We start from the raw sequence: 144179 nt of genomic DNA on the forward strand, positions 1-144179 counted from the left end.
CCCCATAGGCCATTATTTCAATGCAACTCTATTCAATTACACTCCTTTGCCAATCCCAGGAAACTCCCCTCTTCCTCTAACGAAGCATTTATCACCCACCCTTTCCCCACTGAATCTACAGCCCGTCCCCTCTCCTGCACCTTCATATCTCAGCCCCATCCATCTCCTGCCTTTGTTTTACTTTAGGAGGGAGTCTTGTTATATATTGCTTGTATAATGCTTTAATCATGGATTATGGGTTGCTTTACAGCTCCCTGAATGCCTTGGCAAGGACTCTATATAAATAAAATTATTATTATTAAAGTCAATTAATCAGAGGCACAATTCACTTTTCAGTGTCTGACATCCTGAAAGCTTACTGATGCAGGAAAGCCTTTATGTTCGCCTCCGGTGTAACAACATTTTGGGGAATCAATAATATAGAACATGGGACTGACTACAGAGGTCCTTAATTAGATTGTACTTTGCAATACATATGGATGCATTCCTTTTTGTTGACCTGTTAAGGATCAATGATTGATCAGCAGTGAAATAAGATGTGCTACTGAGTAATTATGTTTAGGAACTGCTGGTGAGGCTTGTCATATAATTTGCAAGCTATTTTAATTCATACTCAGCAGAAGAAAGAAGGTAGAAGCAGCTCCTTGTATAATTAGAGTCTCTGAGCCACCTCAATTTCTTTTGATAGATCCTCTGTCTGAAGTAGCTAATTCTCTGATTTTTCTTTTTTAATTTTAGTAAACTTTTCATTTAAGCACACATATACATACAGAAAAGTGCACAAATCATAAATAAATTTATGATATAAATGATATAATGATATAAGCTTAATAAATTTCACAATGGAAACTTTAAAAAAGTTTTTGGTGGGAAATGCCCTCAGCTCCACCGGAGGCAGCAGTCCCATCACCTCAAATACAGTACCACCTCCTTCTCCAGCAAGAAGAGCTGAAAGCATGGAAGCCTTGCCTTCAGGCAGGTTCCACAATGTCTCAGGTCCCCTCTCAGCTGCACTGCTCTCTCCTCCAGCTCCTTCCTCTCTCCTGCTTTCTACTTCTCTTACTCCTGGAGTTAGAATTGAGGTTGATGAGAGCCCTCATTTCCTCTCTGACAACACCTGCTCCACCTGAGCTTCTATTGTCAGCCATCAGAAGGTTACTGCTTGGGTCCTATACTACAACAGAGTAAACTCCCCTGACTTTCCACTGACCCAGGAAATTTCCCACCAGACAGGTGTTGGGTCCTCCGTTGCAGTGATTATGAAAACAGGAATGACAATTCTGTGATGTACAGGGCCTGAATCCCTGTGATGTTTCCTCTGCTCTTTGCCCACTTGCAACCACTAAATAAAGCAGATTTATAATATTAAAAAAATACTACCTAGCTCAAGTGATAGAACATCATTACTTCTAAGAGGCCCCCTCACAGCACCTCCCACTATTACTCTTACTCAAAAATAATTTTGACTCCTGTCCACGTATTAGTATTGCCTGTTTTGAATCTTCCTATACATGCAGTCACACAGGATATATTTTCATGGCTGCAGTGTCTGACTGAAGCCATGAAATTAAAAGACACTTGCTCCTTGGAAGAAAAGCTATGAGCAACCTAGACAGCATATTAAAAAGCAGAGACATTATTTTGCCAACAAAGGTCTGTCTAGTCAAGGCTATAGTTTTTCCAGTAGTCATGTATGGGATGTAAGAGTTGGACTATAAGGAAAGCTGAGTGCCGAAGAATTGATGCTTTTGAACTGTGGTGTTGGAGAAGACACTAGAGAGTCCCTTGGACTGCAAGGAGAGCCAACCAGTCAATCCTAAAGGAAATCAGTCCTGAATATTCATTGGAAGGACTGATGCTGAAGTTGAAACTCCAATACTTTGGTCACCTGATGTGAAGAACTGACTCACTGGAAAAGACCCTGATGCTGGGAAAGATTGAAGGCAGAAGGAGAGGGGGGATGACAGAGGATGTGAGGGTTGGATGGCATCACCGACTCTATGGATATGAGTTTGAGTAAGCTCTGGGAGTTGGTGATGAATAGGGAAGCCTGGCGTGCTGCAGTCCATGGGGTCACAGAGTTGGACATGACTGAGCAACTGAACTGAACTGAACTGAATGATTTGGTTTTATGGTACTTAGGTTTTATATTTATTAAGTCCCTGACATGAGGCAAGAATCATATGAAGGGCAGGGACTATAAAGGCCTATTAGAGACAGTTCTCACTCTTGATAGCAATTCAGTTTTGGGGGGTGGGAGAGTGACAGGCCTCACACTAATGGAGGCAGGTAACCATCAGTGGTTCTGTGAAGGAAGACAGAGGGGCTCCAAGCAGATGGAGTTCAGTCCCACCAGGGCTCAGTAGGTAGGTTAAAAAGACTTCCCAGACATCTATCTTGATACTATTTTAAATTTTTAAATTCTCAAAGAACCTGAAAACAGCAGAAGAAGCCATAGTACTGTCGTGTTGTTTGGACAAGTTATTCTGGAGGGCCTCCTGGTGGTATCTGAGTGGGGTCCTTCCTTTTCATCCCATCATTCTTGCTTTTCCTAGTTTTTCCACTCCCTGTACTCCTTTACTTTCCCATCCTCTCAGCTCTCCTTCTCCCCTCTTTCTTGGGCTCCCTCCCATCACAATCTGGTGTTACCCCCCACTTCTACTCTGGATTCTTCTCTCCTGATCTGACTCTTGTTTCCGAGATGAGAGGCGACAAAAGATTGAAGCCTCAGTGCTCTGGAAGCCCTCACGTTCTGCCTCTTCCCCTTCCCATATGAGCCTCCTGAGGGTTAGTGCGCTCACACCACTGAAGGTGGCTGAGGACCGAGCAGGCGGAAAGGGTAAAGGGAAAGATGGGTGTGGGTGGAGGATGAACAGAAGGGACAAGCAGGACCATTTCAATCACTTGTTTTTGTCTTCCCACCTTGATTCCTGTGGTCAACTGAATTGAGTTTGGCTGACTTGGTGTTCACTGTTCTCCTTGTACCACGGCCAAGGACTATTCAATTTCGGGTGTTGAGGTGGTGCAGGCAGTTTTGTTTCTTTTTGGCTCCAGCAAATCCATCCTCTCTCCAAAAACTCAAAAGGTGGTTTGCAGTGATTGCTCATCTACTGAGGGGATGCTGCTCTTGTGTCTCCTGCCAGAGGGATGCTCCCTGTTCTGTGTTAGTAGGAGACCATTTAAAACAGCAGCAAGGGCCCTGGACCTCCTGCTTCATCGTTATGCCAAGAATCCCCAGTCTGTATTTCTTTTTCATCTGATTCCGACAGGGTGGTTTTTGTATTTTGCCCACTGGCTGCCTAAATTGGGAACTTGGCTAAAAATGAACTGGCTGAAGTTCAATCCAGACAAGATGAATGCCCAGGGTTGGTAAACTATAGAAATTGGAGGACATACCCTGGTCTCTCTTTACAAAGGATTTTCCACAGGGGATGTTGGAGTTTCAGAGGAAAGAATGTGAATATCACTTGGCAAGTGCTCTGTTGTGTTAAGAGGCAGAGTGGTGGGATGGTGGACATCAAGGGGCTTTGGATGAAACCATTTTAGTTAAATCCAGGCTAAATTAACCAGTTGAGTGACTTCAGGCAAGATGCTTATTAAACTCAAAGCCTTTTCGGCAGTCTGCTGCTTGGGATAGTAATGCAGGCCTCAAAGGCAACAGGTTGCAGTCAGTTGGGTTATGCGTGGGGAGGACTTGATATACAGTCTAGCACAGCTCCGCCAGTGAGTTGTGTCTTTATCTCTTCTGGATGGGATTCTAAAACCAGAGAATGCTGATGTCAGGGCCCTAGACTAAAAGGCAGATTTTAGAAGGGGCTAGATTTCAGGTCTGATTGAGGTTAGATTTCAAAAGGGGCATGGTTGAAATTCCAAAACTGTAGCTCTTCCATTTGCATTTCCAATGAGCAAATTTTAAAAAATGCTAAACATTTACTGTCCCATCACTTCTACAACAGACGGTACATATGGGAGGATCTTCTGGTCTCAGTGAACTGTCACCAGGGTCCAGACCCTGAATGACAAGAGGTACTATTCCTAAAGAATTATATTCTTATCCTTCTTCAAGCTGGGAATTCCGGTAAAACTTGGAAATAATGATTTAACCCCTACAGTAGCTTAAACTCCCATTGGGATGTAAAACCCATTAAACAAGAATCATTATCATATAGACAATGATATAGATATATGATAGATACTAAAGTATGATAGCTCGTGGGGATTATTTGTTTTTGTCACAAATGTATGAGAGAATTACATGTATGTATCTTCTGTGTAAATGAAAGTATAACATTTTTTATGCCATAAAACACATTAATAGCCTGTAGTACATCTGGAATCATGTCTCATGATAGTGTCAGCGACGGTAAAAGACACAGGCTCATTCCAATGGAGGCTACAACCCAGGGTTTGAAATCATGACTCTTCACTGTAGTTTTTACACATAATAGGAATGTGTCTCTGAAAAAGCACGTTTCTGAAGTTATGATGGTAGAAAATAAGATTTGAGACCGAGACAACTGAATCCTTTCTTCTCTTATATGCTACATCCCCGTAGGTTAGAAAATTTTGTTAGCTTTACCATAAAAGTATAACCAGACACCACCTACTTCTCACTGCTTCTCCTGCAACCACTCTAGACCAAGCCATTATCATCTCTCACTGAGAACAGCCCCTAACTGATCTCCCATCACACTCTATTCTAAACAGAGTGGACTGAGTGGCCCTTTTAAAATGTGCCACCTCTAATCCCAGGCCCTGTGATCTGTGGTTTCCTAGTTCACTCAGAGTAAAAGCCAAGAGGTCTAGGTTCCCATCCTGACTCCAATTTCGTCTCCAATCACTTCCCCGGAACAGCCGGCTCCAGTACACTTACTGCTCCCTCACCCACCTTTCCAGCTATTCTATCTCAGGGTCTTTGCACTAGCTCTCTGCTCAGCCTGGACCATTCTTCCCTCATAAAGCATCATGGCCAAACCCTCATCATCTTCAAACTTTTAATCAAATGTCATCTTCTCAATGAGGCTTATACTTACCACAGTATCATAAATGGTCAGACACACACACACATACACACAACTCTTGCACTTCTAACTTCCTAACTTGCATTTCTAAATATTTCTTAAATACTATTCTACATTTGCATAATTTGCATGCTTTTTTATATTTATTTGTCCTTCCACCAGAATGTAAACTCCATTTTTATTATTTTATCCAATAGTGTATTCTAAGCACCCGGAACATTTAACAATACATGTTTGTTAAATGAATAATTAATCACACAACCAGCATAAGAAGTTTCCCTAGAAATAATACGATCTCTCTCATCTGGTACCTCAAACTTTGCAGGAATTGTGCACCTAATACAAAAACAGAACAATTTGTACTTCTATGCTCTAAATAAAGTTCTATTTAGAGTGCACTCCTGGGCAATGGATTTATTTACACAGTTCAATTTTATTTCAACCACTGCTTCTAAAATTATCTGCAGTAAGGGAACTTTTACATTTTTTTAATTAAAAAATATTGAAATATAGTTGATTTACAATGTTTGTGTTAGTTTCAGGTGTACAGCCAAGTGATTTAGTTTTATATATATTCTTTTTAAGATTCTTTTCCATTATAGGTTATTACAAGATATTGAGTATAGTTCCCTGTGCTATACAGTAGGTCCTTGTTGATAGTGATCTGTTTTATACATAGTACTGTGTGTATTTTAACCCCAAACTCCTAATTTACCCTCCCTGCCTTTCCCCTTTGGTAACCATAAGCTTGTTTTCTATGTCTGTGGGTCTATTTCTGGGGATCTCTTTTTAAGAGGAAAAAATACAATCTGCAGTGAACCAACACTTCTAAACACTACAGTAAAAAGTATTACTAGAAAAATAAAAAGTGGAAATATAAGAATGATAATTACATTAATAATAAAATATAATGTACTATTATTAGGTTCAAAGGAATATAATTAGTCTATCAAAGTCCTGAGCATGAGTGCCAAGATGCTTCAGTTGCGCCCGACTCTTTGTGACCCCATGGACTGTAGCCCGCCAGGCTCCTCTTTCCACGGGATTCTCTGGGCAAGAATAGTGGAGAGGGTTACCTTGCCCTCCTCCAGGAGATTTTCCCAACCCAGGGATGGAACCTGAGTCTCTTATGTCTCCTACATTGGCAGGCAGGTTCTTTACCACTCGTGCCACCTGGGAAGTCCCAAATCCTGGTCACTTACTCTTAACCTCTATTCTTACACCATGGCGGGCAAGTAAGGACAGCCAGGGAAAACAGGCTTTGAGAAGCACGGGACTGGACTTTGCTTCAGAGTCCACTCTGCTCTCCTGCCTTCCCAAGGCTCTCAGCATGCCCCTCCCCTTGTGATCTCAGGTTGACAAGGCTGGCCTGGGCGTTTTGCTGACTCTGTCTACGATCTCTCTCCAGGGAAGGCCTCCTACAGAATCCTAGCACATCCTACTTTAACAGAAGCCCAGTGAGCCGGACTTTGGAACATGGGGATAAAGCCTTATCTTTCCAAAGTCATTTATTCTTCTGAAAAACAGCAAGGCCACTGTTTTTCAGCTGATTTTATAGCTCATATGCTCACTGTTATTAAAACCACATATCTTAAAATGCAGTATGCTTAATACAGTTTGTATATATGGTACCTGAGAACACCCAAAAATAAATTAAAAATTTGATCCATATGTATGAATGCAGTGAGGCAATATAGCTCTTATTTTATAGTAGTTGATAGCCTATTGTCTGGATACAGTAACACTAAGAATTGTACCTATTAAAAAGATGTGACCATTTAAAAAGTGCTGAAAATGTTTTGGGGGATGAAGTTGAAATACGATTTGGAAAATAAAAAAGATAGTACACTCACATTTCTCAAGACATTTAAAAAACCTGATACAGGCAACAGAGTTCACATTTCAGCGTGCAACAATTTCTCCCCTTAACAATACCCTGACTGAGCTTTAGTAAACTTACCAGCATTTGTTTTCAGTTTATGTACCAGATTTCTCCATGGAGATTCGTCCATAACATGAAGGCATTCAATATAGAAAATGACATGCAATGCCTTTATTCTTCCAGTTTAATTAATGCTGTGACAACCACTTGGCAGAGACTACAGTGGAGAGGAGGCCTCTGTAGGGAACTGCAGGTTATAAGCAGTAAGGAAACTGTCAAACTGTTCCTGGGATACAGCATATCATAACTTGAAGCTTTTCTTGTGGCATCACAGGAGATAAATTCCAAGGAGAACAAGCACATTGAAAAATTGGGTTGTTTAGTCTTAACAAAGAAGAAAGTTAATAATGATACAACTTGTAATTTTTTACGCATTTGAGATTTCTAGAAAATAGTTTCCCACCTTAAAAAAAATCCTGAAACGAATACAATATTGCAGATCAACTATACTTCAACTACAAAAAAACAAACAAAAAAATCCCAACATCCATTTAAGCTATATAAGTTCTCAATACCCTCAATACTTTGCTTGAAGAATTCAAATTTCTTTCCTCTCTTCAAGGGGGATATTGAGCCCCATCACAATGCTGGGTGTAGTGGTGAACACTACAAAGTCCCTGCCGCCATGAGTGAGCTGGGAGCGGAGAGTGAGTAAACCATCAGATACAGGACAGGTGGGTGATGAACAAAGCAGGGGTGCCATTGCAGGTAAGGGGTCAGGGAAGTTCTCTGACGCCTGAGCTGAAACTTAAGTAAGGGAGGGATGCAGAGCACTGGGAAAGAGAGTTTCAGGTCATGGGAGCCTGGAGTGCAAAGGGCTGAAGCAGGAGTCTGTTTGCAGAGTTTGAGAAAGAGCAAGAGGCTGGTATGGGGGGAGCAGAGGGAGCAAGTCCAAAGCGGCTTAAAGAGCCCCAGGAGAGTTCTTTTTTTTTAAGATTATCTTTTATGTGAGCCATTTTTAAAATCTTTATTGAGTTTATTACAATACTGCCTGTTTTATGTTTTGCTCTTTTGGCCATGAACCATGTGGGATCCTAGTTTCCTACCAAGGATCAAACCCATACCTCCTGCATTGGAAGGTGAAGTCTTCATCTCTGGACCACCAGGGAAGTTCCGCCATGGATGTACTTGAATCTATAAAACAAAGGGATCTTTCCTATAACAAATGTTTTCAAATGATCCTTTTACTCTCTTGTAATAAAAATCTGTAGATAATATAACATTCACTCATGATTTTAAAAAATTATATATATTACCCCAATTCCAGGAAGCAGAAGAAGGCCTTCAATAAAATAATTATTTCCCAGGCTATATTAATTAGTGGGATCCTTGCACCTGTACATCAAATCACTGTGAATGTGACAATGGATTGATACCTATGTGTTGACAACTCAAAAGCAACACATTTTCAGAGATTTTCTGAAATGGCAAGTACTCTTGGAAGAGTTCTGAGCAAAACAAAGTACAAACATTCCCTGAAGTATGCAACAGTTGCATTCTATATAATTAGGTGTGTGGCAAAGACTATAAACATTAGTTTGTGTTTATATGTAAAATGGAGTTAGGTTTGATTCATAATTATCAATAATAGGTTCCAGGACTTTTCAAAGGTTTTGTTGGATGCAGGACACTTTTGCATTGTGGGAATCTATTCTAAGCATTGCATAGATGTCTGGCATTCCTGGTCCCTACTCATTAAATACCAGTAGCACTTCCACATACTTCCCAAATGCCCCCCGGAGACAGTATCATCTCTTTGGAAACCATTGCGATAGGCCGTGACAGAGGCTTTGGATTTTATGTGAAGATGTTGGGGGTTTTGAGCATGGATACAAACCAGTGGCGTCCCACAGAAGGCTATATAATAATGACAATGCCCTATATCTCCCCTGTCCAAAAACCAGGGGAGGTATAACCAGGGGAGATATAACCAGGGGAGATATAATGTCCAATAACTCTCTAGCCACAGGTAGCTCTTGAGAGTTTGAAACATGGCTGGTACAACTGAGGAACTGAACTTTTCATTTTAATTTACTTCAATTTAAATAGGCACATGTGGTTAGTGGTTGCCATATTGAACTGGACAGTTATAGGCAATATAGATTCCTAACAAGCAGTATTTTTTCTTTCTTTCTTTCTTTCTTTTTTTTATAGTCATTCTACCTCACCTTACTTTCATGATCATCTCTTTTTCATTCTACAAATAAAACCACATTTGAAAAACTAATTCCTTGGAAAAGTTGGACTTGGAGCACTGCACTGTCACTTTTGTAAGGGTTAATTAAGTAATAAATAATGGGGCCTAATGCCTCTTATGAAACAGGGACCAGCAGTGAGCTGAGCCCTTCCCGAGAATGAAGGATGTCTGGATACAGCGGTGGATCTCACCTGTAAGCGAAATCACCTGGGGGACTACCTTAAGTTTAGAAGACAAAGCTATAGCAAAGTGAGGACTGAGAATGGGAGAACAGGGGAAGTGAAGGCAGAGTTAAAGGGGCCAAGAGAGGAGCAGAATGATGCAAGAGAACAGCTTAACCTGAGGAGGGGGACTGGCAGCCTTTGAGAAATGATCCTGTATGCTCAAACCAGAGAGCAAAGTTGTCTCCCTTCAGTTGCTGTCAGCTGGGTGGTGCGACCCCAGTTAGGTGAACTTCCTTGCCGACTGGAACCCTTCCTCACTCTACCTGGAAAGTATTCCTTGTTTCCAAGCTTTGCTCACCTGGTTCCTGCCCTTAAAATCTTACCAAGTCAGCAAAGTCCAGGCTACATGCCACTGCCTCCCCTGTATGCTGTCGCCACACAATGGACTGTCTTTATTTCCTCCAGTTGGATGGGTCACCCTCCAACTCCGTCATTCTGTGTACCTCTGTCATAGCATTTACTACAAGCAGGTGAAAAAAGCCTCCCCCAACCCCCAAATGGACGAGCCTCTCCCCTCTCCTGAACGCTTGGCCCTTCCCTCGGTCCTAAAATAACAGTGGCGTCTGTTTGTACTGGCCCCACCCTGCTCTGCAGAGTGCCTGGCCAAAGCTTGATGAAAAGCTGTGAATGGAAACGTAGCTACTTTTCTCCTTAGCAAAGGAGTCCCTGGGTGCCCCCCAAAGGTGTCCACATCCTATTCACTAACACCTGTAAATAGGCTGCCTTACATGGCAAAAAGGACTTTGCAGATATGACTGATTTTAGGATCTGGAGATGGGGAGATTACCCTCAATTATCTGGGTGGGCCCACTGTAATCAGAAGGGTTTATAGGGAAGATGGGAGGCAGGAGAGGCGGAGAAGGAAACACGATGACAGAAGAGGTGTCAGATTCAGAGAGGAATTTGAAGAAGGTATGCAGTTGGCTTTTAAGACTAAGGAAGACACATGAAAAGATGCTCAACATCACTCATTATCAGAGAAATGCAAATCAAAACCACAATGAGGTACCATTACACGCCAGTCAGGATGGCTGCTATTCAAAATTCTACAAGCAATAAATGCTGGAGAGGGTGTGGAGAAAAGGGAACCCTCTTACACTGTTGGTGGGAATGCAAACTAGTACAGTCGTTATGGAGAACAGTGTGGAGATTTCTTTAAAAACTGGAAATAGAACTTCCATATGACCCAGCAATACCACTTCTGGGCATACACACCGAGGAAACCAGATCTGAAAGAGACACGTGCACCCCAATGTTCATCGCAGCACTGTTTATAATAGCCAGGACATGGAAGCAACCTAGAAGCCCATCAGCAGATGAATGGATAAGGAAGCTGTGGTACATATACACCATGGAATATTACTCAGCCATTAAAAAGAATTCATTTGAATCAGTTCTAATGAGATGGATGAAACTGGAGCCCATTATACAGAGTGAAGTAAGCCAGAAAGATAAAGACCAATACAGTATACTAACGCATATATATGGAATTTAGAAAGATGGTAACGATAACCCTATATGCAAAACAGAAAAAGAGACACAGATGTACAGAACAGACTTTTAGACTCTGTGGGAGAAGGCGAGGGTGGGATGTTCTGAGAAAATAGCATTGAAACAAGTATACTATCAAGGGTGAAACAGATCACCAGCCCAGGTTGGATGCATGAGACAAGTGCTCAGGGCTGGTGCACTGGGAAGACCCATAGGGATGGAGTGGGGAGGGAGGTGGGAGGGGGGATCGGGAAGGGGAACACATGTAAACCCATGGCTGATTCATGTCAATGTATGGCAAAAATCACTCCAATATTGTAAAGTAATTAGCCTCCAACTAATAAAAATAAATAGAAAAAAAAAAAAAAAGACTAAGGAAGGTACCAAAGGAGGAATGCAGAATAGAATGTTCACAGAAGCCTAAATGAGATATATAATTAAAACAACCAATTTCAAGTGAGGACTTGTTTGAAAAATCAGGGTGATATGCCCAGTCTTGTTAGGTGACAAGGCCAGAAAACCATCTGACTTTATGTCTGTGGACATGAACAACAACTGTAAGGAGGTATCCTCATTTAAAAATGCCTTCATCAAACAATGAGCCAGAGATATTGTCACCTCTTCTTCTAATGTGGAAACAGGTAGAGGAAAATTCTGAAGGAACAGAATCAGCTGGAATAATTACATGATCTCACATGCCCCTGCCCCAAGCAAAACCTACCTGGACAGCTGCTATTCCACTCTGTGATGGTAAAGTCAAGTTATGAGCTCCCCACTTCCCAGCATATATTTTGGCATTACAGCTTGCTTTGTGCATAGAAGAAATACATACTCAGTAGACTTGGTTATAAAGATGCTGTCTATAAGCGACATCTCTGAATTCATAAGGATATGGCTGGATGATCCTTTAAGTAAATGACTCTGTCAGTTGAAGAAACACTCTTGTGATGGATGTCCCCATCTTTGTTTTTATTTTTTTAATGTGCATGTTGGCTGTTATTTAGCAGTTATTTTCCACCTGTAATATTCCTCTCTCCTGTCCATTTATAATTTAATTTTACTGATGCTGACACTGATTTGTAACCAGAGTAATTATTAAATGTCATGAATACAAAATTAATCCCATAGAGAATGTTTACACATGAGCTAACCTAAGCCTTCTAACCTAAGCCCCAGCCTCTAGTAACCACTCCTCAACCTTCAATATGCTATTGAATCACCCTTTTATGGGATTATTGTTTTAATTAATATACTTCTAGATGTACTAGTTTATAACAACTAGTCTAGGAAAGGCTTTATTTCAGATGATTTCTTAAAAAAATATAGACAGCTAACAATTCTTCTTATTTATTAAGTTTCTGAATGTACAGACAGAAGGCTAGGATGCTCAGGAAATAATTTTCAAATCCTTGCTGTATTCCTAATAAATCCATTACATTGTCTTAGCATTACAAGTCATAGATTTTTAAAGTAGTATATTATGCTCAATGCATTTTCTTCCTTTCACTGTCAGCATTTAAAATAGACTCCCATGATGACTGAACCCCACAGGGTCCCTACTGGCTGCTCATGACTTACTAGAAGACTGAAAACCCAACTGAGATTGACTGTGGGCTCACAAGCTTCAGCAGTAGCCTCTCATAATGACATATTTTCAATGGGGTAGAAGACACGCCTGGATTAAACCTGTCAGCACACCTGCCCTTCCCCATACATGAACTTTCTGGATTGTACTCCCCTTCTGAGATCATCAAGACCAAAGCTTCAAATGAGAAACAGACTGGCTCTTCACTGCAAACATTTTGGGGCCCCTTAGAATACCATGTAATGCAAATATGCTGACTCTGCATTTGGCAAAAGATAAGAGACCCTGAAGTTGATGGTTATGTTGTCTATCGTTCTGTTAACTAGGATTTCAAGGTTTATCTCAAGAATTCAACCTGTGACGTTTACAGTTGCTAGAGAACACAGTATTGAAGATACACCAACCAATCTAGCCTCACTAAAAGTGCAGCCATGGTAATAATGGTACAGTATGGCTTGGGTCTGAAATCTGGCTCTGCACCTTGCTTATCTGGACCTTGGAAATACCTCTTAATCTCTCCAAAACATTTGTTCCCTCATGCATTTCCCTACAGATTTACTGAAAATATAACAGGGTTTTTAAAAGTGGGAGCTTCCCTGGTGGTTCAAATGGTACTGTCTGCAATGCAGGGGACCCAGGCTCAATCCTTGGGTCGGGAAGATCACCTGGAGAAGAGAATGTCTACCCATTCCAGTATTCTTGCCTGGAGAATTCCATGGACAGAGGAGCCTGGTGGGCTCCATCCAGTCCATGGGGTCGCAAAGAGTCAGACATGAGCAACTAACACTTTCTATCTTAAAAGTGGGAAATTTATTTCTCCATCTATTTGTGTCCTCTTTGATTTCTTTCATCAGTGTTTTATAGTTTTCTATGTATAGGTCTTTTGTTTCTTTAGGAAGATATACTCCTAAGTATTTTAATCTTTTTGTTGCAATGGTGAATGGTATTGTTTCCTTAATTTCTCTATTTCCTCATTGTTAGTGTATAGAAATGCAAGGGATTTCTGTGTGTGAATTTGATATCCTGCAACTTTACTATATTCATTGATTAGCTCTAGTAATTTTCTGGTAGAGTCTTTAGGGTTTTCTATGTAGAGGATCATGTCATCTGCAAACAGTGAGTGTTTCACTTCTTCTTTTCCTATCTAGATTCCTTTTATTTCTTTTTCGGCTCTGATTGCTGTGGCCAAAACTTCCAAAACTATGTTGAATAGTTGGGGTGAGAGTGGGCACCCTTGTCTTGTTCCTGATTTTAAGGGAAATGCTTTCAATTTTTCACCATTGAGGATAATGTTTGCTGTGGGTCTGTCATATATAGCTTTTATTATGTTGAGGTATGTTCCTTCTTTTCCTGCTTTCTGGAGAGTTTTTATCATAAATGGATGTTGAATTTTGTCAAAGGTTTTTTCTGCATCTCTTGAGATAATCATATGGTTTTTATCTTTCAATTTGTTAATGTGGTGTATTACATTGATTGATTTGCGGATATTAAAGAATCCTTGAATTCCTGGGATAAAGCCCACTTGGTCATGATGTATGATCTTTTTAATATATTGTTCATCACAGCACTGTTTATAATAGCCAGGACATGGAAGCAACCTAGATGCCCATCAGCAGATGAATGGATAAAGAAGCTGTGGTACATATACACCATGGAATGTTACTCAGCCATTAAAAAGAATTCATTTGAATCAGTTCTAATGAGATGGATGAAACTGGAGCCCATTATACAGAGTGAAGTAAGCCAGAAAGATAAAGACCAATACAGTATACTAACACATATATATGGAATTTTAAAAGTTGGTAACCATAACACTATATGCAAAACAGAAAAAGAGACACAGATGTACAGAACAGACTTTTAGACTCTGTGGGAGAAGGCGAGGGTGGGATGTTCTGAGAGAATAGCATTGAAATAAGTATACTATCAAGGGTGAAACAGACCACCAGTCCAGGTTGGATGCATGAGACAAGTGCTCAGGGCTGGTGCACGGGGAAGACCCACAGGGATGGGATAGAGAGGGAGGTGGGAGGGGGGATCAGGATGGGGAACACATGTAACTCCATGGCTGATTCATGTCAATGTATGGCAAAAACCACTACAATACTGTAAAGTAATTAGCCTCCAACTGATAAAAATAAATGGAAAAATAAATAAATAAAAGTGGGAAATTTAAACCTAGGGTTTCATTTTCCCTTTTTAAATTTTTGCCTTTTATTTTATTTTTTTCAGTTCTATTCTATTATCTTGTTTACCAATGAGTCAGTAGTACTCACTGACTCATGGAATAGATCACCTACAATCTAGAACAGAGAATCATTGCTAGGTTTGAGGGTTTTCTTTTGTTTTTGAGGTAAAAATAAGAACATTATAGTGAAATGCATAAACTGCATAACTCTGTAGACTACAGCTCAATTGAATTTTTCTATACACCAGTCCCATCATCTGGTCCCATCACTTGATGGCAAATAGATGGGGAAACAGTGGAAACAGCGGCTGACTTTATTTTTCTGGGCTCCAAAATCACTGCAGATGGTGACTGCAGCAATGAAATTAAAAGACACTTACTCCTTGGAAGGAAAGTTATAACCAAACTATTAAAGGTTGGTTAAACAGCATATTAAAAAGCAGAGACATTACTTTGCCAACAAAGGTCTGTCTAGTCAAGGTTATGGTTTTTCCAGTGGTCATGTATGGATGTGAGAGTTGGACTATAAAGAAAGTTGAGCACTGAAGAATTGATACTTTTGAACTGTGGTGTCGGAGAAAACTCTGGAGAGTCCCTTGGACTGCAAGGAGATCCAACCAGTCCATCCTCAAGGAGATCAGTCCTGGGTGTTCATTCGAAGGACTGATGCTGAAGCTGAAACTCCAATACTTTGGCCACCTGATGCGAAGAGCTGACTCATTTGAAAGACCCTGATGCTGGGAAAGATTGAGGGCAGGAGGAGAAGGGGACGACAGAAGATGAGATGGTTGAATGGCATCACTGACTCGATGGACATGGTTTGTGTGGACTCTGGCAGTTGGTGATGGACAGGGAGGCCTGGCGTGCTGCGGTTCATGGGGTTGCAAAGAGTCGGACACGACTGAGTGACTGAAATGAACTGAATACACCAGTGTAACCGCCACCTAGATCAAGATAAGGACTATTTCCAGCACTCCAGAAAGTTCTATCATATTCTCTTTTAGTTTATAACATTATAACCACCATATTTGGAGGTAATCATTATTCAGGTGATCATGAATTAGGTTTTTCCTATTTCTGGCATATCTCACTCAACATAATGTCTATGATATTTAACCATGCTGTTGTGGATTCATTATAAGAACACACAAACGATTTTAAAATTCTTTCTCCTACTGATGACTATTTCATTGCTTTCAGTTTGGACTATGATGAATGAAGCCACAAAGAACATTCTTAAATGCATTTTTTGGTGGGCAAATACATTCAGAAGCTTCGAGCATATAACTTAGGACTGGAATTGTAGTGTCTTAGTCTGGTTTTGGTATCAGGGTAATGGTGACTTCAGAGAATGATTTTAGGAGTGTTTAATCATCTTCAGTTTGTTTAGCATAGATTGAGGAAGAAAAGTATTAGCTCTTTGTTCTGCTTGGTACAATGGTCCTGTGAAGGTGGCTGATTTGGGGCTTTTGTTTGCTGGGGGCTTGATTGCTGGTTTAAATTAAAAATCTTGTCTGTTCAAATTTGAGTCTGTTTTGACTCAGTCCTGGCAGGTGTGTGTTTCTAGAAATTTGTCCAACTCTTTCAGGTTGTCCAGTTTGTTGACATACAACTACTTGTAGTATTCTCTTATGAGTTTTCAAAATATCTGTGGTATCAGTTGTTATTGCTCCACTTTACTTGGGTCCTCACTCTTTTCTTATTGGTGAGCCTGGCTAAAGGTTTATCAATTTTACTCATCTTTTCAGAAAGTTAAACTTTGGTTTCCGTGATTTTTTTCTATTGTTTTCTTTTGTCTCTATTGTATTTATTTCCTTTCTGATCTTCATTACTTCCTTCCTTTTGGTGACCTTGGGCTTTATCTATCCTTCTTCTAATTCCACTTTCTTTAGGTGGTAGGTTATATTATTTCAGATTTTTTGTTTGTTTGTTTCTTGAGGAAGGCCTCCATCCTATAAACTTCCCTTAGAACTGCTTTTGCTACATGCAGTAGGTTTCGGAGAATTTTGTTTCCATTTCATTTGTCTCAAGGTATATTCTGACTTTCTCTTTGCTATCTTTATTTGACCCATTTGTTTTTTCATAGTTTGTTGTTTACTTTCTATGTGTTTGTTCTTTCCCTTTTTTCTTTCTGTAATCACATTTCTAGCTTCATACTGCTGGTGGCCAGAAAAAAATGCTTGGTATAATTTTTATCCTCCTGAATTTGTTGAAACTTGTTTTGTGGCTTAGTCTATGATTTATCCTGGAGAACATTCCATGGGCATTTGGGGAAGAAAAAGTATATTTTGCTGTATTTGGTTAGAATATGCTGTTATGTTTAACTGGTCTATGGTGTCATTTAAGACTGTTGCCTTATTCTCTGTGTGTATGACCTGTCCATTGACGTTAGTGGGTGTTGAAGTCCCCTACTATTACTGTATTATTGTCAATATCTCACTTTGTCTCTTGTTGTTCAGTTGCTAAGTTGTGTCCGACTCTTTACAACCCCATGGGCTGCAGCACACCAGGCTTCCCTGTCCTTCACTATCTCCCTGAGTTTGTTCAGACTCATGTCTATTGAGTCAGTGATGCCATCCAACCATCTCATTCTCTGTCATCCGCTTCTCCTTTTGCCCTCAATCTTTCCCAGCATCAGGGTCTTTTCCAATGAGTCAGTTCTTTGCTCCGGTGGAGCTTCAGCTTCAGCACCAGTCTTTCCAATTCAGGGTTGATTTCCTTCAGGATTGACTGGTTTGATCTCCTTGCTGTCCAAGGGACTCTCAAGAGTCTTCTCAAACCACAGTTCTTTGGCACTCAGCCTTCTTTATGGTCTAACTCTCACATCCATATGTGATTACTGGAAAAAAAATCATAGCTTCGACTATACGGACCTTTGTTCGCAAAATGATGTTTCCGCTTTTTAATACACTGTCTAGGTTTGTCAGTTTTTCTTCCAAAGAGCAAGCATCTTTTAATTTCATGGCTGCACTCACCATCTACATTAATTTTGGAGCCCAAGAATATGAAATCTGACAGTGTTTCCACATTTTCCCCATCTATTTGCATGAAATGATAGATCTGGATAAATTCAAACACATTCTAAAAGAATAACTACATTTTTTATTCCCCTCCCGAACACTTTGTGGTTTGATGTCATAGTTTACATCTTTATTTTTATCCCTTAACTATTTATTGTAATTATGTTGCTTTAATAATTGTCTTTTAATCTTTGTACTGGCCTATATAGGTGGTTGACCCTCAGTCCTTACCATATACTTGTCTTTCTAAGTGGGATTTTCCCTTTCCTATAGATTCTTACTTCTTTTCCATTTAGAGGAGACCCTTTAACATTTCTTTTAGGGTAGGTTTCCTATTGATGAACTGTTTTAATTTTTGCTTGTCTGAGAAGTTTCTTACCTCTCCTTTGATTCCAGATGCTAATCTTGCTGGGTAGAGGATTTTAGGTTGCAGATTTTTCCCTTTCAGGACTTTGGATATATATTCCCTTTTGACCTGCCAGCTATCAGAGAAATCAGCTGATATCCTTTTGGGGATTCTTGTATATGATACTCTTTCTCCTGTGGCCTTTAGAATTCTCTATTTTTAATTTTTGTCATTTTAATTGTGATGTTGTCTTTTGAGCCTGGGTTCATTTCGTTTGGGACTCCCTGTGTTTCCTGTATCTAGATATGTTTCCTTGTTTAGGAGTTGGAAGCTTTCAGCCATAATTTTATTATCTATATATTCAATCAACTTCTTTCCCTTCTGGGACCCCAATAATGTAAACATTACTGTGTTTGATGTTGTCCCAGAGATCCCTTCAACCATTCTCATTTTTCATAGTGTTTTCATTTTGGCTGTTCTGAGTGATTTTCATTATTCTATTTTCCAGGATCACTTATGCATTCTTCTGTATCACCTAATGCATAGTTAATTCCTACTAATGTGTTTTTCATCTTAGTTATTGTAGTCTTCAGCTCTGTTACTTTTTAAAATGTATTTTCTAGTGCCTTGTTAAAATTTTCACTGTATTCTTCTTTTCTTAATCTCTTTGGCATTCTTATTACTAATGCTTTGATATATGGTAAGTTGTATACTTCTGTTTCTTTTTTTCAGGGGCTTTCTCTTGCTCTGTCAACAGAAACAAAATCCTCTGTATTCTCATTTTGTTTAACTTTCTCTGTCTCTATGGAATTAGGTGAAACAGTTACCTATTGTAGTCTTGAAGGAATGTCCTTGTGTGGGAACAAAGCCAGTCTGCATGTGCCCAGTTACTTTGTGGGGAGAAGCTGGATCTGGTGTGAACACAGTCACACCTTTCCCCAGGATGTGCAGTCAACTATCGCCTTGGTAGTAATCGGACTGGAGATGGAGGGGATTCTAGTGTCAGTTGTGGACTGAATACATTTTTTTCCTACACACTATATATGTATTAAAGATAATGTATATGAATTGTCTATTATGATGCCAAGCACATAAATGTTCACCTGGTAATTATCATCATTACAATCATTTAGTTTTACCAGTGAAAAGTAAGTGATGAGAGAGTGAAAGAGAAAAATAAAAATAAATTTCTATATCAAATGGCAATATGTGTCCAAGTAATCCTGTGAGCTTCTGCCCTCATCTTCCTTCCTCAGGTAGTGCTTATTTATTGTAATGTAATGACAGAGCCACAGTTAAGACTTTTAATCATTAGATAGGCCTGTCAGTTTTAGTCTGTTCTGTCTCCTACAACTTTCACTAATGAACCATTCATGATGGAAATTAAAGGAGTATCACTGCAAACCAACCCAGCATCTGTAGCCGCAACTCCAAACATGTTCTCCACCGAGCATGATTCAGTCGTGCACTTATCATGATTAGGGTAAAAAACAGCAACAAAAGATAGATGGATATTCTCACCAAAAAAAGTATGACCAAATATTATACATTTAGACAGGGCTTCCCAGGTGGTGCAGCTGGTAAGGAATCCGCCTGCCAATGCAGGAGCTGTGGGTTTGATCCCTGGGTCAGGAAGATCCTCTGGAGAGGGAAATGGCAACCCACCCCAATATTCTTGCCTGGAAGATTCCATGGACAGAGAAGCCTGACGGGCTATGGTCCAGGGGGTTGCAAAGAGTCAGACATGACTGAGCACAATGACATAAGGGATCTTTATTTTACTGAAGAAATGCAACATATTGCCTTTTCACTAATTTTTACTTCTGAAATGGAAAGGATACAAATTCCTAATAGTAAGAACAGCTCTAAGAGAATGGGCTTTGGGAAGTAATTAGCATATTCAACCCATGAACTCAGTATTTAGAGGTCATTTTGTCTGGACTGGGCATCATGTAAATTGCTTTACCTAAATCTATGATCCACTTACTCCTTTCCTGTAATTTTTCTTTTTAATGCTGCAAAGATCATTTGAAATTTTAGTATTAATGTTAAAAACTTGGTATTTGCTATTTCAGTATTTAAAGAATAAAATTCCAGTCATATCATGAATCCCATCTTCCCATGGAAAGATGTGATCCATGATTTCTTACAGTTTAGAAGCACCTCCCCAGGGAGGGGGTTTCCTTCTGGGGGGCAGCGGTGGGGTGGGGCAGGGGGTTCTGAATGCTCCTGGGCTGGAACTCAGTGAGTAAGCAGTTTTCTGATCCAGGATATATGGCCATAATTCTTTCACTTACACATTTCCCTTATACATTCCCCTTTAGATATTGACAACCCCAGAATTTATGTCTCCAGCCTGGGCTTTTACCCCAAGCCCCAGACTCGGCTAACTGCCTCCTTGACATTGCTAACGTGATACCTAACAGAAATCCTTAACTGACTATGTCCACACCTGAACTCCTGATCTTATCTCTCCTCCACACTTTGAGATGTTCAGGTCAAAAGCCCCAGAATCATCCCTCTTTCTTTCAACACTGGCACCCACCAATTAATCAGCAAGTCCTCCAGATATTTCTTTTAAATTATATTCTAAATTTGACAACTTCTCACCACCTCCACTGCTAACACCCTTATCTGAGCCACCATTATCTCTCACTTACATTATTTTAATAGCCTTTTGCTTTTCTGGCTTTGACTCTAATCTCAATATAGGTTCCACCTTTCTGAAAAAAAAAAAAAACTAAGCCAAGTCATATGACTCCTCTGCTCAAAACTCTCCCCCATCTCATACAGAATAAGAACCAAGGTCCTTCAGTGCCCTGCAAGCTACATATGACCTGGCAACCATTGCCTGTCTAATCCCATCTCCTAGCACAACTGCCTCTGCTTTCTATGCTCCAATCACATAGGCCCCTTTGCAGCCAGAGCTTCTGAGCTTTGGAAGAATGGGGAAGAGATATTTGGTGGGGATATGGGTACAACCAATAGTGTGTTACACGAATTCAGATTTTGAAAGGACATAAAATATACTCTCCATCTGCAATCTATAATATCTTAATTTTCAGCCTATTATGTTCTTTGTGGTGATTTAAAAGCATGCTTGCAAATTCTTTGACACTCCTTCTATCAAGAGATGGATATAATTCCCTTCCCTTTAAGTAAAAGCAGGACTTAACATCTGCCTTAATCACAATGCTGCCAAAGTGATGCTATGAGACTTCTGAGGCTTGATTAGAAAAAGACACGCAGCACCTGCTAGTTTCTCTTGGGACGCTGACTTTCGGAACCTAACCACCATGCCACGAGGAAGAGCAGAGAACACTTGGAGAGACCACATGGAGATGTTCCAGGTAGGAGCCACCGGCCAGGGTCACCCTCCTAAGAGTGAGGGAGCTGGCTTTCATGTGATTCAACTCCAGTTTCAAACTGTACCACAGGACACTGCATGGAGCCAAGCTCTGCTCAAACTGCAGATTCATGATCAAAATAAAGATTGCTGTTTTCAGGCTATTAAGTCTGAGGTGGTTTATCATCTAGGAATAGATAACAGAACATCCTTTTTCCAAATCATTTTTGATTCTTACTTCCAGAAGTCAGCACCTTCTTTACTGCCTTTCTTCCTCCTTTCATACTTCAACTTTTATCTCTTCCCTCACTTGGGTTTTTTTGTTTGTTTGTTTTTTGTTTTAGTTCTTTTTCCCATTTTATTATCAGGACAAGCATTTTATTTTATTTTTTTTTCATTTATTTTTAAGGACAAGCATTTTAAATAAGCAATTCTATTAAAGGAAACATTGGCCACAAATATTTGCGAATTTGTTTTTGATATCATATCTCTGAAGGATATTGCTTTTCATTATGTTTGATGTAGTTTCACATTTTAACTACCTGCTATAAAAGTGATTTAAAAAAAAATTTTTTTTAAATCTAAACATTTTTGATTAAGCTCTACCAGTCATATTCACAGGCTGTGAGAAGTGTTAGTTTCCACCTGATCTGTCCTTATATTGAAAAATATAAAAGACACAATTACACTTTTTCTTTAAACTACAAGAACAATATAATAACTAAAGTATGCCAAAATTTTTACTTACAGAGGTTTTCTCTGATATTGTTAACTGGTGATTTTTAGTTCTTCTGGTTGCCCCAAATTTCTAGAGTAAACGTGCTCCTTTTATAATAACTAAAAACAGATTTTAAAATTATGTTTAACAGCACTATAAAAAACATATTCTAAATTGTTTTTGCTTTAAATGGGGGTAGGGCTCTTTTCCCATTCTCTTTGTTTCAGTTTAACCCAGAACTTTTACCCTTAAAAAAATCAGGCAGCAGGAGCTGTGGGCAGTGTCCTCTTTTGTTCAACAGTTCCAAAGATTTAATCTTACCTAAACTGGGGAGTTAGCTCTCCTAGTCTAGTAATCTTAAAAAAAGTCTTTTTATTGGTACATATTTTATTTCTCCCATGCAATGTTCAGTTATAATATCACAATTTAAATTTTTGATTATTTAGCTCTATTTCCTTTCTCTGTACTTCACTTCTGCTTAATTACTGTTTTTACACTCAGAGGCACTTGTAACAGCTGCCTGTTTTATCCCTCCTCAAGCCAGGTGGCTCTTTCCCATGTATTTCCACCTACTTGATGACTTTAGTCTATGGTTTTCAATTAAGTAAAGACCGATGTAGAAAACAGCAGGGGTTTCTATTTTAGTGTCTTTTCTCATGGATGCTTCTGGGGTTAGTACATCTCTGCTCCTCTAACGCTCTATTCCCAGCTGGATGAGTCCCATGAACTGGGATGGCTGAATGTTCTTTCCCAGAGGAAGTCAACCTAAAGTGGGTTCAGAAATTCTCAGGCACATCTGAGCCAGTGTAATGTCTCTATTATTATGAAAGTTGGCCCAAACTGATGAAAGCATTTGTTTGGATCTAATGTTCTCCATAGAACTAAGATACTAAGTGGGTTTGGTTTTTCCTTTTAGGCTGCAGGACTTAGCCCAGGTCTCCTATTGCCATTTCTTATGCTGAAGGGAATGGGGTTTATATGAATAGTAGAGAGCTGTTATTTGAAAAATTAAAATTATTTTGTAGTTTTGTGGTGAGCTGAAGACCAATAGCTATGAATACCTTCTTAATTCATTTCAAGATGGTTTCTCCCTCACGATGTCAAGAACACCTTTCACCTCTGTTCTGATGATCCCAACAATTAATGATTGGTGCTAACTCTGACCTCTAACTAGATTCAGCTACCTACTTCACATTTCCACTTGGACAAGCACCTCAATGGCATATGTTCAAAACTGAACTCATGATCCTCTTCATCCCATTTCAAACACTGGCTCTGCAAATGCTGATAGCACTTGTTGTTCAGGACAGAAATTTGTCTTTGTCCACTGCTGTATCTCCTACACCCAACACAATGCCTTACACATAGCTGATACTTAGTATTTTTTTTTTATGAATATTGAATAATTTATGGAAACTGCCATTAAATAAGACTCTCAACTTCCTCAAAGGCCAGTGAAGTGGATTATGGTTTATCCAAAACCCTGTGCAAATCTTTACTGCCTCTAAAATCCAGGCTCTTTCCTCATGCCAAAGCTACCACTATTTACTCAAACAGTTGAATGCCTCCTAAAATTCCCATCATTATTGTGCATCAACATGCAGTTAAATGAATGAATTGATTATAATTTTCTCTGCTCTACCAAATTTCTACTTCTCAAACTGTGCTTCATGAATGTGTCACTGCTAGAAAATGAACACTAACTGTGCATTCAGGGCATTTAAAAGCCAATTTGAGTGAAAATGTTGATATCTTCATAGGAAGGATTTGAGCTCTAAGAAATCTAAGCATTTTTGAAAGCAAATTGTGTCATCAGACTGAAATTACATGCAAAATTATCTAAACTATTTTACATATGATAGACAGCCACACTTTGTAGGAGATGAAGCTTTCAAAATGTAGGGGAGGAAGTTGAACAATATCAACCTCCAGTTAACCACCTCCAATCCAAGTCTCTGCTCATGGAAACAGGCATAAGACGCAACTATGGTACACAATAGCGTAAGACTTCAGGTGGAAGTGGAGGATGCTATTACAGTCCTGATCGTGTACACGGAGCAGTGGTTGCATTTCATCTATTATTTTAGAGACTCTCTTTTGAGTACTTACTGTGGTAAGATGCATTATTCCTGGATTTGGTCCATCACTTTTCTATGCATAGTACAAGCAGAGTAGAGCATACCTTGGAGGAACAAAGGAGACTTCTTACGATGCTGAGCTTTCCTTGCTCCAGACCACCTTGATTACATTAAACAGTTGCTGGTTAACTAAATCCCTTGGAAGTTTACCACTAACTGTTTAGCCATCACACCTTGAGGGCAAACAATGTAACTCCTCAGTCACCTGCTCTGTGATTTGATCATTCTCAGTTCATGCTTTTGACTATTCAACAAGATCCTGAAAAATAAGTAATGAAACCTGCATGTGAATTAGAATCCTTCAATTCCAAAAGTAAAAATCCAAGGTATTGTGTCCATTTGAATAATTAAAAATTTTTAACAAGAAGTTTCCTAGATATGATTAGGTGAGAGTGCCTTTTCTCTCCTTAGTTGGGATGTTATTGCATTCCATCACTGACTTCCTTTCTAGGCCACAAATATTTCAGGACAGTGACAATAGGTAACATTTATTGAGCACTTATGGTGTGCCAGTTACCTTACTTAGATAAGGATTTCTCAATCTTGGCACCACTGAAATTTGGATCAGATAATTCTGATGTGGGCCTTTAGGATGGTCTTTGTGACCTTTGTTAGGCAAAGATTTTTTTAACTACAATACTGAAACCATATTTCATACAAAAAAAATTGATAGAGAAATCAGACCTCATCAAAACTAAAACCTTCTGTCCTACAAAAGACACTGTTAAAAGAATAAAAATGCAAGTTAGGACTTGCAGACTAGGAGCAAATAACTGCAAAAATCACATATCTGATAAAAGACTTGTATCTAGAAGATATAAAGAACTCTAAAAACTCAAAAGCAAAAAAACAAATAATCAAATTAAAATGAGCAAAGGACCTGAACATTTTCAAAGAGGACATACAAATGGTACATGAAAAGGTGCTCAACATCACTAATCATCAGGGAAATGCAGGTCAAATCGACAATCAGATGTCACCTCACATCTGTTAGCATGGCTATTATCAAAAAAGACAAGAATGTCAGTGTTGTTGTTCTCTGTTTCCAGGAGCATCCCAGGTCTCTACCCAGCCCCACCACACACCCAACTGTCACATCAAAAATGTCTCCAGAAATTGCTAAATATTCTCTGGTAGACAAAACTCCCTCCAGTTGAGACCTACCACCTTGGATGTATCAACTTAATTATTAATTCTCTAAACAACTCCATGAGGGAAGTTGTAGGTGTACCTCACTGTAGGTGAGGCACAGACAGAATCAATAACAGCCTAAGTCACATAGCTCTAGAGATACAGCTGGTATCTGATTCCAGAGCCCCAACTCTTAACTGCTGCCCTAGAGACCTGACACTTTTCTGACTTTTTAGGCCTTAAGGAAAAGAGGCTTGTTGGATCAGGATCCCTTCCAGAATTACTGAAAAAGAACTGCTTTGGCAATGAAGACAGATTTAGGGATTGTAACTGACTGGAAAGTAAGAAGGGGAGTAAGGTTTCCCCCTAACCATATATATCTGAGTCACAGTAATGGAAAGAAGGCATTTTTAAAATGGAGGATAACCACTGTGTAAACAATCTGAAATCCCACAGCTTGGTCACTTCATTTTTCTACTTCCTAAATCATTTTTAGATTTAGGTAGAATAGATGCTGAGAATAATTTAAGCACATCCTCTCTTAAGTATCTGGCCCACCAGCCAGCATAATTCTCATCATTAGATTCTCCCCTTTAATTGGAGATTTATATCTTCCAATTAGAAAATTCATCTGCAGATGACCCTTGTTAAAATGCTAATATCCATATTAAGCTCTGTTAGTCTTCGTTTAAATAAATTAATCAAATTAGTGAGTCATTCAGCAAGCCATCAGGAACTAAATTACAAAACATAAAACTCTTTCCTCCTCAAATTCCAGAGTTTTTCCCTCAGAATGCACACTGATCCCAGGCTATCCAAGAAGGCTGCACAGCAGACCTGCCACTTGATAGCAAATTATAAATGGGATGAAAACTCCAAGTGGCACTGCTCCTCCTTGAATCAGCTCCTCAGACTGCCTTCTACTTGAATGATGCACAGATTTCTAAGTGCATTTGCAAGGAATTTGCTATGCACAGGGTTTTTTCCTGGCCCTGGCTTCTCCAAATAATCTTGTAGAACACAAAATTTCACCATCTTCCATGGGACAAGAGACAGAGGGTGAGGGTGCTCCTTGCTATCTTGTATCTTATGTGGGGAGACAAAGAGTAATTTCATTCCTTCTCCCTACTCAGTACCTCTCAATAAACTCAAGTAGACAATCCCTTCTTTTCTTTGATCCAGAAAGTGTCAGTCACTACATTAATAGGCTTCCTATTTGGAGGTGACTATTGTGAGAATTTTTTTTCCAAAAAAAGAAGGAAAGTATAAAATGCAACTGAAATTTAAACTAGGCTTTGTAATTAAGCACTTTAAATCTGTCCAAAACAATTTTCAAGCATTTAAGTGCTAACAGAAAACTTCAAAAGTAGGTAAGAAAATCAGACCCCAGGTTCATAACTGATGTAACAGGAAAATTTTTATTGTGGAACTATTAAAGGCCAGTGATTAAAAAAAGGAAAGAAAACCATCATTCAGATTAAAAAGCTATGTTGAGTAGTTTATTGCAAGAGTGACTAGATAAATCTCACCTAAATATACTGCAGTTAACAAGGAGGCTTAGAGGTGGAAAGCTGCCCTATCTGGTCAAACTACCTTGCCTTTTGAGAAAATCAGGGTGAAAGATAAACACATATAAACTTGGATCTTAAAATAACAAAAAACTTCTACTTATTATATTGTGCAACTATGATCTTTTAAAGTGGTGGCCTTAGGAAAATCTGCTTTGGCAAGCAACTGCAGAGGCTCCTGTGGAGAGGAAGTGAATAGACTGGGCTTATATACAAGGGCTGCTGGCACGTTCAAAGCGCAGGGGATAGTTCACAGAGCAAAATGCAGTCCTAAGTAAATGGGTTTCAGGCAATTTCGGTGTTAAGATAACATCATTAAGAATAGAACAGATTGTGCTCAGACCCTGCTGTTTATAATTAACACGTTCTTTCCAAATACTCCAGGGTCCCTGGTAAATAGTCTTCTGCTCACATTCACCCAGACCAATCAGAGTATTTTCATCAGATTCCATGCTGGGCCAGCACCTGTCTGGACAAATCCAATGGAGCCAAAGAACTCCTCTCCCAGGCCAGCTGAGTAGTTGGATGAACACGGTTTGGCTTAGTCATTGTCACAGTGTCCATATGGCTTTGAAGCTTGTTTTCACAAGAAATCATACAAGTATTTTATTATGTCAAAGTTCACCGTCCTATAAACAAAAACAGATAGTATGTTAGCATCCTCACCCCCTAGACTGCTCAGCTTTGTATGTATGATTCTGAGAAGCACATGCCAAATAAATCACAACTAATGCTAAACAACCCTATGATACTGTCAAAAGCATCATGACAGAATTAACATTGATTTTTAATGTCACTGGGAACAGAGTTTCTTTAAAAAGTTTCCCTCCCATGCATAAAGTTTGCTTTTCTAACAGAAGTAAATGAAGTCAGAACTATCCAACATTCATATATTTCAATTATAGCACAGCAAGTTTGGATTTCATTTGAAAGCTATTTGCTTTTTGTCTAATAACCAGAATAAAGCAATTACAGATGCAGCAGTATTTAAATCTTCTTTGCTTCTGAACATTGTTTATCTCCCAAAACACCTGTTTTATCATTACATAATGCATAGCTCATCTGTCCTCATTTGTAGTTTTCATTCTTTTCAGTCTTTTTACACTGGCTGACCTGTGTGTGTATTGTAACTAAATCTGTATGATCCAAGAATACGACACAACAAACAGACGATATGAATGTATATTTTTGTACTCTGATGGCAGGCAGAATAAAATAGCAGAAGACAGAGACATATAATTACTTTCCTTTCTCTAAATTCATTCTTCACTATAGATATTCAGACTTGGAGGTTTATTATTTGAATAAATGGTCAAAATAATTAGATATAATGATCTAGCAATAAGTATAAAATTAAAGCCTTAAAGTATTCAATTCTGCAAAAATAATCATCCATATGAGAACAGCCTTTTAAAGATTCACTAATTGCATGCTCTTATTTATTAAACCATCATTAATTGGTGTTTTTGTCTATCATTTTGTAATACACTTTCTAAAAAAGTTTCTAAGCAAATGACTGACATTTCAAATTTTTTTAAAAATCAGGAATAGGGAACTATAGATACTGCTTATGCAAAAACATTTTAAAATAGCTCAAATGAGATGCTATGGCTTTGTGGCACCTAATGATGGAATGAAGAGTACTTTAATTGTTTCACTACAACAGTGCCTCTCTGAAGAACACCAAAACTTTCCAAATTGCATAAAAACACTGCCAAGACAATCCTGTTATCATTGGGGTACTAAAACAACTAAAAATACTTACTAAAATAAAAAAACAACAACTTATCTTAGGCATAATGTCACAAAAGGTATGGTTATTATATCATAAAGCTATTTATTTTTGCGTGCTTTCCTTTCATTTTCTATGTGTTAGTGGTGTTATTTGCTCAGTCATATCCAACTCTTTGCGACCCCAGAGACTGTAGCTTGCTAGGTTTCTCTGTCCATGGACTTCTCCAGGCAAGAATACTGGAGTGCGTTGTCATTTTCTTCTCCAGGGGATCTGTCCGACCCAGGGACTGAACCTGGGTCAGTGCAGGCAGATTCTTTACTGTCTGAGCCACTAGGGAAGCCCATTACAGAACTCCCCAAATTTACTAGTAACAATGTATCACTAAAATTTCCTTTTAAAAAAATCAAGAAAACATTTTTCATGATTGGTTAAAAACATCTTTTTCAGAGGGTCTTAGAAGACAAAAGACACAGTAGGCTATTTTTAATCATAGGCAAAAAGGACGGTTGGATTCTTACATCTCTCCAGGCACATTTCCCTACAATGACTTTGGGTCCTACGGTTATAAACCTTCAGTGACAAAGTAAATTGAACTTAATGTTAAGTTTTATTGTCTTTTGGATTTATTAATTTTTTCCCCACTGAATAGAAAAGAAAAAGTTTAAAGAAGCTATGATTAAAATAAAGTTGCCATACTGTGGAACGAGAAGGCATTACTTGATAAGACTATTACAAAGCCATACAAAATGACCCATATGAAGCCATAACTACAATATTATGAGAGGTAAGGAGAACAGAGAATTGCAACTATGCTGTGATAGCTAAAGAGAAATGTTTGTATAACAGACTAGTACTAGAATATAAACAAATGAAAATACCATGATTTGTTAGTGGCAGAACTCCATCTTATTTAATAATCCATTTGTTTAACACTGCAGCATAGTTTGTGCAATAAATTTTTCTTTATAGAATGATTGGACTGCCTTAAAAACACTAAGCATTTGTAAAAGGTTCATGATATTCTACTTCTCTGCTTTGCCATTGGGAAGTACTCAAGCAAATTGAATCATACAGTTAAAGTTTTTGGATAAAAAAAAACTAAATTAATTGGGAATTGAATATGTAAGATTATCCCTCTAAGAAACATTCACTCCCAAGATGCTAACTACCTTTTCCTACCATCCCTCCACCCTCCAATATAAACAGGTAACTTACTAACTGATCCCCACATGTATCATTTTAAGACAGCAGAATTTTACAAAGTAACTGCAAGGGCAACATTAAAACTGGACACACATTCCAAAGATAGTTTTTAAATACTATAGAAGATTCTCTCTCTCACTGAACACAAATTATTTTCTAAAGTAAGCATCTAGAAAGAAATAGGATAAACAAAAATAGTGTTGGTGGCACTCTGCCTAAGAGTCATTCTTAAATCAGAATTTAGACTGCTTATAAGTTAATTACATGGCATGTATCTAAGGATTTAATTTTGCCTTTATCCTTTTATTTCACATTGTTGATGCTTTCACCACACTGACATACTTTTTTCTCTTGGGGTATTATTTTATTTCCTTTTACTTATGTATGCAGTTTGAGTTTTTCTTCCTTAGTTTGGTTTTTCAGAGAATTTGCAATCACACAACTTTAAGTTAACAATACTAAGTTACTTTGCAGTGTCTTTCTAGACTGTGGAGGGAAAACAATCAGAAACTTCAACTACTGTTAACATTAAGAACAATTCAAGTACAGTATTTATTAAGCATGTTTTCATCTGTGTTCTTCCATACTCTATCCTCCATATTCTGTGCTCCTTTCTAGAACCAGTCTCCTACTGCTTCTGTGTCCAAATCTTTCACAGTTCCTTGGTCAAGAAGGTTCTCTCTGTCCTCTACCTCTTCCTTGAAAGGTTTTCTTTTCTCAACCAGGCTTAACTCAAAGTTGGCTCCCACAGAGGGATCGAGTCTCCTCTTTAGCTCTTTCCAATGAGGTCAGACTCTACTATAGCCCAGGCAGTCCTGTCATGTGAGGCTGCTGTCCTTGTACAAAAGGCTCCGCTCCTGTGATACTCAAACCATTCCACTAACCAGCCTTTATCCCCCTGTCACCACCTCTTTGTGAATAACACAGCATCCAGTTCAGTCTTCCTCTCTATTCCAAGATCTGCCTCAGCTTTAGTGACTTCATTGCACTTATCCCTTTTACCTCCAATGATCTTTTCTACTCTCATGATCATACTCAGAAATGTTCTACTTCTAAAAAACACAAATTCAGACATTCCACCCTGATCCCAATCTCCTTTAAGTGACCTGGAATACCTGGAAACAACCAGCTTACAAGCCTCTCTTAGCCTTCTCCTATTCTACAAATAATTACTGAATATTAAGTGCCAGGCACTGAACTATTAGCCCTCCACATGCTTTACTTCCTTTCTTCCCTTCTTAGTTTAGATTCCATGGTTTGTCACCTCAAGCATTCATCTGCTAGCATCGACTGAATTCACCTGGCAAATTCCAATCCTATGTGATTTCAATTGCACCCTTTTGCGGTCCCAGTACCCAGCACATGGAATGCTGCCGGAGGAGGGCACAAGTTTCACAGGTTGGTGCCACTGTAGATTCAAGGTCAGGAACCCCAGCTGGGCCCTCAACACTCTCAGCAAGTTGCTTTCTTTGTTAGCACTTTCTTCCATTCCCCACGGCAGCTATTTCAAATATCCATATTTGTCTCAAACTGGTGTACTTCTGTCCTTAAGTCTCTTGCCTCTACTTTTACACATACAATAGAAGGCCTCAGATCAGAGCTCCTTCAACCTCTTGCCAACAGATATCCAAATTCAGTTCCATCTGAAACCACCTTTTCCTCTTGTTATAATGAAAAAGGATTCCCCTCTCTCATTCAGGGCTATTTCTTAACCTCATGTTTCTAAATCACATGTTATATATCTTTTCAAGGACTTTAAATTACCTCTCTTTTGTATCACTAACTCTTCTTCCCTACAAGTTTTTTCCCATCAGCATTTAAATATGCTCATATCTTTAAAAATAATAAGCTATTCATGCCCCCACAACCTGTTCAGTAGGTAACAATCCTCTATTCCTCTTTATAGCAAAAATAGTCTAGAAAACAGGTACATGAGGACAGGATACAGATCTGTTATACATCTTGTTACATCCCCAAAACCTAGTATAGTGATTATAATGAACATCACAATAAATCTTAAGTGAATAAAAAGTATTCTCTGCATGTGTGGCATCAACTTACTCACAAATACCACTTAAAGGCACCATATCCTAACTTGTACCCCACTGTATCGCTGAAAGTGTTCGTGTTAAAGTCACAAATGACAGATTTACCATTAAATAGACTCTGCCTGATTTCTCGGCAGTAACCAACAATTTTGACCATTATTCCCTTGCTTTAGGTTTTTCTACCTTTCTTGGATATACAACTTTTTGTATTACTGTTTTAACCACTTAAGTTTGTATCATGAGTATTTTCCTGTGCTTTTATCCTTTAAAATTACAATTTTAAGTAACTTCACAATTTTTTTAATTATTTATTTTTAATTGGAGAATAACTGCTTTATGATATTATGTTGGTTTCTACCATATATCAACATGAATCAGCTATAGGTATACGCATGTATACCTCTCTTCCACATCCCACTCCGTCACACCCTTCTAGTTGTCACAGAGCATCAGACTTGAACTCCCTGCATCATACAGGAAATTTCCACCAGCCATCTAATTTTACACATGGTAATGTATGTGTTTCAGCACTACTCTCAATCCTTCACACTCTCTGAGAAGGTCTGAGTAAGTTAGTGATCGACACAGTCTCCGCTTTGCTCTTCATGGGCTTATACTGTAGGAAGAAAAATGAGTTCTACTTATTGAATGAATAATTTAATAAAATAATGGTAAGTCTCAGAAAATAAGGGGACATGGATAAACTAACTGTGAATAGTGTGTGGGAGTAGGGTGGAGGGCGTGGACGATGGGAGGTCATGGTATGTTTGAGGATAGCATCTTCAAGAAACACGCATTTAAACTGAAATCTAAAGGTTATGTAGCAGTTAGTTGGATAGAGGAGGATTTGGAAAGTGTTGCATATGCAATGAATGGTGAATATGAAGAACTGAAAAAAAAAAAGCCCAAAGTGGTCAAAGTGTAAATACCTACAGGAGAAGATGTGTGTGATAGGTATGGCTGGGCACAAAGGCAGAGGCCAAGTCACTGGGGCCTTGAAAATTATTCTAAACATTTTGGTTTTTTATCCTAAGAGTTACAGGAAATTATAGAAGACTTTTAAGTAGAAGGGTGACATCAAGTTTTTATAAGATCACTCTGGCAATAGTGTGGACAACAAATTATAAGAGAATAAGAACAGACAGAAAACCAATTAGGAGGTTACCAGAGAAGAGATAACAGTAGCTTGGTCTAGAGCATTAACTGTACAAATGATAAAATGAATGAACTGAGATATATAGGATGGACTTGACAGGCTCAGAAAGACTAATGCTTGGCTGCTGGGAGTGGGGGGGGTGTGACAAATGCCACTAGGGACTACCAGGTTTTAGGTCTGTGCAACATGAGAGACTGCAGTGCTAATCACTGAAAGAAAGCTGCATCATTCCTTTTTCGTTGGCAAGCAGAAGAACTGGGGGGGGGGGGGGGGGGGGGGGGGCTGGTTCCTGAGTTCAGTTTTGGAAATATATTGATACAGGTGGGAAATATCCAAAATTCAAGAATACTAGAAAAAAGGTCTGGCTTCTAAAAACTGGGAGTAAGATTAGTACATAGATAGCTGTTGAAGTCAGGAGTAAAGTAAAAATAGTCTAGGGAAAAAAAATATGAAAAGAGCCAAACCTCAAGGAACAACTAAATGTGAAGGTTAAGTGGATAGGATAAGCTGACAAATGAGCCTGAGAAGAAACAGCCAAGGAATAAAGATGAAAATCACAAGATTGGAATCATGGACTCTAGGAGAAGAGTTTTAAAAGACAGAGAGTGGTCAATCCTGTTGGGTGACTGAGAATAGATAGTCTGAGGGCTGGGAAAGAGGCTGGGAAAAGGGCAGAGATGGAATTCAGAGGGGAAGTGGAAGAGCCCATCTGACACAGGAGGCAGGACCCCAATCTACTGAAAAAGGAAGACAGAAGATGCTCACAGACACAGGTAGTGCAAGGAGTTCTCAACTCACAGGTTCAACTTTGTTCTCTGAAGCAGTAACTGCTGAACAAAATGAATACAGATGTTAGGACTTGTGGTTTGAATACAGTCAAGAATCAGAATCTAGATCGAAAAGAAACCGGTAAACCACATATTCTACTGTTCAATACATGTGGTGGAATGGCTGGGAGTCTGGTAGAAGATAATCAATTAGAAAAAGAGGGAAATAGAGCCAGATTGTAAAGGTCTCAAAGAAATTCAAATTTTTCCAAGAAATTGGGAAGAAAATAACTATCCAGAAGTGGCAACAAGAAGAAAGGATAGCACTTAAAGAGCATCCAATCCTAAGGGATAGGAGTTTGAGAAAATAAGCAGCTACTACTAGAGATAACTGGCGGGCTTCCCAGGTAGCTCAGTGGTAAAGAATTCACCTGCTAATGAAGGAGACACAGATTCAATCCCTGGGTTGGGAAGATCCCCTGGAGAAGGAAATGGCAACCCACTCCAGTATTCTTGCCTGGAAAATTCCACGCAGAGAAGAGCCTGGTGGGCTATATATATAGTCCGTGGCATTGCAGAGCTGGACAGGATTTGGCAACTAAACACAAACATCCATACACTACAGTATATACAAGTTGTCTGCAGTCAACTGCCCATTAAATCCTACCTTGCTACTATAGAACCATTATTCCAGTCTGTCTCGGACTCTCAGAATCTTGATTTTTGCCATATAACATGTTAACTAATTCTCCGAATTTTGTCATTTGTAAATCTGACGAGAGGGTTCATTCTACAGTGAAATAGTCATTCTCGGCACTTAAATGATCTTCTCTTGCTTAAATGACTAATGACATTACATTAGGAAGAAGATTAATTTTTATATTTAGTGTATCATTTACATAATTCAAGACATTTTACATTAATGATTATTCTGTGCTTACCTAGCAATAGCTCTGATGAAGTCTAGAGACACTGTGCATTTGTATTTTGGTCCATCAAGCTGATCGTCATGGCCAACCAGGGTTAACAGCTGAAGGGTCACTAAAGAGGTAATCTAAAAATAAAAGTATTTTTATGAGAAAATGGTTTAACCATATTGCATGATGTCCTTGTTTCTGAAACATTTTATAGTTACTTTGATAACAATATATAAAAGAATTCACAAGAACATCTGCAAAGAATATGACTACTTTGAAATTTGTATACACAAATTTGTACATATGCTTAACATCCTAGTTAATCAAACTAATGATCAACCTTTAAGGACTCCACTAGAGATAAATTTGTTTCAACTAATGACACACATATGACTGCTAACCTTTAAAAACTATAAACAAAGGACATTCCTTCCTTACATAAAAATTTTATGAACTTTCTATCCAAATACCTCAGAATATCAAATCTGCACTCCCCTGAGAATCGAGCAGTTAAAATGTGAAAGTGGGTCTTTTTCAGAGTTGAGTAGCTAGTTACATAAGAAATACATCCTTCAGATCTAGACTTAGACTTTAAACTGATCCTCAGGGAGATTAACACTGGCAAAAGTGTATTTTGACAAGTCAAAAATCAAAATCCAAAATAATTTCATGTGCATAATGCCGACAGAAATATTAAGTGCTCTGAAACCCAAGAAACAGAGCTGACCCAAGAGCTGGAATTCTTTGAGTAGCCCATTTTTCTTTTCCCAATTTTTTTTTTTTTTCTCATCTCCTGTAGGCCAACAGAAAAAGAAGTCAGTGATGGCAAGGAGGAAGATCTTGGTGATCTGTAACTGCTGGTGACAGTATCTTTAATACTTAATCATATGCCTTAGGAATAAAAAAAAAAATGTTCACTTAATCTGTGATTAATACCTTGAGATGCAGTAAACACTCTGAATGATAAAAACAGTAACATTAGTAGTGATCTGCTTGGTACCAAGTATTCTATACACAGCATCTCATTTATGTCTCATGACCCTACAAGGTAGATGCTATTATACTTATTATAAATGATTCTTAGAGATGTTAAGTAACTTTCCTCAGACCCCAGAACCGAGAGGTGGCTTAGTAAGAATTCAAACCTAGAGTTCATGCTCACTCTATTACACTACACATGTTATGTGTAGTATGCTCCCTATTACAATTTTAAAGGGGGGAACTGTTATGCAGTGTTCAGTCAGCTGTCAATATTAACAATTTTTAAAAACTAACAGATGTGTAGATACCACAGTATTTTACATACAGAAAATACTATATTTAGCAAATACAAAGCATTTTTTCAATTAAAACTTACAAGTTTTATATTTTCTTAACTTTAGATGGCTCTCAGATAAACAATATGCAGAGGGATATTTTTTATAGGCCAGTCTAACAACCTTTACCTTTAGGGTGAAATATATACTCTATTTCCTTTCACTGCAATGATACTCTAAAATTTTATTTCTACCACTGTGTCAACTTTTCTATTTTTTCTGTGTCTTTCTCATTCCTTTCTTGCCTTATATTGAACTGAATTATACTATTTTTTCATTCTGCTGTTTTATTCTACTATCCTGGAAATAGTTTTATACTCCAGTTTCCACTTTGATTTTTTTTCTTTTGGCCCCAAGCTATTTTAGAATTCTTTAATTTCCAACTCATGAAGTTTCTCTAGCATTTTTGACTTCACAGAATGCAGTCTGTATACTAGCAATTCTTTGAAATTTGATAAGAAAGCTGGATTCTTCAGAGTGAGGGAAGAGTACACAGGGACATGAAAGCCACTGTGGCAAAGAATGAAACAACCACAAGTGGTCACTCTTCCTACTCGGCCGGCCAGGTCCCTTCCCTCTTTGTTCTAAGAATGTCGAGCTGATGACACCTGAGTACAAACCATGCCCACAAATGCGATCACCTATGACAGGCCAGCAAGGTGGAGTGAGACAAGAGTTTTCTCTCTTACTTATATACAAGTACATATATCATAATAGTATTTTCCATTTTTGTCTCTTGGACTGCAAAGCCTAAAATATTTACTACGTAGGCCTCTTACTGGAAAAAGTTTGTCAAACTCTCTGCATTGAAAAACTGCTAGATGCAGATAATTTAGCAATGTAGAAATCAAAATGTTCAGTGACTTATCCAAAGTGATAATGACTACATAATGGCAGAAACTTACTTGACTAGGATTTAGGTCTTCTAACTACAATTCTAAAACTTATGAAAAGAATGACTAAAATGTGATCATAGCTGAGAGAGCTAACTTCTAATAAGTTGTATTACAATCTTACCCGAATAAAGAATGTGTTAAAAGAATGAGGATGATCTGTGAAAAACGGAGTGTTCAAGGGAACAGACACGTCAGTACTCCTCCAACAACAGGACTAAGGGCTCCCTGACCATTAAATCGGAAACCTGGTATGTACTGTAAGTGTTTGCTCATTTTGGAGGTATAGTTATCCAGTTGTCATTCTATTAATGATTTTCTTAGTAGTATTTAAAAGGTACATATGAGTAAAGTTGATGAACAGATAAAAAATGTTAAGTTACCCAACATTTTTATAAAAGAGCTCACATTTACCTAGTTTAAGAGTTAAATGAAACAAAAAAATTAAGTTGGTTGTTAAAAATGTATGAAATAGTATTGTGCCCATTAAATGAGGTCATCTGTAAGGCAACTTAACACAGTGCCTGAAACAAAGTATTCAATAATATGAGATACTATTTATATTACTATCTATTAGCTATTATCTATTACCTATTATTACTATTTATTAGCACTTTTCAATCTCAAATTTAATGAATAGGTTTCTTTTCTAATAACCCATTAATTTACTTAAAACTCACTGCATTTTATTTGAAAACTGTTTCATATATTTCCTATAGCTTTCTGAATTATATGCCATGCTTAACTTATTTAGAAAATAAAAGATAAAACTACCTAAGATTAAAAACATCTGTATGGGCTTCCCTGGTAGTCCACTGGCTAAGAATCCACTTAGCAATGAAGGGGACACCAGTTCAATCTCTGGTCCAGGAAGACCCCACCTGCCACAGTGCAGCTAAGCCTGTAAGCTGCAACCACTGAGCCCACGCACGGCAACTGCTAAAGCCTGTGTGCCCTGGAGCCCAAGCTCCTCAACAGAGAAGCCACCACAGTGAGAAGTCCACACACGGCAACTGGAGAGGAACCCCAGCTGGCACAACTACAGAAAGCTCCCTGGCAGCAACAAAGGCCCAGGGCAGCCAAAAATAAATGTTAAAAAGATGTACCTGTATGAGATTTTATAAAGATTCACAACAAACTATCAATTATGAGTGGGGAGAGGGAAGGTGGGGGCGAGACAAGAGTAGGGAATGAAAAAGTAAAACCTACTAGGAATAAAATAAATAAACTACAAGGATTACTGCATAGCATAAGAAATATAGCCAATTTTTTGTAATAACTTTAAATGGAGAACAATCTAAAAAACATAAAATTGCCATGTTATCGGGTAGAGAGGGAGGTGGGAGGGGGGATCGAGATGGGGAATACATGTAAATCCATGGCTAATTCATGTCAATGTATGACAAAAACCACTACAATATTGTAGAGTAATTAGCCTCCAACTAATAAAAATAAATGAAGAAAAAAAAAGATTGCCATGTTGTATACCTGAAACTAACATAACATTATGAATCAACTATATTTCAATTAAAAAAAATACTTCTGAACAGATCAAGAAAAGTAATGGGCACATATATTAATCCCTTTGGAAAAAATGCTCAATGTGTCAGTTTCACCAGGAAATAAAGTAGATAAAAAAATGAATTGACAAAAAAGCTGCATGAAAAATATAATTAAAAATTATATGGCACATTAAACCCAGATGTAGGGAAAACTAAGGAATACGTTGGTAGTTCTGAAAAAATGATACAGAATGCAAACTAAAGAGGCTAAAAAAAAATAGAAAAGACAAAATGAGAAAATCTAACATACTTCTAATCAAATTTGTGGAAGGAAAAGAGACAGAAAAAAGGGGCAGAAGTAATATCTGAAAAGATAATGGACGAAAATTCATTCAAAAAGATGAAGAACACCAAATCATAGAACTGAAGCGCTAAATAAATCCAACAGGGAAAATAAAAAGAAATCAATACCTAGACATGCCACAGTGAAAGTACAGAATATCAAACATAAAAAGCTCTTAAAAGTAGCTAGAAAAGGAAAATCAGATTATCTTTACAGGACTAGCAATTGAACTGACAACTGTTTTAAGAACAACAATGAAAGACATAAAATAGTGGAACTATATTTTTTAACATACTGAAGAAAATAATTGTTAACTCAGAAACGTATGCCCACAAGAAACCAATCTCTTAAAACTGGGGATGTGCAGATGTGAGTAGAAGTTTTATAACAGATTTCTGTTGGGTTATGCCTCAGAGGAAAAACTTAATTCACAGTAGTGGGGTTTTCTGTGCCGACAGTGAGGGGTTGCTGTCTGCCTGTTGAAAGCAGTCGGTGTGCTGTGACATTTCGAAGGTGGAAACATTTCTGACTAGTGCTGCGAGATTTACTTGTCTGTCATATGAAAAATCTGGTGATTGGGAAAATCTCCATTTTATGGATGAGGGAAGAAAGTTCAAGATGAATTATATTTTTACACTGGTTTGTACATAGATTCTGAACCAGCATGGAGTCTAGATAATGCATTCGTAAGAGTCAAGGCATTTCTGTTTGACCATGACACTGCTGTAGAATCATAACCTGTTAACCAGTGTATTACTTTCTACCTATGAAACTATTTTGAAAGGAAAATTCTTTTTTAGTTATCCAGCCTTGTAATTAAAAAATTTTGAATAGCCAAAAAAAAACAACAACAACAAAAAAAAACTGGGGATGACATAAAAGGCACATTTCCAAACTAAAAACAACGGTGTGCCACCAAAATATTCCTACTCACTTAAAGAAATTCCTAAAATATACCTCTCCGGGGGAAAATAAAGGAGTACAAGTTGGAAGGTCTGAAATTCAAGAAGGAATGATGAAACTGGTAAATATGATGGTAAATCAATAAATTTTGACTTGAATAAGTATAAATGTTATAATATTTAAAGCAACAACTAAAAGAACAGAAGTAAGGAAACCTGAATTATAAAAATGTAAAACTAAGAAAAAGAAACAAAAGGTAGGTAAGACAAACAGAAAGAATAAAACAAGATATCAACAAAATTACATTAGAAATTATATTAAAAGTTAACTAAATGTTGCAAATAAAAGTCAAAGATTAAGTGACTAAAAAATAAATCCAACTATATACTCTTTAGAAGAGATACAACAAAATAGAAAAATATGAAAAGGTTAACAGTTAAAGGACAGAATGAGATACATGAAGCAAACTAAAACAACAAAGGTATATTAACACAGACAAAAGAGAATTAAAAAGAGATTTAAAGAAGGGCTCACTTAGTAATGACAAAATTCAGTCACACGAAGCTCCCATCTCTCACAAGATGAGTGGTGTGAGACCCTTACTATGAAGGGGTGAGACACAAAATAAGATGAGCAGTCAAGGAATAATAGGATCTTTGGGGGAAAGTGAGTACTGCTGAAAGTTAAGACAAACTCATTATCCTTTCCAGTTTAGAAACAGGTAGGAATAATAATGAGAAAGTAGGTCTGAAATTGTAATAAATGGGAGGCTATATAGAAGAGTTAATATTATCTCCTATGGCAAAATATATTCATTAACTTCATTCCTTTCTATTTTTGTTTTTACAAGGGATTCATTTGCTAAAGTAGGTTAGTAATAGATATTTGAATCCCTTTTAAAATGTCTTTTAAACCCTTTAACATTTGAAATATTAATCTCCCTTTATTATTAAAATAGGTTTCTTTAGTACTTCTTTTTCCTTTAATATAGAAAACATTACTCACATTTTACTTTCCCACTGGCATTTCCTTATATTATTTGTTATAACTTCTACTTTCCTGTGATTCAAATACTCTCACATATTTAATTCAACTCTTTAATCCAAATTATAGGCTAAATTTACTCTCCCATTTTTCCATAAACACAAAATCTGTCTTTAATCTAGTTAAGTTAGAATTTCAAGAATATTTTCAGGTATCTCACTGTTTTATTACCTTCACTGTATTACCTACAATTATCAAAGGCAATTACATTGAAACAGATAGTCCCTTGAATCAGTTCTACCAAGATTCCATGGATACATTAATCACATAAATGGTACAAAGGATACCGTACCACTTTAAGATATAGCAGTCAAAAGGCATTTCCAAAATATTAGTAAGATGACTGCTCAATTTGGAAGGGGAACATAGATAGGCTCTGATTTAGGAGATGCTAATACACACAAAAATATAAAATGAAACAAATTATAATGTGATTTCTCACATTACAAAAAACTAATTTCAGAGTCTTTTAATTCCTTGAACTTACCATATGAACAGAAACAACAGACAAATACATAATTTAGGAGAACATTACATAAATAAATGTGAATACCAACAACTTAAAAGTACTTTGATAGTTTATGAAAATGATGCTAGAGTAAACTGAAAAAATTAAGTCGAAAGATTAAAGACTGATGCTGAAACTGAAGCTCCAATACTTTGGCCACCTGATGTGAATAGCCAACTCATTAGAAAATACTGATGCTGGGAAAGAGTGAAGGCAGAAGGAGAAGGGGACGACAGAGGATGAGATGGTTGGATGGCTAACTGACTGAATGGACATGAGTCTGAGCAAGCTCTGGGAGATGGGGAAGGACAGGGAACACTGGTGTGCTGCAGTCCACGGGGTCAAAAGAGTCGGACACGACTGAGCAACTGAACAACCACATGGGGTCAACATTTTGAATCTCAAACGTATTAATTTATGTTCAGATTAAAAATTCTGGAAAAATATATGAAACTTTTGGAAAATTATTTCTATATGTGTATATTGTCACCCTACTTATATGCAGAGTACATCATGAGAACTGCTGGGCTGGAGGAAGCACAAGCTGGAACAAGGTTGCCAGGAGAAATATCAATAACCTCAGATATGCAGATGACACCACCCTATGACAGAAAGCGAAGAACTACTGAAGAGCCTCTTGATGAAAGTGAGAGTGAAAAAGATGGCTTAAAGCTCAACATTCAGAAAACTAAGATTATGGCATCTGGTCCCATCACTTCATGGCAAATAGATGGGGAAACAGTGGAAACAGTGGCTGACTTTATTTTTCTGGGCTCCAAAATCATTGCAGATGATGACTGCAGCAATGAAATTAAAAGACGCTTACTCCTAGGAAGGAAAATATGACCAACCTAGACAGCATATTAAAAAGCAGAGACATTACTTTGCCAACAAAGGTCCATCTAGTCAAGGCTGTGGTTTTTCCATTGGTCATGTATGGATATGAGAGTTGGACTATAAAGAAAGCTGAGCGCCAAAGAATTGATGCTTTTGAACTGTGGTGCTGGAGAAGACTCTTGACAGTCCCTTGGACTGCGAGGCGATCCAACAAGTCCATCCTTAAAGAGATCAGTCCTTGGTGTTCATTGGAAGGACTGATGCTGAAGCTGAAACTCCAATACTTTGGCCACCTGATGAGAAGAGCTGACATAATGGAAAAGACCCTGATGCTGGGAAAGACTGAGGGTAGGAGAAGGGGCCGACAGAGGATGAGATAGTTGGATGGCATCACCAACTCAATGGACATGTGTTTGGGTGAACTCCAGGAGATGGAGATGGATAGGGAGGCCTGGTGTGCCGTGGTTCATGGGGTCACAAAGAGTCGGAAATGACTGAGCAACTGAACTGCACTGAACAAGAATACCCAGCTTTCTCTCCATTACTGAATCTTTATTTCCCACTGCATATCTATGAAATTCTTGAGGACTTGGTCTAGGTATTGCACATTCAAAGATGAATGAGTGAGTGAGTGAGAAAGTAGCTCAGTCATGTCCAACTCTCTGCGATTCCATGGACTGTAGCCCACCAGGCTCCTCTGCCCATGGAATTCTACAGGCAAAAATACTGGAATAGGTTGCAATTTCCTTTTCCAGGTCAAAGACAAATAGAATCATTGGAAATATTGATTTACTTCCTTTCCCAACATTAAGTGCTCATGACAAAATGATGACGTCCTGCTATCTGCAGGCTGGCATTAATGTCTAAATATTTTGATATAATCAACAGGAATATGGCAAAAGCCTGTAGACTAGTAAGGGTACTCAGGACCAGACTCAGTTTTGTATGTGAGCATTTGCAAACATAAGACAGAAGTGGAATCGGTCTTGTTCATCTGTTGCAGCAGTCAAGGATTTAGCAACATAGAAAACAGATACCCAAGAGCCATTACTGTTGTTAAGGCTCCAAATGAAGGAAGTGTCTTAGTTGCAAAAAGTAAGAATAGGAGTATTTTGTAGTCGATAAAATTGATGTCTTAGAAGGATTTAATCTTTGTTGGGGCAAAGCTCTCTACATACTGGCAAAATATATTTTAATATTTTGAAATCCTTTTTAGCACTGTATAATTTACAGAAAACTTCTCATCCAACTGAGCTTTAAATAAACCTAGAACATGTTTCATAAACAAATATTAACAATAAGCCAAGCCAGAAGAAAACACATTTTAAAAAAATATAAGAGGACTTCTGGGTCAGATAACATGGCTTAGATTCATATTTACAGTTCTTTCCAGCTAAGCACAACTATAAACCCTGAAAATAACCTTACAAAGGACTCTGAAAGGCAGAGAGAGGAAGGCAGACTACTTCTAGGACTGGAGGAATAATGTAGATACAGGAAGTCCTATGACTGCAGCAGCTGCACAAGGTGATGTAGGCTCAGCATCTAATGACCCCTAATCCAGAACAGAAAGCTACTCAGGTAGGCTTATTTCTCTCCTGGACTGAACAGGAGTCCAGACCAAAAGAAATGGCAACTCTAAGTTCTGTATCTAGCAAAACTATCCCTCATGAATAAAGTGGAAATAAAGACATCCTCAAATGAGGTAAAACTAAAGAATCGGTCAGTAGCAGACCTATCTTTGAAACATAGCTAAATGGAGTTCTTTAAACGAAAAGGAAATAATAAAAGAAGGAACCTTGAGCATGAAAAAGGAATAAAAAACAACAGAAAGAGTAGAAATACGGATAAAGCAGACTATCTCATGAGTTTTCTAACTCATATTTGATTAAAAACTGATTATCATCTGATCCTCAAAACAATATTTAAAAAGCAGGAAGTTAAAAGAACTTAGAAGTAAGGTTATCATATTTCATTGGAGGTAGTAAAACATTGATACCACTTAGGAAATTAAATGTGCAATTACCATATTAACAGTAGCTGCATCTTTTGTGTATGTTCACACAAAAACCTGTACATAGCATTCATAGTAGTTTTACTCGTGACAGCCAAAAACTGGAAAGAACGCAGACAGCCTTCAAAGGGTGAAGAGTTAAACAAGCTATGTATTTCATATCATGGAATACAACTCAGCAGCAAAAAAAGAATGAACTATTGGTACATGCAACAATTTCGATGACTCTCAAAGGAATTTAGGACAAAAGGCCAATCTCAAATGTTAAATACTGTATGAATTTGCTTATACATATTTTTGAAATGACAAAATTTTGAAAGGTGGAGATTAGTGGTTGCCAGGGACTGGGGGAATAGGCAAGAGAGAGGTGAGTGTGGTTATAAAAGGAGGGGTCCTTGTGATTACAGAACTGGTATACTGACTATGGAGGGATACACAAACCTACACACACAATAAAATTTCAAATAACCAATATGCACAGACATACACAAAAATGAATAAATGCAAAAGGGGAAAATTTAATTAAGATCAGCAGATCACATCAATATCAATTTACTGGTTGTGAAACTGAGAAAAGGGCATACAGCAAGAAAGAGCCCTTATTTTTTTTTTCACAACTGAACATAAATACATAGCAACTCAAAATATTTTTATTTAAAAATTAACTACACTGATAAAATACACAAAATATAGAGGGCTTTGAGAACTTATAAACTGCTAGAATGCATTTTGTCTCAAAATAACTTAAGAACCTATGAAGCAGATACTTAAATCTACTCATAGAAATAAAAATATCTGTGACCTTTATTTACAGGGATTTAAAAAAACTACTTGATAAAATACTGCTCAAAGTGAGCAAGTTTAAGAATATTAATTATTTCAATATTATTTTGCCACTGGGGTGAGGTTATATGGGTTTTTAAGTTTATAGATTACAGATATTCCTATTTAAAGTTTGATAATTAGCTGCGACTTGCGGTTCAGCCACAAGAATTTGTAGCTGTTGGTTTCACGCTGAGAGCCCATAAAGACATCACAAAGTTGCTCCAAACCTGTGGCTAATACAACTTATCACTTACTCTAAAGCACAGGAGGATTATAGCAAAACTGCTATTATGCAAATCCCATCTTCAGTGTTCTAAATTTTCCAAACTCTACTTTTTTATTTCTATTGTTTTTAAATGGTGAAAATTTTGCTTTTGAGGTCTACAGAAAACAAATGCACTTTAAACAATAAATACTAAAGTGCTCAAATGTAAAAATTATTATGAAATAAAATTGAAAGAGACAAAGAAGGACGCTACATAATGATCAAAGGATCAATCCAAGAAGAAGATATAACAATTATAAATATATATGCACCCAACATAGGAGCACCGCAATATGTAAGGCAAACGCTAACAAGTATGAAAAAGAAAATTAACAGTAACACAATAATAGTGGGATACTTTAATACCCCACTCACAACTATGGATAGATCAACTAAACAGAAAATCAACAAGGAAACACAAACTTTAAAAGACACAATGGACCAGCTAGACCTAATTGACATCTATAGGACATTTCACCCCAAAACAATCAACTTCACCTTTTTCTCAAGTGCACACGGAACCTTCTCCAGAATAAATCACATTCTGGGCCATAAATCTAGTCTTGGTAAATTCAAAAAAATTGAAATCATTCCAGTCATCTTTTCTGACCACAGTGCAGTAAGATTAGATCTCAATTACAGGAAAAAAACTATTAAAAATTCAAACATATGGAGGCTAAATAACACGCTTCTGAATAACCAACAAATCATAGAAGAAATCAAAATATGCATAGAAATGAATGAAATTGAAAACACAACAACCCATAATCTATGGGACACTGTAAAAGCAGTGCTAAGGGGAAGGTTCATAGCATTACAGGCCTACCTCAAGAAACAAGAAAAAAGTCAAATAAATAACCTAACTTTACACCTAAAGCAACTAGAAAAGGAAGAAATGAAGAACCCCAGGGTTAGTAGAAAGAAATCTTAAAAATTAGGGCAGAAATAAATGCAAAGGAAACTAAAGAGACCATAGCAAAAATCAACAAAGCTAAAAGCTGGTTTTTTGAAAAAATAAACAAAATTGACAAACCGTTAGCAAGACTCATTAAGAAACAAAGGGAGAAGAACCAAATTAACAAGATTAGAAATGAAAATGGAGAGATCACAACAGACAACACTGAAATACAAAAGATCATAAGAGACTACTACCAGCAGCTCTATGCCAATAAAACGGACAACTTGGAAGAAATGGACAAGTTCTTAGAAAAGTATAACTTTCCAAAACTGAACCAGGAAGAAATAGAAGATCTTAACAGACCCATCACAAGCAAGGAAATCAAAACGGTAATCAGAAATCTTCCAGCAAACAAAAGCCCAGGACCAGATGGCTTCACAGCTGAATTCTAACAAAAATTTAGAGAAGAGCTAACACCTATCTTACTCAAACTCTTCCAGAAAATTGCAGAAGAAGGTAAACTTCCAAACTCATTCTATGAGGCCACCATCACCCTAATTCCAAAACCAGACAAAGATGCCACAAAAAAAGAAAACTACAGGCCAATATCACTGATGAACATAGATGCAACAATCCTTAACAAAATTCTAGCAAACAGAATCCAACAACATATTAAAAAGATCATACATCATGACCAAGTGGGCTTTATCCCAGGAATTCAAGGATTCTTTAATATCCACAAATCAATCAATGTAATACACATTAACAAATTGAAAGATAAAAACCATATGATTATCTCAATAGATGCAGAAAAAGCCTTTGACAAAATTCAACATCCATTTATGATTAAAACTCTTCAGAAAGCAGGAATAGAAGGAACATACCTCAACATAATAAAAGCTATATATGACAAACCCACAGTAAGCATTACCCTCAATGGTGAAGAATTGAAAACATTTCCCTTAAAATCAGGAACAAGACAAGGGTGCCCACTCTCACCACTACTATTCAACATAGTTTTGGAAGTTTTGGCCACAGCAGTCAGAGCAGAAAAAGAAGTAAAAAGAATCCAGATAGGAAAAGAAGAAGTGAAACTCTCTCTGTCTGCAGATGACATGATCCTCTACATAGAAAACCCTAAAGACTCTACCAGAAAATTACTAGAGCTAATCAACGAATATAGTAAAGTTGCAGGATATAAAATCAACACACAGAAATCCCTTGCATTCCTATACACTAACAATGAGAAAACAGAAAGAGAAATTAAGGAAACAATACCATTAACCATTGCAACAAAAAGAATAAACTACTTAAAGAGTATATCTACCTAAAGAAACAAAAGACCTATACATAGAAAACTATAAAACACTGATGAAAGAAATCAAAGAGGACACAAACAGATGGAGAAATATACCGTGTTCATGGATTGGAAGAATCAATATTGTCAAAATGACTATACTACCCAAAGCAATCTATAGATTCAATGCAATCCCTATCAAGTTACCAACGGTATTTTTCACAGAACCAGAACAAATAATTTCACAATTTGTATGGATATACAAAAAACCTCGAATAGCCAAAGCAATCTTGAGAAAGGAGAATGGAACTGGAGGAATCAACCTGCCTGACTTCAGACTACACAACAAAGCCACAGTCATCAAGACAGTATGGTACTGGCACAAAAACAGAAATATAGATCAATGGAACAGAATAGAAAGCCCAGAGATGAATCCACGAACCTATGGACACCTTATCTTCGACAAAGGAGGCAAGGATATACAATGGAAAAAAGACAACCTCTTTAACAAGTGGTGCTGGGAAAACTGGTCAACCACCTGTAAAAGAATGAAACTAGAACACTTTCTAATACCATACACAAAAATAAATTCAAAATGGATTAAAGATCTAAATGTAAGACCAGAAACTATAAAACTCCTAGAGGAGAACATAGGCAAGACACTCTCCGACATGAATCACAGCAGGATCCTCTATGACCCACATCCCAGAATATTAGAAACAAAAGCAAAACTAAACAAATGGGACCTAATGAAACTTAAAAGCTTTTGCACTACAAAGGAAACTATAAGCAAGGTGAAAAGACAGCCCTCAGATTGGGAGAAAATAATAGCAAACGATGCAACAGGATTAATCTCAAAAGTATACAAGCAACTCCTGCAGCTCAACTCCAGAAAAATAAATGACCCAATCAAAAAATGGGCCAAAGAACGAAACAGACATTTCTCCAAAGAAGACATACAGATGGCTAACAAACACATGAAAAGATGCTCAACATCACTCATTATCAGAGAAATGCAAATCAAAACCACAATGAGGTACCATTACACACCAGTCAGGATGGCTGCTGTCCAAAAGTCTACAAGCAATAAATGCTGGAGAGGGTGTGGAGAAAAGGGAATCCTCTTACACTGTTGGTGGGAATGCAAACTAGTACAGCCGCTATGGAAAACAATGTGGAGATTTCTTAAAAAACTGGCATTAGAACTGCCATATGACCCAGCAATCCCACTTCTGGGCATACACACCAAAGAAATCAGATCTGAAAGAGACATGTGCACCCCAATGTTCATCGCAGCACTGCTTATAATAGCCAGGACATGGAAGCAACCTAGATGCCAATCAGCAGTCGAATGGATAAGGAAGCTGTGGTACATATACACCATGGAATATTACTCAGCCATTAAAAAGGATTCATTTGAATCAGTTCTAATGAGACGGATGAAACTGGAGCCCATTATACAGAGTGAAGTAAGCCAGAAAGATAAAGACCATTACAGTATACTAACACATATATATGGAATTTAGAAAGATGGTAACGATAACCCTATACGCAAAACAGAAAAAGAGATACAGATGTACAGAACAGACTTTTGGACTCTGTGGGAGAAGGCGAGGGTGGGATGTTTCAAGAGAACAGCATTGAAACATGTATATTACCAAGGGTGAAACAGATCACCAGCCCAGGTTGGATGCATGAGACAAGTGCTCAGGCCTGGTGCACTGGGAAGACCCAGAGGGAGCGGGTAGAGAGGGAGGTGGGAGGGGGGATCGGGATGGGGAACACATGTAACTCCATGGCTAATTCAAGTCAATGTATGACAAAAACCACTACAATATTGTAAAGAATTAGCCTCCAACTAATAAAAACAAATGAAAAAAAAAATTGAGAACCAGTCCATCAGAACTGGAAATCTTGGGAGATCAATGCCTTGTTTCACAGATGTGAAAACTGACATCATAAAAGGATGACCAGCTTTATCAGCCCCTACTCAGTCACCCCAAACTAATAAATATGTTGGTCATGTTTCAAATTACAGATGCAAAAGTCCTAATGAAAAAGAATATAATATATGTACCATGCAAGTGGTCTACTACAAAATATTTTAGAGTTGTAACAACAAATTTTAAATTAGGTATGTAATCCTAAGAATAATTAATGTATTTAAAGTGTTTAGCCAAAATAGTGCCTCACTTGGGGTATTTATGAATATTAGAAGGTAGTCTCTCAAGACTGTGACTATAGTAAAGAGCCCAGTTCAGTGCTTTTATCTTTTCTTCTACTGCTCTTCAAAATTCCTGAGAATTACACATTATGTAATTGGCATTCACTCTTCTCAGGATCTGGCAGAGAATATTGACAAAACTTGAGAGAAGAGAAATAGAGGTATGGGAAACTACTTAATATTAGTGACCATGGGTAATTAATGGTAGAGGGATTGGAACTTGCTATTAAGTCCAGGCTCTATAGATTAGATATAGACATCAACAGATCTGCATCTACAGACTATAGATACAGGCAGTGTACTGGGCACTTTAACTCCTTTAGTCCTCAAAAGAGTCCAGCCATGAGTCAGTTACTACAAATAAAGCTTATTTCCAGAACAGGAAACAACTTCAGAGAGGTTAATAAATATTCAAGGTCACTGAGCTAATAGCAGTAAAAACTACACGGGATTTGAATACAATCTGAATTTTCAAAGCTTATATTCCGTACACCATTCCAAAAGGAGATGCAGAATACAGGGAAGACATCATTGTAAAAAGACTAAGGGAAGCTTTACAGAAAGCAACAATAAGGAAAAGTGAGCAGAATGACAACTCTGAAAGCACTCCACAGTGAAGGGGGATACCTTGAGTCTGCTGAAGGTTAGAAACGTGGCAGCAAAGACACTGCAGATAAAACAGAGGGAAAAATGCAAATGAAATTGTAACAAAAAAGATAAAGAAACATCTCAATACAGGCAAAAATTCTGCCCCAGGGATATAGGTAATAGCCTTAAGAATCAATAATCAACAATCCTGCGAACAAAATTATCAAACATGAGAGGTCTGATGTCACCAAAGTAATATTAATGTGCCATTTATTAACCTAATGGTGTGTAATCGGCTTCTTAGGTGGCTCTGTAGTAAAGACTCTGCCTGCCTGCCAAGCAGGAGATGCGGGTTTGATCCCTGGGTCAGGAAGATCCCCTGGAGAAGGGAACGGCAACCCACTCTGGTATTCTTGCCAGGAGAATCCCATGGACAGAGGAGGCTGGCAGGCTACAGTTCATGGGTTCAGAAGAGTTGGACACAACTTAGTGACTAAATAACAACAGATGATGTGCAAACCTTTCATAAATGAAAACTAAATATTATATTACACATAAAATTACTGATTTTAAGGCCTAATTTTTAAAAGATAAATTAGGGTGGAGGAAAAAGCACAATTTCTGAAAATCTGAAATTATTAGACAACACTGAAAATGGTATCCCAAAGCAAAATTTCCTATTAAAAATTTCCTGTACATTTGTGGATTAAAGGTAACCTACAAAACAATGACTATAAATCATACAAAATATGCAACAGTTGAATAAAAGTTAGGATAAACATCAAGAATTTTTACTGATCTTTCCTGAAACACTTGAGAATCATTTTCAAGAAATATTGAATTGTTTGAGTAAATTTATATTTCTGTGGGGAAATTATTACTCCCCTTCTTGGTTTCTATTCCCTATGAAGACATATTTCTTTGCCAACAGTTTTCAGATTTTAGGGGAATATACACTGTTCTCCACAGCTGTTTTTGTTGTCTACTGTATCAAGCTCAAATTCAAATGAGTGAAATTCAATTGAATAAAAATTAGCCTAGAAAATGCATTTTTTTCCAGAGTGAGGATTTAGATTCTGGACTACAAGCACAGAATAAAGTTTAAAAAGAAAGCTGTACAAAAAGTCAGTCCCTTTACCTGTAAGTTTAAGGCATATTTTCACTGGTGTTTTTCCTCAAAATGTAAATTCTGGTTTTTAGTCATTGGCTTAAATATAAACGAAACTAAATATCTGAAAATAAATACTCCTATCAAAAAAAATAGTATTTCCTTAGCTTTTATACACATATACCCATATACACACATATACATATATATATGTAGCATATTGACATTAATTAAAGGATTTTATTTTACTTTAGCATAAAATAATGCATCTACCTAATTCAAAAGCCAAAGTTATTTTTCCTCCCTCCGACTAGTGCCTATGTCATGACTGAGGCATTCATAAAGAAAAATAAAAATCTCCTTAAACATAAGATGTTTTAAAATTTACATCTTTAATGGGGTTATACAATATTTGCTAAGTTAATCTTTGCTCTATGTACTATTATGTTCTTTGTTCTCATCCATGTAAGAGATGAGCTGATTATTTATGTCTTAACAATAGGAGTTCATGTACCACAGGGAGGGTTTTTTCCCCTTAATCTGAGAGGCAGTCACTAACAAGCTTCAGCTGGAAGTGCTTGATGTTAAAACAGTGTGAACCTGTTCCTGGGCTAATAAACTATGTTCTTTCTGCCAACAAAAGGAAATCAATTTACAACTGTAATTAAATTTTAACATGCTCATTATTTTTATACTTTCATAGGTTGGTATATATGTTAATTGATTTGTGAAACATCCTAACCTGCTTGTTTTGGAGGAGCTTTACAATCTGAAACGTTAAATTATTTAAATTAAAAAACGTGATACATATCAGTGTGTGAGTTCCACACAACCCAAAAAGAAACACATTTGATTTGATTTCAAGTAATGTGATAATTCATGAACATATGGCATATATCAAGAGTTCAACTGACATTTTTTACAAATAAAAAGTGGAGGTGGTGAGTGCTACAATGGAAGGGAGGGAAATATTTTCAAAGCTAATTCCACTTAAAATCACTTTGAATTTATATATTTTTTTTAGGCAGGGAGTGGATTGTTACTCTTCAAAAACACTCAAATAAAAAGTGCCATGAATGTTTTTACTTAGAGGAACTAAAGATAGCAACTCTAATCTCTGGACCTTTTTAGTACATAAATGACTGCAAATCTTTAGTATCCAGGAAGGCCTTAACTTCATGCTTAAAGAATGGGAAGTCATTCTTTCAATGAATGAATCCCATGTTCAAGGCACTGTGCAAAAGAGAAAAATAAAGACAAACTTTATGCCCACAAAGAATTTAAGGTATCAGGGGAGACAATAATACAATGGCAATAACACAGTATGACTGTTATGCTAGTGATATGTATAAATCCAATTACCCGACTTTAGAAAAGGTAATGACTAATAAGTAGGAAAGGAGGCAAAATGTGAATTCATTAAGAAATGGCACTGTGGGGGATGTGGACCATAAGCATCAAATACAGCTCAACAGTGCTGGAGGACAGCACATGTAACAACACAACAAGAAAAATGGGTGTGCTTTCAGAGAAGTAAGAGCTTACAGTGAATGGTGTACAAGATGAATAAAAGTGGCTGAAAATACTGCCAGTCTGTGGAGGGCCTTACAAGAAATGTTATGGAATGTAGTCTTGGTTCCACATATAATGCAACTCACTAAAAAACCATAAACATAAAAACATATTTACATTTCAAAGATTTTTTTCTGATGATTGTATGCAAAACAAATTTGAAGATGTCACTATCAGAAAGACCAGTTAGGACATTATTTAGGGAATAATTTGGCTTTGGATATATCAAGTATTGATAAAAATGGCACATTCAGGTATGACTGTGCTGTTGGCAATCTGGGTCCAGAGCTAGAGGAAAAGGACTAGAAATTTAGAACTCAAAAGTTAGCATACACGTAGCACTGAAGCAAAGGGAATAAATTAAGACTCCTAGGTAAAACTAGTTCCCTTTCTTATTCCTAATTGTTAGAAATTCAACTCTCCACCACTATTTAGAATGGCCAAAGTGAGGGAGCACCTTAGGTTCTAGAAGTGACTTGGGACTAAAGACCCTAGTTTCTCAAAAGGACTTGGTGCAGCACAAGCTCATGAAAAATATCTACAAATAAGTAGATGAGGCCAATATCCTCCAAAGGACTCTGATCAGCTGTGAGCTGACAAGGAATCAAGATAATTTTTCATTGGAAACCCCCTTAAGCATCAACATTTCTTTTAATCAACTTTTTACAGAGCATTTTACAGCACACATTTCCATAATGTAGACTTTTTCAAATCATTTAACTCCTAAACTGTTCTTATTAAAACTCCCGTCCTCATTAAAATAATTTAGTCATAAAGCTCTATCTAAGGTATGCATTTGCCTATACAGTCTCTGTATTAATAGGTTTACTTGAATAGACATGTATAAGCCCATATTCGTATAAAATTTTGTCCGTTTTCAGCAAAAAATTTGAAAGTCACATAAAATTTATTGGTATTAAACACATTTCCCACTAAAAAATGCGAATAAAGGGTATACTTTTGGTATATTTATTAGAAAGGTAGTTATAAAATACTGCCTACAAAGAGTAAGATTCCAAGACAGTACTCTCTTTAACAGTTAAAAGCATAATTTATACAATTTTTCTATCCCTTAGGCAGTATTTTACATGTCACCCTTAAGCAATGGTTCCATTTTTCTGGAGTTCAGTAAAAATGCCTACTGGTGGGCTGATATATTCATAAAAGGCAAAGTGGTTACACTGAAGAAATTCAACACCAGATTTAGGGAAGGTAGGAGAAAAGTAGGTGTAAACACCATCCTTTTATAAATGAAAATGAGAAAGATTTTATCCCTAGGCAACATAGTAAAATATTCTTGTGCTTTTTATTATCCTTGGTAACACTACTAATACTTGGTAAAATCAGTATTCCTTAAAACAATAGAGCAGCTAGTGAAAACCAACCACAGTTCAACTTTACTCCTTCCAAATATGAAGCATCCCAAAACCGTTTTTAAAAAGTCTCCTGAAATCAGCACTTACAGCAGAGCAGTCTGACAGGCAGAATGGTAACACATCTACACCAAGAGTATCAGGAGACTTCAGAATCTAATTTACTGCCCCGGTGGAGACAGAGCTTCAAGATGGTAAGGCTCTTCACTGCTAGAGAAGAGCCTGCCTCCGTCAAACAGCACTCCTGCTGACCTATTCATCAACAAAGTAGGCTCTAGGCACTATCTTTGGAATGGAATGCCTCACAATTTCAGTTGTGGCTAAGAAAAAAAAAATAGTAAGATTATTAGAAAATGCTATCATTCAGGATATTTTCTATGATTTACATAATTAACCTTAATGGCATCAAGCATTTCAGCTACATATTACAGAGACACTAGAATGTTAGTACAAGTCAAATGAAACACAGAGAAATCACAAAAGAACAGCTTTTCACATTTTCTAATACTCCAGTAACCAGGGAATTTGTTTTTAGTAAAACTGTCCCTTTGGTTCACCAACTTCATTTTCTATAAAAGTAATTCTCATACTTATATCATTTTATATGAATATCCTATATATCTAAATTGTAGGACGTTACATTTTATATTTACCAAGTTTAAATCCTTATCTAACCAATATATGCAATGGATAGTATTTTATTATCTATGATTTCTGAAGTTCTATGATTAGCACTTGATAAATATAACTACTTTTAAAAAAATATAAGCCAAACAATTATAGTATTATATAACATATTAACTTTTAAGGTAAAAAGGTTTTCTAAGTCTATGAGTTTGATTAAAGTGATTTTGGTTAAAAATCTACAAATATAGCTTGAAATACTGCATATAAAAAAGTAACATAATGAGCATAACTTTTAATCAGAAAGTATTTGAAATACAGTCGTGTAACTTGAAGAAACGCCACTTAGTTTATAGTATGCTATGCACAAGAGTATTTATTGTCCCTAATTTAACGAGTTTCAACTTTTAAGAGATAGGTATGACATAGGTATCAAACAATCATGCTGCATATCAGTAAGTTCAAGGACTGTCAGAAGGAAACATTCAACAAATAGGTTTGCTATTTAACTTGGAAGAAGACATTTAAAGGTCTGTATTATGAAAAAGCAGGGACTACTGATGTGAAAAAAATCCTGTTTTAATATATTTGTTCGGGGAAACACACTGACTGAAACCACCTATCCTTGCCAGGTACCATATAACTATTTGCCTGAGGACAGGAGGTTCTGGAAAGGAACACGCAACTAATAAGCCACTATCAACCGCAGAGTTCGGGAAAGGTCAAATGGAGATACCACGCGTCCTGCCACCGCCCAGAATTCTTGCCGGCATCCATCTTGGCTGAGCAATGTGTGCAAAAACAGGAAAGACCCCGAGTCAGAAAGACTGGCCAAAGACAACCAGGAAACTAATTTCACTTCTCATACAGCAAGAAACTGTGGCAGAGCAGTTCTCCTGGGTTCCCTTACTCTACTGCTCTCTGCCTGGGTGCCCCGTCCCAATAAACTCTCTTGCTTTGTCATTTGTCAGCATGTGTGTCTCCCTGGACAATTCATTTCGGAGTGTTAGGTGTTAGACAAGAGCCTCCTTTCAAGGCCTGGAGGGATCCCCATTCCTGCAACATACTCGCTTTAAGTATTAGTTCCTTCAGTATGAATGCCCTCCCAGTAAAAACACATAAACACCATTAACTCTGATATAATTCAGCAGCTGCACATGATACTAATGAATGACAGAGGAAGCCACAGGCTGATTATAAGGTCCTTGAGGGCAAGCACTGCATTTGCTTGACTTCTGTAATCTCTTTATATAACACAGAGTGTGAAATATAATAAGCCCTTAAAAAAATCTGTTAAATGAAATTTTAAGCAGAGAAAGAAAATTTTAATTCCAACTAGTGAAAAAAGATCAAATATTGACTTTGAAATTTGAATTAAATTATATCTAAACATTTTTAATCAAATAAATATGGACAAAATCCCATCACTGAAATGAAATATATGTTCTATACATCTACCTATAATTGAAGAAAAATGCCAAACATTGGTTTTTGGTTGAATAAATAAATGCAACCTTACCTACAATTATTAGCAAAAAAAAGTCCTACAGCTATGGTGAATTAGAGATGAAGCACCTGCTTCAAAAACTCTCCATACATAAAATAACTAAATCATTTTGCTTTCTGATTAATGATAAATTCATTTCAATATTACCAAAATAGCTTAAATATGTCCTATTATCAATAAACCAAAATGTAAATGAGCAAAATACAGATGGTTAATAACTAAACGCTACCACAATTAATGCAATACTTGTGGGAAAAAATAAAGCTGATTTACAACTAAACCTAAGTCCAAACATGACATTGTACAAGAGGCAGTGATCAAGACCATCCCCAAGAAAAAGAAATGCAAAAAGGCAAAATGATTGTCTGAGAAGGCCTGACAAATAACTGAGAAAAGAAAAGTGCAAAAGGCAAAGGAGAAAAGGAAAGATATACTCATTTGAATGCAGAGTTCCAAAGAACAGCAAGGAGAGATAAGAAAGCCTTCCTCAGTGACCAAAGCAAGGAAATAGAGGAAAACAATAGAATGGAAAAGACTAGCGATCTCTTCAAGAAAATTAGAGATAGCAAGAGAATATTTCATGCAAAGATGGGCTCAATAAAGGACAGAAGTGGTATGGACCTAACAGAAGCAGAAGTTATTAAGAAAGGGTGGCAAGAATACACAGAACTATACAAAAAAGATCTTCATGACCCAGATAATCATGATGGTGTGATCACTCACACCTGGAACGCGAAGTCAAGTGGGCCTTAGGAAGCATCACTATGAACAAAGCTAGTGGAGGTGATGGAATTCCAGTTGAGCTATTTCAAATCCTAAAAGATGGTGCTGTGAAAATGCTGCACTCAATATGTCAGCAAATTTAGAAAAGTCAGCAGTGGCCACAGAACTGGAAAAGGTCAGTTTTTATTCTAATCCCAAAGGCAATGCCAAAGAATGCTCAAACTACTGCATGACTGCACTCATTTCACACGCTAGCAAAGTAATGCTCAAAACTCTCCAAGACAGGCTTCAACAGTATGTGAACCGTGAATTTCCATATTTTCAAGCTGGATTTAGAAAAGGCAGAGGAAACAGAGATTAAATTGTCAACGGCCACTGGATCACAGAAAAAGCAAGAGTTCCAGAAAAACATCAACTTCTGCTTTACTGACTACGCCAAAGCCTTTGACTGTGTGGATCACAATAAACTGGAAAATTCTTCAAGAGATGGGAATTCCAGACCACCTCACCTGCCTCTTGAGAAATCTATATGCAGGTCAAGAAGCAACAGTTAGAAATGGACATGGAACAACAGACTGGTTCCAAATGGGAAAAGGAGTACGTCAAGGCTGTATATTGTCACGCTACTTATTTAACTTATATGCAGAGTACATCATAAGAAATGCTGGACTGGATGAAGCACATGATGGAATGAAGATTGCTGGGAGAAATATCAATAACCTCAGAAATGCAGATGACACCACCCTTAAGGCATAAAGCAACGAGAAACTAAAGAGCCTGTTGATGAAAGTGAAAGAGGAGAGTGGAAAAGTTGGCTTAAAACTCAACATTCAAAAAACTAAGATCATGGCATCTGGTCCCATCACTTCATGGCATAAAGATGGGGAAACAGTGAAAGCCTTTATTTTGGGGGGCTCCAAAGTCACTGCAGATGGTGACTGCAGCCATGAAATTAAAAGACACTTGCTCCTTGGAAAAAAAGCTATGACCAACATAGACGGCATAAGCATAGACGTTACTTCGCCAACAAAGATCCATCTAGTCAAAGCTATGGTTTTTCCAGTAGTCACATATGGATGTGAGAGCTGGACTATAAAGAAAGCTGAGCACCCAAGAACTGATGCTTTTGAAATGTGGTGTTGAAGCAGACTCTTGAGAGTCCTTGGACAGCAAGGAGATCCAACCAGTCCATCCTAAAGGAAATCAGTCCTGAATATTCATTGGAAGGACTGATGCTGAAGCTAAAACTCCAATACTATGGCCACCTGATGTGAAGAACTGACTCACTGGAAAAGACCCTGATGCTGGGAAAGATTGAAGACAGGAGGAGAAGCGGACGACAGAGGATGAGATGGTTGAATGGCATTCCCCACTCAATGGACATGAGTTTGAGTAAGCTCCACGAGTTGGTGATGGACAGAGAGGCCTGGTGTGCTACAGTCCATGGGTTGCAAAGAGCTGGACAGGACTGAATGACTGAACTGAACTGATAAGTGCAAAAGTATTCCAATATACAGTATCATGTGAGTTCAAAAGAAAATAGAAATGGAAATGCATATTTTTGAAAAAATATACTACACATTATTACCCTTGGCTCCAAAATGCTCCTTATTTATACTCTTTGAAATGAAAATAAATTTATTATTTTTTTTTGAAAATAAATTTATAAGGATATTTTCACTTAAAATTTTTCTTAGTAAACTATGTATAACTAAACAAGAATTATGCTCCTTTTCTTATCTTCCAGTTGTTTCTAGAAATTAATTCACAGTGCACTGCTCCATATAATTAATTAAAGAGACAAGTTATTATTTTAAAACTCCCAAACTGCAGAATTACAGTAACTACCTTCAAAAGTAATTTTTCAAAATGCTAACTGATTAAATAAGATCAATAATAATGTGATATAAGCATATGTGTAACTGAATGTCCTTAATTTTTTAAAGATAATTTTCCTTTTAATTTTAGAAACCTGTATCAATAATTTCAGAAATAAATTCTTCAGCAATTCTATCCTCTGGGAAAAGATAAAGTGATATGGCTTAATATTTTAAAATAAGTGATATATCTGACAACCTTAAAGAACCATACTTTTACTGCTTTCACCTAACTAAGATTATGGAGGGAGTTGGCAAGGTTGAATAAGAGAAGACACAGAAATATCAAAACAGTGAAATAAATCATTCAAGCTTCTGAACAAATTTTCATTTTTTTCTTCAAGATTAAAAAAAGACAAAAAAGATTTAAAAAGATAAATTAAAAGCATAACCTAAAATAATAAATTACTACAAAACAAATCCTTAAAACAGTTATAGGCAGACAAAATGAATAGAAAAATAATCTTTTACTATCTTATACAGACATATGATAACCAATAAAAAGCAATTTAGTTTTCAGTAGAAAATATTCATGCAACACAATTCCTTACATTTTTATTTACATTTTAATGAAAGAGGAGAAGTGTGATTGTGCTCATGTAACAGTAAATATCTTCAGGATTTTTTTTCTTCAAATAAACCAATGTATCAAATCAACAAACAGCTCTCTCTAAATATCAAAGACAATATTAACAAGTAAAAACTAGATTTTCCTGCTCATCTTACAGCTACAATGCAACAATATTGCCATCTAGTGTTCATATCAAATAAGTACTTCCAATATAAATATCCTAGTTTTGTTTTGCACTTAAAAGTTAAAGACAAACTGTCATTCCTATGGGCAAACAGTATAGTTTTGATGGATAAGTAAAAGGAGAAAAAAGAAGTCAGTGAGAGACAATGGGGAGAAAAAAATACAAGGTACATGGGAGACGTACCTCTCTTTTGGATGCAATTTCTGCCACATTTTGTTCTTAAAGACGGTATTTTTTTTTTTTAATTTTCTTATTCTATTGACCGAACAAAAGTAAACATAAACTTCCTAGAATTAGTTATATAGTCACCCTTCAACATCCTGGGGATTGGTTCCAGGACACCACCCACCAGCTCTCCATACCAAAATCTGAGGACGCTCAAGTACCTTACATAAAAGAGCATGTTGTTTGTGTGTAACCTAGTTACATCCTCCCACACACTTTAAACCTTTTCTAGGTTATCTTTAGTACCTATACAATGTAAATGCTATTAAATAGTTGTAAATGCTATGTAAATAGTTCCCAGTAAAGCAAATTCAAGTTTTGCTTTTTGGAATTTTCTGGATTTTTTTTTCCCGAGTATTTTCAATCTGTGGTTGGCTGACACTATGGATGCAGAACCTACGGATATCTATTCCTTTGTACCATCTCCTCCAACCTTTGTATCCCAAATGGAATCACTGAGATCAAGTCCTAAATGATTTTTCATCAAATAAACATAAATTCACTTAAAGCAGTATTTTAAATATACAAAATTTATCATTTTGATAACTGCTAACTAGAAGAGATAAAGAATGAAAAGGCTGAGGTCGTTAAAGTTGAAAAGAATTTTGCTTCATTAAAACACAAAGATAGATTTTATGCTAAATTGCTTAAGTACAACATTATAGACATTACTGAAAACAAAGACCGGTGACACTGTTCATCTATAAAAGTCTCAGAGTAGCTAGTAGATCCCTAAATCAGCAGCCTATCATTGTTTTGATTGTACATCCCTATAAACCTACATCTGCTGCTAGGAAATGCTCTACCAATGTTAGGTAAATAATGTAAGGTGTGACGTGTGGTAGTGGCAGTGTTACTTACTACTATGTCACAACTAAAATTACTTACTACTATATCACAACTAAAATAGCTGTAATTTTAGTAGTGGGGCTACTATATAATCCCACTTATTCTCAACTCATCGGGTGTGACACTTCACAAATGTGTGTCTTACAGGTCACGTTTCTCTAGTGTAATGGTTATCACGTTCACCTCACACAAGTGTGTCTTTTTTTCTCCTAGTCCCACACTTTGGTCATATTGTCCTCCCTCTTAAAAGTTCTATAAATCCTATTCATTGGATATAAGGTGTCAGCTAATTCTATTATTATTTTTCCTTTTTTATTTACGCATTTTTGTACAACAAACACATATCATTTATATAAATTAGAAATAGCAGTATTTAAGAAAAAAAATCCTCCTCACTAGCCTAGCTCCATTTTTTGCCTTTACTGTGATGCCTTCAAGTTCTCTCCTCTTGTCCAATCCAGAAGTGACCTCTTTTTACTGTAAACGTTGCAGCAGTACCATCTAGCATTCACTCACAGCCTTACAATACTACTTTTACGTACATGTTTTTTTATCCTCCTAAAACATAAGGTCTCTGAAAGAAAGAAACTCCCATTTATCATCCTTATATGTGTCTCCCACAAAAGTAATTTTGGGGCACCTAAGAAGTATTAATAATTATACATGATGCAAACGTCTTTCTGCTCTGTTTAGAAGCACTGTGCTTCACTTCTCTGGGCTTTAATTCTTGAAGATTTACTCACTTAGTCATAATGAGAAAGCCATTTCACCTCTTGAGGCTAAATTCCTTACAATAAAGATCAAGTATTATATGTAGAAAGCTATTAATAAAATGTACAATTTGACTAAAAGCTATTAATAAAATGTACAATTTGACTAAAAACTAATTTCAGACAAAGCATTTATATGTATAATAAACATATACATATATATCATAAAAAATTCCTGTAATACATATTAAAACTGAATTAGATTTTTTAAATTATCAACATTAGGGCAACCATACACCTACCCATCTAGCTAGTTATTTATATAACTTAAACCAAAAATGTAATAAATGTATATACAATTTTCTATAAAGCTGACTTACATAAAAATTATCAGTGTGCTAAGCACACTGAGAATATACCTATTTTTGGTCACCAGACTTCTTTAAATGAAGCATTAAAGGTTATCATCATGCATTAGATTATAAAATCTAACATCTATTCACAAACCATACTTATTTGCAGTAAATTGAAATGTAAATGCTGTTATTTACATGTTTTCAACCTAAAAACATATATACATAAAACAAAATGCTAACTGAAACATCTGAGGTGACACTGTTTTTCCATAAATACTAGTGCCATCATTTTGTCTTTTCTTCTATCCATTCACACCATGTGCTAAGTATTGTTTTTCTGAACCATTTAAGAGATCTATTGTGACTCTATGTATTTTTTTAAATTATTTTATTTATTTTTGGCTGTGCTGGGTCTTTGCTGCCATGCGGGCTTTTCTCTAGATACACCAACTGGGGGCTACTCTGCAGTTACAGCGTGCAGACTTCTCATTACAGTGGCTTCTCTTACTGCAGAGCATGGGCCCTATGGTGCAGGCTTCAGCAGTTGCAGTTCATGGGCTCAGCAGCTGCAGCTCCCAGGCTCCAGAGCAGAGGCTCAATAGCTGTGACATGCGTGCTTAGTTGTTCCGGAGCATAAAGGATCTATCCGGACCAGGGACTGAACCTGTTTCCTGCATTGGCAGGTGGATTCTTTACCACTGAGCCACAGGAAAAGTCTGTGACTATATTTTCAATGAACAGGTTTTTATTAAACGTTATTTAAAAAAAAAAAAAAAGAAGCTTAACTACTTTATAAACGTCATGTTTCCTATTTTTAAGCTACTGCTGCCACCTAGTGAAAAGTTTGAGAACTTAATCATTTTGGAAACCATCACTTTTCATAAAAATGCGTATTGTCAACTTGCAAAGCATACATGTGAGGAATAAGAATATTATAGATCATTTTCTTACAAATACATTTCTTAAACTTGTTTGTTACATTTCTATATTATAATCAACAATCATGAAGTCATTTTTTAATCAGCAAGATAATCATTATTAAATTTCTTTATTAAAAAAGAAAAAGCCTAGAAACATCAAGCTGTTTCTGTCAGTTATATCTTAAGTATACGCAAATTCAGTGATACCCTCAAAGACTGTATATTTTGAATTTCAATTACTTACCAAGGACAATGTTCATTTTATAGTAGTAAGATATGCAGACCAAATATCTAAATGTCTGGAACTCTACTGACACACTACCTGAAGAATTCCATAAAGATAAAGAAAATATATAACAGCCTATCATTAAGCTTACCTGGGAGAAGATATTTGCTGTTGGAGCAACTCTGCTGTCCACAATACTATATAATATTGCTAATAATCTGTCTAATGGAAATGGTTTTGGTCCGAGGAGATGATTGCTTGTCTGTAAGAAAAAAGAACATGGATTTCCTCTTACAGCAGAACACTTGCTTTCTGTATTATAAATGCCCAATAACAACATAATTATACTGTACACAGTTCCCCACAGAGGCTAAGAAATCTAACTGGCAGTCTCCAAGTTAAAATTTTACCTGACATGATAATGATTTATTTTCCAATGCTGTCTTCAAGATGTTCTGACTTAGCATCAACAAACATTAAAGAATTCACAAGTCATCCAGTGTAGTTCCAAACATCACCCCTATTTTGCTGCTGTAACCAGATATTAAGTGATTTAGCCAAGTCATTTGTCAAGATAGTGCACAATCAAAAGTAGGGTCTAGGCCCTAATCCCTAGACTATAATTTACTACTAACTCCTCACCACTCCTCTTTGTGGCACTTCCTGAAAAATGTATTTGTTCAACATTAACTGTTCTAAAAAGACGAGTTATAGCAAATACAAGCTTAGAAAATGAATGCAGTGTTTCATAGGATGTGAATAAGCTGTCAGTTTGAAACAATGTAAAATTTATTAAAAAATTTTAAGACTGTAAAACGTTCATACTTGTCTATAGTCAATAGTACAATTATTTCTTACTGGAAAACTGCAGTGCTCAAGAGTCTATAGATAATTAGATTAGATTAGATAATTCTATCAGATAATTTTAGTAGCAGTCTAAGAATTTAAGTACTCTATATGAGCAAGGGCAAATAAATGGGAAGCTTTATTTACATGCATGGGATTAACCATTTCTTTAAAAGAATAAGTTTTTTTTAAAAAACCTACTCAGAATTACAAAAAAAGTAATTTATACCAGCTACTGATATCTAAAAGATAGTTTAGAAATCATTTTCCAGGTCTTAAAGTTTATATTCTTTTCTTGTTAAACACTTCAAACATTGAGAAAATATACCAGTGTACCCGCCACCCAATTTCAACCACATCCAAATATTATGCAATTTGTACAAAAAAAGCATTTGATGATGTTACAAACTGAAGACCCCTGGCACCCCTTCCTTATCTCATTCTCCCTTCCCTCTTGAGAAGGAATTGTTCTCCAGAATTTGGTATTTTTATCATTTTCATGACAGTTTTAAAACTACTACTATATACGTGGGTTTCCCTGGTGGCTCAGTGGCAAAGAATTTGCCTGCCAATGCAGGAGATGAGGGTTCAAACCAGGGGTCAGGAAGAGTCCCTGGAGAAGGAAATAGCAACCCACTCTAGTATTCCTTTTCTTTTTTTTTAGTTTATTCAGTTGGAGAATAACTACTTTACAATATAATGATGGTTTTTGCCATACATCAATATGAATTGGCCAAAGGTATACATGGGTCCCCTCCATCCTGAACCCCTTTCCTACCTCCCTTCCTACCCTGTCCATGTCACAGAGCACCAGCTTTGGGTGCCAATGAGGGTCAGAGTTTGTCACCACAGAACTACCCAGCCTATCCTAATCAATGTAAAGTACATTCAAATATTGACTTTGACATGATCTAACTGCAGAATTTATAGGCTCTTATATTTCCACACCATCACTCAACACTTGGAGCCGTAAAGACTCTGTTTTAGTTTTGCTAATATTAAGAGTATAAAATAATATCCCAGTGTTGCTTAAAGTTGCAATTCTTGGGACTTCCTTGGTGGTCCACTGGGTAAGAACCCGCCTGCCAATGCAGGGGATACGGGTTCGATCCCTGGTCTGGGAAGATTTCTCATGCCACAGGGCAACTAAGCCCTTGTGCCTCAACTACTTAAGCCTGGGCACCCTAGAGCCTATGTTCCACAACAAGAGAAGCAACTGCAATGATAACCCATGCACTGCAACTATAAAGTGGCTCCCACTCACTGAGATTACAGAAATCACACACGCAGCAACGAAGACCTAGTGCAGCCAAAAATAAATAAGCAAATAAATAATAAATTGTATATTTAAAAGTTGCACTTCTTTCATTAGTCAATGAGGGTGATAACCGTGTCATGTTTATAAGACACTTCAAGTTCCTTTTTGTTTCACTTACCCATTTATTTACTGGACCTTTGCCTTTTTCTCATTTGTTTGTATGAGTTTTTAAAAATCCTAGATAATAATCATTTGTCAGTTGTATGAGTGCTAGAACAGTATACCAAACATCACAGCGGGCTTTGGATTCAGAAAGTCCAGGAACTGGATACTGGTACTAATGATACTAACTATATAATCTCAGGCAAGTTACTAAATTTCTCTTTAATATTCAACTTAATCATCTAGAAAATGAGGATAATGATAGTAACTACATTCATTAACTCATTTAGAATTAAGTAAGGTCATACACAGAGTCTACAGTGTTTGGCTTACAGTGCTCAACAACTTTTATTATTATTATCATTATATACTTATTTACATTTTTTCTTATCCACACAAATGCCTCGAAAACAGATGTTTTATTTACCTTTTTCATCCCTAGAACTTGGGAGTTTTAGTTTAAAAAATGAATGGATGAAAGGATAATGAATGAAATTATGTTAGAGGGAAGAAAGAAAAAAATAAAGGTAAAAGTTGAGCTATCAAAATGGAACTGGTGTCCCTGTCCTCATTAACACTTAGAAGTGACTTGAAAATAGTAAAAATTATCAAATTCCTGAAGTGTTGGGAGTAAAGTAGGAGGCAATTCAAGCTGAGAATCACACTGCAAAATGCCACCAAAACTTTTCTAATTTTCACTTATTTTATGATTAGAAAACACATTTCCACACATTTCCAATTTAAAATTAAAGTGTTCCAGTGCCCTTTAGGGCATATGACATTTATCTTCTTCACAGAACTGATTCTGTGTTCTATAAACACAAATTGGCTTCCCACCTAGAGAGAAAGTCAAAGTGTGAGAAATACCTCACCACAGATTCACCATAGCTCATTAGAGAATGAAGATCTGTACGAATAAACAGGTGAAAAAAGAAACCAAATAAAATAAATGTTTGAGGAGATAAAATGGAATCAAAACTGGCATCAAGTCAAATTAAGAAAAATAGAGCCTGGAACATAAACTTGGAGTTACATATATTTATACCAGAAAAAACTAAAACTAGGAGCAATGAAAAGAAGTTTAATTGAGGGGAACAGAACTATGAATGAGGAAAGGAAAAATGTTGTTTTTCCATATAAACTAACTGGCAAATAACCTGGTATCACATACATGCATTAGTTGAATTGAAAAGTAAAATCTTAGAAAAATGAGTACATCTTAAAAAAATGAAGGTACATAGAGAAAAATACAAGTGAAGAAACACAACAAATTTAAAACAACTGTTAATGATAATTATTTGTATGGTTTGCTTTTTTTAAAGATTAAATCAAATCTCCTTTAATTTAAATAAGGAAATAGAATTGAGCTCATATGGTTTGCTTTTAATGTTTGATCCCTTGATTAAATTGAAAGCTTCAAGAGAGCTGAGACAATGGTTCTTTTGTTCTCCACTTTGTCTATAGCCTCTAGCAGAATGCTTGGCATAAAGTAAGCATTCAATAAGATTTCAAGAGGAGAGGCAACAAAAATACAAAGGAACTACTAAGTGTATACAGATTTCAGTAAGTTAGTTCAGATTTTAAAATGACATGAACCAAAGACAAGAGGCTACTTCAAAAATCAAATCTATAAGAATATCGAACTATCATTCACTTAGAACTAAAAACACCCTCACAATGTCTTCGCTCATACAGTTCCCTCCCCATCAAGTCTATCTTCCTAGACTTGTACAAATCCATTCATTTCACAAGAACGGTCTAAAGTGCAAGCTCTTTCACAGTTCTCTCTGATCAGCATTCATATATCTCCCTCTTCAACATTCTTAAATAATTTTCTAAAGAGTAAGGCCTAAAATCTCTTAGCTCTATGTTCATTCTTTGATTTTCTTCATTCATTCATCCAATTTATTCATTTGTGCAATAAACACGCACCAGTTACCACCAAGTACTGAGATACAGAGAATAAGATGAGCTTTCTTCCCTTAACCGCTGAGCGAGGAAATTCTTCCACAATCTGGCCTCAATTGATTTCTCTCAAACTCACCATATACTACAGCCACCTGTATTTCACTATGTCATTTATAAATCCTATACTTTCTCACCTGTACTTCTTGGTATTTCTTCAATCAGTGTATCATCTCTGTCCATCTCTGAATATCTAATCCTCACCATTCTTGAGTGCCCACTCAAAATGCAAGTCCTACTACAAATCCTTCCCTCACTACCTCAGCCAGAAGTACTTCCTTCTCCTAATAATCCTTTATGACCCAAAGCATCTACACACATAAGAAAGAGGGTACAAAATCAATGATCTCCCTATAGCAGAGAGCATAATCAGAGATGTCTCAGTGAAAGGGCGAATTAGAAAAGTCTTTCCATGCCAAGCAAATGGATTTGATAAGGAAATTTGCCTGCCAAACTCTAGCTCTGTGAGAATGGAGGAGAAAAGTCTTCCTTGAGACTTTTAACTAGAAGCCAGAGATAATTCTGATGTGGAGGCAGAAATCACAGTATCTTTGTGGTCTGAAAGCACCCAGGCAGAAAACTAAATTTAAAATGATCCCAAGTTACTGGTGTTTCTAAGTGCTTGCATAGAAGCAGACGTAAAACTTGCCTAAAGGAACACCCCTCAGGCCTCAAGAATGCCACCATTTAAATTAAGCCAACAACCAAAAATAATAAAATACTCAGGAAGCAGGATATTATGTGCACAGGTCAGCAAAAATAGAAAATGTAGAATTAGACTGAGACTGATATTTAGTGTCTCAGCAAGACATGCTAGAGAGAAGGGACACTTGTGTGTGTTTGTGCATGCTCTGTCATGTCTGACTCTCTGTGACCTCACGACTGTAGCACACCAGACGCCTTTGTCCATGGGATTTTCCAGGTAAGAATACTAGAGTGGGTTGCCATTTCCTATTCCAGGAGAGAATAGAGGAGAGGCAATATTTGAAAAGTTAATGACTAAGACTTTACCAGAATTAAAAAGGCATCATTATTCCAAATAGGAAGCAAATTAATGCCAAGTAAAAAGAAATTCAATCCCAGATATATCACAGTGAAACTCAAAGAACACTAAAGTAAAAGGAAAAGAGAACTTGAAAGCACCCAGAGAAAACAAGAATAACATAAGAATAACAGAGTCACAGCAAGTGCTTTTTTTTTTTTAGCAGCAGCAGCAAAGACAGTAAAACAATGTCCTCAATTCAGAAGTGTAAGCTAAGTAAAACGGTTTTTAACAATAAAAGAGAAACAAAACTCTCAGTTTCTATAGTGCTGTCTATAGTTCAAACTCCTCTAGTTTCTGTCAAGAAAAGTCACAGAGAGATCTGAAGAGACTAAATGCTCCTTTCACCAATTTCAATCTTGCCCCACAACCGTACCTACAAAGGAGCATATTGCTTCTAATTCTTAAGCATTGTCCAGATTCCTCAGGTCAAATCAGCTTGTTTGGAGCACTACGTTTCAATCTTCCCTGATCTGTTTATGTGTGTGCCTTAGTTGCTCAGTAGTGTCCAACTCTTTGTGACTCCATGGACTACGCTAGCTAAGCTCCTCTGTCCATAGAACTTTCCAGGCAAGAATATTGCAGTGGATTGCCATTTTCTCCTCGAGAGGATTTTCCTGACCCATGGGTCGAAACCTGGTCTCCTGCATTGCAGGCAGATTCTTTACCATCTGAGCAACCCGGGAAGCCCCTGATCTGCTTAGTCACCTGTACATCTACCAGCCAACTTCAAATCTTACAGATCTCTGATCTGCTTAGACCTTCTAAGTTTTACCTTTTAACTTCTTCAACGCCATATCTGTGGGTATTTCAAAGGGGACAAGAGGAATACATGCTATATTTAACTGAAAATTCCAGTGTGAACTTTTTCATCTATTAACTCACTAAAAAAAAAATTTTGTCAACTCACTTTTATCTCTAGAACCAGCTCACCTGAATTGTGCCTCCCCAATCACCATATTCTACATAATAAAATACTATTACATTATGATGGTGCCATATCAATACAAGTAACTTCTGATAGCCAAATGGCTAATACAATTATGCATTTACCTACTTTTAATAATATCCTAAATTCGTAAGTTTTTCATTAGAGAAATTACAATACCTTTTCGTGTTTCTTTAAAAAATTGGTTTTCTTGATTTTCCCATGATGCTGCAATTAAGATAAATAATTTTTAAAATAAAAGATAGGACTCCATAAAACAGAAAGCACAGTTTGTTTAAAACATGGTACACACAATACTAATTTATGTATCTTGGGCTTTATTATTTTATTCTATTTATTGCCTAAAATATCACCTTAAAATATCAACATATTTTAGACTTTTAAAATCAGATTTTGATCATGAACAAGATTACCTTTGCATGTAAAGAGGTTTTAAAATAAAAGTGATACTTCCTAAAGAATGTATATTGATTTATTACAGCACATTTATTTCTATAAAAGTAAGACTTACAAAGATTAATGAGTTTTCATTCATTCTATAAGGTAAGTGGTCAATTCACATAAAATTGAGGGCATTTAGTTAAGTACTTGGATTTAAGAGTGGAGAAAAAAAATAGATGGCAGTCCTTGCCCTCTTTACAAGAAAGACTAGTGGTAGAGACAGGCAAAAAGGAAATAGATAAAAATGTATTACAATACATTTAATAAGTCAAATTGCATAGCTTTTCAAAAAGAAAACAATTCTAAAATGAGATTTCTTTCCAATTAATATACATGCAAAGGCTCCTGAATGTTCCAGATAACAGTGTATGGAGCATATTATACTATAATAGGAGCTTTAGAATAATAAAGGAGTTACCACCCTTTAAATTATTCCCATCTCTCTTATTTTTAACAAAACCTATTTATTCTTTTTTAAATGTACAATTATTACTGAACTCCTCTGTGAAATTACCTAGCTCACCCACTTAAGTTGTTATCTTAAAGTGAGAAATAAAGAATAAATGATTCAAGGGGGAAACAAAATGAATAGGTGGAATTCAAGCACTCAGAGATTGGAGAGGAAGGAATTCTAGATGGAGAAACCAATGTAAAAAAAGATTGGAGAGTTAGATGGAAAAACAGCCAATATCTGGAAAGAAAAGTTCAGTTTGACTGAATTTTGTATTAATTAGCTTGTAACTGTACATGCCTAGGATGTGTAGCAAAATGTATCTGGTTGCAAGGATATTTTTCACCCATTTGACATAATGAATTGGTAAAAGAGAGTAAGTGATTATATGGGGAAGAACAGCTGAGTTCATTATGGAAAAAGAGAGTTGGTGTTTCCTTAGGAGGAAGGTGACTGAAGAAATGGCTCATGCATTCCAAAGAAACTCTGTTTAGAAGTTTGTTAAGTGTGAGGAATGCTCTGTTGATGGATAAAGCTCTGAAGGCCTGTGGATTTTATTATCTATATTCATTTCAGGAAAGACTTGTCTGTTTTTTGCTGTCATTTTCAGATTAATCTGTCTTTCAAAATTCAGCAACCAACGCCACCTCCTCCATGAAGCCTTCTTTCCTCAACACTTCCTGCAAGTTGTTTATCAATCTTACTAGACACTAATACATCTTTCTCAGCTCATTTGCTCCATCACGTCTCCACCCCAAAAGTGGCACTCATTCATTAATATCCTAAAGAAAGTTCTCAATTAACATTGCTGATTGGCAAAGGAGAAGTGAGAAACAAAGGATAAATGATTAAAGAAACACAAAATCTTTAAAGAATGAACCCGAAGGATACCAATCTTTTATTCTAATCTCTGTCCCTTATAAATTTATAGGAGTTGAGGAATTTCAAAATATTCCCTATTTATTCAAAAATAAAGTGAAAAGAAATGATTACCTTAAGGAAAAACCTCTTGTCAGTTCTTGTTGGATTATAAGAAGCGAGGTATGCAGCAATTAGGATAAATTTAGAGTAGTACGGAAGTTCCACATGAGTATATGCTGAAAGACCTATACAACAAAATACATTTATGAAGTATTTAATAGGTTACCATTAGATTTTAAGTATCATATCTTTTCTCACTTATGTATTGACTTCCATATGGTATCCTGTAGTCAAAAGATTTTTAAGTGCCCTGACCTTAAAATGCCATGATAATGATGGTGGTAGGGGCAAATATTAATGATATGTTTTATTCATTCTGTTATGTGTTATAACGATATGCTCTGCTTACTGTTACATGAAGTCTAAATCCTATCCATCCTGCCCTTCAAAGCTACACTCCACTAAACGTTCCCTGATCCTCCCCTACCACACCAAAACAGAAAATTTACCTCTACTATGAATTCTCACTTTGTATATATTTATGGTCCATGTAACTTTATATAAAGAATTAATTAAACATAAGTTATATTTCTTACTAACCTTCAGTGTTTACTGAGGGAGATAAGTTTAATGTATTTTTGTATCCTTACAGTACCTTATACAAAAGAATGAATGGACAAATAAAACAGTAGTCAGTCAAGCAGCAATGATTTTTAGGGGAAGGGAAAATGCAAGCTGATATTTGCTGAATATCTAGCATGTGGAAGACACTGTGCTAGGTGCTTTACTTAAGCATCTTTGAATATATGCAGTAATTTAATGGTAGGTATTCTTTCCATTTTAGATGAAGACATTGAGTTGGTCTAAAGGTCACACAGGCAGTAGAGCAGACAAACTATTGCAGATTTTTAACTCCTGCATCTATTTCTTTCATTACAGCACACAACTAAAAATGATTTGTAGAGCATCTCAAGCATTTAAAAACCAAAACAGAATCTCAATATCTTCCATACTACTTTCCCCACCACTGGCTACTGACCCAAAATATTTTGGATGGTTTTCTTTGTTGTTGTTGTTTCTAAATAAAAGTAAAGTTGACCCTTAAATAATGGAGGCTATTTGTGACACCCCACTCTTATACAGTAGAAAATCTGCATATAACTTCGACTCCCCCAAAACTTAACTAATAGCCTCTTGCTGACTGGAAGCCTTAATGATAATGTCAACAGTCCGTTAACATATATTTTGTATATGTATACCTATATGTATTTTATGCATTCATGATATACTTAACTTTTCCTTAATTTCTTTCTTTTTGATATGTATAGGCTATGCAGTTCATTCATGAGTTTTTCCAAATTGCTGAATATCTCCAAAAAAATTTACAATATATTTACTGAAAAAAATCTGTGTTATAAGTAGACCTCTGCAGTTCAAATATATGTTGTTCAAAGATCAGCTGTAATTCTACTGGGATAAACCCAAGGTAACGGTTTCTTTAAAGGAAACAAAAGCACAAAGCTTTCAAAATATAACCAAATGAAATGTAATCCTCAAACTAAATTAACATAAAATTGAATTTTATTCCATAAAACTCATGGAATACATATACACTGAGATAAAATGAGGTATACAATTGATTGGTTTAATACAAGCATTTAAAGAAATATAAACTGCTTGGTTTTCATATGATATAACCCAACATGTAAAAAATAGAAAACTGGTATTCAAACTTCATTTTCTCCCATTACACTGCAGTACTGCTTAAAAGAAAATCAGTAATTAGAAGATCATGGTAGCTTAAATCATTATTTAAAACATCATGGTAGCCTGTGGGAATTCCCTGGTGGTCCAGTAGTTAGAACTAAGTGCTTTCATGCCAGGGACCAGGTTTGGTCCCTGGTTGGGGAACTAAGATACTGTGATACAGCAAATAAACAAATAAATAAATAATGGTAGCCTGTAAACTATCTTTTATAACACTACTAATGCTCTTTAGTGTAAACTTTAGTATCTTGATTACGAGTAATCATTGAAGAAGTGTCTCTGGTAACTGTCTCAACACTTTCTTTGATACCTTTCAGTTGTCCTGGATCTGTGTCATCTTTCTGTAGCTTTTCCCATTGCGAACTGGAAAAAAAAAAAACCGGAAGGGTAATAATGGATTGAAAACATATAAAATCAATATACTAAAAGCCCTAGAAAAACATAATTTTGTTTTGATTTGACAAAATACATTAATTACCTTATAAACAAGACAAATAATATACACATGTTGGTACTGCTACAAAACCACTTAGTGTATATTAGAACAATATAAAATTATATATCAATGCCCAGATGTTAATTTTTTCAAAAATCTTTTTTTCTGATCACAATTATAAATTTATCAAAAAGCATCAACTGATACTATTGATTTAATTTAGCAAAAATTGTTATTATACATGTGTGAATGATAGTCACAGGTAGCAAGGAAAATAGTTGAGTCATTTACAGGGAAGTAGTTTCAAATGTACCAGGAGATATCACCAGGCTTAGAATGTCATTTCTCTGTTACACTGCTGGAGAGTCTCACTGGCCCTTTATGTCACAATATGATAAAAAAGAAACTACAAGCATTATATGTGCTATTATTATAAAGGTAAACAGCTGAAACAAAAATGCAAACTGCCCTAAATACCAATTTTGTTTTCAAAAAGACACAGAAAATAATCACATGAGAGATTCTGCAAACTAATCAACGACAATCAAACATATATGTTTCCTATCAATAAACACAAATGGGTACACCCCAATAAAGAACAATATTTTCAGAGTGCCTCACTAAAGCAGGAGATCAAATTAGCAATGCTGATTTCTATGATCTATATCTAAACATACTATAGATTATATATTAATTGCATATATAGTGATATATGTGTATACAGACATACTTGTGAAAGATGATGAGAACAAATTAGAAATTACCTATGTGATTAGGAAAGAAGTGAAAGGGATAATGGGGTGTGAGACTTCTGTAATTTTATTTTAATAATTTTAAGTTCTGAACTATTCTGATGTCACCTTTAACCTATATAGTAAACCATGAGTTTGTTCTACTTTGCTTTTTCTCTTTCTCTTCTTTTCCCATATTTCAACCTTGTAATTGTGTTATTCCCATCCTGTCAGAGAATGTAATTGTATACACAGTATTCTTCTACCCTTGTTCCCATCTTTCAGTTTTGACCTATAATTAATCAAATGTAGTGCGCATCAATCCTTTTGCTAAAGCTTCCCTAAGCATCTCCATTGCACTGATTTTTCAGAAAGTGCTTATGAATATAGCGTTCCCTGAGTTCTTACAAGTTTAACACTGTTTTTCTATAGCCACGATACCTGAATGACAGGTTGGCTGGATATAAACTTCCTTGGCTTATACTTCCTCTCTCCTCAAGTTTCTTGAAAATGTTGCTCACTTATCATTTTGCTTTATTACAGATTCATCTTCCCTGGTAAGTAGTTTACCTTTTTGCCTTATTCCCCCCACTTCACTTCATTCTTTACCACCAAGGAGACAGGAGATACCATGTCCTTCCAAATCACCCTCAAAAACCGTACTTTCCCAAAACTGCTTTGTTAATTCTTGTCTACATACTCTTGTCTACATACTTTTGATTCTCCAATAGCCAGTGCTCAGGCCTCACTTGCTCTCAGTATTTTCTCACTTAGAGTCGGACTCTCTTTCCAGAGGTGATACATTTGTATTTCAGGACATATGTCAACCCCGTGCCCTGTCCCCATTGTCCTCTCCTCTTTTCCCTATAGTCACTGCTTAACTTTTCACTTCAGCCCCAGAGTTGGCTCTGCGGGCTTCGATTGTTTATTTCACTATTTACATATAACTTAAAACTTGTAGTTAACTCTGTAGCGTGGGCATGCATGCTTAGTCAGTCAGGTCCGACTCTTTGCAACCTGATGGATTATAGCCCACCAGACTCTACTGTCCATGGGATTATCCTGGCAGTATCCTGGAGTGGATTGACATTTCCTCCTCCAGGGGATCTTCCCAATCCAGGGATAGAATCTGCATCTCCTGGGGCTCCGGCATTGGCAGACGGATTCTTTACCACAGAGCCAGCAGAGCAGACTTCTAGTCAGACTGCAGGCTAGGGTTAGAGTGATTTTATTTGCTCTCCTTAGTGATCTTTGTGGAGAGAACTGCATTCAGGTGGCCAACATTATCCTATGGAAAACTAGAAGTCCTTAGGAGTCACTTTAACAACCACTCAAATTTTTCTACCTTTAAAAGGTCAGATCACAAGCTTTTCTATTCTGTGACTTCCAAAAACTTCATTAAATGACTTTTTATTATTAAAAAAAAGGATTAAATATCTTTGCAATATTTCTATTTATTCAGAAACTATTAATATTAAAATCTTCTAATTGGCTAATTAAATCAAACACAAAGTATAGATTAAGGTATTCATAAAATAAAAATGATAAAATTGATTAGCAAGTGAAAAAAGACAAAAGTGTTGATGTTTTTAAATCTATGTTGCTTTGCAATGTAGATTAAACCTAACATCCATAAGGCTTTCTTATTTGTATCACAAATCACTTTCACATGTATTACTGAAATCTTCTAAGGATTGTTAGAAGAGGAATCTGAAGTCTAGAGGTTTTAGTAAGTTGCTAATACCTCAAAAGGTAGAAAACAGTTAAGCTGGAAATCAAAACCATTGTTCTTCTCACGATACTATGTCTGCGCAATCATGTCTCCTGAGTAGTTTCATTACCATGAACAGACAAACATAGATTTATGACTTGATTTATACACTTCAATACTCAATTTTTCATTATGCCATTCAAATATCTAACATAACTAAAAACAAAGCTGAAACCGATTTTCCTGTAGCTTTCCAGAGTTAAAAAAATTAACAATTATTAGAAATATGCCTTGTGTAACATTACTGACTAAAAATTGTTTGTCTTTCCCAAAATAGTAAGAAATGATTCAAAATTCACAAGAACTTTTTCCCAATGTGAAGAAGATAGGAAAACATGTGGACACATTAGCAAATATTCTAAACAAAGATAGAGAAACAACATATATAACAAATAAAAAATTACCTTGATATTTCTCTGAGATAAACAGTCTGCATGGCTTTCTTCAAATGAGGTTCAATGTTTCTCCACAGCTTGCGAGTATCACGTTCACCTGCTACCCCAAAGAAGAGAAAATTTCAATAATTTAGATCTTACAGAAATTTTTTTCAAAAGAAAAATTATTACAGTAAAATTATAGTTACCTTCTCCTTTAACCACAGGTTCACAATATTTAGGAAAATTAAGTACTGCCTATAAACAACGGGGGAAAAAAGAGAAAAAAAATTTACCACAATTAGAAATTATTTTTCAAGTGAAATTTTTGTTAGGATTCAGGCAAATTTACTTCAATATAATTGCCCAAATAAAATGTTATCATAGTTTATTACAACAATAAAAACCATAATTATCAATAACAATAGTAATACAACATGTAAAATATTCCTTAATTGGCTAAATCCCACCTAATATATTGGCTTCTAGATATAAAGTAACATAACAATCTCCAGGAGAAGGAAATGGCAGCCCACTCCAGTACTCTTGCCTGGGAAATCCCATGGACAGAGTAGCCTGGCAGGCTGCAGTCCATGGGGTCGCAAAGAGTCGGACACGACTGAGCGACTTCACTTTCACTTTTCACTTTCCTGCACTGGAGAAGGAAATGGCAACCCACTCCAGTGTTCTTGCCTGGAGAATCCCAGGGACGGGGGAGCCTGGTGGGCTGCCGTCTGTGGGGTCACACATAGTCGGACATGACTGAAGTGACTTAGCAGCAGCAGCAACAATCCCCAAAGCAGATTTAAAAGTACATACCTATAAAAGATGCCTAAAAAGAATATTCTGCAGATGATTTATTAAGTTCTCAAGAAATGTGCCACTTACAAACTTTGAAACAAAAGTCTCCATTCAAAGGAAAATGGAAAATATGTTTATTATCCTACATTCTACATATACAGAAAAATAAGGACACTATACTGTTTCTTCTCCAATACTGAAAGATCATCTTATATTTATTAGTATCAGTAGGAGTAATAAAGACTTAAACCACACTTCAAGTTTCAAGTTTTTGAATATAATGTAACAAGAAAAAAAGCTGTAATCTCATCCCTCAATAAAATCATTCCTCAGTGAAACCCAAAGGACTTTATAAAAACCATATTTAGATTTAACATTTTCTTTTCCTACAAACAGTTTTTCTAAATAATTCTTCCTTCTTGTACTTTATAATAATCTTCTTTGAAAAGACTGCCAGCACAGATGCCTACAGGATTCAGGACACCAGAGTTAAGGAATGGTAACAAGTTATTTTGCAGGAAGGACAGAGGAAGAGTCCTCATTCCCGACTCCAACTCACGCAGGATGCACGCTGACCCTCTCTCCACTCTGTAAGCCCCGTTGCTGTCATTCCCTCTGTCACCAGGAATCTCACACATTCAACTTCTGGAAAGGTGTTAGTGATGAGCTTGAGCTACAACAGTTTGTTTCTGGTTTGTTGCCTACTTAGAAGACACTTGGCAAATCTACATCTAAATTAGAAGAGGCCTACAATTTAAAAGTTCCAAAAACATACTAAATATGAACACAATTTCTCCTATATTCTATCTCAAATACACACTGAATCTAAGTAATATTTTTCAGAGCAAAGAAAAGGGCAAAGCAAAGAAAATATATCAAGAGAATCTGTTCCTTTGAAAGTTCCATTTTCTAACCTTAAGATATTTTACCATCTTGTTACATGGAGATAAGATCTTAAGTATTAATAAAAGATTCTAAGAAACCAGATATTCTTGCCTTCTCCCTCTTGGATCCACACAACCAAAGAAGAAAGATTAAAATTAAGTTAAATATGAAAATTAAATACATTTTCCAAACTGCTTATGAAGTATAAACAGCTATTCTAGTGTTTAAAAAAAATGTTTTAAAAGTAACCTTTTATATAAATTCAAAGTAATATAAAGATTGCTAACTCAAGGTTAGTGGCTAACGAAAGACCTATGTAAAGCTTCTGACCACATTCAAGTGCATCTAGATTTCAGACCACTATCAATACATGCGCTGTGCTTAGTTGCTCAGTCATGTCCTATTCTTTGCAACCTCAAGGGCTGTAGCCTGCCAGGCTCCTGTGTTCACAGGGATTCTCCAGGCAAGAATACTGGAGTGGGTTGCCATGCCCTCGTCCAGGAGATCTTCCCAACCCAGAGATCATACCCAGGTCTCCTGCACTGCAGGTGGATTCTTTATTGACTGAGCTACCGGAGAAGCCCTGGTAATATCAATACATATTAATACAAAAACCTGAAAAACAATTGTTAACAAAAATTAGATTTATAATTGTTTATTAAGTTTTCACACCTCCTCTCTGTTAGTATTCATTTTAATTTTAATAAAAATTATCTGTGATTAGAGAAAAGAGAAAGGAGGAAATCAAAAACACACTCCCAAGGATTTATGAAAGCAAACAACTAAAGATGACTGAAAGGTTTCAGATCAGGTCAAAACTTGTACTAATCCACAGATTTCTATTTCTAGAATAAATTTTTAGCTTCTAGCCTATCTCACACCTTTTCTACATAAAAGATATACATTTTATTTAAGCAAAATGAGAACTCACCAGATGCCGGAGTTCTTTCAAATCTCGACAGACAGTGTAGAAAACTCCAAGAAGAATGTTAATGTAGGCAGCATAGAAATCAGCTGAATACTCTGGAGGATGATCATGAGATAGGATCTTCTGCAGGTTCCCTGTTCACGGGACATAAATGAACAGAAATGACTGACCTAGCACCCTAGTCGTATCTTCCAGCATTTTATAATACAGGTTTAAATAATAAACACGCAGGTTCAGCAATTATCAGGAATAATAAAACAGTTACAAGATTAAAATGTAAAAGTAATACAAGTTTTGAAGCTGAGGTAAAAGAATCATGAATCTAATGTTCTAAAAAAATTACTAAATTTTACCTGACATATATACTAAGAAATGACATCTAAAGAAAAGTTTACCTGACATATATACTAAGAAATGACATCGAAAGAAAATCACAAGAACCTTATAATAAGCAAAGCAACATCAATATCAAGAGCAAAAAAATAATATGGATTTCAGTTATTTTTCCAATTACATAAATCAGCTAAGTAAAAACAAACGGTACTATATAAATCACCACCAAATTGAAAAATGCTCATTTTTTTGCAAAATGAAAACAAGTCAAGAAGTTTTTCATGAAAATCTTCATCTTTACTTTGTCATTCCCTTTTTTATAAAATGTGTTTTCTTCCTACAACTTTGGTATCTTTATTTCTCTTTTATCTTACTCTTATACAGCATCACATGTTTAGAATCCTAAGTGAAAGTTGCTCAGTCATGTCCAACTCTTTGTGACTCCATGGACTATACAGTCCATGGAATTCTTCAGGCCACTTCAGAATACTGGAGTGGGAACCTTCTCCAGGGGATCTTCCCAACCAGGGATCGAGCCCAGGTGGTCCACATTGTTGGGCAGATTCTTCACCAGCTGAGCCACAAGGGAAGCCCAAGAATATTGGAGTGGGTAGCCTATCCCTTTTCCAGCGAATCTTCCTGACCCAGGAACCAAGCTGGGGTCTCCAGCATTGCAGGCGGATTCTTTACCAAAGGAACTATCAGGGAAGCCTTTACAATCCTAAACTTATATTTTATTCTGTTAGAAATGTAGTATTGTAGAAGCACAGTTAAAACTAAAAAGAAACCATCTATAATTCAGAATTTCCCAGTTTATAGCACCTGAATCAGTCAGTCATTTATTCCTTATTGCAATTCCCTCTGACTTCTTGATGCAATGGTCTGTTCAGACTTCTCAGTTAAGAGCTCTCTGACCAAGACTAGTACTGTAAACCTAGTTCCACAGGGTTCAAGGCTATCACAATACTTTCAAGTGAAAATTCTTATGGAATGCTCTGATCAAGTCAATTTCCTTTTTCTTAAGAATTCTTCTGAGTATTTTTACTATGAATACTTTGCCATTTACCATCGGACCTTGATTTTAACTGTTCTCTTATTCCTCACAGTCAGTCAGGTACATAACAATATATGTGGTCTATCAATAGGTACTAATATACAGAAATTCAGAAATAGTTGTATTAACAGCATCTGCTAGACAGGGCAGTTGGCCAAAAGAAAACGCCAAAAACCAAATAAACAAAGTTTCCCTTCCCAAAAGATCATTTTAAAGCCTATTCTCATGTCTAGAATGTTATCCTGAAGGAATTCTAAATAGAGATTGTTACTAGATCTGCAATTTTATATCATAACCACTGGAAAAAATATACAAAGTCCAAAATTTGACTTTGGAGCCTATGGATTTTTATAACTAATAGCAATTTTAAATTTAATGTTACCACATTTTTAAAACATAAATATTTGATACACTAAAAACTTGTAAAAAGTGCCTTAAAACTAGGAGATAAAGGTACTTGTATACAAAAGCTGACAGATAACTGGACTGATGGAAGAAAGAGGGACTTCTGCTTCCAGCCATGAGGGAGTATTTCCAGTTCAGAAATACTCTTCTATAGATAAACAACTAAAAACTGGATAAAATATAGAAAACGACCATTTTCAGACATCAGGTAGCCAAGAACTCTAATACAAGAAAAGGGAAATGAGGTGAGTCTTACCATCAGCCAGGCTTTCTAATTAGAGGAAACTTTACAATAGTGGTACAGTAGAGCTGCAAAAGCAGCCCATTAATCTTAGTGAGTTGAGACAGAAGTGGGAGTAGAGAAAGCTAAGGGTACTAGAATACACAGGGTAAAGTTCATGAGAGAAGGACACTATGCAGAGAAAGAGCCCCAGAAATCTACATTAAGGGTTGCCCTTGATTCTTAGCTGAATGCCAACATTTACATGCATAGACAGAGTAAAAGCCAAGAACAAACAAGAAAAACTTCTGGGGAAAAAAACAATTATTGGAGAGCTGTAAGTCAAACAATATCCAGAGTTCAGACAGGGATATAATCTGTTCATTTTTCCACCAGTAAGAACAGAGAAACTATACTAAATATATGGAGCATTCAGCAGAGAACCCAAAAGGACTTAGAAATATCTTAGAAGTGGAACTAAAATTAGCCCTGAACCCTCTCTCCAGAAGAGCTTAAAAATAACTTCAAGAGGGTCAAACATATCTTCAAGTGATTTAAATGCTTAACAGAAAAAAGTCCAACATACAAGAACAAAAAACTTAATATCTATCATTCAATCAAAAATTACTAAGCACATGACAAAGTATAATGGATATCCGTAACAGAAAAATCAGTCAATAGAAACACCACCACAATGAAAGAGGTAATTGAATTAGTACACAAGGACATTAAAACAACTATTAAAAACATGCTCATATGCTTAAGGAAATAAAGGAAAACAAAGCATAATGAGCTCTATAAAGAAAAATTCCACTGGATTTAGTAGTCGCTCAGTCATGTCCAACTCTTTGCGATGCCATGGACTGCAGCACGCCAGGCCTCCCTGTCCGTCACCAACTCCCGGAGTTTATTCAAACTCATGTCCAAGTCAGTGGAGTCAGTGATGCCATCCAACCATCTCATCATGTGTCGTCCCCTTCTCCCGTCTTCAATCTTCCCCAGCATCAGGGTCTTTTCAAATGAGTCAGGTCTTCGCATTAGGTGGCCAAAGTATTGGACTTTCAGCTTCAACATCAGTCCTTCCAATGAACATTTAGGACTGATTTCCTTTAGGATGGACTGGTTGGATCTCCTTGCAGTCCAAGGGACTCTGAAGAGTCTTCTCCAAGTCTTCACAGTTCAAAAGCACCAATCCTTCGGCACTCAGCTTTCTTTATGGCCCAACTCTCACATCCATACCTGACTACTGGAAAAACCATAGCTTTGACTAGATGGGACTTTTGTTGGCAAATGTCTCTGCTTTTTAATATGCTGTCTAGGTTGATCATAGCTTTTCTTCCAAGGAGTAAGCATTTTTTAATTTCATGGCTGTGGTCACCATCTGCAGTGATTCTGGAGCCCAAAAAAATACTCTCTCACTGTTTCCATTGTTTCCCCATCTATCTGCCATGAAGTGATGGGACCGGATGCCAGGATCTTAGTTTTTTGAATGTTGAGTTTTAAGCCAACTTTTCCACTCTCCTCTTTCACTTTCATCAACAGGCTCTTTAGTTCTTCACTTTCTGCCATAAGAGTGGTGTCATCTGCGTATCTGCAGTTATTGATATTTCTCCTGGCAATCTTGATTCCAGCTTGTGCTTCATCCAGCCCGGCATTTTGCATGATGTACTCTGCATATAAGTTAAATAAGCAGGGTGACAATATACAGCCTTGATGTACTCCTTTCCTAATTTTGAACCAGTCTGTTATTCCATGTCTGGTTCTAATTGTTGCTTCTTGACCTGCACACAGATTTCTCAGGAGGCAGGTAAGGTGGTCTGCTATTCCCATCTCTTGAAGAATTTTCCAGTTTGTTTGATCCACACAGTCAAAGACTTTGGTGTAGTCAACAAAGCAGAAGTAAATGTTTTTGGAACTCTCTTGCTTTTTCTATGATCAAACAGATGTTGGCAATTTGACCTCTGGCTCCTCTGCCTTTTCTCCTTCTTTTTATCCACTGGATTGGATAATTGCAGACGAAGACACTTGTAGAGAAAAAGGTCAGTGAACTTGAAGACACAGAAACAAAAGCTAAACCAAATAAAACACTGAGGGAAAAAAGATCCAAAGTTTAAATGAATAAATAAGAGATTCAGCAGGACAATATCAAGAGATCTAACAGTCATGTAATGGCAGCCCTGGAAAAACGTGTGGGGAGCAGAAGGGACAGATGAAATATTTTTAGAAATAATGGTTGAAATTTTCCAAAGTTGAAACTATACATTCATTATCCAAAAAGCTCAACAAGTATCCAGGAGGGTACATGATAAAAGATATTTTCTACCTTGCCTTTTCATTTCTGTAAAGCCCAAACAGTAATATATGCAAAGTGTAGGATAAAAATTGCACAAAAGTTGTGAGGTGAGAAATTATAAGTCACTGAGATTTTCAGATTGTTTACTAGAGCATAGTATAATTTATTCCAATTGATTGGAATTTAGTTATTCCAAAAACTATACCAAAAACCTGACTAACTGTACTATAATCCAACTGAAGAAAAAAAAAAAGAAAAGCATTACCAAAAGATGAGCAGTCTGCATGTGGGAGAGAGCAGAAAACTAGAAATCCAAATTAGGCCCCTGATACTGCTAAGAGGAAAGGGTGTCCTGAAGGTTAGATAACATAGTCCTTCAGATGACATATGTATCAAGTTATGACTGGATGACTCAGGCACTAAGATTATCCTTTTGCCCAGGTTCCATGCTTACTTATTCTGACTATAATTTGGCTTATCAATTAATACTTCTTTTTTAACACTTTCTTGTGTGATGGTGCTTTTGAATTTTTTTAAAAAATGGTATGTTAAAGGTTCTAAAATTTCATAACTAGATGAACTTGATTCCATATCATGCTTTTCAAAAATCGACACTTTTCTATACTTTTAAAAATTAACAAGATCACTTTAATTATGTCCTCAAATTGTCTCCATCTCTGCTGCTTTACATCCTAATTTTAAAAAAAAATCAAATTCTACAATTCATGATAGCATACTTTAATTTCAACTTTACTAGAAAACTAGCATTTTAAAATAATTTTTCAGTACTTAAACCTAAAATAGGCCATGAAAAACTTTAACATCTAACAGTCATGACATTAAGTACAAAGAAATTTTTTAATGAAATCCTTTATTTTCTTCCTACCCTTTTCTCCTTGTGATTTTCATAGCCCTATTAAAAATAAGGGCTCCCTTCATCTATTTTGGGTTTCTTTTTTCTATCTCAGTTAATTAGCAAAGGCAGGAGGTGTTATTTGACTGCTGTTCTTGTGAAAACAGACAAAACTGTGTTGATCTTAATATAATCAATGTTTATAACTATTAGTTCAGAGGGACAGTGTTTCGAAGCCAAGGTCAAGAAATGGCATCTTTTTCAGAGCCTCTAACCACCTTATGCTTAAGTTATAATCTTTGAATCAGAAGTATCATATTTGTACAGTAACAGCACAGTATTAATCTACAAAACTACTCAGAAACACAAAAAGCTCCTGTGCTTTTCCAAAGATAAAAATCATCAGGATCTATGAAATTTAAGCACACACACAAAAAAATAAGGACTAGCAGTTGCCACTGTAAGACTTACAGTAATGAAAAATGAGATTTACAAAATTAAAAGATACATTCTGGGTAGTACTTAACTCAAGCACATGGTATATGAACATTTCAGTACAATTTTAATGTGCTTTGCTAACTTAGTCTGATTTTCACTTGTAAGGAAATTATAATCATAACATATATATCTTGCTGTCCTGACTAAAAAAATGTGAAAATACACCATTAGCATAAATATGTGAGAAATGCTCACTAAAAAAAATGGTAATTATAAGAGAACCACCTCTCATAGTTCCAAAATAAAACCTCTATTAAGTGCAGAAATACTAACATTTATTTGAGATTGGCAGCAAACCCTAATAGATTAAGACATCAAAGTATTCTCATTAGAACATGCTAGCTTAATCTTTTAAGTAACAAAAAAATATTTTACTGAGTATCATTGTCAAAACAATGTATTCAATTTTACCTATGCTATAATCAGGGAAATACAAGACAAATGGTTCAAAGCATCCGGTATTTGGACGAAACTTTTCCCAAACAATTTCACTGAGAAAGATAACAGTCACATTTCTGTCAGTCTGTAAAAGAGAGATAAATAAAAGTAAACTTGCATTAAAAAATCTTAATCAGAACAATAATTTCATTTGAATTTTTCTTTCAAAATAAATCCAGCAATGTTCTAATATATGGCAAATTATTTGCATATTAATAGGCCATATTTAGAAAACCTAATCAAGGAGCTCATCTTTATATGCAAATTTTCCTACATAATTACTTAGAATTTCCATAAAACTTTCAGGTTAATTGACAATTCAGTTACATGTAACACTAGCTGTCACAGAAGGATTTATTTTATAGAAATTAAGAAACACATCTGCTTGAATGATTAAAATAAGACCTTTTCATGGGTGTTTTCAAAGAAATCATACACTTAAATAATAAACCAAAAAAGGCAAAATTGATATGGCTATAGTACCTACAGAAAAGAATGTATTTGTTGAAGAAGATGATGAGCTTACATTATAAACACAAACAAGAATGAGTATCCAAAATACCAACGTTAAGTAAACAGACATCTTTTGAAATTATAATATTCTAGAAATAACATTAAGAGAACAAACTCAGTGTATATGTTATCCTTCTACAAAGTGGCCATGAATGCTAATTTTAATGCTAGAATTTATCTGTAGACACCTCTGCATTCCCAACACAAATTTTATTTTGTTTTTTTTTTTTTCTCCAACACAAATTTTAATTCTTCCCATGTTTTTTGGGATGTCTCCTAAGTTGAGTAACAGATATGATATCTGTTTTGTTCTATAACTATTCTTAGAACTAAATCTCTTACACTATTCTTTGATTGTGATTTACTTTTATAGTTTCTAACTTATGTGTAATCTTATACTCAAATTTTCATTATTTATAGAAATATACTTCTGGCTAACAAAGGAGGTTAGGTTCAATAAGTTAATGACTCCATAGAAAGTGTAGCATCTTCATGAAAGATAAAAGATTTTTACTTTCAAATGCTTTTTGTCTTATCAATTTTTAATAATTCCTGATTTCTATAGAGATAAAAGGGCATGCTCCAAACACAATCTTGATTACAAAGCACTTTCGCTTTAAAATATGATTATCCAAAAGCATTTTATAAAGTCAGCTAAAAAAATACTGAGAGATTAAAAAAATATAGGCTATTAACAGTCTAAAAGGACTTTAAGTTGGTTCTCATCTGTTCATCTGAAAGTACTTTCAAGTACAGTGATATCTATCATAATTTAAACTTCATTTTACTCTGATAAGTATTTAATATAAAAAGTGGGAAATGCCTTGGCTATATTTCTTTTCAATGACATACACATTTAAAAATCAAACATGTTTTCAGAAACATCAAAACAATTTTCTTTTCTGGTGGAGCTGAGCTTACTATGAATCGTTTCGTTTTCTTCATTTAGTTTCTATAAATAAACTAAAAAAAGTGAATGGCCTAACTACTGTGGCAGGATGCATGATCACCATTACTAGGCACAGGGGAAAATAAGGGAGTAAATTTTACTGAAAGGCGAGAGGACAGCAAGAATGCGCTCTGGCTACCAGAGGAGTCCTTGAACAAAGCAATGGGAAACAGTGGATGAATACATGCAAAAACAAAAATAAATTCCACAAACTCAACACAACACAACAAAAAGAAAGAGAGGAAGAGACCTCTACTCAATGAGGACAGATCTCTGGTATCAGTAGTAAACTGCCAAGAAATAATCAAACTGGGAGAGGCTAGACTGCATAAGAAGACTTGCAGGATATGTCAGCAAGAGTTATATTTACTTTTCTCCTGTCCGCTCCACATCTGCCCCTCAAGACTATTAGTTAAAAGTGGATTTTAGGAGTCAATCTTAAGCATACAATGATTTCAGTGGCAATCAGTTTAGAACTTTTAGTAGTTTCTCAAATTTGAGTAATGCATTTAACTTTTAACGGTGGAAACGCCCTAGACACTGTCTCCCCAAATATTTAATTTTTATTACCAGTTCAGTCGCTGAGTCATGTCTGACTCTTTCTGACCCCATGGACTGCAGTTAAGCCAGGCCTCCCTGTCCATCACCAATTCCCAGAGTTTCCTCAATCTCATATCCATTGAGCGGGGGATGCCATCCAACCATCTCATTCTCCGTCATCCCCTTCTCCTCCCATCTTCAATTTTTCCCAGCACCAGGGTCTTTTACAATGACTCAGCTCTTCTCATCAGGCGGCCAAAGTATTGGAGTTTCAACTTCAACGTCAGTCCTTCCAATGGACACCCAGGATTGATCTCCTTTAGGATGGACTGGTTGGATCTCCTTTAGGATGGACTGGTTGGATCTCCTTGCTGTCCGAGGACTCTCAAGAGTCTTCTCCAACACCACAGTTCAAAAGCATCAATTCTTCAGCACTCAGCTTTCTTTATAGTCCAACTCTCACATCCATACCTGACTACTGGAAAAAACACAGCTTTGACTAGACGGACTTCTGTTGGCAAAGTAAGGTCTCTGTTTTTTAATACGCTGTCTAGGTTTGTCATAGCTTTTCTTCCAAGGAGCAAGCATCTTTTAATTTCATGGCTGCGGTCACCATCTGCAGTGATTCTGGAGCCCAAAAAATAAAGTCTCTAACTGTTTCCATTATTTCCCCATCTATTTGCCATGAAGTGATGGGACGGGATACCAGGATCTTAGTTTTTTGAATGCTGAGTTTTAAGCCAACTTATCCACTCTCCTTTCAATTTCATCAAGAGGTTCTTTAGTTCTTCCTCACTTTCTGCCATAAGGGTGGTGTCATCTGCATACCTGAAGTTACTGATATTTCTCCTGGCAATCTTGATTCCAGCTTGTGCTTCATTCAGTCTGGCATTTCTCATGATGTACTCTGCATATAGTTAAATAAGCAGGGTGACAACATATAGCCTTGATGTACTCCTTTCTTGATTTGGAAGCAGTCTGTTGTTCCATGTCCAATTCTAGCTGTTGCTTCTTGACCTGCATACAGATTTCTCAGGAGCAGCAAACTCCAGCTCACCAGCAACAAGGAGCAGAACGATGTGGTGAGGAAAATGGTGGAGCAGAAGGAGGTGCACTCATCTTCTCCCGTGAGAACTCCAAAATTACAACTCACTGCTGAACAACCATCAACAGGAGAATGTTGGATCCCACCACAAAAAGATACCCCACGTCCAAGGACAAAGGAGAAGCCCCAGCAACACGGTAGAATGGGCGAAACTGTATTTAGAATCAAACCCCATACCCGCCAAAGACACTCAGAGGGTTCAAACAAACCTCGTGCACACCAGGATCCAGAGAACCCACAGAGACTGAGACACAACTGTGCTTGAGCGTCTCCTGAGGAGGGACAGTCAGCAGTGGCCTGCCTCAGGGGCAGGGGCTCTGGGTGCCGCAGACCTGGGTATGGCATAAGCCCTCTTGGAGGAGGTCGCCACTAACCCCACCATAAACCCATCAGAACTTAAAAGGGCTGGGGAAACAGACTCTTGGACAGCACAAACAAAACCTTGTTTGCACCAGGACCCAGGAGAAAGAAGCAGTGACTCCAAGAGACTTGCCCGTGAGTGTCCACACGTCTCCGGCAGAGGTACGGGTTGGCAGTGGCCTGCTGCAGGGTTGGGGGTACTCAGTGCAGCAGTGCATGCATGGGACCTTTTGAAGGAGGTCACCATTATCTTCATTACCTCTACCATAGTTTGGCCTCAGGTCAAACAATAGGGAGGGAACACAGACCTGCCTAGCAACAGAAATTTGGGTTAAAGATTTACTGAGCATGGCCCCGCCCATCAGAACAAGACCCAGTTTCCCCCTCAGTCTCTCCCATTAGGAAGCTTCCATAAGCTTCTTATCCTTATCCATCAGAGAGCCAACAGAATGAAAACCACAATCACAGCAAACTAATCAAACTGATCACATGGACCACAGCCCTGTCTAACTCAATGAAACTATGAGCCATGCCTTGTAGGGCCACCCAAGACAGACAAGTCATGATAGAGAGTTCTGACAAAATGTGGTCCACTGGAGAAGGGAATGGCAAACCACTTCTGTATTCTTCCCTTGAGAACCCCATGAACAGTATGAAAAGGTAGAAAGATAGGACACTGAAAGATGAACTCCCCAAGTCGACAGGTGTCCAATATGCCACTGGAGATCAGTAGAGAAATAACTTCAGAAAGAATGAAGAGACGGAGCCAAAGCAAAAACACCACCCAGTTGTGGGTGTGACTGGTGATGGAAGTAAAGTCTGATGCTGTAAAGAACAATAGTGCATAGGAACCTGGAATGTTAGGTCCACGAATGAAGGCAAGTTGGAAATGGTCAAACAGGAGATGGCAAGAGTGAACATCGACATTTTAGAAATCGGTGAACTAAAATGGACTGGAATGGGTGAATTTAATTCAGATGACCATTATATCTACTACCGTGGGCAAGAATCCCTGAGAAGAAATGGTGTCGCCATCATAGTCAACAAAAGAGTCCAAAATGCAGTACTTGGAAGCAATCTTAAAAACAACAGAATAATCTCTGCTCGTTTCCAAGGCAAACCATTCAATATTACAGTAATCCAAGTCTATGCAACCAGTAATTTTTATTATAATGTCCCTTAATATTATACTTAAATAATAGAGACATAAAACTAAGTAGGTATAAACTACTTATGTTCAAGGTACTTATAAAGTTATAAAACCAATCTTTAATTTATAAGGTAAATAGAAGACTATAAAGCAAATAAAACTTATAGTAACATTATTTGAATATGATGAACATTACTGTTTTGCTTAAACTAAATCTTTGCTCACTTCATCATTATGGTACTAACAGTAAATAGCCTTTTGAGTTTAGTATTCCTATACCAACTGGTATTGGTGAAAACTGCTCTCTCTCACCGATTTCCTTTATTCAAACTACTATAAACTACTATCTGTTGTTGCCATTACTGTTGTATTATTATTTGGTTTTCACCTGACACATATGTTGACACACAGTAAATTTATCCCTTTCTTTTCTTATGAGGCCATGACAATTAGAATCAATATTATTCAGTGCCAACACGATTTTAAGTTGAAACACAAAGCTGGTCCCAATAACTGAGTGGCCATGAGACAGAATGTCAGATGATCCAGAGCAGACCTATCATTCTATTTTATATTTCTGAAATAAAAAGAAAATTTTAAAATTCTTGCAGACAGTTCAAAGTCTAGCCCTGTCCCACCATTTATTCCAGCAAACACCTAAAATCTTTTAATAGAAAATAGTGTTAGCCACTTCACAATCAAAAATAAAAGCTAAATAACTGAAGAACAAGTGTGATCAAAGCACAGATCAATTAAACTTTGAAAAAATCCTCAACTTTACTCATAATAGAGAAATGCACATCAAATTTATATTAAGAGATTATTTCTCAGCTATCAAATAGGCAAAAAGAAAAAATTGACAACACATATCTACTGATTAGGCCATAGGGGAAAAAGATTAACACATCACTTACCAATTCTTGTAATCTAAGAAATCCAGGTAAAAGGTTTGCTTCCATATCTCTTAGATACTCGGCTTTATCTAGAACCTCGTTTAAAAAAAACACAGTGTCAAAACCAATTTTAAAAGCCCTTTCACAAAACATTTACATAATATAAGATTTGAACCTTCCATGTTAAAAAAATGTGACATGAATTAACATTTTAAACAGTATTAAAATTTATGGAAGACATTTCAAATAGGTCAATAAGTTACTACTAACATGTTTTAACCCAAATTTTAGAGAATAAGTCATAAATACACTTAAAAAGATTTTAAAGATAAACTATCAAAAAGATAGTGAATTAAGATGTTAAGGACCTTTTCTTATAGATATACATGAAATAAAACTATATGCATTTTTATTCCACTTGATAAAAGATAAATGTCTACCACATACCAATAATTACAAAGCTTTCTGACCTGAGAGATAGAAGAAAATTCTAAATTTCAATATGTAAAACTACTTGCTTGAACTTTGTAAATGCATGCTAAACCCTTTAGCTAGAAAACCGAACATGTTAAGAAAGATTAAATTTTTGTTCAGTGTTATGATAATACTATTGGGATTATGCTGCAAATTATAATCATTTACATTAGGAATAAAATTAAAATGCAGGGAATATAATATTATTTCCCTGAATAATCCGAAATGCTTTATATCTGTTTTGATGATGAATAGGCAGCTTGAAACAATGTATGAGAGTAATCAACTTAAGATATTTCATTCCTAATTCATTTAGAGAAAATAAAGCTGAAGTTACTTACTGCTAAAAAGGAACAAATTAGTTTCTCAACTATGTATTCTCAATATGCAATTTTCCCATCAATTTCCATTTAAAACTCTCTAATACAGGACACAGATTAATTCAAATAAATTGGTCCATTTGTATGCCCATTTTAATTCAAAACACAAAGCTGAAGCAGTATTAGTTCAATCTTCTGACTTAATATAATTAACCCACTGTAATTAATGGTTTTATAGTTTTTTAAATGATACTTCTTCAAAAGCAATTATCAAATAACTAATCTTCAAAGAAGTTAAAATTTTAATTCAAATTCAAACATTTTTAAAAATAACTGACATGAAAGCAATCTAATAGACTTGATTTGTAAGCTTGTTTACTGACTAGAAAACATTCTCAGACCTCTTTCTGCATTATTTCCTAAGTGCTGAAGCTTACCAATTCATATATCAAATAACTGCATATTCTACAAAATTACTCTAAATGTTCTATGCTAAACACCTACAAACTTTTTCACCTTTAATGTTTAGTCATCTAACAAACAACATCGAATGCCTACACTGATCCATGAGGCCTGAAACATGAGTTGGGTCCTACTGATTCCTCATGGCTCTTCACAGAACGTTGACCCCTCCTCCTCCCTGAAGACAGTCTGAAGCTCTGCTTGCTGAAGTCATCCAACACTGGGGTCTTTCCTCCTTGTCCTTTAAATGTCAGTTTCTGACTATCACGTTTCTAATGTAACTCCTGTATTTTTTGCGTATTTCAAAATCCACATAAATGACCTTCTGATATGGTAGATTCTTTATTTCCTTAAATCCCTCTCTCCTCCAATGATCTTGTCGCCTATCCTACCCAGTGAAAGATCAACTTATATTTTGTATAACTGGCTTTTGAAGTGTGATCTGTAGGCCCTTATAAGGTGAGGGCAGGAGATGTGCTGTTTCTGATCCTCTATCAGGAGTTGGGTGAGGTCAAAACTATTTTCATAATAATACTAAAATTTTATATGCTTTCTTCTACCACGGTGATATGTGCACTAATGGTAAAAGAAGCAAACGTGGGTTAAACTTAAGTAGCCTTAGCATAAATCAAGGTAATGGTGCCAAACTATTCTAGCAATTGTTAATTCTTCACTATGTACTTACTCTAAAGATGGAGCAGATGTACTTTTTCCTACACCTCCTAAGTAAAACTAAGAATCTTGAGTATTACATACAAAACAAATAAGGCTCTTCAGAGGCAAGAAAGGCAGTGGAAAGAAGGCAAACTAGCTAGGGACCTCAGGACCAGAAGAATGACACCTCACTTCGGAGGGTGAATTGTCTAAGTTATTTTCTTGCCTCACATGTGGAGCTGAAGAAGCCTACGACACAGAAGGGCCAAGGAGAACAGACCAAAAGCGCTCCAACAAAAGCCTACTTTTTCTAGTCAAAGGTCCAGGGAAGGGGAAGCCTAGAGAGACTCCCAAGACTATTCACTATCTAAGTTTTATTTGTACATCAATGATATCTTCTGTCTCCTAATTTCTTCACTACCTCAACACTGGAGCACCACAGTACTAAGTCACTGGACTCAACTCTTTTCTAACTCACTCACTCTGCTGGTGACCTAATCCTACCTTGCACCTTTAAGTATATGCTCAGAAATCCAAAATGGTATTTCCATGTTGGACCTCTCTTGACTTCAGACGCCAAGTGTCCAAGTGCCAACTCAACATCTACTTGGACTTTACATGCCCAAAACCAAATTCCTCAGAACTTTTCCCCCCAGAAAGACCCCACCTGCTGTAGTTTTCTTCACTCAGATCATGACAACAGCATTCCTTCAGGTGCACGAAAACTTCATAACTAGTTGTATTAGTTTCCTAAGGCTACCATAACAAAATACCGCACACAGGGTGGCTTAAGAGAAACTTACTATCTCACAGTTGTGGAGGCTATAAGCACCAGATCAAGTTGCTCTAAGTATCAGATCAAGCAGGGCCATGCTTTCTGTGAAGGTACTAGAGAAGGAGCTGTATCAGCTCTCTCTTCCAGCTCCTGAGAATTCCTGGCCTTGTGGCAACATACCTCGTCTTTATGTGGCATTCTCCCTATGTGCATGTCTGTGTCTACATTTCTTCTTTTTCATTAGGACATCAGTCATATTGGATGAGGGGCCCAGTCTACTCTAGTATGACCTCAACTTAATTAGAACCACAATGATCCCATTTACAAATAACGTCATATTTTGAGGTTCTAGGGGCTAGAACTTCAACATACTTTTTGGAGGAAACTTCAACAACTTTTTGGAGGAAACAAATCAACCCACAACACTAGTCTGCATGCTTCTATGTTGTATTCTTTCTCAGCATTACCCCTCTCCCCTCTTACTTAAACTATTCCAGCCAAAATGGCCTCCTTGATACTCCAATCTCTTTGCTTGGAATACTCTTTTTTTCTAGATATTTTCATGGTTTGCCCCTTACTTCCATCCAGTTTCAGCTCTGTTATCATTATCTCAGTGAGATCTTCTCTGCCCTCCTCACTTAGAAAATAACTAATATACCCCTGCCCAGCTGATTCTGCCTTACTCTAATGTACCACATCTAACATACTACATATTCTCTTGCTTATTATCTACCTTTTTCAGTTAGATTATAAGCCCCAAGTAGGCAGAGACTCTTCTGTCCCTGTTCTATCTCCTGTATCTAAAACAGTGCCTGGCATATTTGCATAAATAAATGAACAAAATTAAAAAGTGGAAGGAACTGTTTTATAGATTTAAGAAGATGCAAGAATGCATAAAACTTAGTCCTTTCAGTGAGTTTATAACTCAGCTGTTATGAGATGGTATTATATTAAAATTTAATTTAAATTCCAGAGATAATCATTTTTAAAATAAGATTAAAGTATTATAAAAAATTCACTAACATAAAGCACATCATATACTTTCAGTTGCCTACTAATTATTTTCAAATTGATGTAACAAGTTAAACCAAGTCAATCTAAAATCAAATGGTTCATCTTACCCAGACCTACCACATACACAATTGACAAATTTGACCTTTACTGTCTCTTACATTTATTCTTTTCTGCATTTTCTACCCCAACTCTAATCTAGGCCCAAACTGCCTCTAATGAAAACAGTTACAAGAGCCTCAAAACCATCTAGCCTATGTCTTTCAATTCCCTCCAATCTATCTATTCAACATGCCTTCAGAGCAATTTTCCTAAAGCATGTTTGTTGCTCTACATCTTCCTCTCACTGCCTAGGAAATGAAATGAGGCACATTAGTATGGTTTTCAAGACACTCCACGATCTACCCCCTCCCACTTTTCTAGTCTTCTTTGTCTTCCTTCATATTTTATAACCCACAAAGACCAGAGTATTTACTATTCCCTAGCCTCCATTCCCATCTGCATGCCTTTGCCTAATTCCCTCCATCTGAAATTTCCCTTCTTCATTTTCTTCCTAATAACACCCTAATCATGTTTTTAGCTCTATCTCAGATGTTACCACCTTATGAGGCTATACCAGATGTACCTGGATCAGTGTTTTGCCTATCAGTGTTATCACTCATTCTACATGTAGTCATATGAGTATATCATAACTCTTCTACTAAACTGAAGCTCTCTCTAGATAAGAACTACATCTACAGACTCATAGAAAACAAACCAATGGTTACCAGTGGGCACAGGGAATGAGGAAGGGGCAACATAAGGATAGGGGATTACGAAGTGCAGACTACTACATATAAAATAAATAAGCTACAAGGATACATTGTACAGAACAGAGCATATGGTGAATGTTTTATAATAACTATAAATGGGGTATAACCTTTAAAAATTATGAATCAGTGTTTCAGGTATACTACACTGCACATCTGAAACTTGTATGATACTGGACATCAACTATACATACCTCAATTGAAAAACTATACCTCAGTTTAAAAAAAGAAATGTATCAAACATTTTTTATATCACATAAGCACCTTGTACAATACATTGTACATAACGGATCTCAAAAAAAATATGGAAACTGATCTAATAGATCAGTTTTCAAGTAAGATATGATATAATGAGATTAAATTACTTACAATATATACAGTCTGATCCTTGAGATTTTCAGCTTCAGTTATTTTTTGTTTAAATAAGCGAACAAAGTCATTAAATGTTTCACAGGTTATGTGAGCAGAACATTCACCCTCTGAAGAACTAAGATGATTCAATTTGTTTAAAATTTGTTCCAAAAGCAGCCTCAAGGTAAAGCACTCAACACAATTCACAAAGACATGTGGAAGCTGAAAACAAAAACAAAAAGTGTAAATAGAAAACATACAAACACAATAATGGCTTTGCTGGCTATCGCCCATTTGCCCTTCTAAATCTATACCCCACCATTCTCCAAACCGCTCTGTGCCCCACGAGGTTGACCACTACAGACTACATCGCTCAGTCTCTTGTTTTTCTGGATCTAGTGGATTCAGTCAATGGGAAGAACCAGGAGACAGACGAAGAGAGAAAAAACGGTGAGAGAAAAAAACTGAGTATTCCCTTGACTCCCTCTCCCATCCCTCAGTGGCCCAGAGCTTGACAGTGGCTCCATCTTCTCCTAAAGGCTCGAGTTGGGCAGCCCCTTGTCACAGATTACACCTCTTGCTGGGGCCTTTACAGTTCCTTCTGATGGTCCATTTAAGCCTGAGGGAGCTAAAGGCTCTCAGCACATCACCATCTCTTATTGGTTCCCTTAACATTTCTTCAACCTTTGTAAAACAGTTCCTCCATTAAACTCACTTCAATTATTTGAGTTTTCATTTGTTTCCAACAGGGATTCAAAGCAAACTTGTAATTTCTTCTAAAGAATTCATATAAAGAACCCCAAGGACATGTGAATGTTAAAATTCTTAGTAAGAATTTCTTATTTATAATTTTAAGATAATATTTTTAATGATGGACACACCTAGATTTAAAAAACTGGTAATTAAAATTAAGAGTTAGAAACTACAGTAATCCACCTGTGAGGACTGAGAATGAACTCTTCATTTAAAGAACTACCAAATGGAAGTATCTCCAGAAGCAATGAAGAAACAAAAGATTTACAAATATAGTCTGTTCTCAAAATGAAATCACAAAACAGTACTGATCACTCAGAGGCATGGCACCTGTTAACTATTTCTGGTCTCCCCTGGTGGCTCATTGGTAAAGAATCCCCCTGACAATGCAAGAGATGCAGGTTCAATCCCTGGGTTGAAAAGATCCCCTGACTAAGGAAATGGCAACCCACTCCAGTATTTTTGCCTGGAAAATTCCATGGAGAGAGGAGCCTGGTGGGCTATAGTCCATGGGGTCCCAAAAGAGTCAGACATGACTTAGTGACTAAACAACATAACCTGTTTTAGTAACACTCTATAAATCTCACCCAATAAAGCTTTTCTTTTCCAGAGGAGCAGTGTAAGTAAGGCTACAATATATTTTCTTAGGCACAATTTCACCAGCATTTTCTGACATCCTTTACCCCCACTCCTTCATGAACTAGAGTCCATGATGTCTCTGTTATGAGTAACTGTCTTGCTTACTGCTATCTGTGTGCTATCTTTGGCCTTTAATGGCAACATATCCTAAATGTCTCTTTGTGAAGTTGTATGAGAAGTCGTGATAATCAACATTTATTACAATGATTAGCAAAAATCATGATACATTAAAAAATGAAATAGACCTTAAATACAGAACTTCCGTATTCAATTTTCATGCTTTTATTCAAAATACATTATTTTTGGACACTTCCTACAGGGAGTTACAAACACAAATGCCTGAGCCAGGACCTTGCGCACTCAAGGTTAGGAGAGGTAGAGAGAATGAGTATAAGAAAGCGATTCCAAGCAAAGGGAGCAGTGTATGCCCAGGGTTCAAAGTAAGAAACAGCAAGAACCGTCAATACTTCAGTATGCCACACAAAACACACATACTGTGAGCTAAAGTTGGGACCAGGAGTAGCAAACAGCCCTTTGATATATAAAGCTGTATGAGAACACAGCTATGTCCATTCAGATAGATACTGTCCACGGCCGCTTTCTTACTAAGGAGGAGTTGAGAGGTTGTAATAGAAAGTACCTGGCCCACAAGCCTAAAATATTTACTAACTGGCCATTAAAGAGAAAGTTTGCCCATCCCTGGCTTAGGATACGAAATGAGGTGTGGCAATAATCATGAATAATAGCATCTAACCTTTACTGAGTGCTTACTATACACTAAGTATTGTGGTAAGAACTTTTCATATATTAACTCACTAAATTCTCACAAAAATTCCAAGTGTTGTCGCTATTAGCCTTACTTTTCAGATGGGGAGAGCACTAAGGGCTGAACCTAGAAGAGGAACATAAGTCTGCTAGATTCTGTCTCAAATTCTCAGGCATTACATTACCAAAGATAAAGTGAATTCTGCTCACGAAGGGTCTTATATACCAAGAAAAACACCTGAACATTTTGCTGAAGATATTATTTAATATTTTCATGGACTAGCTGCAGGGTGAAGAACAGACTGCACTTAGAAAACTGTTGTGGAAATAAATGAAATAAACACGATAAATGAAACTCAGCAGCAATGGCTATGATTAAAGCTACACAGAGTCAAGATATTAATGATACAGAACCCACAGAGCATGTTTACTATTCAATTTACTGAGAGAGTGAGGATAAAGAAAAGAGTAAAAAATTAATTTAGACAAACATAAGTTTAAACTAAACATCTCCCAGATCCCTTCCATTTCTAGGAGTCTACGAATAAAAATCAATTAACACTGAGCTTGGGTAGTCTTACCTCTAAACTTCTCAACAAAGTTTGTGTTACATAGGTCTTTCCACTGGCAGTATGTCCATAAATAAAAATAGATGGAAAGCTGAAATGATGTCTCTAGGGGAAAAAAGTTAAATATCAATCTGCACACACAAAACATAAAATAAACATTTATTAACTTGTGAAAAAGTTTTCCATGATAAAGTAAATTATTTAATCCAAATTATTTCAACAGTGAGCATTTAGTGAATTCATCATTACACTTTAAACTTACCTTAAATTCAACTCTACTCTTTCTCAAAATTCCTGGAAAAATCATATTTGGCCTATGTATTATACATGACATATTACTGTATATATATATATATATATATATATATATATATATATATATATATATACACACACACACACACACACACACTCTTAAATCTTTTATTATTACATATATATATATGCTTGTATTTTCAAATTTACGGGAGAGTTAACAGATTTTTTAAAGAATAACTTTGATCATACTTCTTAACTCTTTTTTTATAGAATTTAATTCACAGGCTGCAACTTCACTGTACACTTTAAAGCTCTGAAACTAAGCATACAGAATCGCAGGGCTAGAATTTCAAGAATCCTCTGTTCTAAGGAAAACTTACAGAATACTTCTGAATTATGTATACTACATTTACCCCTAAATGTATACATATCATCGTCGTTTTCAACGATCAAATCTACAGAGCATACATTTCAAAACACCTATTCCCAAGATTCTCCTGCAGTACATTATGAGTTAGCAGCCTAGAGAAAAGTAAAAAGTGTCAAACATCTCTCTATGGTCTGGTCAATATTACAAATATGCTTCATTCATTCAATGAACATTTATTAGACAACAACTAAATGCTGAAAACCATGATGCACTAAAGAGTAAAAAAATCAGAGACAAAATATGGTTTGAAGGAATTCACATACACTTAAAAAATAATTACAAGAAAATTGGGTGACAATTGAATTGTGGTAGATGATCACCATCTACCACTACAATAGTACAGTTGACCCTTGAACAACACAGGTTTTGAACTTCCTGGGTTCATCTATACATGGATTTTTTTCAATAAATATACTGGAAAAAATTCTGGAGATTTGCAACAATTTGAAAAAACTCACAGAAGAACCACATAGCCTAAAAATATAGAAAAAATTAAGAAAAAATTAGGTATGTCATGAAGCATAAAATATATATAGATAATAGTATAGCCTTACAAAGTCATACGGTGAGGGATATTTAATATAAAATTAATAATGTATTAATGTTTGTTTTATAACTTGGCTTTCAAAGGATTACAGTACCACACAGTATGTCTGTGTTTCCCAGCCTATCCCTTCCTTCTCTCCCTCTCCCTCTTTTCCTTTTCTCCACCCTTCTTCCTTCTAATATGTATAAAATGCCCAATGCTTTGCATTATTAAGACAATACTGATGTACATACTGAAAGACAATTCATCTTGTAGTCAATGTAAACTTATGGCATTGATAAACTCAGTTTAGTACTGTGAATGTATTTCTCTTTATTATGATTTTAATAATATTTCCTTTTCTAAAGCTTACTTTATTGTAAATGAGTACAAAATATTATACATATAACACACAAAATATGTGTCAGTTGACTGTTTATCAGTAAGACCATTAGTAGCTAAGTTTTGGGGGAGTCAAAAGTTACACACTGATTTTACACTACACAGGGGGTCAGCACCCCTAATTTCCACATTGTTCAAAGGTCAACTGTAGTCACAGACATTTATTACATTCTAGCCACCAAGTTACAACTTTCCTTTTTGCAGGACAAATGAGGAACTCAGTTCATATAGGAAAATATTAATGGCAAATGCCTATGGCAATAGCAGCCCCAAAACTAAAAATGGATGTTCTAATACATGGATTCTTTTCTTAAGTTCATACATAAGCATCTTGCAAATTAACTAGCTCAAAAATTCTGTCTCAAGAACTAAATGCAAGCTTGCTGAGCATCTCTGCTATTCAAATACTATATTTCACCTTGAAGAGAAGCTCAAGATATTCATTAGGACACTTTTTCAAGCTACACTGAAATTCTCATTTTTTTGGAATCCTGCCATACTTGTCTGCATCCTAAAGGTGTTTAATAATACTCCAACTTACATAATCTTTTCTAGTGTTACCCAGAATTGAACTCTTGCACTGTTATTTAACTTTTCACCTTCATATATCTAACATAAACTAATAATTCTGGATGTGGCACTGTGCCTGGAACAGAGAACATGCTCAGTAACAATTTCCTGAATACATAAATGAGTCTGCTTGGAAATATGAACCAGTTTTTTTTTTTTTAACAAATCTTTAAAATCTCCCACATGTACAGCGCCTTACAGAAAAGTGCTATTAAAACTGCTAAATATGATTTGTTTCTCTGATCTATACCAAATTGATACTACTCATCTCTATTTGCCAACATTCATTTTCAGGAGCACCACTTCTGTTTGGAGAGATCTGGGTCTGTTAACTCCAGGGAATGAATGCATGAGGTATAACCAAGAAAATGTTTCAGTGATAATATGGGCAACTACGATTAAAAGCATTATAACCAGAATATTGACTGAGGGTGCAGTCATTGACATCTTCCCTAACTAATGCGCCCCTTTAGGAGGCTGGTACTTTTCCACTAACACTTCACAGGCCACCCTAGGCTGCCATCTGGCTAGCTGGATGAAAGCAGTACTCAAGAAACACCTGAGGTGTGGGGGGATAACATGAGTATGACTAAATTCTCATTTACTCTCCTTCAGATGAGACCCGAATCTGATTAATTCCAAGTCTCATTCATGAATCTGAAGCAAAGGCTCACTAAAGGCCACCAGAATATAATAAAAAAGTAGATTAAAGTATTGAATTGATGAATGCAAGCTCCTACGGAAACGACTCCCTAGTGGATTTCATCCACAGGAAACTTAACCTGCTCTCTTAGCCATCACCCGAACTGCTAGTCAAGAAGCCAAAACTATACCTCTTCTGTGCTTTAATAACGCTGGAACAGCCGTTAAAGTTTTAAACCAGATGCACTACGATGGACCTTACTGGCCTTCCCAGCAATCACCCATCCACACAGGACTTAGAGCAACTACCTCACTGAAATGGGGGGGATTCAGATTTGAATAAGTAACACTGTGCAAACACACCTGTTGAATAAAATCCTATACAACTGGGGTAAGAAGCAACTTTGAGTTGCTACTCTGTATTAACACTCTCTCAAAAATGGCGTGTGTAAAAAAACATGCCTGGGCCAACGAGCCCTAGTTAGGGGGCCAGTACAGTTCAAGAAACTCCTCAGAAGTTACTTTGGGTGAGGAGTGGGACATCCCCTATCTCAACTCAAACACAGTCTACGGCCCCTCAATTCAAACGAAAATTTAAAAATTGGAAACTGTCGCAAGACCACGTAATTCTTTGCCTCCGGGATTTAGAAGATAAAAGACAGCTGGACCACAATACCTCTCCAAACAGGGACTGCAAGGTGGACACTTGGGACTCGCGACAAAGCACATTTTCCAGGTGAGGCATTCTGGCAGCTACCAGACGACAGAGAAGCCTGTGGCCAGCTCCGGGTCCAAAAGCGTAGCCTCACCTATACCAGAGTCTCCACGCTCCCGCCGGAAACCGGACTCGCGGGCTTCTGGGAGGAGCCGGCGTGGCCGAGCGTCGGCGTGACGTCAGCGCGCAAGAGGAGCGTCGGCCCCTCCCTAATCTTTCAAGGCCCGAGGCAGTAGGGCTTTGGCGCCACCGAGGGGTTGTTCTGCTCCTATTTTCTTGTGGTGGGCAACTAGGCCTGTGGTCTTTGCCACCTAGAAGTTGATAGAAGGGACAGAGGCAGTGTGCTGAAGGGAGCTGAGGGGGCCCCCACAGGCTCCCAGTAAGCAGAGAACCTGTGGCTTCAGTTTTCCAGCCCAGAGGCGCCAAGTTTAGAAACCCCAAGTGATGGATAAGTTTGTCGTGTAGCCCCACCCATGAGGGGAAGGAGGTTGTGGAGCGGAGGCCCCTTTCCACACAGGCAGCTGAGGAAGGTGGACTCAATAGACCAATATTCTCAAAAAGTGGGGTTTTTTTTCTTTTTCTTCAGGAGGGTATGCGAAATTGGCCTCCAATGCAAAAAAAAAAAAAAAAAGACTGATGGCATTGAATAAACAATTTAGAATTAGTAGCCTTAGTGCCAAGCCTAAAAGCGAGCACATCTGGTAATGTCTCTCCCCATCAACGTGAGGAAGTTCTGTTGTGAGTTGCTGAAGGCAATACGAATGAAAAGTAACACTCCTTTTAGCATTAGGCTCTTTGTGGAACACTTACTAGAAACCAGACGCTAAAAGATTGTGAAAATAAACAGGTATAGAAGCAGACAGAAATGTGTGGTAAAAAGAGGGTTTGGAGTCCGAAAGCTGCTGGATTGTGGCCATTGGCTAAGAGAGACGTTGGAAGAGTTGTTGAACCATTCATACTGCTGCCCAGCCAGGTCCTATGGGCCTTCTATGCAAAAAGCATTTGTGTGTCCCTCATTTCCTTGATAACAGGAAATAGCCTTCATTCAGCCTCCATGACCATTTCTGAATTCCAGTGGGCACATTCAAGTGGTTGTTGCTTAGCCAAGGTAGGTGATGTGACCCCATGGAGAAAGTCAAGAGCAGCCTTGGGACCGGGTCCTGTTTTCCCATCAAAGGACTTGCACAACATTTTAGGCATTTTGCAGATACTGAACCCTGGGAGAAGTAAACGGTTAATGATAGTAGGCTGCCCGTAAGCTTTTTGACCCCAGATCAGTTCAACCTGAAGGTTGATGATGTTGGCGCCTACTTAACCTCACTATCAACCCATCAAAAGAACGTCTGCAAGCTGCTCACACTCTCTTTGAACAATTAAAATAAAACTTGTCACTATCTTCCCCAAGTTGGGACACAATAGTTTTAAAGGCATTAGTCCACTGCCCACCCCCACCTGCCACTTTGCCTAACAAAATAATAAAGCTATCCTTTCCTACTTCACCCAAAACTCTGTCTCTGAGATTTGATTACACTGGTGAACAGAGAAGATGAGCTTTCAGCATCAATTTTGGTGCCCACCATGGGGCTCAACTTTGGGACAGTCCCAGGTTAGTGGGGTGGGGTGGAGTGGGTCCATTGGCTTGATAGACATGGCGAGGTTTTCTCCACACCAGTCTTCTTTGCGAGAGTGGAGGATTGGAGAATTCCTTGAGAGGCCAGATTGCCTGGAACCCTTGCCTTGAAAGGCAAAGCCTTAGTCATACCCTGTCCTTGCAGCTGGAATTCTGAGGTGGGAATAGACAGCGGAAGAGGGACTGCCGTATCAGCTGCTGAGGCCCTTTTTGCTTTGAGATGTTCTTCTCTTCCTCTTGCCTGAACTGCACTGGACTTCCCACTCTGAGGAATTATTTTGGGGAAGCAGAAGGTAGCCTTCAGGACATCACATCACCTCTGCCAGCATTTTGGTAAGTCCCCCGGTGTGCACGCTGAGGTCACTCAACTTGGTCCATTAAGGAATCTCTGGTCCATTTTGGGAATCTTGTTTGGAGATTTTTTTCCATTAGGAAAATTGATTCAGCACCTGCATACAGAGAATCTGAGCTTTCAGCATCAATTTTGAATTGTAAACTTCTTTATCTGTAAAAAGGAGATGATAATGGCTAGGTTATTGCTAGGGATAAAAGATTATATACTTAGTGCCTGATGTACATAGATTTAAGTCATGGATGTCAGAATCAGAATCTTGTATTTGTGATAGCCAAAAAGATCTTTTGATAATCATGGTCTCCTATAACTTATCAGATAGTTAAAAATCATATATTTAAAGCAATTCAAATGCAATTGTTTAAGTACTTTAAGAAAGAATTATAAAAGGTACAATGGGACCATCCATCAAATCTTTCAGTATCTTTTCTTCATCTACACTCTCTAGATGGGATTATACATTCCTGTAACACTATTTTTTTTAACATTCAACAAAATTGTAGCTAAATAATTGTCTAAATGTTAGTGTCTATCTCTAGATGCTTTATGAGGGCAGGAAACCCTGTCTTCTTCACAGCTCCATTTTCAGTATATACTATACTGCCTGGCGGGGAGTGCCTTACTGTCTAGACAGATTTAGGAAAGTTTCCCAGAGGAGGGAACTGAGACTTAAGAATAAGGATTCACCTGTGAGACCAACAAAGGGATTCTAAGCAAAAGAACAAAAAAGACAAGATAAAGACATAAAAAGAGCAAATGGGCAATCCCATGCCAGGGACCAGCAAGTAATTTTTAAGAATAAATCTACAAAGAGTGGCAAGTGGTAGGCTGGATACAAGTGCATGTTATATTAAGAGGACTGAACCTTGTATAGGCCACAGGGAGTCAAAAAAGAATTTTAGGCAAAGAAGCAAATGAACACTTGACTTTAAGGAAGTTCCTTTTGACTATAGCATGGAAAATAGAATCCATTTGACTACTGCAAACTTCTAAACAATAAATGATGATGGCCTAAACTAAAGAAATGGGAAGCAAGGGAATGGGACAGAGAATGAGTAACAGGGAATGGCAGTGAAGGCTTATTAAACATAATGTGGCAGACACTGTGATAGATAAATTATCCATTTTAAGCTTTACAATATAATAGTTGTGAATGGGAAAAAACTATCTGAAGTTAAGTGATTTATCTTTCAAGTAGAATATACTTGAACCTAGGTCTGGTTGACTCCAAAGCCCTGAATCTTTCTATTACATCACACTGTAAAGAAGCTGCATCTGAGAGAAATTTAGAAGTAATTTTATAGAATTCAGTGGCTGATTAAATGAGTTGGAGGCTGGAGTCTTTGAGAGTAGCATTTAGGTTTCTTAGGTGATTTTAGGCTTTGCAGATAATGAAATAAAAAATAAAGAAGGAGAAGTTTTATTGATTTAGTGTTATCTTTATGGGATTTAGTTTTATCTTTAAGACCAAAGTGAGTTTCTCAGATTTAATTTGAAGTGTCTACAGGGTAACTAGTTAAAGAGGTCCAGAAGAAATGGGATCTGAAGCTACAAAGGAAGTAGCCTAGCAAAGGAGATACAGAAGTTATCACCACAAAGATAGTCAAGCCAGTCCTCTGGGTGAGACTGCACACAGAGAATATATGTTTATTACACATTAACCTGCAAATAATCCTTTAAAAATGTAATAGTAGTAGATGGAAGTTGGTGCTCAAAGGGTATAAATTATTTTTTCCACAGAAAGAATGTGTCTTCAGAAAATATCCCAATAGTAAGAAGCTCACTAAAAACTTCTATGGCATATTTAATAGCTGTAGATTTAGGCCTGCTGTATTAAAACTCAAGTTTTAATTGAAGGAAAAAATTCTATTTGTCAGAATTAGTTTTATAAACAAAAAATTTTGGTAATACATGTATCATTAGTTTAAGAAGTATGAGAAAATAATGTGGAAACAGTTTCCTATTAAAAGTGAACACATCACAAGCCGTGAATCTCCAACAGTTATGCATGAGGGATATTTTAAAGAGTCCTAAAAATTGCTGCCTATCAATATGTAAATATAAGGAGCAAAAAGTGTAGTATTTATGTGTTAAAATGGTCTTTAACTGCAATTTTGATTTTTCAAAGTTAAAACATTAAACAAATAACATGAAACAATGGGAAATTTCATTCTTCAAAACAAAGCTCAAATAACTTATTTATAATATTGTTTATGAGCCCCCCAAAAAGGAAACAAATGAAACTAAGCTTACTATCCTTATTTTTAATTTTTTAAACAGGGGGATAGGGGACAGTGGAGACAAGTAGTCAAAGAAGCCTTCTTTAGTAAGGTGGCATTTGAGCAGAGATCAAAGGAGGTCAGGAGTGAGCAGTGTGAATAAGACTGAGAAAAAGATTCCAGAAGGAACAGCAAGAGCAGAGTCACAAGAACCTGGAACCTGCCCAGCATAGTCCAGAGAATCTACGGAGACCAGTGTGGCTGAAAGAGAGTGAGCTTAAGGAAGAGAAGCAGAAGATGAGGTGAGCCAAGTAAAGGGTGAGGTGGGAAGCTCTGTGCTCTTTTAATCTTTGGTTACTTATTCTCTAGTTTTTAACTTAATGATTTGTATATTAAATAAACATAGAAGTTTTAATCCTAAAATACTTGGTGATAAATGTGTTTTCAAGCTAATTGTTTTTCAATGCCATTTTGAAAGTCTGATTTACATTGTAATATACTGGCATCCCAGGACTAATAAAATATAAATTAATTGTTTAAAATGTAATCAAACAGAAAGAAAATCTTTAATACTGGTTGAGGAACTTGGTCGTGGCATCAGATAAACTAGAGACATGCCCAAATACAGATGGAAAATTTCAAGAAGATTTTATTTTAGTAACTTAATCTAACTTTATGAAAATAATTTTGAGTCATTCCCTTGCTCAAATCCTTCTCATTTTCCATCCCAGCCAAATCTTCACAATGTATAAGACCCCCTAAAACTTGCTTCCCACCTCACCCTTTACTTGGCTCACCTCATCTTCTGCTTCTCTTCCTTAATCTCACTCTCTTTCAGCCACACTGGCCTCCGTAGATTCTCTGGACCATGCTGGGCAGGTTCCAGCTTCTTGTGACTCTGCTCTTGCTGTTCCTCCTGGAATCTTTTTCTCAGTCTTATTCACACTGCTCACTCCTGACCTCCTTTGATCTCTGCTCAAATGCCACCTTACTAAAGAAGGCTTCTTTGACTACTTGTCTCCACTGTCCCCTATCCCCCCTTTTTTCCTTTGTTTTGATTCACAGTACTTATTCATGGTACTTATCATCTACATATTTTACTTGTTATTGTCAGTCTCTCACACTGAAATGTAAGGCCTCTGTAGAGCTCAAGCAGAAGAGTTCCTGATGCCTAGGAGGCACTCAATAAATATTTACTGAATTGATTAATGACTTTACTTATCCCAAATGACTAGCATGAGCTCTGGTACAAAGTACGTGTTTAACCACATTTGGTTAATGAAATGAATTACTAAGAAAAAACTACTCAAAAATTAAAACACCAAAACTCCCAAAGTTCTAATTTTAGCTGCAAGGATGATTGTTTTCTGTGTCTTTAATTATGGCAGCCATCCTTGCTCAGCAGTCTTATTATTGTAGTTTTAGCCACTTTGAAGACCACCCTGAACCACAAAGAAGGAAGGAAATGTTCGTTGTGCAGAAAATAAATAAGCATATAAATAAATAAAATTGAGTTAAAATCCAGACAGTTTATTCAGAAATAAGTTAATTTTAAGTCCTTTGAACATTTACTGTTAAGCAAGTTTGAATGTGAAGGAGAAGCATGATCTTTAGAAATTGGGTAGTGTATCCTCAGTACCATGTTAGGCATTTATAGAAGTTCACTCAGATGAGGACATTATTTAGGGTATTATCTGAAAATAAACCAAATGTTGACTTTTTTCTGAAGTAAATATGTTTTAATAACATAAATACCAATTAACTAATAATTACCTATGTTTACTTGCATTTTTTAGGAGAAAACATGAAGTAGATCTGAAAGCCATATCATACTTGGGCAGATTGCTGTATTATTTTATGTACCTTCTCTAATCTTATTTTTTTTTCCTTCTCTAATCGTAACTTACTGTAATTCAATCTAAGCATGATGTCCACCTTTCCTGTACCTCCCACCTCCATTCACCACCTGTGGTAGGCAGAATAATGGCTTCTCAAAGATAGCCACGACCTAATTCTAGGACATGTTAATATGTTAGATTACATGGCAAAGGGGAATTAGAATGCAGATTGAAGAAGATTATCAGCTGACTTTGAGATAGGAAGATTAGACAATACTCTCCACATGAACCCAACATAATTTCAAGCATCATCATTAGTGAAAATGGGAGGCAGCATAAGTCCGAGAAGGGCAGTGTGAAAGTTGACCTGATGTTGCTCACTTGGAAGGGGGAGAGGAGCCAAGGAAGGCAGGCAGCTCTAGAAGCTGGGAAAGGGAAGAAAATGGATTCTTCCCCAGAGCCTCCAGAGAGGAATGCAGCCCTGCTCAGACCTCGAGATGAGTTAGACGTATTTCAGACTTCTGACCTCCAGAACTCTAAGAAAATAATTTTGTGTTGTTTTAAGCCACTAAGTATGTGGTGATTTGCTATAGCACCAATAGAAAACTAACCCACCTATTACATTAGAGTTCATTCTGACCTTTTTGCTAGGATGAAAATGTGTACGCACTCCACTGATTAGTACAGTTGACCCTCTGGATCTTCAGGTTTCACATCCGTGGATTCAACCAACATCAGATTGAAGATACTAAAAAAAAAAAAAAAAAAAAAAAAATTCAGAACATTCCAAAAACTGAAACTTGAATTTACTGGTCTCCAGGTGGCTCAGACAGTAAAGAATCTTCATGCAGTGCCAGAGACCTGGGTTGGATCCCTGGGTCGGGAAGATCTTCTAGAGAAAGGAATGGTTGGTTACCCACTCCAGTATTCTTGCCTGGAGAATTCCATGGACAGAGGAGCCTGGCAGGCATTAGTCCATGGGGTCACAAAGAGTTGTACATGGCTAAGTGACTAACACTTTCACTTTCATCAGCTATTTACTAGCATTTACATTGTATTAGACATTATACATAATCTACAGGTCACTCAGAATACAAGGGAGGATGTGCATTGGGTTACACAAATACCACACCATTTTATATGAGACTTGAGCATCCATGGAACAATTCCCCATGAATACTGAGAAACTACTCTACTCATATTGGTTAATTTTCATAGTAATCATGTTTGGAAACAACCCAGGAATATTAAGTGACCAAAATGGACACTTATCTCTTTCATCAAGAGTGAGAGTCATGGTACAATATAATCTGAAGCTTAATAACTTTTTTATTGCATCAAAATTATGGGACAACTCTATTAAAAATACAATAAAATGTGAAAATGCAAAAAAATGATGAAAATTCAAGGAAAAGTTGACAAATCCACCACTATAGCAAAAGATTTCAAGAGTCTTTTGAAATTACTGTTAGGTTGAGCAAACAAAAATTGTAAGGATGTGGGGGATTTGAAAAACATAATTCATAAGCTTGTTTTACCAGATAAAACACTTTTCTAAGCACATGCAGTACATTTACTGAAGTTGACTACCATATACGAGGGTATAAAGCAAATCTAAACAAATTTAAAAGGACTGCCATCATCAAGTTGGTAATTCTCATTGCAATGCAATCAAAAATCAAAAAGGAGTAGTCAGTACTTAAAAGATAAAAATTTATAGGTTTGAGAATTCAAAAACATACTTTTAAATAACTCAAAGATGAAATGTGTGTATCACAATAAACTGTGGAAAATTCTGAAGGAGATGGGAATACCAGACCACCTGACCTGCCTCTTGAGAAACCTGTATGCAGGTCAGGAAGCAACAGACATGGAACAACAGACTGGTTCCAAATAGGAAAAGGAGTACATCAAGGCTGTATATTGTCACCCTGCTTATTTAACTTATATGCAGAGTACATCATGAGAAATGCTAGGCTGGATGAAGCACAAGCTGGAATCAAGATTTCCAGGAGAAATATCAATAACCTCAGATATGCAGATGATACCACCCTTATGGCAGAAAGTGAAGAGGAACTAAAAAGCCTCTTGATGAAAGTGAAAGAGGAGAGTGAAAAAGTTGGCTTCAAGCTCAACATTCAGAAAGCTAAGATCATGGCATTTGGTCCCATCACTTCATGGGAAATAGATGGGGAAACAGTGGAAACAGTGTCAGACTTTATTTTTCTGGGCTCCAAAATCAGTGCAGATGGTGATTGCAGTCATGAAATTAAAAGACACTTACTCCTTGGAAGGAAAGTTATGACCAACCTAGACAGCATATTAAAAAGCAGAGACATTACTTTGCCAACAAAAGTCCATCTAGTCAAGCCTATGGTTTTTCCTGTGGTCATGTATGGATGTGAGAGTTGGACTGTGAGGAAAGCTGAGTGCCGAAAAATTGATGCTTTTGTACTGTGGTGTTGGAGAAGACTCTTGAGAGTCCCTTGGACTGCAAGGAGATCCAACCAGTCCATCCTGAAGGAGATCAGTCCTGGGTGTTCATTGGAAGGACTGATGCTGAAGCTGAAACTCCAATACTTTGGCCACCTCATGCGAAAGAGTTGACTCATTGGAAAAGACCCTGATGTTGGGAAAGATTGAAGGCAGGAGGAGAAGGGGACAACAGAGGATGAGATGGTTGGATGGCATCACCGACTCAATGGACATGGGTTTGGGTGGACTCCGAGGTTGGTGATGGACAGGGAGGCCTGGAGTGCTGCGATTCATGGGGTGGCAAAGAGTCGGACATGACTGAGCGACTGAACTGAAAGATGAAATAGTTAGATTTTTAAAAATATTTAATACTGATTGTAACAAAAATGGTAAATGTCAAAACTTGTAGAATGCAGTGAAATCTGTACTAAGAGGGAAATGGAGCCTTAAAAGCTAGAAATTAATGCTGAGTTCACCTTAAGTAGTAAGACTTAAGAATAAACCGAAAAGTATAGAAAGAAGTAGAAATAAAGATAAAAATGAAATACAAAATAGGCACCAAATATCAAATAGGGAGAATTAATAAAGCCAAAAGTTTGATTTTGAAAAAAGAAATTAATGATAAGTGGAAAAGTCTCATAAATAAAATGACAACAATACTATTGAAAAACTTGATGCTAATAAATTTAGTCCTTTGATCCAAATGTTTTATCCCCCTGCTCCATATCACCAAATTCATATGTTGAAATCCTGACACCCAATCAGATGGTTCTAGGAGTTGGGGCCTCTGGGGAGTGATTGGTCATAAGGGTGGCACCCTCCTTTTTAGACAGTGCTCTAATAGACTTCCCTGATAGCTCAGTTGGAAGGAATCTGCCTGCAATGCCAGAGACCCTGGTTCAATTCTTGGGTCGGGAAGATCTGCTGGAGAAGGGAAGTATTCTTGGGCTTCCCTTGTGGCTCAGCTGGTCAAGAAGCCACCTGCAATGTGGGAGACCTGGGTTTGATCCCAGGGTTGGGAAGATCCCCTGGGGAAGGGAAAGGCTACCCACTCCAGTATTCTGGCCTGGAGAATTCCATGGACTGTATAGTCCATGGGGTCGCAAAGAGACACGACTGAGTAACTTTCACTTTCACTTAAGCTTCCCTGGTGGCTCAGATGGTAAAGCGTCTGCCTGTAGTGCAGAAGACCTGGGTTTGATCTCTGGGTCAGGAAGATCCCCTGGAGAAGGAAATGGCAACCCACTCCAGTACTCTTGCCTGGAGATTTCCATGGACAGAGGAGCCTGGTAGGCTACAGTCCATGGGGTCACAAAGAGTTGGACATGACTTAATGACTTCACTTTCACACTCTAATAAAAGAGGCTCCACAGAGACTCGCAGCTTCTTCTATCACACGAGGCTTTGGCAAAAAGGCACCGGCTATGAACCAGGAAGAGAGCTCTTACCAGAACCTGATAATGCTAGCACCTTGATCTTGGACTTCCCAGACTGCAGAACTGTCAGAAATAATTTTCTGTTTATAAACTACAGTCAGTGGTATTTCATTTTTGCAATCTGAATGGACTTTGACAGTTTGGGGTGTTTCATTTTGTTTCAATATTCTTGCCTCCCCCTCAACTTTTAGCCTTCCCTGGGCACCCACAATTTAGAGGTGGTCTGTCTTCAACTTCTTGCCTCTCCCCCAGAGACAGAATGCTTTCTGTAACTTAGTACTTGCTTGTCTGATTGGAGGATGGTGGAGTGTACTCTGTTTTCCTGTCCTGCTTCAGGCTTAAGGCAGGCCTTGAGCATTAAGGAGTGGTGTTTTTTTTTTCTCAATAAACCTGTCCTCCTTCCCATAGCAAAAAACTCTGCTATGTGTCTTTACACCACAAATACTCTGTAGAAGAGTATTTCCTGCTCCACTTCTAGGCTTAGAGGGATTTTCCTTTCACCTTTCTCCCAGTTGTAGTTTGAGCTTTTCACATGTACCATGGAGGGGACAGGGTTTGCTGCCTTTCTTCCAAAGACAAGATTTTTGTTTTATACAGAACAAGGGTCCAGGCAGGGCTTTGTTCAGTTCCCAATACCCAACATTTCTCCAAGTCCATTTCCCAAAGGAGAGGTAGCCACTCCCCTTCCTCTAGACTTGCACCTCCAAGCAAAACTTTCTCTGCTCTGCCCCTCATCTTTCTGGTGAGCATTCAGTAAGGGTCTGCAGAGATGAGCTTGTGGGTGAGTGTGAACTCCCATTGTATCTGCGGCTCTACTTTAATCACAATTGGCCTTTAACAAATTATTTAAAATTTTAGCTGAATGTTTTTGCTTGCTTGTATGACATCTATCTTTTCCCCAGCCGCTATTTTGCCACACATGAGTTAGGGCTCCCATTCTATCTCTCCTTGGAGGAGCCTGTCTTTCCTGATGTGAGATTACTTGACTTCCCTGTGATCTTAGCTCTCTGATGGGTTATTAGAGAAAATTATTATTTTTTTACTTTATCCTACTTTTTTTTGTTTAGGGTAGGTGTGATGCTCTTTTCAAATTTTTATAATCTAGACAGAAGTGAAACTCAATTAGTTATTTTTAAAATTCAAGCTCACATATGTTCTCTCATCCCATTTCCCTTTGTACTTGCCCTTTCTGCCCTTGGTACGAGGCTTCCATTTATCTGAAAGCACTGTCATCATTGACTCAGACTGCATTTTCTAGGAAACCAAACTGAAGGTATCTGCCTATCTTAAATCCAAGCCCTGAAGCTATGAAATTCCCCCAATTTTTTGAACAAAATTTTCTAACCTTTCAAGTCTCACAGGATTAATCATTTACACTTGTAGCACCTAAAACTTTCAGCTTTGTTTTATGAATATTTGTGCCTGTGATTTTTCAGGCACCAATTGGATGAAAATATCCAGATGTATTTATTAATTCCTTCATTCATGAATCTAGTATTTGTTGAGGACCTATCATGCTGGAGTGCTAGGGGAATGATGTGTGACCAAAAGAGACATCATATCAGTCCTTGTAAAAATTGGAGTCTAGCGGGGAAGACAGGCAGTAATTAGAAGCTTATTGAGTGTTACAAATGCCAAGTCTCATTAAATAATAATTAATATAAATACAAAATGAATAAATGAGTAGTTGAATAAATATGTTAGTAATGTTTCCTTTCCACAATTTTTTCCTCTCATCTTTTTCATTACATTTAGCAAAAATATAATGTTTCTTATGGCCCCTACCACATTATTTGAGAATTTCACTGTATATAGCCCCAAGAGATATTTTTCACAAAACCTTTTCTTTGCTAAATGGTCAAAGGTATCTCCTTCTAAGTGTTGGGTTTTCATTACAGGCCACAATTTTCAGTGCTTTACACTATCTGAGAGCTATGAATATGTCTTAGAAGTCTTTTTAAATGTTCCATTGCATAGGGAAAATAAAATTTACTTCTACTCAAATTCATTTCAATGACATAATTTTAAAAATTATATCACAAAAGAAAAAAGAAAGTAATAGTTATGTAATGAAAATATAGTCAAAAGTAATTTATGTGATGAAATATAAGAAAATCCAATATCAGAGTGAAATTAAATCAATATTAAGTTGAAAAAGCAATTCAGTTAACTTTTCCACTGTAACAGCCAGATCCATTATTTTGATGTGTTTTTTTTTTTTTTAACTTTCAATATTGCATTTTTGAGGAAAATTTATTGCACAGGCTAATTTAACACTTCTTAAAAGACATTCATTATATTCACTTTTTTCTAGTGAATATTCATAATTACAGAGAAGGAAATGGCAACCTATTCCAATATTCTTGCCTAGAGAATCCCGTGGACAGAGGAGCCTGGTGGGCTGCTGTCCATAGGGTTGCCCAGAGTCGGACACGACTGAAGCAACTTAGCATGCATGCATTCATAATTACATTCTTATTCAAAAGGCAAATAGTGAAACATAGGTTCTAGAATTAAACAGACCTGAGTTAGCATCTTGGCTTCAACACCTGTTAACTGTGACCTTAGTCATATTACTTTTCTAAGGTTTTTTTCCCTCTCATCTGTAAAGCAGGGGAAAATAAAAGTAAAACCTACCTTTCAAGGTTGACATCTCAGGAAAAGATAATCCCCACTCATAGTAAACTTTTTCAGCAGCCTGACTGTCCTTCATTACAATGCAAGCACCACAATGGAAAGTAGTGATATTGCTGGCTTTGTTCAATACAGTATCTCCAGCTCCTAGACTAATGACTAACATGTACATGAAATGGAGTATTTCCTGCCGTATCAATAAACTAGGATGTCACAGTCATCAGTGCCTGCATCTCTCTGGTGTGAGCTGATGAGCCCTAAAAATAATTCAGAAAGGAGAATACCTGCAGCCACTCACTACAGACTGGGGATGTGAAAACACAGGATACTGGCCCCAGAAAGCTGAGATACATGTGAAAGGAATCATTTCAGTGAGCCTGGATGCCTTCATCTTTCCATACATACATAGAATAACTCTAGATTCCTTAACTTGAGATATCTGGTTTTCCTTAATTAACAATAATCTTTGATGTTCATACTGACGTCCTGCTTTGTAGCAAACTTCTATATAACCTGACTCCTTCCCTGGCCTCCTCCAAGCAGTTTCTCAGGGCTACTTGAGATGCTGTCTCCAGGGCTTAAAGTCCTAAGAATTCCCACCAAATAAAACAACTCTACTTTCAGGACTATATTTTTAAGTTAGCATGTATAAGGTGCTTAGCTGGTGTTTATCAATTAAATGTATGTGATGTGTTTAACACAGCACCAGCACATGGCAGATACTCAATAAATATCATTATGATTGTAATTATTTTGTTGATTAATTAGCCTGGCCAAAACCAAAGTTATCTTCTTGCCCTGCTACTTACACAGTGATTCCATCTCAATAAATCACCATTACATTTTTTCTAGCTGTTTAGGTCAGCGATTTCGAAGTCGTATTTATTTGCCCTTTTTAAAAATTACCTCACAAATCCACCATAAATCCTGGCTCTAGCTTCAAAATATTGTTGTGAATCACTCTTCCATGGGTCTCTTGAATTTTCACTTGTGAGCAAGACGTTGGCTGCCCTTTTTTCCAGGACTATCTCTTCCAGGGTGTTTGGCTAGCAAACAACTTTAAAAGATAGAGATATGTCTCTCACTAGAGCAAAGAGGCAGCCAAGCTTTCTATCCAGCATAATTAAGGATAATACCTATTTCAAGAGTAAAATGCAGAAATGTTTATAAAAGATCCAGGTTCCCCAAGCTCAGGGTTCCCTTTCATGTAACAAAACCCACTGAATGTGCAGGTATTAACTGGTCTTTGGGAATTGGAGTGTGGGCAGTTCACACAAAATGATGGGAGTAGGACATAAAATAAAAAGTGCACATCATAGAAGACTTCCTAGAGAAAATGACATGATATAAATGCTGAAATATAAGTAGGAGTTAGCCAGATGGATAAGAAGAACATGTAAAGGACCAGCACTAGAAACAGGATTAAAACATTACAAAACCTGCAGATGTTTCAGCAGAGCCAGCTGGTTGGATACAAGGAAGGAAATGGAGTAATAAGGCTGGGGGAGAATACAAAAAAAAAAACTTGAAGAGGTAAGAGTGTCCTGGGTATAAAAAGTTATATATGCTATAACATGAAGTTTAGACATAATCTTGAAGATTATAGGGAATCATTGAAGGATTTTTAGCATGGATCTTTGCATCTTGGAAAGATCACAGTGGCAGCAGTATTGATTATATTAAACAGGCAAGACTGGAAAAAACAGAGACGGTAAACCATTTTAGAGTTTTTAGGAAATTCAAATAGGGGATGGCAAAAACAGGGTCTGATAAAGGCTCAAATCTTGCAAAGATGGTGGTATTTTCAAGTTTCCCCCTGTGTATTTCAAATAAAAGTTACATTAAACTGTAAAAATATTTGCGAGGAAATTCATTTATGTTCTGATATTGTCTTATGTTGAATATAATCTTTTTTTTGATAAATCAAATATTCTTTTTCCAATTTTTTCCATGAAAAATAATTCTAGATGTTTTAGAGAAATTATTGGTCAAATATCAAGGGAGACTTCCTCCTACTTGTCAGGATGTAAATTAATTACCTGGTTTGAAAGACACAGGACATTAAGTGACAGAACTCAAAGAGTTCTTTGAAAAAGTTTTTTTTCATTTCTCTTTGACATTTTTGTTAAGTATTAACCATATATCATCTATACATTGGTCTATCAGTTGTCTACTGGTGATTTCTCTCTTGGCGCTATCTCATAGTTCTTAGTGAATGCCTCTCCTGTCACAGGATTAGGTGATAAAATGATGTCCGTTTACAATTAAACTCTGGACCTGATCTGGTCACTGCTTTCCTGGTTTGGGGTAGGTGTATGCAAATTAAGTGCCTCTCTCTTTTACATATGAGATGATTGACAGTGAGAATGGGCTTCCTCTACTGCTTATTAAAAATATTGCAAAGTAACTAGTATGTAAAAATTCCCATGGCTGAGAAAGGTGAGAAGATTTTGAAGAGCATCTAATATTTTAATATCCTTCCCTTGCAGTATCATATCAATTGTTTCTTGGCAACTGAACAGGGAAGATCTTTGTCGTCTGCCCTCCATTCATCAAGTTCATCTTTTTCTCAGATGAGGGTAGAATTCTTAAATAACAAATAGCCAAGAGTCTTGGCTGGCAGTGTGGGTGGTTCTGAGAGCTCCCTGAGAACCCATACTCTGCCAGTGCCTTAATCATATGGATGAAGTTATTAAACAGTCCAACATTAGGAAGAGGATATGAAGAGAAATACAGATTAGAGAGCTATTCAGATGGTAGGACTGACAGATTTGTTTGGTTAATGAGAGGGAAAAGACAAGAATCACTGTTAGAACACTGAGTGGAGGTAATGGCCGTCACTGGGGGAAGTGGTTTGGGAAGGATAGAGGAGAAAAATCCTGTTTGGGGCAGGCAGTTTGAGGAGCCTGAAAGATATCCAAATGGTCACGCCCAGTTGGCTAAATGGTTCTGGAGTTTAGAAAACCACTTTAGCTAAACACTCAGATTTGAGAGTCATTAACATTTAAATGCCTATTAAATTCGTGAACCAAGTGAAGTCATTCAAAGTGCTTGGATGGAAGGAGAAGATAAAAGAAGGGGAACATGGAAATCTGAAAAACATCTACATTCAGAAGTGGACAAAAAGTATAGATTAATAAGTTGAGAAGGCAGCCAGAGAAAGCACAGGAAAATTAGGAGTGAACAAAAAGGTATCATGAAACTAAGAAAGGTTCATGAAAGAGGAAACAATCATCAGTACCAAATGCTTCAGGGGTCAAATGAAATATACATTGGGTTCATATCACATATGCTGTTCTGGTTTGTTTTTTTTTTTTCACTTCAGTAACTGTAGATCTGCATTGTAAATTTAAGTAGCTACAATGTAGCTGCTACATAGAATTCAGTTGTATGGGTGCATCATAATTTATTTAGCCAATCACCAGCTGAGCCTTAAAATTATTCCCAATTTTTGCTTTTGTAAAAATGTTTATGAATGATCTTAACATGTGTCCCAATATTTCCCTAGGTTAAAATCCTAGAACTGGAATGATTAGGTTGTCACCCATCCCAGCCTCTGCAAGCTGATCCTTTCCTTGATTTATCTGTGTTTGTTGCAAAAGCATTTGGTATTTGACAGAGATGTTTTTCAGCTGTGCTTTAGGCAGTGGTCAATCAATGCCCTGAACTGGGTCTGACTTGACCACAGTAAAGTGTTTGCACAATGGAGATGGAGACTAACTGTATCTAAAAGTTACCTTTGCATCATTATTATGTTAAGATCCCTACCCAGGGAGGGGATTTGTACTCTGCTAGGCCTTAGGGCTTCCCCTGTGGCTCAGCTGGTAAAGAATCCACCTGCAATGTGGGTTCAATCCCTGGGTTGGAAAGATCCCCTGGAGAAGGGTAAGTCTACCCACTCTAGTATTCTGGCCTGGAGAATTCCATGGACTGTATAGTCCATGGGGTTGTAAAGAGTCAGACACCACTGAGCGACTTTCACTTTCACTTTCAGGCTGTAGGAGGGCTTCCCAGGTGGCGCTAGTGTAAAGAACCTGCCTGCCAATGCAGGAGACATAAGAGGTACAGGTTCGATCCCTGGGTTGGGAAGATCCTCTGGAGGAGGGAATGGCCACCCACTCCAGTATCCTTTCCTGGAGAATCTTGTGGACAGAGGAGCCTGGGGGCTACGGTCCATAGGGTTGCAAAGAGTCAGACACGACTGAAGCAACTTAGCAGCAGCAGCAGCAGCTGGCCTTAGCAATTTGTGCAAAGAAGCATGTAGGACTGAATGACCCAGCTGCCCCTGGAAATGTCCGCCCCTTCCTAGAGCTCTTTTGAAATCTGCCTCACTTAAAATTCCCTTACTCTCCTCCCTTCCAGGAGAAAGTGTTTTTAGAGCACATCTCTCCCTTCTTCATTCCTAAATTGCTGTGCTATTCTGAACCTGGTTTCATTTGATTAGCATTTGTGACTCCAGGCAAAGGATCCATCAAAGGGTCACTGACCCCTTGGGAATCAGTAACAAGGTCAAAATGTCTATATTCTGAAGACTATAAATATATTTACCAAATTGCTTTTCAGTAATTTGCTCCAATTAGCTACACTTAGAGTTTCTGAATTAAACCAGGGAGACTAGAAGGAGTGGGTGGTCCGCAGAAGGAGATAGACATGCTTTCAGGATCTACCAGTCCTTGGGGCTGCTAGTGCAGGATAAATTGCTGGACTGACCAAAGAGGAGGACCAGCATCCTCTCCTCATTCTTGAGCAGTATGGGGAAAGCCGAGTCTCTCTGAGTCTGAGACTGCACCATCTGGAGACAGCATGCAAGTTAGGAAAATCCCTCATTTGAGTGGCAGAGTTGTCAACAAGTGATGTGTTTCTGGCTCTGGGCCCAGTTCTTGGGTGTTTTCAGGCAGCTGCAGCGATAGGGTACAAAAGAAAGCCAGAAGACTAATAGACAAACAAGCTTTCCTGGGGCTTAGTAAATGGAAGAGAGAAAAGATGGAACAGTGTTTAGGCAAAGAGACCTCCTAGAAAATCAGCAAAGAGGGAAAAAAGCCTCAAAGCACTCCACTGTAAAAGTCGTCACAGGGAAATGTCATTCTTCATTCTAACCAGAATGAAGTCCAAAATGGGTGAGTGTGGGTTGGGTATCAAGGAAGTAGTTTGTGCCCTGGCAGGAACTCTGGTCACCAGGGAAAGAAGGCCACAGGGATGGCTGAAAGTAAAATTAATCTACCAATGCCTTCAGCTAGCTCTGCAGCTACTCTCCTCTGCCTCTAGATGTCGCCCTTTGAGTCAGAATAGCAACTGGATTCCCTGAGAATGTAGGACTCTTAAGAGATATCTATTAATACTTCACTCAGTATACTGTAATGTTCTTTATCTTTCTGGCTTACTTCACTCTGTATAATGGGCTCCAGTTTCATCCATCTCATTAGAACTGATTCAAATGAATTCTTTTAAACAGATCACCAGCCCAGGTGGGACGCATGAGACAAGTGCTCGGGCCTGGTGCACTGGGAGAACCCAGAGGAAATCAGGTGGAGAGGGAGGTGGGAGGGGGGATCGGGATGGGGAATACGTGTAACTCTATGGCTGATTCATATCAATGTATGACAAAACCCACTGAAAAAAGAAATAACTAAAAAAAATTTTTTTTAAAAAAGCTAAAAAAAAAAAAAAATACTTCACTCAGTGGATGTGGATGTGCTCAGTTGCATCCGACTCTGCAGCCCCATGGACTGTAGCCTTTCAGGGTTTTCTGCCCATGGAATTTTCCAAGCAAGAGTACTGGAGTACTGGAGTGGGGTGCCATTTCCTACTCCAAGAGATCTTCCCAACCCAGGGATGGAATCCACATTTCTTGCTTCCCTGCATTGTCAGGCAGGTTCCTTAACTGCTCAGGGGAACTGATAAACCTTGACTGGCTTAACTTAGAGACATATCCCATCCTGAACCTGAAGGGCTGCAGAGTGGGAATGAGGAGCAAACAACTGCTCTCTCTTCCTGTGTCAGATATATCAGAGACCAGAGATTAGTGGCTGGAAGTTTGCTACAGCAAATGAATCAGCAGAGACCGAAACTGCTGAGACTCCAGAAGCCTGTTATCTGGACAATGAACTAGTTAAGGCCAGGAGCTGCCTCCAGTCCCCAAAGGATGCTCTACAACTTCTTATTGGCCTGAAGACCTCCAAGGTTTTGGGCAGCTGAGTTTCTCAGAAAACTCTCTCTAAATAGTTGATACCTGAAACATCATTTCCTGGAAACTAAGTAATCTGTGATTGCCCCACTGAGATTATTCTCATACTTGCCCAATAAAAAAGGAGAGGGGATGAATGGGGTGTCTCTTCACTGCAGCTTGGTTGTATGGCCCACAGTGACTTAGATTTCTATGGGATGGAAGAAGAATTGAGACATTTGGGCCCTTGCTTAGTATCCTTGGCATGTTAGTGTTCCCCCAGTAAAGCCTGTTCCTTACCATGTGATACCACAGAATTTACCATTATCCACTTTACCACACTGCAGAAAAACAAACACAAGCAAAAGATCATAAAAACAGCCCAAGAGAAAAGTCTAACAAGAAACCACAGATAGACTGATAATAGACTTATGAGTCAACAATAAATACCAGGAGGGGAAGACTATTTCCAGGAGCCGAGATAAAATATCTGTCTTAAATTTATGTCAAGACCTTCTTTTTAAGAATGAGAGAAAAATAAATAAATTTCTTTTGATAGACACTTAGAGAGAGTGTCACCAATGAATCTATACTTAAATTAGATGTAAAAGTTATACTTCAAAAGAGGGAGAATTCCACTGGAAGGAAGGAATAAAAATACAAGCAATAATGGTGAGGAAAGAAAATGGTAAACATAGCTGAATCTAAAACATTGCCCGCAAAAAAATAATGATGATAATAGTAATAGTTATAATACCTAATTTTATGGTGTTGGAAAAAGTCAGAACTGAAACATGAGGCAAGAGTATCATGCAAACTCACTTTAGCCTGGCTTCTGCCCTCACCACTTCACTGATCTAAGGCCATGTATTAACCAAGTTCTCCAGGGCAACAAAATCAATAGGCTAGAGATAGAAAGAAATCTGTTATAAGGAATTGACTCGTGTGATTATGGAGGCTGAGTTCCCACGATCTGCCATCTGCAAAAGGAAAAAAGAATGGCATGCAAGGTGGCAGGGAATTGGCAGGAGTCTAAGTGTTCTAAAGATCTTTTTCAAAGGAGAGTAAAGTTAGCATATTAACTTTAGACTTCAACATACGTTGTTCTTTACATAATTGCTTTGTATAAATCATGTCTTAATTCCTTTTCAAAGGGAAAAGTAAAATGTACATATGAAAACTTCAGAAGCGTATAAAGTGGAAATCTCTCTTTATTTCTGTTATTTATGCTTCACATGTGCAAGTTTTTGTTCACATGTGCACACACACACTTGCACATAAGCATGATCATATTTTAATTTTAGTTTTTATTGAGGTTTAGGTGATTTACAATATTAGTTTCAGGTGTACAGCATAGTGATTCAAAGTTTTATAGGTTATACTCCATTCATATAAAATGTTGGCTATATACCCTCTGCTCTACGACTTATTTGTAGCTTATATATTGTATACATAATGGTTTATACCTCTTAGTCCCCTACCCCTATTTTGCCCTTCCCTCCTTTCCCACTGGTTTATTCTCTATATCTGTGAGTCTGTTTTTCTTGTTATATTCATGAGTTTGTTTCATTTTTTTGGATTTTATGTATAAGTGATAACATACGATATTTGTCTTTATCTGACTTATTTTTCAGAGCATAGTTTTCTTCAGGTTCCCTGGTGGCTCAGTTGGTAAAGAATTCGCCTGCAGTGTGGAAGACCTCGGTTTGATTCCTGGGTTGGGAAGACTCCCTGGAGAAGGGAACAGCTACCCACTCCAGTATTCTGGCTTGGAGAATCCCATGGACAGATGAGCCTGGCAGGCTACAGTCCATGGGGCCGCAAGACTGACTTTCACATTCTACCCATGTTGTTGCAAATGGCAAAATTTCATTCATTTTTATGGTGGAATAATGCTCCATTGTATGTGAATACCACATCTTCTTAATCCGTGCATCTGTTGATGGACTTTTGTATTGCTTCCATATCTTGGCTATTGTAAATTGTGCTGCTAAGAACATTGGGGTGCATGTAACTTTTTCAGTTAGTGTTTTCATTTTTCAGGAGTGAGTATATATTCTCCAGATATATATTCCAGTGTATATTCTCCAGATATATACTCACTCCTGTAGTGGATATAGATGTATCAAATCAGTGCATAAAGAACAGTGACCAGTCACATCAGTGCTTTTAAAGTCTGTGATCTGTCACTGTGCGTTTGTTATGAAGTTCGAACACGGCAAAGCATGCAGTTGTGCTGCCTTCTTGCCTCTCAGTGGTAACCCAGCCCACATGACATTTTGCCAAAATGAATACTCAAAAAAAGGAATTGGTCACAAAAGATAAAAGTGCAGCAAAGAAATGAAAAATGATAGCATTGGAAGAGAAAATCGAATCTCTTATGGACAGAGTTATAGAATAAATTCCTGACTGTGGGTATGTTGACAATGCCATCATTCAAAAAACTCTGGGCAAACACCATTTGAAAAATTCTAGAGGAATTTTGTGAAAGTGAACATATCAATGTAAATTAGGACAGTGGTTATAATGAAAAAAATTAAGATGTCTCTGAGAAAGTGACACTGACAAAAATCTTCACATTAAAGGAATGCTTGGGAATATTTTATAACATTGAAAGCATAAAGGATAAAAGTCAGTAACATTTTTTATACACTAATAATAAACAGTATAAAATGTAATTTAAAAATTACTTGATAAAATAACAATAAGTTCCTAGCAATAAATAGCCAAGACTTTTAAGGAACTGTGAATTTATCACTCTTTTTACATGTATGAAAACTTTAAACTATTTAGTCCCATCTGCAGGCACTTGAGAGCACCATCAGGATACTCCTCAGGGCCACTTGCAGGAAGACCTCGGTGCTAGGGAGCAGGATGCTGAAAAGGCCTGATAAGAAGATAGATACTCGTCCAATAAGAGAAGCCCTCAACCAAGTGCTGTTCCTCTTTCACAACACTTTCCAGTCAGACAACAATGGAATCATATCTGAAGAGTCTACTGGTGGCCTCATCATATGGGACATACTATGACATCCTTGAAGCATTTCCTAAACCTTAAACCCTCTTAATATACAATTACTGAAGTTCATCCTTCACCTATTTTTTCCTCAAAGACATAACACTGCTGAGTGTTGCCAGTTGTGTAGTATCATTGCAGTTATGGAGGACTTTGTTCAGGGCACTTTGTACATATTTGTACTGCTATTTGCTATCAGCCCAGCAGCAAAGAACACAGATTTACTAAGCGGTCAGAGCCTTCTCACTCCCATACCTACCCCTGCTCCAATATCCCATTGCAAGCCAGAGCCTTAACTACAAGAGGACACCAATGGGTCAAGATTCTCAAACAGAAACATATATAATTGAATGGTTTGTTTTGCGCTATATGGGGTCACACTCACACTCTCACTTCTATCCCATGTTCTACCTTTATTTTTGTCCTACTGGGTCATCCCCAAATTTTCTGAGATGAAAATTTTTCCTCATCAAAAATAGAGAATAAAATGGATAGATAAGGAAGAAATATGGAGAAATGAAAAATGTAAACAATAAAGCATAAAAAATATAAATCAAACCATAGGTATCAGGAGTAAGATGGCAGTATATCTAAAATAGCAAGAAATAAGAAAGAGAGAGAAAGATGTTAGCAAATTAATGATGGCAAATATGAATCTACACCTTCAGATGTACAACATAATTATTTTATTTTTTTAAAATCTAATTTAGTATGACTTTGGTATCAAGTACTTTGCCCAGGTTGACAGAAAGTTCAAATTCAATCACATTGGAACCCCCTACACTCAACCTAGTCTTATGAGGTACTCCAGGGAACTTACAAAATACTGTGAGTGGCTCTTCCCATCTTCAATCCATCCTAGTTGCCGTTAATATTCCTATTACCTTTCCTGGACCTTTGAAAAGCTCTTTTACTTTGGGCATGTGAATTTTTGTCACCGCTTTGTCGTGACTGTGGCTTCACTTGGGCTGCTGTAATAAAATACCATAGGCCATGTGGATTAAAGAACAAAAATCTATTCTTTAGAGTTCTGGAAGCTGAAACATTCAAGGTGCAGCTTGGAAGATATGGCTGCTGGTGAGGATACTCCTCTTGGCTTACAGATGGCTACCTTCTTGCTCTATCCTTACTTGAGAGAGAAAGGACTCTGGTCTCTCTTCTTCTAAGGACATCAATCTCATCATGAGGCCTCACCCTCATGACCCTGTCTAATTACCTCGTGAAGGCCAAATACCATCACACTAGGGGTTAGAGTTTCAACATATGAGCTTGGGAGGGGGGTGCACAAACATTCTGTCCATAACAGTGACCATGCAGTCAGCCTCTCACCCAAGTTCTGCCACCTTTCCCATCCAGCCTTAGGTCCCTGCTCCCTGTGGTGTCTGCTGTTCTCCAAATCCTTCTAAGTCTTTCGAAAAATCCCCTTTCTCTCCTTCTGTTTCTCACTCCTCAAAATCATTCACTTCTCTCCATTTCTTCCTAATGTCATCTCCTCAAGGTTTTCAGCCTTTTGGGAAACAAATATCAGAAAAAGCGGTTGCCTACCCAGAGGCAAAGGAATGTAGAGGACATGGTGAGGGGGGGAGGTTGGGAAAATGCTGGGGGAAAAACACAAAATAATATCTCAACAGACTGTCCTTTCACATTAAAGTTTATGAAATTTATAATCTCAGTCAGGCTCAGCATATTGATTGGCAACAAAAAGACAACATAGGAGTGGGTGCCTGCACTTCCCAGACTTAAGAACAGAGCAGTAATGAGTGGAGATCTTCTGATCAAAACCCCCAATTCTCAGTATTCATAATGCAACAGCCTCAGCAGGTGACTGCCCAATCTCAGATAACCAGATACTGCAGTTGGTATCCAGTGCATTATGCATTAGCTTTTGTCTATAATAGATGTCTAAAATTTAGAAAGATCAGAAAACAAATTTTTTTTGGTTATCATTTGGAAACAATATCTGGCTTAATCTGACTTAAAACTGTTCAGTCTCTTCATTTGTCTGGTTTTGTGTAAGAAGTCACATGTTTTGCTGTTGAGATATTCATATGCTGGATAATAGGATGTTGTCTCAGACTTGCAGGACATATTAAGTAGTGTATGTACCACAGCCATGTTTTCCTTATAAAATCAGAAAAAATCTGAATTCCAAAAGATTAAGTCAGAATGGTTTTAGAAAAATGATTGCAGAACTTGTATGCCTTGATCTTACTGGCTCATGCACAGAACTGTTCCACAACTGACTCATGAAGTTACTCATTTCCAACCACAGAGACATGTAACATTGGGCAGATGTGCAGGGTAGTCACACTGAAGGTTGATTAACCTGAAAGCCTCGTCTCTCATGACAGCAGACAGGGAGCAACGAATCGTGAGGAGAGGTAGCATGTGGCCAGGACTCCCTGGCTGGCTGTGTGGTGTGTAAGTGTGCTTGCCATGGAAGCAATAAATCCGGGATAGCAATAACTCCCTCTCTGCGTCTGGGCTTTATTTGCACATTGGGAGCTAAATTGGAAGCTGAGGCTGTGTTCTTTGTCCTTGAGATGTAAGTGAAGGGTAGGAGGAGACAGGAGTTGGCAATTGCTTTTAACCCAGTCTGAAGCTTATTCATGGGAAGAGATTTTGGGGGGTACATAAATCCAGGTCTTGCAGCTTACCAAGGGCTTTTACCAGGTTGAGACCACATGCTTATTAGATCTCAGTTTTATATGGCAAAAAAGATGTAGTTGGGAGAAAGAAAGCAGTAAGGAAAATGAAATAGGAAGGCACTTCAATAGGAAATGGTTATTTCTTTGCATGAGGAGACCAGAGCTAATAAACAAAGAGAAAATTCTCTAAGAGGTAAAGATGCAGGCAAGAATCCAAGGGAAATCAAGGAAATCAAGAAGAAAGGTATCAAAATTCATAGGCCTCCTTGCAGTTATTTCACAGCATGAAAAGATATCTGGGAGTTATTTTCACAGTTTGAGGAAGCATCCATAATGTGAAGACATTTTTTTGTATAATAAAACACAAATATGAGTTGGTTCAAATGCTTTGTCAACAAAAGGTGTAAATCAGTAAATAAACAAGTATAATTTAAAGTTATCCCTCACAACATGTATGAAACATACTCATCTTGAAGATATTCCTTGCATTTCTTAGATAATACTATTACTATGAGCTTTAAGGACCTCACCACAGGATTTGACTATTTTAGAATCTTCCATTACTATCTGAGACCTAGCTATCAATCTCTCCTGTAGAAATCCTTGTTAACCGTATGTATTAGAGTAGTGTTTGCTCCATAATGCACATTCTCATAAAGAGGCGGAGGGTGGTTATAATACTCACAGTTGATTTACTCCACAGATCCTGGTAATATTTAAGCAAGATTTCCAATTCCCTGTTACTCCCTATCACATTCCCTAGGTTGTGAATGTGGCAGGGTAGTTTCCTCCTCCTCTGACTCACTGGCTGTTCTTGGGCAGATTTTCAGCACAAGCTGTTAAAAGGGCCTTCCACCCACTTTTACGTGCTGCTGGTTCCCAGTTGACATTACCTCCAGTGTCATGCTAATTGTCTTTCCTCTCAGCTTCTGTTTTCTCATGTATTCTTGGCTGTCTCCTGGGATTATCTTCTGTTCACCCTTGGTTTGTGTGTTACTTCCTGGCTTCGGCTGGCCATCCATCTTGCTTGCTTGCTTGCCTGGTTCTTATCCACCATCATCTCTGGCTAGATTCAGTATACCCCAACCCTCAGCTCTCTTCCTGAGAGACGCTGTATTGCTTTTCCCTCTGATTAGCTTCCTTCTTCTGTGCCACACACCCAATTAGTCTCTTCTTGATTATTTCCACATTTAGAGACCAGAGATTGCCATCTGTGTCATTTAAATGCTGAAGAATTCTTATCTCTATAGCTGGACATTATTAATTGTTCATTAAATATTTGTTGAATATCAATCAAACTAGTTTTCAAACTTCTCTCAACCAACTGTGGTCATGAAAACACTATTGTAAATCAGGACTTGGATTTTTTTTAATGAAGTAGAAAGTGATAGAATGGAAAATATCACAGTGGAATGCAAAACAGTATTATTTTGTGAAGCTTGTATTTCATAAAAGTTGGGAATCTTAGGATCAGTTTATTTTTCATCACGGTAGGTCATGGTTAAAATAGTTTGAAATTCATGAATTAGATTACAGGGTGGTTCAGACAGATGAACTAGACATTGGTAGTTTTCATATGTCTAAAATATTTTCCAGTCGTTTTCTGACAATAGGTCCACTTCTGTTCCACACTTACTGTGCAGTTTACTCACTCACCCATCCTTGTCATTAGAGTACTCTATTGGCTGAGGAGGAAGCAAGTGGCCAGTCTAATCAGGGTGCTCCCTGGGTTATTTTATTTCCCTTATTGCTATTAGAAAAAAACTCTTTCCATTGTAGTTACCAGATTGGTAGAATATGCTTTTATGGCTACCAGTGGATACACTGGAGAGGCTTGGAGTGGGAAACACTGGTCCCAGTGTTAGCTCTGAGGACTTTCCCATTACAGAAGCCAATGAACTTCCTTTCTAGCTTAAAGTGGCTTAAATGAATTTCTGCTGTTTGCAACCAAATGAGTCCTGACCAATATAAAAGAGCACAGAATGAAGAGTGGGGAAAGTTGGATGTAACTCTAACAGTATCATGTGCTATATATGTAACTTTTGAAAAGTCTCAAAAGCTATGTAGTTCTCAGTCTTTTCTTCCTCTGAAATAAGAGAAGTGAATCTGATGGTAACTCACAATCCAATTTTTATTGGTCATCAGAGTTCCCTCTGGAACTTTAAACAGTACAGGTGCCTGAGCTCTATACTGGATTTTCTGAATCAAAATCTTCAAGAATATGTCCCACGTAGATATTTGTAATTTTAAAATGACCTTAGGTGATTCTGTCAATGTCAAATGCCAAATGTCAATGTCAAAATGGGAAGGTGCTGGACTAGGTCATCTATAAGGTGTTTTCCACCTTAGTACTCAGTGCTCTGTGATTCTTCGAAGATCACAGAGTCTGATTAAATTTCTAACAGTTGACAAAGTGACAAATGCAGAATCTGGATTCACATTATTTTTGTTGCCTGTTCTGAGATGAATGGTGCCATGTAAATGGTAAAAATGACTAATAAAGGTGTGCTATCACCATTCCTTATTAGCCTTATAGAGAAATAATACTGACTGACACATCAATCAAATTTTCTTGGTGCAAACACCCAGAGCATGGTTGACATCATAAAAAGTTGAGGTTCAAGAAAAGTGTGGAAGTTTAAAAAAATAAGTAAGTGCAAGAAAGTCAGATGATTAAATTTGTTTTGTGTCATTACAAGCAGTCCTGGTATCCAGAAGTGTCAAATTTCAGTTCTTTCCTGTGTCAGAACACAAAAGTAAATTAGAAATGTTAGACAAGTGATAATACAGTGGCCTAAATGATCTTTCTTAAGTAACTGTTTCTTGGCTAAAGATTTCATTCTGTATAGAAAAGACATATTTTTCTCATTAATAAAAAACCCACAGAGATAAGTCTCATTATCCCTACAGATTTGTGTCTATCTTCCTCTTTAATATGCTTCAAGATAATTCATTAGTCTGTTCATTGTTTTTCACAGGAACACTAACAGGACTAGCAGACTTGAAATCCTTTGTCTAGGAGACTGATGTCTTGGTAAATTTTCATTATGCTCCTCTCACTCCCCCTCTTTGGTGGAAAATGCAGTGAGTTATGGGAGAGCTGCAGAGATGTTGTAGACAAGACTTTCAAATGCACGTATTCACTTCAGTGTTCCGGGGCCTCCAGGGTAGTGGCCACAGAGAGGAAAAATATGTGTAGCATCTGTTCGCAAACATGAATGATTGATGAAGACCTCTGCAGAGGGAGGAGGATGCACAGGGACAACTGAGTAGGCAGAATAGGGGAGGCAAAATAGCAGATAATTTTACACCCAAGAAAATAACTATTTTTGAAATGTCAGAGTAGCCTGTCAGCCTTGACAATTTTTTTTTTTTTTTTTTTTTAAGATTTGGAGGAAACTGGGCGAGTAATTATAGTCAGTGACTGTCATTGTCAAGATAGTTCTGTAATTAGAGAAATTCAAAATATGTCTCATTTAGAGACACCTCAAGTAGCCATCAGTTGGAAAAGGTTAATAAAGTCGAAACAGTCAGACTGCGGTGCTGAAGCTAAAATGCTGGCGGTGTCCATGACAGGAGAAGACATTCTGTCTTCCTAAAGCATGGACCCTGCTTGAAATCAAATCTGGACAGAGTAATCTGGAAAGAGAAATGGGTCTTGGAATTCACTGTAAAATTGAAGACGGGCACAGAGGAAAACCTACTAAATTTCTGTGCATTAACTATTCATTTTTAAATCCTATTTGTTTTCTTAAATTAATGGAATAATAAGTAGTTTGGGGGGATGAGTAGGAAGATTCTTTCTTTAGATTCATAATACAGTTGGAATCCATTTTTGCTCATGTGGAAACCTAATGAATTGGTTGAAGTAGGGCAACTGGCTGTCTAAGCAGTCAGTGTATTAATAGGCATCAAGCTGAAAACTTCCACGCAATTTGTTCATCCATGAAAGCATGTAGGAAGCAGATATGTATGAATTAAGGTGCTAGTTGGAGGGACAAAATCTTCATCACTTATTTCATAAATAGAGAAGCAGTTGGATGCAGCCATCTCCTGTATCTGGTCCAGATTTATGGGTGCCCAAACAGCACCCTGAATTCTGATGAAGACACTGGTCAGAGTAACTGATTGCACAATCTTGTTATTGTATTTTTTTTTAAATTAGAAATATCCTTCTTATTCTTACCATACCAAAGGAATTAAAGAAAAAAAGCATATCTTTATGTTTCTATGAAATCATATGTTTAAAATGATTTTTAGAATATATGAAAATTCCAAGGAAGTTTGTTCCCTCTAAAACCAGGTAGCATAGTCTTCCTTCCTCCTTCTCACTTCTTTTTTCTCCCCCTCTCTCCCTTCCTTCACATTTTATATTTAGGATATGAAATCTCTCTAAGTGAAGTGTGAAAACTATGTGAAAATCAGGCTAAAATGGAAAGTTTATTTATTTTGCTTGAGAAAGCTTTCTTCATTGGCCACAAGTAGATGTGATCTTTAAATACTAGCACCATATATTAGTTTGAATGTAACAATAATTTTAAGTCATGTCTAAAAGAAAAACCAAAGTATTAAAATGTCAGCTAACTACACTGGAGCGAAAGTATCTGCCCACATGTCTAACTTTCCTTCTTTTTATTTAATGTTTGATGTAACAGAGTAGTTTTCATTCCATGCATGAGCCAATGATACCAGCACTCAGTGCTCAAGTGTGGAGAATGTTACTTGATCACTTCTCATGTACTAGGTTTGAAGAAGGACAGACTAGAGGCCAAGAGATCCATTAGCATCTCACTCAGCCAAGTTTCTTTCTTTCTTTCTTTCATTTATTTTTATTAGTTGGAGGCTAATTACTTTACAATATTGTAGTGGTTTTAGCCATACATTGATATGAATCAGCCATGGATTTACATGTGTTCCCCTTCCCGATCCCCCCTCCCGCCTCCCTCTCCATCCCATCCCTCTGGGTCTTCCCAGAGCACCAGCCCTGAGCACTTGTCTCATGCATCCAACCTGGGCTGGTGATCTGTTTCACCTTTTATAGTATACTTGTTTCAATGCTATTCTCTCAGAACATCCCACCCTCGCCTTCTCCCACAGAGTCCAAAAGTCTGTTCTGTACATCTATGTCTCTTTTTCTGTTTTGTATATAGGGTTATTGTTACCATCTTCTTAAATTCCATATATATGCATTAGTATACTGTATTATTGGTCTTTATCTTTCTGGCTTACTTCACTCTGTATAATGGGCTCCAGTTTCATCTATCTCATTAGAACTGATTCAAATGAATTCTTTTTAATGGCTGAGTAACATTCCATTGTGCTTATGTACCATAGCTTCCTTATCCATTCGTCTGCTGATGGGCATCTAGGTTGCTTCCATGTCCTGGCTATTATAAACAGTGCTGCGATGAACACTGGGGTGCACGTGTCTCTTTCAGATCTGATTTCCTCGGTGTGTATGCCCAGAAGTGGGATTGCTGGGTCATATGGCAGTTCTAGTTCCAGTTTTTGAAGGAATCTCCACACTTTTCTCCATAGTGGCTGTACTAGTTTGCATTCCCACCAATAGTGTAAGAGGGTTCCCTTTTCTCCACACCTTTTCCAGCATTTGTTGCTTGTAGACTTTTGGATGGCAGCCATACTGACTGGCGTGTAATGGTAGCTCATTGTGGTTTTGATTTGCATTTCTCTGATAATGAGTGATGTTGAGCATCTTTTCATGTGTTTGTTAGCCATCTGTATGTCTTCTTTGGAGAAATGTCTGTTTCGTTCTTTGGCCCATTTTTTGATTGGGTCATTTATTTTTCTGGAGTTGAGCTGCAGGAGTTGCTTGTATACTTTTGAGATTAATCCTTTGTCTGTTGCTTCGTTTGCTATTATCTTCTCCCATTCTGAGGGCTGTCTTTTCACCTTGTGTATAGTTTCCTTTGTTGTGCAAAAGCTTTTAAGTTTCGTTAGGTCCCATTTGTTTATTTTTGCTTTTATTTCCAATATTCTGGGAGGTAGGTCATAGAGGATCCTGCTGTGATTTATGTTAGAGAGTGTTCTGCCTATGTTTTCCTCTAGGAGGTTTATAGTTTCTGGTCTTACATTTAGGTCTTTAATCCATTTTGAGTTTATTTTTGTGTATGGTGTTAGAAAGTGTTTTAGTTTCATTCTTTTACAAGTGGTTGACCAGTTTTCCCAGCACCACTTGTTAAAGAGGTTGTCTTTTTTCCAATGTATATCCTTGCCTCCTTAATCTGGCTCCCACTCCCACACTTGAGATGAAAACATACTTGAGAACAACATTTCAGGATACAGATGCACATGTGTATTTCTGGTTTCCAGTCTAGCTCCTCTCACCTATCACACAAAATGATTTATTATCAACTAGGATACTCATGGACAAGTATTAGTCATTGAACCCCACTCTGCTTGCCAGGCATTGCCCTTAAGGAGGGATGTCCTTAAGACGTTATATTCACTAGCCTATATTTAAGCATAGTAATTAATGAGGTCAGAGTTTGGAATCCTGGCTGTTGACAAGAGAGGTCATATTCAACATTATTCACTATTCAGTTAAGTTCAATTGCTCAGTCGTGTCCGACTCCTAGTGACCCTATGGACTGTAGCACACCAGGCTTCCCTGTCTATTACTAACTCCTGGAGCTTGCTCAAACACATGTCCACTGAGTGGGTGATGCCATCCAACCATCTCATCCTCTCTTGTCCCCTTCTCCTCCCGCCTTCAATCTTTCGCAGCATCGGTGTCTTTTCCAATGAGTCAGTTCTTCGCATCAGGTGACCAAAGTATTGGAGTTTCAGCCTCAGTATCAGTCCTTTCAGTGAATATTCAGGGTTGATCCTTTAGGAGTCACCAGTTGGATCTCCTTGCAGTCCAAGGGACTCTCAAGAGTCTTCTCCAACACCACAGTTCAAAAGCATCAATTCTTCAGCACTCAGCTTTCTTTATTTAAATTTTATTATTTTTTATTATTTTTATTAGTTGGAGGCTAATTACTTCACAGCATTTCAGTGGATTTTGTCATACATTGACATGAATCAGCCATGGATTTACATGTATTCCCCATCCCGATCCCCCCTCCCACCTCCCTCTCCACCCGATTCCTCTGGGTCTTCCCAGTGCACCAGGCCCGAGCACTTATCTCATGCATCCAACCTGGTCTGGTGATCTGTTTCACTATAGATAATATACATGCTGTTCTCTCGAAACATCCCACCCTCGCCTTCTCCCTCAGAGTCCAAAAGTCTGTTCTCTACATCTGTGTCTCTTTTTCTGTTTTGCATATAGGGTTATCATTACCATCTTTCTAAATTCCATATATATGTATTAGTATGCTGTAATGTTCTTTATCTTTCTGGCTTACTTCACTCTGTATAATGGGCTCCAGTTTCATCCATCTCATTAGAACTGATTCAAATGAATCCTTTTTAACGGCTGAGTAATATTTCATGGTGTATATGTACCACAGCTTCCTTATCCATTCGTCTGCTGATGGGCATCTAGGTTGCTTCCATGTCCTGGCCATTATAAACAAGCACTCAGCTTTCTTTATGGCCCAACTTTCACATCTGTACATGAGTACTGGAACAACCATAGCTTTGACTAGATGGACCTTTGTCAACAAAGTAATGTCTCTGTTTTTTAATATGCTGTGTAGGTTGGTCATAGTTTTTCTTCAAAGGAGCAAGCATCTTTTAATTTCATGGCTGCAGTCACCTCTGCAGTGATTTAGGAGCCCAAAAAATAGTTTGTCACTGTTTCTATTGTTTCCCCATCTATTTGCCATGAAGTGATGGGATCAGATGCCATGATCTTAATTTTTTGAATGTTGAGTTTCAAGCCAGCTTTTTCACTCTCCTTTCATATTCATCAAGAGGCTCTTCAGTTCCTCTTCACTTTCTGCCATAAGGTTGTTGTTATCTGCATATCTGAGGTTATTGATATTTCTCCCAGCAATCTTGATTCTAACTTGGCTTCATCCAGCCCAGCATTTCTCATGATGTACTCTGCATGTAAGTAACAATAAACAGCCTTGACGTACTCCTTTACCAATTTGGAACCAGTCTGTTGTTCCATGTCCAGTTCTAACTGCTGCTTCTTGACCTGCATACAGATTTCTCAGGAGGCAGGTAAGGTGGTCTGGTATTCCCATTTCTTTAAGAATTTTCCACAGTTTGTTGTGATCCACACAGCTAAAGACTTTGGCATAGTCAGTAAAGCAGAAGTAGATGTTTTTCTGGAACTCTCTTGCTTTTTTGATGATCCAATGGATGTTGGCAATTTGAACTCTGGTTCCTCTGCCTTTTCTAATCCAACTTGAACATCTGGAAGTTCACGGTTCATGTGTTGTTGAAGCCTCACTTGGAGAATTTTCAGCATTACTTTGCTAGCGTGTGAGATGAGTGCAATTGTGCGATAATTTGAACATTCTTTGGCATTGTCTTTCTTTGGGGTTGAAATGAAAACTAACCTTTTCCAGTCCTGTGACCACTACTTTTATTCACTATTACACACATGCTTTTCTAAAAGGCCAGATTTCACAGAGAGCCTTTCTCAGAGACCAGTTGCTGTACCAATAAATATATAGATGAGTTTACCAGAATAATAAGTACAACTTCACCCATGCAGATAGAAGATTATAATCTCAGTTTTCTTGTCTGTAAAATAAACACAGTAGTGCCTGTCCAGGCTGCCTTACAGTTTCTTGTGCTAATCAAATGAAAACATATGAGTTTACTTCATAAAAACTAAAGCATAAACCCATGATCTCAACCAGGTAGCCCAGAGACACATTTGGTTTTGTAGAAGAATGTGTTTCATGTTCTCTAATTTGGGTGCTTTCAGATGAATGATAGTCCCTGATAGGTTTCACATCTGATGTAACATTAATTGACATAAACTGCTTAACCCTAAAGGCTTTGAGTTTGTAATTGTGCTTATGAAAATGTAAGTTATTATTATCAACAATGCTTTAAGAGAAATGTCTACTTTCACAATGGTACATTCATCAATTTCTAATAAATTATAAATAAATCTCTTCCTATAGCAACTGCAAATTTGTCCTATCTGTGAACTCACTGAAGAGAAACGCAGTATTTTATTCATTCTTTTATCTGCAAAACCTAAGCAGTATCTGGGCATTGTAAATGCTTGTTAATATTTGTTAGGCTTAGTTGAGCCAGATGGTAGGGAAAGTAGGTCATTGGAAGAGTGTAGATGTTCAAGAGAAGCAGAATATAGAAATGTAAAAAAAAAAAAAAAATCTAGGAGTATATAAAGTGTGGAAATAAGTGGTCATGTAAGAATTGGGCTTCCCCCCTTAAGAGAAAAGAAAAATATTAGAACAGTAAATTTGGAGCACCAAGGAGACACTGGGACACAACCAGGACAGCTTAGATTCCAGAGGATGCGGCTCAGAGATGGGGAAATGGAATATGTCCTTCAAAGACGAAAAACAGAACTGGGTCTGTCACATAGTAGGAAAGCACGTCTTCTGAATGCTTCAGCTTGATGGGTGGTATCTGGGTTTGTTGGGTAGGTACGGAATAGCCTGGCTACAGGTGGCCTGCTGCTTATGTCTGGGTACCCAATATATCTGCATAAGATATATGTCTTTGATCTGTATGTAAAGTGCCCAAGTGAAAGTTTTTTACCTGCTTCTGTCCACACAGATGGCCAGGTCATGATTTATCACCTACAATCTTTCTCCTTCCTTAAGCATCACATCAACAATTCACCAAGGCCTTTGATCTCCCTCAGTAGTATAATAAGGCACAACCTCGATTAGAGTAGACCATCCACATGACATATCCTGGACCATTGGTCTGGGTAGAGTTTGGCCTCCAGACTGCAACTTCTTCCTGCTTCAACTCATTACATTGGACTTGTCTCTCCCTTAGATCCCCTGCTTGTTTTTCAAATTGAATTAAAATGTCAGTGCCAAAGATTCATGTGTATCTTCCTATGGAAATTTACTGCTGCCTTCATTCATGCCTTTGCATGCCCTTTCTTCCATCAGACTGTTCCTCACGCCCTCATATTCTTAGTGAGTTGAGGCTTATTCTGTTTCCTACTTGCAATGGCCTCCTTGCTTTTCTTTACCAATCATTTGCAGTTTTAATTTAAATACTTTACTTTTGCAATGTGGGTCTACATGTGGTTTCGTGGAAGTTCTGGCATAGGAATGCATTACCTGAAAAAGTCATTGCCCCACACATGGTTTCTTTATCTGGGAAGATGGTCTTGTCATTTTCAAAAGGACATGCATCCTATGCTGAGGAAAGGAAGGGGTTCCTATGCTGGCCTTCTATAAGAGGATACTTGCAGCAGAATTGCCTCACTGGGAGCAAGGACAACAAACCAGAACCTGTTGGTCAAATCCAGCCTGCTGCCTGTTCTTTGCAAATGAGTCTTTATTGGAACATAGCTACACCCATTCTTTCATATGTTGTGCGTGGCTGCTTTCATACTACGATGGCTGAGTTGACTATTTGTAATAGAGACCATAATGGCTGCAAGACCAAAATTAAAATTCAGTATCTAGTCCTTTACAGAATGTTTGCTGACACCTGACTTTGAGTTTTCTTGACAATTTTAGCTTGCCTGGTCCCCTCCATTAGACTGCAGCCTGCTTAAGCCCATGCCTGTGTTTCCCCCACAGCAACTTATAATACACTCCATGCAAGCAAAGAGTTGAATTTCTGATTGAATGACAGGCATTCATCCAAGTAACAATTTAAAGTGCACGAGATGAGCAGGAAGATCCAGAGATGATTTATATTTTATGTAGTAGAAAGGCTATTTCCATGCCTTTTCTTCTCAATACATTCATTCTTTTAAGTTCTATTCCACAGGGGCACCAGAGTAAAAACATCTCAACTCTGTTGACAAATTTTCAGGAGACACAGCCTTTTTGAGGAAAGGGATTCTTTGGTTCACTGCAGCAGCCTCCCTCCTACTACAGTGTTTGGCACAGAGGAGATGCTCGACAGATATTAGTCAAATGAATGATGGATAAATGAGCTTCCTCTTCTGGTTGCAAATAACTTTATTTAAAATATGTTGTTTGAAAACATAAGTAAACTTGAATTTCACAATGTTCATAGCTCAGCAGTTAATTAAATAACACCCAGGCATATGTTTGTTTGAAGAATGCCAGTAGATTTTGCAGGGAGATCATCTAAAAAACAAGCACTGGTATATGAAGCCCATTAGGCCAATTCTGTGTGTTAGGAAGAAACCCCTCCAAATAACAGTATGATGATCAAGATGAACATTGGCAGCTTCCATTTAAAAAACAGATTGTGTTTCAGAATTACATTTGTAAGTCAAGACTTTGACCTACATTTTCTCATAAAAACAATCTTATAAGGAATGGCTAGATTCTCGTCCAAAGAAATCATTGTGGCAAGGAGGCTTTGTTTGGAGGAAAACAATCCTGAGTTCAATCAGTCTTGGTCATATCACTCATCAGCTGACTTGGGCAAGTTTCTCCATTGTGGAGCCTCTGGGGTTTGTTTTTAAATCTGTAAAGTGGGGGGAAATAACACAAATTTTGGGGAGAATTAAGTGTCATAATACATCATGAGAAACGCTGGGCTGGAAGAAGCACAAGCTGGAATCAAGGTTGATGGGAGAAATATCAATAACCTCAGATATGCAGATGACACCACCCTTATGGCAGAAAGTGAAGAAGAACTAAAGAGCCTCTTGATGAAAGTGAAAGAGGAGAGTGAAAAAGTTGGCTTCAAGCTCAACATTCAGAAAACTTAGATCATGGCATCTGGTTCCACTACCTCATGGGAAATAGACGGGGAAACAGTGGAAACAGTGGCTGACTTTATTTTTCTGGGCTCCAAAATCACTGCAGATGGTGACTGTAGCCATGAAATTAAAAGACGCTTACTCCTTGGAAGGAAAGTTGTGACCAACCTAGACAGCATATTAAAAAGTCGAGACATTACTTTGTCAACAAAGGTCTATCTAGTAAAGGCTATGGTTTTTCCTGTGGTCATGTATGGATGTGAGAGTTGGACTGTGAGGAAAACTGAGCGCCGAAGAATTGATGCTTTGTGGTGTTGGAGAAGACTCTTGAGAGTCCCTTGGACTGCAAGAAGATCCAACCAGTTCATCCTAAAGGAAATCAGTCCTGGGTGTTCATTGGAAGGACTGATGTTGAAGCTGAAGCTCCAATACTTTGGCCACCTGATGCGGACAGCTGACTCCTTGGAAAAGACCCTGATGCTGGGAAAGATTGAGGGCAGAAGGAGAAGGGGCCGACAGAGGATGAGATGGTTGGATGGCAACACCGACTCAATGGACAGGGGTTTGGGTGGACTCTGGGAGTTGGCGATGGACAGGGAGGCCTGGCGTGCTGTAGTTCATGGGGTTGCAGAGTCAGACATGACTGAGCGACTGAACTGACTGAAATGTCATAATAATATACATGAGTTGACTTTCACAATACCTGGCACATATTAAGTATTTTAAAAATATATTTGAAACCTTTCCTTCCTTTCTGCACTCCTCTTTCACCTCTAGTACCCTCACTTCCATCTAGAGATCAGTAATGTATATCCTTTTCCAGGCCTATCTCATTTCCCAAAGTATTCCAACCTCCAGAATAACTAAAATTCTCATTTGTGTAATCCATCTGATTATGCACAGGTGTTAGAAAGAAAGTATTCTGAGTGAATTTACTTATGTGTGTGTGTTCAGTGGCTTAGTCATGTCTGACTCTGAGACCTTGTGGACTGTAGCCTACCAGGCACCTCTGTCCATTGGATTCTCCAGGCAAGAATACTGGGGTGGCCTGCCATGCCCTCCTCTAGGGGATCTTTCTAACCCAGGGGCTGAACCAGCATCTCATGCATCTCCTGCATTGCAGGCAGATTCTTTACTGCTGAGCCACCAAGGAAGCCCTGAATTTACTTATACTACAGTGTTAATGGTTCACCATTTTTTCTTTCACTCTCCCAAGATTGTTAATGTTTTTGAAAGGGACTGTTAGGTCTTCCATAGGAATCTCTAACAGTCAAATTAAAATGCAGACAGAGAAGAAGGGCCATTCTGTTTTGGTGTGCTGAGTTACTTCAGTTGTGTCTGACTCTTAGCGACCCTATAGCCTGCCAGGCTCCTCTGTCCGTGGGATTCTCAAGGCAAAAATACTAGAGTGGGTTGCCATGCTCTGCTCCATGGGGTCTTCCCAACAGGGATCCAACGTATATCTCTTATATCTCCTGCATTGGTAGGTGGGTTCTTTACCACTAGTGCCACCTGGGAAGCCCCATTCCATTTCACCTCTTAAAATTATCTCCCCACTTTTTACCCTAGTGGTAAGGTGGCCCTTCCTTTCCAGGAGACTGATGCTGGGGTCAGTTCTTCTAAACCTGGGTTTCTGTGGGTAAAGAGGTCTGGAAATACCCTGAAATGGTACATGAGTAAATGGAGGTGCATTTTTCTGGGAAGAGGGTCTTCAGTTTTTATCAGATACTAAAAGTGATACCTAGTGACTCCAGAATGGTTAAAAATCTCTTCTCTAAGCTGTACCTGATTTCAGTTTCTTCCCTGCCTGTACTTCTGAACCTTTACATACTCTAAGCACTCAAGTTCTGATTGCCTTCCCTACAGGCCCTCAGCACTGTTGGTGACTGAGCAAGGAGACCACAGACAGGGTATGAATGGCACTGGCTATTTTTTCCATTGGAATTCTTTAAAAACATAATTTTTCCTTATAAAGTGAATTCTCACTAAGGGTAACTTAGAAATTAAGGAAAAATAGAAAGAAAAAACAAGAGAAAAGCACTTTTTCTAACATATTTGCAAATTATTAGTTGTGTGATCTTTCTTCCTTAGTTTCTTCACTTTTATTTTAAAATTTTTATTCAATTTTTAAGAACTCAAAGCATTTATCTGTTGAACTCAGAAAAACAGCACAGTAGTAAAACATGATGTGGTAGAGCTTTAACATCCTACTCAGAATTAAAGTGTCTTATTTCCAGTTTTACTGAGGCCTAATTGACAAATAAAAATTGTATATATTTAAGGTGTACATATATATATACACACTGGAAATGATTACCACAAGCTAATTAACACATCCATCACCTCACATAATACCTACATTGCATGGTCATTGTTTAGGGATAAAATGTAATTTCTGTCACATTGTTGGCATTCAGTGTGCATGTGTGTTGAGTTGCTTCAGCCAAGTCCGACTGTTTGCGACCCTATGGACTGTAGCCCACCAGGCTCCTCTGTCCGTGGGATTCTCCAGGCAAGAATATTGGAGTGGGTTGCCAAGCCCTCCTTCAGAGGATCTTCCAGACCCAGTGGTGGAACCCATGTCTCCTGTGGCTCCTGCACTGCAAGTGGATTCTTTACTGCTGAGCCACTGGGGAAGCCCTGGCATTCAATAAATATTAGTTATTTTTTTATTCTCCTGCCTGAGTTTCATTGCCTGTGAAATCAAAATAATGATAACACGTTTCAACTACTATGGGTACTGAAGATACACCTGTGTAAAATGTGACACATAACTATTATTATATTGGTGATTAGTATCATTATTATAATTCTTCCTAACTATAACTTTAATACCAGCATAATATCCCATTGATATAAAGGCACCATCTTTCACTTAACCATTCTTTCATAGCAGGCATATAGGTCTGGAAACATCCTTATTTTAAAGGCATAAGTAACTTTTATGTGGTTAAATAATCCCCATTTTCGTCCATGTTTTAAATTTAGTATTCCTCCTCCTTCCAGAAATATCCCATTCCCAGCTCTAGTTTACTTTTAATGGTTTGAAACTTGTATATGTAGCTCTAAATCCACCTTAAACTTATTTTGATATATGGTTGAGAAATAAGAATCTAAATTGTGGGTTTAAATTATTAATTCACCATCTCAGCACCATTTATTAAATAATCCTTCCTTTTCCCAATTAGGTGGATCATTTATAAAATGAATGCCTAAGAAACAGGGACCAGTGGTAGTGTTTAAAATATGGAGGTTTCTGAAAATAAACTTTTATTTCTAGAGATCCCAAATGCACATACCTGCAGGGATAAGTAGGTAACATAAAGTAACTGTGACTGTGGGTCTGGAGCAAAGCACAGACTACCTGTCCTTTCGAAAGACATTCAAATTCAAAATGCTGTATCTGTCACTTTTCTTTTCAAGTGAAAAATGAGAAGAGAGAAACTTATCTCACTTGTAATGTCTAAGCATATTTTATACTGAAAGCTATATGTTTAGAGATGAAATACTGAAATTCGAGATTTTCTTGGACTCTCAGTCAAGAAGCTATTCAGGATTTTATCCTCTACAAGGTCATAAAAATGTTCTACCTGAAAACCTGAGCTGACTGAAGAGTCTTCAGGACTCTGGGACTTGCCATCCCTACTTGACACCCCTCGCCCCCAATCCAACACACTTTCTAATCAGGAAGCCAACAAGACTGAGCATGATGTTATCCATTTTCCACATGGCCATCCCTGAGCCACATTTCTCCTGGGCCTGTGTCACCTGGCAAGCTGCACTCAGTCACAATGAGCCGTGACAAATCTCCATCCTGATCAAATTGTTCTGTGTATCAGACCCAAGATAAAAGAGAAGGGCTTGCATGGCTTTACAAGGAACGAGTCATTCTACACTGCATAAAATGAGTTTGCAAGGGGAGGCTTCCATAGGAAACACAAACAGAAAGACCAAAAACTAGAAGGAAGATCTCACGAAAAAATAGTCCAGTTGTCTTGATAATATTGGAAAATTAGGGTAAAGAACATATTTACCTGTTTGGAAAGTTTGAGCAAATTCCTTTATTTATTCATTCGTGCAACAATTATTTCTTGCACTGTAACTGCTGTCCTTGCCTGTGGTATGGAAGATAAGAGGAGAGAGAACCTAAATTTTTCTCTTTAGGTGTTAAAAAGACTGACGCTTCACAGTGCAGTGATTGTTTTATAGGGAGTATCTCAAGGTTTGATGCAAGTTAGGAGAGGAACATCTAAGTCTGACTGGGAAATAATGGAAGCTGTCTGACTGGGAAATAATGGAAGCTTTTTCAGAAGATGATACTTCTGTTCTAATACTTGAATAGACAACAGATTGCCATGACTGACTTTCAAGGACTTTATCTGTTTGAAACTAAGTGCTAATTATTAGCACAAAAGAACTATTTCCTCTCCCAAACCCCTCAATAATCAATACTTTAGTGAAGGTTTTTTTTTGCTTATGTATTATTTTATTCAGACTGTTTTATTTTAAATAAGAATGTGTATCACTTAGGAGTCATTTCAGCTGCATATAGCAACTAAACCAAATTAGCCACATATCGAATTTTAAAAATCATATGGGGGAGGGCTGGATTGGGAGTTTGAGATTAGCAGACGTCTGATAAATTATTATATATAGATTGGATAAGTAACAAAGTCCTACTGTATAGCCAAGGAAACTATATTCATTAGCCTGTAATAAACTATATATATATAGTAAGTCCCCTACATTGGAATGAGTTCTATTCTAAGAGAACGTTTGTAAGTTCAATTTGTTCCTAAGTCCAACAGAATGAGCCTAGGTGCCCAAATAACATAATCAGCTATATAGTACTGTATATAGTACAAGTATATAGTATATATATATATAGGGGTTCCCAGATGGTGCTAATGGTAAAGAACCTGCCTGCCAATCCTGAAGACATAAGAGACATAAGATCGAACCCAGGGTTCAATCCCTGGGTTGGGAAGATCCACTGGAGAAGGAAATGGTACTCACTTCAGAATTCTTGCCTAGAGAATCCCATGCACAAAGGAGCCTGGAAGGCTACAGTCCATAGGGTCTCACAGAGCCAGACATGATTGAAGTAACCTAGTGCACACGCCTACACACATAAATATATATATGCTACTGCACATAAATAGTACATTAAAAACACACAATAATATATAAACACACAAATAATATATAAAAAGCAACACAAAAAATAAAGAATAAACATTTTTACTCTTACAGTATAGTACCTTGAAAAATACAGCAGTACAGTATAACACTTGACATACAGGGGCTGGCACTGGGTGAACAGCCTAGAAGAATTGCTGACTGGAGGAGGGAGAGAAAGGTGGGAGATGGTAGAGCTGAAGGATTGTCAGCAATAGTAGATGGAGGGCAAGCTGCAATTTCACTCATGTCTTATGCTGATGGCACAGATTCTGGTTCCTTGCTGGATTCAATTCTGTCTACCCTCTTGAAAAAAATATCCGGGTAGCAGCTCTTTTTTTTCTCATCATAGATGACACGGTAGCACTGAATTACATTCTGAATAGCTGCTGCAACCTTTGTGTACAGTTTTATAGTCAGGTCCTATGCCTCAAAAACTAACAAGTGCCTCATCAAATAAGGAAAATCCCCTTGCCATTTCCTGTGTTGTGAATGTTAGGTTTTTTGGCAGTAGCAGCTACATCACCACTGCGTTTATGCTTTCTTCCAGACATCCTGGCTTGAAATAAAGATACGGTAGTACTGTACTCAGTACAGTACTGTAAAGTACACACAAGCACAACCACTTGTAGAGGATGCACACTCTTGACGATGTACACCAGACACATGAACTAGCTTATGTGATTGGACATGTAAACATATGTTCGCATATTTGAAATTTCACATGTAGGGGACTTGCTGAATCACTCTGCTGTACAGCAGAAATAAACACAGCATTGTAAATCAACTATCCTTCAATTAAAAAAATCATAAAAATGGCTTAAACAAGATAGGTGTGTGTATCTTTGCACTTCTTTCTCTTGTAAAGGCAGTTGGTAGGAAGATTAGAGTTGATAGGGCAGCTACATAGGTGTCAGGGGTCTTGGGTTCTTCTCTTTGGCTCCTGTATCATTCTTAGTGTGCTGTTTCATGGTTCAAGATAGCTGTCAGAGTTCCAGCTCCCATATATACACCTCAACTAGCAAGAAGAAGGAAGAGAGTTGGAAAGATAGCCCTGCCTCCCTTTTAAGGATATTTGCTTAAGTTCCATAGATAATTCAGTTTACATCTCATTGGCCAAAACTTAATCACAAGGTTAGAACACGTGGCAAAGGAGGCTGGGAAATGTAGTCTTTAGCGGATAATGTGTCAAATTAAAAATTGAGCTTGTTACTAAAGAAGAAGGGGTGAGTTGATATTGGGAAGCAGTCAGCAGTATCTGCCACAGATTGTCAATACATTCTGCACGAAGACAACATCACGGTCTCCCAGCCTGGTGGAGTGAGGCCAGTGAAGTAAAA

At 37.3% G+C, this 144179-nt stretch overlaps 1 protein-coding gene across 1 annotated transcript; it reads right to left on the minus strand.

Annotated features, from left to right (window-relative positions):
- Positions 1–26746: 26746 nt before the first annotated feature.
- Positions 26747–101609, minus strand: ORC5 (origin recognition complex subunit 5). The gene is made up of 14 exons (XM_065938789.1): positions 101442–101609; positions 97950–98042; positions 95230–95433; positions 90377–90451; positions 84819–84930; positions 78755–78885; positions 76347–76395; positions 76168–76258; positions 73136–73188; positions 71131–71243; positions 69405–69452; positions 63175–63285; positions 34766–34878; positions 26747–27544 (listed from the first exon to the last, which is right to left on the minus strand). The coding sequence occupies exons 1-14, from the start codon at positions 101508–101510 to the stop codon at positions 27499–27501; spliced, it is 1308 nt and encodes a 435-aa protein (XP_065794861.1). The 5' UTR covers positions 101511–101609; the 3' UTR covers positions 26747–27498.
- Between the last annotated feature and the right edge of the window lie 42570 nt (positions 101610–144179).

This window comes from Muntiacus reevesi, chromosome 6, assembly GCF_963930625.1.
Source record: "Muntiacus reevesi chromosome 6, mMunRee1.1, whole genome shotgun sequence".
NCBI classification, from domain to species: Eukaryota; Metazoa; Chordata; class Mammalia; order Artiodactyla; family Cervidae; genus Muntiacus; species Muntiacus reevesi.

What these genes read in the sequence shown, in the direction of transcription:
- ORC5 (XM_065938789.1), bottom strand. Translation starts at nt 101,510, where the DNA reads ATGCCTCACCTGGAAAATGTGCTTTGTCGCGAGTCCCAAGTGTCCACC. An exon ending in ACCTGTGGTTAAAGGAGAAG is followed by an intron (nt 76,259 to 76,346) that starts GTAACTATAATT and finishes TCTTTGGGGTAG; the next exon opens with CAGGTGAACGTGATACTCGC. An exon ending in TATCTCAGAGAAATATCAAG is followed by an intron (nt 73,189 to 76,167) that starts GTAATTTTTTAT and finishes TTTTTTTTCCAG; the next exon opens with TTCGCAATGGGAAAAGCTAC.